The sequence below is a fragment of the Siniperca chuatsi genome, linkage group LG18 (assembly GCF_020085105.1).
Source record: "Siniperca chuatsi isolate FFG_IHB_CAS linkage group LG18, ASM2008510v1, whole genome shotgun sequence".
Classification (NCBI taxonomy): domain Eukaryota; kingdom Metazoa; phylum Chordata; class Actinopteri; order Centrarchiformes; family Sinipercidae; genus Siniperca; species Siniperca chuatsi.
The window spans coordinates 20,106,458-20,228,186 of record NC_058059.1 but is presented as its reverse complement, the minus strand read 5'-3'; the positions used below and the strand labels follow the sequence as shown (position 1 = coordinate 20,228,186).

The 121,729-nt window shown below is 39.1% G+C and overlaps 1 protein-coding gene across 2 annotated transcripts; it reads left to right on the top strand.

Moving 5' to 3' along the window:
* The first annotated feature begins 69,229 nt into the window (after positions 1-69,229).
* On the top strand, positions 69,230-120,413 carry lrrtm4l1 (leucine rich repeat transmembrane neuronal 4 like 1). Of its 2 annotated transcripts, none has more exons than XR_006375553.1 (3): positions 69,230-69,943; positions 86,714-88,410; positions 118,671-120,413. XR_006375553.1 is itself a non-coding variant. In XM_044174782.1 (3 exons), exons 1-3 carry the CDS (start codon positions 69,940-69,942, stop codon positions 118,734-118,736), a joined length of 1,701 nt encoding a protein of 566 aa, XP_044030717.1. In that variant the 5' UTR covers positions 69,239-69,939; the 3' UTR covers positions 118,737-120,413. The 2 variants fall into 2 exon arrangements, 1 of the variants encoding a protein (XP_044030717.1); XM_044174782.1 differs by having other exon boundaries at positions 69,239-69,943; positions 86,714-88,344.
* The last annotated feature ends 1,316 nt before the right edge of the window (positions 120,414-121,729 follow it).

Here is a 121,729-nt window from a genome sequence, read left to right as displayed (position 1 = left end):
TCCAAACCTTATTTGTTTGTCCTTTGTTTGCATCATTATTTCCCGTTAATGCACAGATGGATGCATTAAAATGAAATTAGCATGCCCTCACACAGGCACAAGCTAAAACAACAGCTCCCGCATTCTCCTGCAGCTTATTATTGCAAGCTGTCAGTGGCTGTGTTGTGGGGCGATACTGTAAAATTGTTTTTCTAAGGAAAATGCTTTCAAATTTAGAAACATTTATGTAATCCATGTTTCATTTGCATATGATGATGTGTAGTTTGCGAGAGTGGGAGTGAAATCACTCTACGAGATGTGCGTTTCCCTCAGGGGGATTCAAAGCTCGACTCTACCCCGCCCCGGCCCTTTGACAGTGGAAATAGATTGATGTCTTTGAAATGCCCTCTGGAGTCCCTTTCTTTACCCTGGAAAGATTTGATGACAGTGTTACTACACGTGACTTGAGATGCAGGCTTTTACTGATATTCACGACACTGATGTCGACATCAAAGTATTTATTTGAGCAACAACGTGGAATGTATTTCAATATTTTCTGCTCAGCACGGTCTGGTGAAAGCACAAGCAGAGACGGATCTTGCAGCATATCATTAGTCCGTGAATGAGTGTACATGCATTTGCTAATGACAGTGAAAGCAAAGCCCCGGGCTTATCTCGCTGTCACCCACTTCAGGATCTGCTGACTAGGCTTTTTGTGTTTTATTTTCAATTTTTTCATCAGGTGTGGAGGGCTGGAGAGATGTTTGCCGTTCTCGATCCTGACAGAAACGTCAGGGAAACGTATGATTGTTCACCTTGTAGTGTCAGCACGTACGGTATTTAACTTTAAGAGGGGAGACATTTGTCCTCACAATTGTTATTGTCTTTTATTGCCAGTGGTTTTACAGACGTTATGACAGACCTTGTGAAGTGAACAGTCACATTCAAAGCTCTTAAACTCCTCAAAATAACCTGTGCTACTTTAAGAGTGTACCGCTAAACATCCAATAAAAACGGAAATTTACCTAAATGGCCAGAAATAGCCGAGGAGTGGTGTTTGTTTTTACAAACAGCACCTTTCCACTGTGAGCATTTGCCGTGTGCTTCACCGGGTCAACAAAAACATTTAGGATGCTTTGCAGAATCATACAGGCATTCTTTGAGACTCAATTAGTGTCAGTTTTAAAGAGAACATGTGTGTCCTCTGCATAGCAGTGATATGAGCTGTTATGCATTTACTTGTACTTGAGTCCTGTCTCAAGGTTAGACATTCTATTAACACTGGTCTCACCTGTTACAGACTTTGGCTCTTTCTTTGTTTTGATCTTATTTTCCAGTTGGGGTTTTTTGCCTTTTCTGCCAAGTAGTGTTGGCTGCTCTTGCATAGCAGACTGCGACATACAGTACATATTGCAGACAGACACTTACTGTGTTTTCGCTTGTAACATTGCGCAAGAATATTTCATTTCTAATATAATTATAGTTTTATGTCGTAATCTTGATTTTAGCAAATATTCTAGCATTTAGGCACATTTACATATAAAATGCCTTAATCTGTAAGAGTCTGGAAGAAACATTTGCCCCTATATCTTTCCCCACCTATCTACTCATACACAGCATACACAGTATTGGATCAAACTATAAGAACAACATTAAGACAACAGTATGAAGAATACTGAATGGGTACTGTTCTTTTGCCTGGACTTGGGTTAGGATTAGGGTTACTTACGGACTTGTCTCGGACTCGAATTAAGTGTTATTGACTACAGCCCAGTGTGTATTAGAATTTAGTGTCTCCTTTTGACATTCAAGTAACAAAAACCTTTTAGCAGCAGTAATGATTATTGTCTCTTGACGGTCTGGAGCAAAGGAGCAAGTCATGTGATGTTATTATAGAACAACAAAACGTCTGGACTTCAACATGGGAGACCGCAGCTCGTTTCCCGCTCCCTACCGACAGTCAGCGTTCGTTTCTTTTAACCATGTCCGCAGCCTGTTTCCTTTTCATTTAATTTGGAGGACTTGTTGTGTTCGTCTGTCCTGGAAATCTTCCTGTGTTGCTCTATTCTAAATCTTTTCTCACTTTCTTTTTTTCTGAATGTCACGTTCACAGGTTGTCATTTGTCATTTTTGATTGATTGGCAGTCTCAAGAGGGCGGGTCTTATGGAATATGAGCCAGTGTTGTACTGAAAAAGGACTGCCTGCCAAAATAAGACTGCCCCCCCCCAACTCAGTCTGACACTGACCCAATTTGCTATACTTGCATGTCAGGACCTCTACTGTAAGTCCTGAAAAGTCTTATTTCAGCAGGGGCTTGCCGAAATATGTTCTGTAAGTCATTCTCAGTGGAATAATTTACACTTAAGAAATTATTAGTAAGATGCTATATCATCATCAGGGCAGCATGTTTAATGTACAGCAAATACATTCATGTCGGGTGCAGTCCCTTTTCCGCAGGCAGTCCTTTTTCCGCACAACACCGGCACAGGTATTCCTGCTAAAATGACACAATAGATGAAGGTTTTTTTGTTTCTTTTTTTCTATGAGTTTTGTGGTTTTATAATTTATCTGAGAGGATGCATGTGGAAAACACAGGGGTGTTTCCTCAGCACATATGGATGGAGTTCTGGACTGAAGGCTGAGGAAGAGGAGTTTCTATCTTATCAAAATCTGTCAAAATCTAAAAAATGTTACAGGCAAAAAGGGAATAAAGACACATGTTCTTGATGCTAAACCAATAGTCAAGGCAATTTATCAGTATGTTAGAGTCGTCTGTATGTCTGTAAGTTAGACCTCTGCAGCACATCAGTCCAAGAGGACAAAGACAGAGCAGTCAACAGTAGCATCAGTGATCAGGAGAAAACTCAATGTACCACAAAGGGATCTAAAAAAACAACTGTCATCTCGTAAACACGTTTGTTTCTAGCCTGAAAACAGGCCAAATGCTTCAGAGCAACTTCTGAACACACAGAGTTGTGAAACTTCAGAGAAATTAGTTCATCACTGGAGGCTCTCTAATACTTTGCAGCATCAAGCATGGCCAATTGTGTTTGTCTTTTGCCTCATTCTCAGTACATGCTTGAAATACTTGAAATAGCAGTTTGTTAGGACATATGGACGGATGGCTCAGATATTGAAATGGCCCTTTGAAAGCAGCCTTCAAGTTTAATATCTGTCTAAGGTCAACCATTTGTTGTCCTGTGGATCTTGAAAAAGGTATAAACATTTTGAGAAAGTTTTGCGCAGGACTAACATTCAGACAGTTGATCTCCAAGAATGAGTATACAGGGTCACTAACTGAAAATAGAGGTATTTCTTCTATGAAAACACACGGAGGAGACAGGGTTGTGCCACTTACCAAGAAACTTAGATGTTTGTAAAAAGGTGAAGAGGCAAAAATCCATAGCCATTTTCATGAACTACTGCTAATCCACTGAAAGGTGAAGGTGACCAAGTCAAGTTGAGGTGAAAGCAGCGCAGCCTCAACTCTGATTCTGTCTCTCACCTCTGTTTTCAAACAGTATTTTCCACCATTTTGTCATGTTGGTCATGTTAAAAATGTGTCAAAAAAAAAAACACCCACAGCTCAACATTTTAGCATCTGCCTTCCTTCAGAAGCTGTGCAGTGGGTTGACCCAACCACATGGCAGCTTTCCCTCCACAGCTATTTTTATATGTTATACTTTCACAAACACAACATGACAGGTATTTCCAACCCGCAACAATGACCACTGTTTAACACCTATTAGCCACCCACTCTTTTGGCAGTGAACATGTAACAGGATGGAGAAAATGCTACTGTGGTTTCCTTTACCACACAGCGACTGAGAAAGGTAGATGCCAAACTGTTTAAGTTGTGGGATTTTTTTTTTCACATCTGAATATGAATAAAAATTATGAATTTCCACGAACTGAATTTAAGCACAATCTGTTGATTTTGGAAATTATATCTTTGGAGTAGTGAGGGCCAAACTCACACGTTTTGTTCGTGATTTTCTGGCAATTAAGAGAGTTTGCAAGAGCAGATTGGCATCACAGGAAAAAAAAAACATGTTGACTAATGAAAGATGCTGCCATATTAACTTTGTTGCCATAGATGCAGGTAAGGGTGACAGGGAGGCTATATTTGGATCACAGCTGAGGTCATCAACTTGGAGGGTTTTGTGTGCTTTTTGTTTTGTGAGTCGGAGCTGCGTTGAGGACGCTGATTCAAGGCTGTCCACAACAAACTACACAACATCTCTCAATATTGTTGCTCTGCATGTGACATAATTTAAGGACAAGTACAGGACAAAGTATAAATAAGGAACCTTGACCCCTCATTTCCCATGTTTCCTCTACTGTCACTGTCGAGTACAACAGAGTGTGGTATGATGTGAACACTACAAATCTGCAGCCAGAAACAGATGGGACTTTTACAGTTAAGTAGTGAAATAATGATAGAAAAAAGTGTAGAAAATTGTTTGGCGAAACCATTTATGCCTACATGATAGCATCAAATCCGGCACATAATTCTACTGTATATCGCGTCATAAATGGTCACGTTTTTGTAAATGAACTGTATTGAATTTCAAGAATAAAAAATGACTTGACCTATTTTTGCTACAAAAAGAAAAGAAAAGAAAAGGTAAAAAAAAAACGAAGTTGGGTAGGATTAATGAGCCCCGGTAAAGTGCGTCTTCCACATGAACAGGAAGTAAGGCAAGTTTATTGTAACCTGAAGTAATGAAGTACCCCCAGTTATGGTATAACTGACCAGTATGATAACTTTAACTATTATGATAGCTATTTTATATTTTATGTTATATTTATTTATATTTACATTTTATTTAGTTTATTTAAACTTGAAACATCATTCCATTATTGCTGCTCATTTGCTCCAAATATTTAGTTTTCCATAATGATAAAATCACCAAATTGCCAGCAAAGTGAACAAAACAACAAAAACAGGTGTGGTTCTGAAACGTCTATTCTCGGTGCAACGTCTAAGAACTAATTTCCACCAAAATGCCAACAACTGGCTTTGTGCTGCCTCATTTGAATGTTTGCTGTTTGCGCCTCTCCTCCCACCTATGGACAGATTGGCAAAGCAAATTTCAACATCAGAAAAATACCAAATTGTTGAAGCGCTGCATGTACTGGTCGTTGCACCTCCAAGGAATACAGGGCTCTTTGTGTATTTCAGCCAATTAGTTGTTGTTGTTGTTGTGTTGTTATTATTGTTCTTTTTATTATTATTATTTGTATATTATTGTTATTATTATTATTATTATTATTATCAGTAGTAGTAGTAGTAATAGTAGTCGTAGCAGTAGCACATCAGTTGACTGAACCAGTACTTTAGACAATGTACTTCCTTATGCTGTACTTATAAATGTAAAGGGCCTGCCAAAAAAAGCCTGTTGCCAGAAACCACAGGCTAAAACCACTCTGGACAGGCCACCACTTCACGCAGTGCTCCATTAATTAAATAAATAAATGAAAATGTGATGAAAATGTGTTTTCTCTCTCTCACTGTGGGGTATTTCATAAAAGCCACTTTGCATGGATTTCCAATGCCTTTGAACTTTTCTAATATCAAAGCAAACAGTCTCTCCTTTTTGCTTACTGCTTTAATCTAACCTGGCAGGTAAGTCTACCCAATTACCATTTTTAATAAATGTTTCCCAAACAAAAATGTAAATACATTGAGCTTGCCAACAGTAGTTTAGTTTTATCTGCAACGTTTATGCTACTGACAGAATTCTCCTATAGTGTATATTAATGTGCAATAATACATTCTTACATTACATAATAAGCATTAACATAAAAATAGTGTTTAATTACTGAACTACATTAGTAACCTCAGAATCGGTTTGTCAATGAAAGGTAGCAATGATACCATAAAAAATTCTGACTAATGGAGGTAATCATACATTCTAAGAAGCCCTTCCAAATTTATGAGGCAGTGATGCAATCTGAGCCAGTTAACAGATAAAATTATGCTGTAGTTCACATTCATGCCAACACTGACAGGTTCATTATGACGTGAGTCACTGAGTTAGCTTCAGCTTTTTTTTTGCCCAAAAACGGATTACAGACAAAGAGAGATCAAAACATGAAATGCTTCCTGTGGCGTCCCTTAGCTTGAAATACATCGCTATTTTGGCAAGAGGCAGTCGTCCTCGGCCAAGAAATCCGCTGTGTTAAGCTTTGCCCACCATCTCCTCCAGGCTACCGGGAGTTCCTCTGTCCCCCTGTTTCTCTCAAAAAGAAAAAAACAAGTGCACAGCGACTAACTGTATGCATGTACATGTGCTTTGTTTAGATGCAAGGATTTGCCTGTGTGTCATCTCAAATGTGTGTGTGTGTATATCTGTCTGTTTGTGTGTCCTTCTATTCTGTGGTTTTCATATAGATATGTTTCCTGCATGCCTTTGTTGCCTTTGTTTTGTCACTAAAAAGCTGGTGGCACCCTCTGAAGTGCAGGTTAGCAAGCCTAATGTTTATACGTGTTTATAACATCCAAGAGAACAAAGGACCCCTTGGGGCCACTGCCTGCTTTCAGGCCAAGACAGCAGGCAGATGAGGTGACAGCCAGCAGCCGATTCATAATGAGTATTATTGCCCACAAACGTAAGCACTACTTTTTGCTGGGATAATTCTGCTTTTTATTGTGTGTGTGCAGGTTTGTGTGTTTAAATACAGAGGGGCTAAAACTGAATGAAAATAGTTTACAACATTAAACATTTATGAAAGATATGGGATGAAGCAATAGGTTTTAGGGCCAGTAAACAGGCGTGGGTTTTGACTTTTTTTTTGTTGTTGTGCAAAATGGAATGTATTGGAATGCATGTTTAAAAAGAAGTACCTGTAGGACAGTGTAGGTATATCCTAATCTCAAGGTGACCCTGACCAACAGTGGAAAAAGAAATATGAAATTATTAATGTGAAGGAATCTAAGGCCATCCTTGCAAAAAAAAACGGACGGAAGAAAGAAATACATACTAATTCATGTTTAAAATACAGAAGTTCCAACAGTAATATACTGTTATTTGATTATGATTGTTGCACAACATTCAGAATGCTTTGTTTTTTTAAGAAATCTAATAATTTGCTGATGATATTGCAAAAAATAAATTATATATTTATCATTTAATATATAGAACTGTATTTGTTTTTTAAATTATGTAAATCGTAATTAGTTTCATTTCTGCTGGAATAAAGTGTTTCATGTACACTCTCAAAAGCTTGAGTTTTTTTCAAGAGCTATTTAGAAAACATTTCCTCCCCTAATTAGAGGCATCAATCTCACGGGATGTACGTCAGCGGAGTATTCCAGTTCATGCTCAAGTTGTGCTCTGCACGTTGAATCACTGAATTCTGAAGGCGCATCCACTGCATAGGAAATTCTAATCAAGACTGAGAAGCATGTTAATGAAGAGGCAATCACAGGGTGAGTGCGTTTTGTTGTCAAGGTTTTCTCCATAGTATTGACATCACTGAAATATACAGTACAAGACACCCAACTTCTAACAACGCAATAACTTTACTATTCACTACTTGATTATGGTAATGGCTTTGATTTGAAAGGCAGTCAGTGTGTCTTTGGGAATGGGGGAGAAGGAGGAGTATGAATGATAATTCTGTGTCGGGGAATTAGATGCATAAATTAAAGTAAAGTAACAGGCTTCAGGATGTATATTCTGTCAACATGTTAATGTTGTCGTTGATGCTGCTTGAGAGAAACAAACTAGGGACCAGATTAATTCCAAATGAACGATAAAGAGCATCGATTTACCAGAGGCACAACAAGACAATGCACTCAAGCTTCATTACTTTTTGAGCAGCTGTGAGATCATGTGCTCATTCGGGGCAAAAGTGCCGTAGACGTAATAATTTCTTTGCCAAAGTTTTGTTTTGACTTGAAGCGTTATTTTTTAAAAAACATTGGTTTGTTGATTCAATCTGCAGATTCCTCTCTGGTTTGTTTGAAGTACCATGTTCCACTACCTCCCACGCTTAGTTATTATTGTTGACATGTTAGCAACTAATTACCCGCTTTCACATCCGGCAGAGAAAGAACAGCATTTTCATTAATTTTGAATCATGTTGCTAGCCACCTGATGAATGTAAATCCAAAATTCCCTCTCTTTTTAGCTTGGTTTTGGTCTCTACAAAACTCATGCGAGAAAATATCTGGCTCTTTAGCGGCTAGATGCTCCATTTTCCTCACCAGCTGGTAGCTAACTTAGCGCTAGGCAAGTATGAACAGTGGGGTTTTCACAGCTTGTTTTCTAAAAACAGCTGCCTGCGACTGTAAACAGGGTTGAGAAGAGCAATGAGATGGAACCATACAGTAAATATCTTTTAAAACCAAAACAATTCACTAAAAGAGGCTAATAATCTCTGTGGATTTTCAGAATAGAGTGAAAATTCTCCCTAATTTTAGTACTACTAACATCAGTCAGAGTAATTTGATTTAGTCTTATCATATAAAATAAAATATTAAATATTTATTAACGTAAGCTTCTTTCAGGTGGCAATTGCATTCACCGTTAACTTGGGGTTACAGTAGGTCAGTTTTACCTTGTCCACATACAGCAACCTAACCACATTAGTGTACCAATCATGCTTTGACATACTGTTCGTTACAAACAAAATAAAAATTTCTAACCATAGTATCCATAACAACAGCCAAAAGCTTTCAGCTACTAGACAGTGCTATATCTAGCATCAAATGGAAGAGGCTATGCTCATCCACACGTCTCCCTGTGCCAATTTTTTCCTGTCTTGACAGCATCTAACACTGACATCTGAGATTAGAGCTGTTTTCTCATATAGCTTACTGAGCCATCCTTGGAAACATGCAGTGTTTATGTTTCCATCCTTTCATCCACTACTTCTACCCTGCACTGGGAATTTTACGATGCACAAAAGCATCTTGTGAGAGCTACATTTGAAGTCTCATCATCTTCCAACCCTCACAGCACTCAATTCAACATGAAATGGTATTAAATATTTCATTGTCTCTTGCACTGCCATTGACACTAAGTTATGGCTTTGTTTCAACAAGAACTTTATAAAGGGCTTTATGCCTGACTGCTTGTTCAATATTCTCATACCTATTACACTGTGTGTCTTTGTGTATGTACCATTAGCATAATAGGGTCCTGCCCGGGATAATCTAATGTGAAGGTGCAGTAAAACAAAAATCAAGGATTAATCGAATGGGTAAGTCCCATTTTTATGCCCATGTTAAGTTAAAAATGGCAATTTGTTGAGACTAAGAGTCTAGAGCCATGCTGGCAGCTCTGTGTACTTTTGTGTGTATGTACTTTTGTACTTTTGTACTTTTTCTTAATACATCCATGGTACTTAGGCACTGTGGTGCTTTGAACTAAATGCTAATGTTGGCATGCTAACATGTTCACAATGACAATGCTAATATGTTGATGTTAAGCAGGTATAATGTTTACCATGTTCACCATCTTAGTTTAGCATGTTAGCATGCTAACATTTGTTAATTAGCAAAAGGTATAGCTGAGGGTGATGGAAATGTCATTAGTATTTGGTCATAAACCAAAGTATTAGACACATTGAAATTTTGACCTGATGGTGGCGCTAGATGAGAAGTCAAGGGATCATTTTTCCAATTCATCCTGATGAGGGCAGGAATGTGTTCACCAAATTTCATTGTAATCCATCCACTAGATGTTGAGATATTTCACAGGATAAATGAACACTTTAACCTGCTGGAGGCACTAGAGGAAAAGTCAGTGGATCACCAATGTCATAACAATTTAACCTCCTCCTCCTCCTGGACACCATGAATGTGTGTGCAAAATTTCATGTTAATCATCCAATAGTTGTTGAGATAATTCAGTCAGGACCAAAGTGGTGGACCGACACACAGAAAGAGTACTTACGTAAACAGCTCAAAGTGCATCCTTCAAAGCTTTGTTCCTCCAAGAAGCCAGGAAGGTTCTTTAAGGGTTTTTTCAGCTTTTTAAATGTCTTTGGATTGGTCGCATCCTGTAGAACAACTCGGTAAACAATCAGCAGAGTCAAAAGTCAGTCAGCTTTTGTTCATTGCTCCCTCAGCAGAGCAGGGCTCAAGTTTTGGTTGGACAGCTTAATGTCTCCAGTTGTCTCACCAAGACAAGTAAAATTAATGGGTATGAATATGTCCATTTATTTACTGAGCAGAAAGGCCTCTGCAGCAGATGTCGGGCAGCTGTATTGCTGTGCTTGTCATATCAAAAGCAAAAATAAACACTGTCTCCACCCAGGAGTCATTATCTGGTGTTATCTGGCACTATAACTTCAACAAATACAAAAATGTCAACTTTTGCAGATAGCAGCTTAAGCTTGTGCCTCAGGGTTGCTTATCCCTTTAAACATCTGCACTGAAAAAACAGATGGACAATGGACCAAAACCACCTAAAAAGAGGTTAAGTACATGTAAGTTTTGTAAGAGGTGAGGGAGAAAATTCATGTCAAATGGGAGTCAAGATCAAGTGGCTTTGACACAACCACAGAAGAGATGGACTAAGTGGTTATCTATGCCAGTTTACAGCCAGAGCTGACAAACAAGGAAAAAAAGTGAGTTAACTTTTTTTAGGTGATGCATGAACTGTGTTTAGCTAAAACAGCTGCAATTTGCCAGATGTTGGTGTTGGGTAATGATATTATAGCAAGCTAATGATGCTGATGTTATTATTAACATATGGCTGTTCATGAGTAAATGAATCAAGCAGTATGGTATACATATATATTTTTTTATTTAGGGCTGCAACTAATGATTATTTCAATTATTAATTTTATTCTAACAAGTTGTTTATTCCGGCTTGGGTTCTATTTTTGAAGTTCCGACCATTGGCTCTAATGGTTATGATAACATCACAAGAAATAATTGCTGAGATTACGGAGATTTCCGGAGCTACAAAAATAAAACGCAAGTTGTTATAAACTGTAGTTTTCCTTTAATCGACTGATTTTTTTCAGCACTAGTTGAATTCAAACTCAGCCTGAGTTTACTGTTTTTGTCACTACTTATTACTGTATCTTTACTTTGGAGAGAAAAAGGATAAAGCATTTGAAGCATAATTTACACTGCCAATGTACAAACTGTCAGATTTTGGAATTACAGCTGTTTTTAATGAATGAAATTGAAATTCATTGGTGTGGCAGAGATAAGTGTAGAGTGACTACATTCCGTATAAATCTTTAAAGGGAGTATCTCCCTGATCTTCCAATAGTTATTAATAATGGCAAACTGTAACATTTAAGCTTTAAACCAATACAGCTGCTGCGTAACTGGGTTTGATAAACTGCCCCTGACAGCAGCATTGGATTCTTCTTCCAAAAATCCTGTCACTTTAAAGCATCTTCCTGTTTGGGGACTGCAACATTCAACACTGCTCTGACTACAACAGCCTTCCACTTATCCGTCTTGTCATATTACTCAGACTAACCGAATCTGCTCTCAAATTGAGAGTCAATAGAGATTGTTGAGCTGGCACAGTGGGAAGATTGAAGATCATTCACTTTGCTTAGCTCTGTCAACAAGTGCTGTTTGTAAGAGGCATGATCAAAACAAGTTACCACCATATGTCATAACTCACAATGTTGCTGTTAAATATGGTTCCTGCTTTTTTGTTCAGCATGTACTTACATGAGGATTCATAGTTTTTAATAAGTGATTGATTAGCTAAGGGCCCCATCATCAGGCTAAAATACCAAGAGGCAGGTTCTGATCTTTTAAACTGCAAGATAGAAGTCAAAAACATGAACATAGGTAACAATTGTTACTGCAGATAGATAAAAACAAATGACAGATGCTTGTACCAAAATGATATAGATACATCGCAGAGGCACATGATTTTGGTTAACAGAGAGTGTGAGACATTGGTAGTGGATCCCAACCTTTTTTGTCTGATGCACTCCCACATCCCTATTAGATGAGTTCAAGTACCCCTTTGTAAACCCCAGCCGTCATATTTTAAATGAGTTCATTTAAATTGATTTTGTGTATTTTAAGTAAAACTACATACAATTGGATATTGTATTCTATAGTATATATCTGATCGGTTTTATATATCAATTAATTTCAGGTAATTATGCCAACTGTTTATCCATGACTTTGGGCTTATTATTTAATATGTAAACTCATTACTTTTAGCCATTTAAACTGTTTATAAATTACTTTTATCCTTTTACCCAATTATTTAAACCATACATCCACTTTTAGCTAACTATTTCAACTTCTCTGCTCACTTGATAACAATTTGCCATACTCTGAGAGCTGAGAGGTGTTAGGTGCATTAAGCCTATTGTAGGTGGTTGCATTGTCTTTTGTAAATTTACTAAAGATCACTATCACTTCAATTTGTAATTCTAGTTGGATGTTTATTTTTCTCCTAAACAAAAATATGTGGATATTGACATTGATGAAATTATAATTTCTATTTTTTCAAAAAAGTTGAGCTACTCCACAGTCTTTCCACGTACCCCCTGGGGTTCAGTAAGCCTGGTTGGGAATTAGTCTTCTAGGCGTTTAGAAGGTTGGCTGATTGAATGGTTAAATCACTGCAGTTATCAACTGGGCACCTTCCTTCACTGCTACACTGAACGCCCACAACACCCGCAAGAAGGCTCAACCGGGAATTCCAGTGTCCCGGCGACTTACAACCACGGGACACAACATACTGTTACAGAGCCTTTTCCCTCCCTCTAAGCTGTAACCTTAGACAATATATGCTTCCTCTCCTGAATCCTCCAGTGGCACTGTGAGCACTGCAACAAACACAGTGTGCTGACCGCTGCACCAACATTTGAGATCACTATTGTCTAAGGGTTTACAATCTTCTTCCTGAAATCTCTGACTGTTTGCAGACATCATTGTGGCTGTGTGGGCCCCTACCTGCTCCTTTAGACAGGCTGTTCAGACACACTGAAAGCTTTGAAAAGCTTGTTTCAAATGAACCAATAAGAGGTGTCTGTAATGGCCAGTTTTTGTAACTGACAACCCAACAGTTATACCACTCTAAACAGTGTCATAGGTGTAAAAATAGGCAGAACTTTGAGTACGCTGCAAACTCTTTTCTTCTCCACACTCCTACTGCAGTCACTGTCCCTGTTTACTGCTGAACTACACCGATTGCCTCCCAGTTGGCAGAGATTGAGTTGGTGTTTTTTTAAACAACAGATGGAAAGAGTGTGTCCAAAATCCAACAAGTCTTCATACTGTACCTAAACAACAAAAGAGTTTGCTTGCAAGTGCCTTCCAAAAACTGCCAAAAAATGACTCCTACGAGCATTTTGTGATCTGCTACCTCTGTGGTTAGGGTCTTGGTTAAGGGTAGGGAAATGTGTTTAGATAAAAAGTCAAAATTTTGACTTACCAAATAAAAATTATGAAATTTTTATGAAATTATTAAAAGTCACATTTTTTATTTTTTGATTTAGTAAGTCAAAATTTAGGCTTAAGCTCATAATTCTGACCCAAGTCAACATCTTGACTTTTTATCATGTAATTTTGACATGTTTTATTTACTGTGCGCATTTTAATATATTTTTTTCTTTTACAGGCAGAAATGGGCTTTCATAAACATGTGCGCAACCTGTAAATGCAATTTCTTATTTTCTGTAATCTGTTCATTAAATCCCTTGTACCAACAAATACTTCCACGATCATTCTCCACACTCACAATGGACGCTCTACAAAAGTTTGTACAACTTGATTTAATCGACGTGGTGGACGAGGTGTCACCCAACCTTCTTCTGAAGGGGTATATCTTCAGTTTTAGCCATCTTTCAACTTGATTATCAAAAATATTTTCCAGATAACAATGAGGTAAGCTCCCAGCAGCAGTCACAACTGATAAACAGACTAATTGGGGACTTACTTGAACAATGGACATTCTAACTAAGTTTTTCAGTCTGTCCTTAGCCTTACACTTGGCAGCACCTGATCACACTGATGTTGGCAGCCGGCCCAGAGCTGAAGAATCTACTGACTGAGCTGCTTGCGTGATGGAGAGAAGAGAGCTGGGGGTGGGGGGGTAAAGGAGATTTAAACCCTACCCTCCATCTATCCGGATGGGGAAAGTGAGATCACTGGCAAAAAAAGATTGATGAGTTCCCTGCCTTGGTCAGGACCCAGTGGGAATATTGTGAACGCAGAGTTATGTGCTTCACAGAGTCTTTGCTACAGGGGAATACACCAGACTCTATGATCACACTTGATGCAAGCAGACACATGGGATCAGAACTGTAAAAATAAAGGAGGGGCTCTTGCTGTTTAAGTAATAATCTATAAAACACATCTTTCTCTGTGGAGATTTTTTTTTCCCTGGGAGTACTTAAAAAGTGGCACAAATGTAAAAGCTTTCATTCAATTCAATTTTATTTATATGGCGCCTATTCATAACAGAAATTATCCCATTGCACTGAGCTGTGAATTGCTTAAATCATCATTGTACAGGATCAATCAGTATAGCAAGTTGTTTATTGTACTCCATCTTCTACACAGTCATCCCATATGTGAAATACTGGAGCAAGGTGAAATGTTAAGGGTGCATATAGCTTCATTTGTGAAAGTTCTTCAGACAGTGACATCAGTAGGTGCTCCGCTGATTGGTTGGAAGAAAAACCTGCACACGCTTTGCCCTCTATGGATATTGATTGGACATCACTGCTGTACGTGACTTAACACACATAAGGTGTAAGGGATGAGGAGGCTGCAAAAGGTAATAGGCATGTGTTATTTTAAAAGAGTAAACAGTGCAAACAGTGACAGATGCATGTTTTCTGTTTTAGTTTAAAACCATCATCAAGAGTAGGCCGAGGTGTTATATAGCTGATATACACCAGGTGTGCCAGGTGATTGCGCAATGCCATCATCAGTGGCTGGTGATGCCACAGGCCTAAACTGGGGCAGTTTTGTTGGTTTGATATACATGTATATAAATATATACTGTGCATACACACGCTGCTTAATGGCAAATGATTCCTTAATCAATCATAATGTCCCAATATTTGCTTTGCTCTAGTACGTCAGTATTTCTCTACAGTATATTTTTCATAAATGCCTCTTACAGCAAATATATCTGTCATTGTTTAGAGTAACTTTAAACTGTAAATAACTAGAATTGATGGTATACAGTATGTTATTATTCCAAAAAAAAAAGTTCACCGTTTTGTGGCACAACTCCTAGATCACGAAGGACATATAAAAAAAAGTGAGCTTTCAGGACCCTAGACAGCGACAAGGCTATGCCTGTCTAAAGCTGAAGAAGAAGCTAAAGCACAGACAGAACACCTAGTGAGAGAAGACTGACAGCACGCTGCAGCAGTAAATTGAAGGAAAATAGAAGGAAATGACTCGACGCCTACAGTCAGCCAGATTATCAAGTCCATCATGTCCATCACACCAGGGGTCGAAGCCACAGCGCAATCCCCTGTCTCGAGCTTTCAAGGATCCTCGCCCCAGACTGTCCCCTCCTTGTCACTGCTACCCTAGTGAGGCAGGAGCTGGGAGGCTTTGCAGTGCAAGTAAATTGCACAGATATTCCTTCCCAGAAACCTCGATTCGTGTGACTTTTGTTTGACTGTTATTTGACCTAATGAATCACATGTAAATTCAATATATGGATGACCCTATAGCATGGATTTTTTTTTAAAGAACTGAATATGGGGAATGGTCTAAGCAGCATACCATATAATCACAATGTCCCAGGTTTGATTTTGGCATGGCATCCCCTTATTTCTTTCCCTGTGTTTCCTGTATGTATCTCCACTGTTAACTATCTAATAAAGTAAGAATGCCCAAAACAGACATAAAAGAAAAAGTGATGGGTACAGTGAGTCCGTCTGTCTTTCTGCCAATTTATTCCAGTTGCCAACTGTGGTACTGCAACAAAAAATCCACTGCAACCCACAGAGCATTTTCCCCATAGAGAACAATTATAAAAGACATGTCTTCAAAACTGTTGAATGGACACATCGAACTGCAAACAAGGCCAGTTATTACTCAAGACTATTTAAAACCACACAGATTCAATATGTGTACACTTTCTTAGAGCCTAGAAAAGCTAGTTTTATGTGCGTGACATTATCTGAGTATAAAGTCCAGTGGTTCGAGCCGGGAGTTCAAGGAAAGAAACACTTAGGGCTTTTCCCTGTGTTTCCGTTTCTTTTCACACAGAGAAAAATTCAAGCTAACCAAAATGCTAAAGCAATGTGAGAACATTCACTGCGCTCATTGGATGGATGTGCTGGAATGGAAGCAAGAAAGTAAACACACGAAGAAGGTCCTGCGTTCTGGGTTATTGCATAAATCTGCGGGAGTGCATTTCAGTTTTTTTTACCTTTACAAGGCACTGATCAATGGATCAATCCCCTCTCATTGAGCTGCTGAAGGAATTCAGTGTTTTATGCGTGTGCATGTGTTGTGGGCCCAACCCCATCTACCACTAAATAGTTTTGACAAAATCAATTTCAAGAAAATATAATTGTTGGCTGGATTATGTTTCCTGGCAACATTTTTTTCCAGTCCAAGAATTGATAGGTTCTTGTGCCACACTGAAAGACTGTGATTCAGGTTAAATATTAAAAAGTAACACATCCTGTCATATGCTTCAAGTAATCAAGTTAGCTTTTTCAGTATTTACAATATTTAAAATGTTAATCAAGCTTTAGTTGCTATGAAAGTGTGTTGTTGAGAAAACAAATGAAACATATTGTCAGTGAACATTTTGCAGTTTGTAATTTTTTTCCAACTTTGCAGATACATTTATTACAAATGTTTCCTCGTTATGTTGATGGAAAAAAGAAATGCAGCATTTCTCTCAATATGTATTTGCTGTCGCAAATTAGTAGTTTATATACATTTCTGGGAGACAGGGTTGTGTGGGCCAAGCAAAATGTGAAACCAGGAAGACAAAAACACTTTTTGGGTGTATGCACTAGGTCAGCAACTTTCACTGGAATGAATGGGAGCAAATGGAGCAAAGTGAAGCACCATCCATTTCTCAAAATACATTTATGCCCAAAAGAGCTTGAAATGCCTGGGTGGAAAAACATGTTCAAGAACAAGCCCGCACACTGACATGCTGCATAGCCTGGTTGATGCGTTGCACCATGTCAAGGTACACCACTGCCCTATTTTCCAGTGGACAACTGTCAACGCTCCAGAAAAGCAGCAGTTTTGTTGCATACTGGCACATCTATGCAGTGTATGCCCAGGCAGCTGTCCAGCCACACAATGGCTGGTGTTTTTCACACTTCAGACTCTTCACAGACCAGGAGCTTTCATGCCAAATTATGCCATTTCTGAGTAGCTTAAGCTGTCTTGAAAATAGCAATATATGGCATGCCTGGCTGAAACATATATTGACTATGCAATTAGCCTAGAAATGAAGGGAGTGATAGCATTAGGTTCAAAAGTTTAATGGGACTCATTCAGGGATTTCTGAAAGTGTTATAACACCAGTGTTGAAACAGTGTGAGTGCAAAGTGGTAAAGTGTCATTTGTTGTTGAGTCTTCTTGCTTTTTCTGCAGCACATCTCACACACTGTTGTGGAGGTGGACAAAATGATCACTATGCAGTGTGACGAGGTGAAGCTGGTGCACTGCTACAAGTGGCAGGGAAAACATGACAGCGTAAAAACTGGACTGGTGTGTCAACGTGGAGTCACTTTGCAAGGGAACGTAGGCTATCCTTCACTTAGGAGCTGATTTTAGGTCTTTGTACGCAAAAGAAAATGTTGAATGTTCTACCAATCAGTTGCAGCTACTGTAGCGCACTGCTTGCTGCAGTGCATGAGGAAGCTACAAAAGACAAGGGAAGGAAGGTAGGATAAAACAGCATGGAGAAAAAGCCTGGCACTGACCGTGTGGCCAACATCCTAGCAACCCACAGTGATTTTTTTGATCCATGATAACAACAAGGAGGCCTATAGGATAGAGATGTGGGAGCTGTACCTGTGGTGTGAAGAAAATAGCTTGTCTTTCACAACAAAACAAATCATTGATTTTAGGAAACATTTTTTAACCTTCACTTCACTATCTATCTATGGTGCTGCTGCTGAGACCAACAACAGTTTTAGAAACAGTTTGTTAAGATTTCAGTGTTCTTATTCCTTCACTTGGCATGGCAACAACACAATCATCAAAGGCTCTTTTTCCTTGGATGGCTTTAAAAATGGTGTGCCAACAAACACGATGGTTAGCTTCAATCAGTGCACAATTGAAAGAATTGTCACCAAAGGCTTAATAGTGTCATATGGTACCTCATCTGTAAAAAATCTGAAGCAGCTCAGAAAAATTGTAGTCCTGGTTTCTACAGTGATAGATGTGTAGCAAACAGCCACAGCCTACAGAGATATACTGCTCACTGCAGGAGGACAACATGCATACATTATTAAAGATTAAAGATAGGATATTAAAGATAATACTCTTTCAAGCCATCATCTATTTACTATATTGTTACCATCTGAGGGTTGTTAGCGCACTATCAAGTCTCACACCATCTGTTTTAGGAAGAGCTTTTACCCACAGGCAGTGAGACTCATCAACAGTCAGCCCACAGGGTCACGCATGAGAGGAAGATACTCTTTACTGATTATTCATGGGTAAAATTAGTGGATCATGTTGATTCTTAGCTATGTTACAATTTAAAAAGTTGGCAGGGACCTATCTTGAGTTCAGCTTCTTAAGATGAATTTAATATGCAAAATGGATATAAAGAACCACCATATTTTGGTTATTTTTAATGCACAATTTATTGCAATATTAGTGTTGACATAATTGTTTTATGTTACCTTTGTTTATGCAAAGTTTTACTCTTATTTGTTTATGCAGAGTTGATTTGGTTGTAAGCTGTCCAGAGGGGTGTTACCAGAGTGCAAGCATTTAATTGCATTGGAAGGCTTGGCTGTACTTTTTAATGTGTGTGACAATAAACTGAACTGAAATGATTCTTGGTACAATCTGGAGCACTTTGGCCCAGCAGGAAGGAAAAAAAAGAACCCTGCCAAGTTGGCCAAAAGCATCTTACATACCAGTTGAGCAGACCTCTATGTGGAACGTATTTGTTTATATGCATATATTGTATCAGAGGATATGGTCGCAGTACATACAGTATGTTGATACTGTAAATACTCTGTATCAGCTGATGCATATATCTGACAACAGCTTAAGTACCATTCACACATACAGATGGATGACCAACAACAGAAAAAAAACCTGAATAAATGAAAAGAGAAACATAAATGCAGATGCTTACATACCGGACATGAGGCATCACTGAATGGCTTGATGAGTATGAAAATGATGTGAATCATATACTGTGATTTTTGCCATCAGAAGACCTAAACCCACCCGAACACCTGTGGTAGACTGTGGAGTGGCGTGTTATATCGAATATTGAATGATCTTGAGTTTGGGAAGAGGAAGGAGCAGGTTTACACTCACCTCCAGCTATCAGAATAAAATCAGCGCTCATGTTAAATAACAATATTATTGGAAAGCATATCCTGCTCTTACCTCAGCTGTCAGCTGTTTATTTTATTGGTTTTTATATATTTTATCATTCACTGTGGTATTTTATTTCTCTCTCTGTGAAGCACTTTGTACTTTATTTAGATAAGTGCTCTATTGTCATTGATCTATTGTCTCAGTGACCTGAGTCCGGCAAAGGTCATGGGACAGAGGAGATTGTTGGAGAAAGCTTATCAGCTTTCAGAAAAGCCTAATTCTTTTCATTAATAAAGATCCAAAATGTTCATCAGGATCAGTTGATCATGCTACAGCTCTTTCCACCACCGTCATCAAAACACAAATGGAGGGAATATTTTTTGGAGGAATGCTGTTCATCCCTCCAGCAGAGTGCCACCAACTTCTTAATAAGACATTTTATGTTGATTTTACCTTTCTTGTTACCCATCTGCATGTTCTGATGACGGTCAGAGTTGCAATCGATTATACAACAGAAATTTAATCTGCACTATTTTGACAATCAATGAATCATTCAAAATGTCAAATATTAGCTAGTTCTAGCTTCTCAAATGTGAGTATTTTTTTGTTTTTCTCAGTTTTATATCATTGTCAATTGAACATATTTGAGTTTTCCACTGTTGGTCAGAACACATCACCTTGGGTTTTCCGTAGGCACCTTGTGATCTGTACTTTTCACTTTTTTGGCATTTCATAGACTTAATGACTAATCGATTAATGGAAAAATCGACAGATTCATCAATGAGTATAATAGTTGTGTTGGTTGCAGCCCTCATTTTGATAGTGATCAAGTAAATGAATGCACTTGCCACTTTCTTTGTTTTTTGAAAAACTGCATGCAAAGCCAATAATACATAAACTTGAATCTACAAATCAAATCTCTCAAATCTCAATTCCCCTGCAAGTGTGGCATAAGAGTGCAGCATTATGCTTTCACATTTAATTTATACAAACAGCTAATCGTCATGCATAATGTAGCGAGGCAAGTGTGGAAACAAGCTCACAGGCTTTGGGTAATGCTAATTGAATTTGAAGATGAAGTATCTCATAGACAAATTGTTTGTGACTTCATCCTGTGCTATAATTACTCATGTTAAATGAGGGTGGAAACATGGAACAATGTTAAAAATGCATTCCTCCTGCAAACAAATACGATGCTTGCATTTTAATTTGTTTTGCCAGCTGATTCTGTTGTGCCGCTCTGTATCTAATCCTGTAATGGATAAACAAGAAACTTCATATTTTATATGTATATTCAGTTTCAATGATAACAACTGCAGTTGTTTGCTGGTGACCACTGGCTCTACAATAGTGATACATTTTCAAAGTGGATACATACAAAAATCTTCTCTACTGAAGCTCTTTGTTCAACCACATTTTTTTTTTCTGTTAAGACCGGGGAAAATCTGATCAATTTTCAATTCTTGTTGATTTCAGTGCGGTGGCCACCCAAAAATTAAATCAGCACAAATCAGCTTCACGCTGTGTTTTAGAATTGCACAATCTTTAATGAACTCCTTACACAAAGAAATCTCTTCTACATTGTGCTCATTCCATGAAAGCCATTTAGACTAGAGTGTCATTTTCCATAACCGACTATTGTCACCAAAAAACATGCTCCCAGTTAATACTATCAGCCCATTCATGCAACAAACAAGCACACATAATACCATGAAAATGAAGCATACTGTCAGGATTAATAAGACTTCCCCACACCTCCCACCCAGGCAGCTTGGAGCAAGAAAACACACGCATGCACATATCAGGGCCATTACATCTAAACATTAGTCTGGCTGAAACAGACTGTGTAGCTGACTGGTCCAGTCAACCAAAAAATATTAACCCTGAGTAAGTTTCAACCCAATAAACATCCCCTTAATGCCTCTGTGTCAGATAAAAACCTTCAATAGACAATTTGCTCTTGGCATCACGGGAGCCTCTTCGTTAGACAACGAAAAGATCAAGTATTTTCTTCTTTCTCTTCCTAAATTGCTTTGGATTACAGCATCAGCTGAAATTGCTACAGAAATGAATAGAAACTTAATTGAAGAAATGAGCAAGCAAATGTGTATTTACAAATACAAATTCTAAACCAAGCCTAAGACCTTGTGTTGCTCAAGCAGTGATGTTAACACTGATACCTCTTTTGGTGAATGCGTTAGCCTTTTAGGGCTTCTGCACTGTGTTCTCTGCTCAACTGACATCCTTTAGCCCAAGTTCTCTGCTTTGAATTCCTTCTTGGACTGCCTGTAATATCTGGCAGGCACCCAATTCAGCTCATATTATGAAAATATGTATTTCCCCTGAATCTATGGATTGTTTGTACAGAGGGCGAGTCCTGCCAGTTTGCTGCAGCAATGGTAAAACTTTCTCTTAATGTCTCCGTAAGTTTAATACTAAAATGTATCCATCCATGCATGCAAGAAATGACTTTTTAAATTATTAAAAAAAAAAAGGTGCCCTGTAGAGTTTTGCAAAAAAGTGCTAACTGTCGTATGATGTGTAGTATGTGGACCCAAATGCAGATGACCAGGAAGCGGTATGAGGGTGAAATAGTTGGATGACTACAGTGTTTATTGGAGGTGATGTGGTTTACAGGCAGGTACAGACCAGTAGGCAGACAGGTAACACACAGGTAACAGGAAAATAGGCAGATATAGGTCCAGGTACAGGGACAAGGGTTACCGGCTGGCAGTGGTGGAAACAGGGAAGTGAGTCCAAATGAGGCTAACCAAGTCCAGTAGGCAGCAGGCAAAGTTCACTATCCAGAATCCAGACACAGTCCAAGGGAGACAAAGAATCCAAAACAGAACTCACAGTAAGAATACCGGGGAACTGGGCACAGAAATCAGGTACAACAAAAGGTGCACCAAACGGCACCACACACAAGACCGGCCCAACACCAGACAGGAATCACAATCAAGGAAGGGCCAACAATCAAAACTGGAGGGAAAGCAAAGAAAGACCGGAAGTAAAACCACAAGACACACAAGGGAAGGAGAATACTACAAAATAAAACAGGAAATGAAAAACCCTCAAACTATAACACTAACATGTTGTGTTTCTCACCAAAACGCATTGTGTGTGTCCTTGAGATCTACCAAAGATGTTGAATGCATTCCCTTGCTCATAAAGCATTTGCAAAGCCAATTTTTTTTAAAGATAAAAACTAAACAGCGACCCCCTCATAAAACATTGTTCCATAATGCTAATAGTGATTGAAACACCCACAGGTTACCTTTAATGATCATCTTAGTCTATAAATTGCCAAATAATAGAATAATTCTGAGAGCCCAATGTGACATCTTTAAATAGCTTTGTCCAATTAATCCAGTCCAAAACCCAAAGATATTCAATTTACAATGAAACAGATACAAGCAACAAATCCTCATATTTGAGACAAAGAACCCAGCAATTGTTTCTTATTTCTATTTGATGAATGATTATCAAATTTATTGTTAAATCATTTTCTGTTGATCGACTAATTGATAAACAGACCAATCCTTTCACCACTACACTCATCTATCTTCTGCCACTTACTATGGCACTTACATGATGGCAACAGTTTACATTTCCAAGTCACATTCTCCAGTTGCTCCTGTGGGAGGAGGCATTCCCAGGACAAATGGGATATATTATCACTCCAGTGTCTCCTGGATTTACCTCGTCTCCTCCAAGCTGGACATGACTTGAATACAGGCCTTTGCACATCTATTCTGTTGTTTTGGTCCAAAACTGTAAAAAAAATAAAATAAATACAACCCTAGTTGTATTTACAACCAAAAATTTGTGCAAATTGTTTTGAAAGCTTGATTTTCTGTGCCTTTTTTGTATCTGTGAAAAGGCTCAAAAGAGGTTATAAATGACTTTAGCTGTAGAAAAGACATGAGCATTTTTTTTTAAGAGAATTTCCTGGGGCAAAATGCAGTGTAGCCATGTGTGTGTGCCTATCATTCTGCCAGTTGGCGTTCAGAATCAACTGGATTGCAGTAATTGGTCGAGATCTTTTTGATGTGAACTTCCAATGTATTTGGTAATGTATCAAACTAGGCTCCTGACATCTCAAAGTAGATTCTGTAGATCTGATATTCTACCGCTCCAGTATCAGCTTGTAAAACTCTTCCTGTTCTTGACACTTTTTCCTCCTCATAAATGAGGAAATCATTACTAGAGGGCTGCATGTCATATCATAGAATCACCTTTAGCAGGGAATAAAAAAGTAGAAAAAAATGCATCAGACTCGGTGTGCAAGGTTTGATTTGATGATTTGTAGGTCAAAAGATCTAGGTAAAAAATCGGGCTAAATTTGACTAAAAATAATTTTTCAGGCATCAAGGTTATACTGTACCCATTGTTTCAACACCATTTCAATGACTGTATTTTAGTGTGTAGCGAGACCAGCTTTACATAAAATAGTTAAGTTACAGTAGTTAAAATAGTTATAATAGCTCACAGTTACTGAAATGTCATTGAAACAACATTTATAATCAACCTAGACATCTACCAAACTTTCACTTTCTGACCACATTTGGCCCAGTTGTAATAATAATAATAATAATCAAATAATATTAACCCTTATTTATATAGCACATTTTAAAAACAAGTTTACAAAGTGTAAAACAGTAAGAGAAAACATAAAAGGGAATTTTATGGGAGCACATAAAATATGTATAAAATAATTTGATTACAAGAGTAAAAAATGTAAATAAAAACAATACATAAATAAACAAAAGTAACTAAATTAAAAACTTATCTATAAAAATTTGTCTTTAATAGAGATTTAAAAGAGGACATTGAGGCTTGTCTAATTTCAAGTGGAAGGCTATTCCAGAGTTTTGGACCCATGACCGCAAACACCCTACTACCCTCTGTCTCCAGCGTGGACCTGGAGACAGTCAACAAGAACTGGTCAGCCAACCTGGTGTCACACCAAAGCATGTAATACACACGCCAGTCCAACGTGGCAGTGTCACGTTTTCAACACATTCTTATTCTGCGGTCAAGTTAGCTATAATAAATATGCAACGTCTGGTTAGACTTTCAAGACTTTCGTGACACTGACATGGTACCCTCTAGTGGATTGGCTGGTGTATTACAGGCTTTTGCGTGATATTGGGCTGGGTCAGTAGACCTAAGCAAGGAAATGAAAAAAGTTTAAAGTTCATTCTGAAGGCCACAGGTAACCAGTGCAAGGAGGCCAAAACATGAAAAATATGGTCATATTTTCTAGTTCTAGTTTTCTTGTGAATACCCTGGCAGCAGTGTTTTGTACAAGCTGGAGGTGGATTGTTTGATTTCAGGGGTAATCCACTGAATAATGAGTTACAATAGTCCAATTAAAAATAAGAAAATAAGAATCGCTCTGTTTTCATCCCCTTAGAATAAGCCGTTTTTATCTACATAGGAAGTGGGTCCCCTTCCACGGAGGTCGCCAAGTTGCACCGTAATATTTCTACAGTAGCCCGAACACACAAACCAAACACTGGCTCTCCTACACGCTTGGCAGGGAAGGGTAATGCAAGCGGTATTCAAATTCAAATGGTTGCAAACAGCCATTTCACCGCTAGATACCAGTAAATCCTACACACTGCTCCTTTAACATGAGAATGTTATTAGCCTTCCTGGACTTTTATCTGCCAGGCAGGTTGTAAGTGATTGACAAAGGAGAGGTCTGATGGATTTGTAGGAAATCTACATGTTTCTGCCTGCATTCTGTATCACATGTAGTGAATACGAAGCAGCAGCAATTTAATTAACATTCTCCACCATGTAACATATAGTTAAAATTTTGCTCAGTTTTACACTAAGCCGTGTCTCTTGATCAGTCAAGAGATAATTTGCTTTGTGAGGGAATTAACCTGAAATCAGGTAAGAGGTAAAACAAGAAACAGATACGTAGGGACTGAATGTAAGTTACTGAAACCAAAGGCAACAAGCTTATCTTTATAAGTGAAACATTTATTACACACACAACTAAACAACACACAAACAACTAGAAACACACAACTAATAATGACACACAAAGGAATGGATAAACGGAGCAATGGATGTTATGAATACAGCGATGAATAATTGATAAATGATAGAGGACCAGTGTAATCAGATAAGTGGATAATTTTGGCACTGACCAGTGAAAATGGTAAATGGACTGTACTTGTATAGCGCCTTTTTAGTCTTCTGACCACTCAAAGTGTTTCACACACTACATATCACATTCATCTCATTCACTTGCCTTCATACACTGAAGGTAGATGCTAACCGCTCATCAGTCCAAAGAAACTAACTAATCAATCATTCACACACTCAAGGCACAGCCCTTGGGAGCAATTTGGAGTTCAGTGTCTTGCCCAAGGACACTTCGTGGGTTGGGGAACGTGTGGGCTGGGGGAAGCCAGGATCGAACCGCCAATTTTCTGATTCCCTCTTGCTCACCCTTTATGTGCCTTTCAAGCCGAGAGAGAAGTTTTGGGAAGCACTTGTAAAACATTTTAAGATTCCATATCATTATGTTTCGCTAGAAGGGAGGCGCAGTTGTACAGCTTGGCATGTTTGGATGCGTTGAGTCCCATGCGAAGTTCAATCAGTGATTCTTCTTGTGGAGCTCAGGCTTCTTCGGGCATTTTCAGTGTGACTTGGCTTGAATTGGTCTCTCTCTGCAGGTGGATCACATCTTGCGTACCCACTTGGCTGGGTGTTCTGTAGTCGCGATGGCTTTCAGAGTTGGATAAATTCACACTTCGTTCATTTCTAACTTTGTCATATTAGAATGCTGGTGGTGCTGGATGTCAGCCTTCAACACGTTCTGTGCGGGATTCAAACGATTCTCCTGGTCCCGCCCGGGGTCAGAAGAGAAGCGTGGACTGCAGAGCCGGAGGAGACAAGGCCAAGAGAGCTGGACTCTGGACAGATGGCCCACTGGCCACCGTCCGGGCAAGTCACAGAACTTTGTCATGGGTCAGCAAAGTATTGAAGAGAAGAGCACATGAAGAGCAGAAAGGACCTAGCCTGTTTGGGCTTTCTTTGTTTTTGTAGTCTTTGTCTGTCCAGGGAGCAGCGATGTGATGTCATCGGCACAACACTTCACTCCCACCCCGGATCTGTTTTGTCTTAAAGGTGCTATTTACACCTATTGGGTCATATTTACACCTACCCCTTAAAGGTGCTATTTATACATTGATAACATCTGGCCACTAGATGATACACTCCACCTCCCCCCTTCCATTCCATTCCAGTGGCTGCCAGTTCGTTGCACAACCTGCATATTTCATGGCCGAGTGGAGTGAAACTCAGACGCAGTCATATCAAGTGATGAATCTTTCGTGATAGAGTAACAAATTCATTTTGCAACATATGCTATATGCAATATACATTATCTAAAGATTTGGGTTACTTTGTGTGGTGATGTTTCATGTAACATTATCTATGGTACCCTTAGGATATGGCTAGCTAGCTTTAGGTAACCCTTTTTATCATTTAGTAATCATTTAAAATAATTACTATATTGCAACACTTAACTATTGTAAAATCACATTTCAATCATCCTTACACTATAAGACATTAGGTAAATATTTACATTTTAATCCAATCAAATGGTACAGTATAGTGCGTTGTAGCACTCCACATTAGACAGACAGCTACAGTAAAAGTTGACATTAGCTAGTGTTAGCGTAGTGTTGACCTAACATTAACATTAGTGGAAGTTTTTTCTTGCTGAAAACAAATATCATAGCGATTATAAAAAACAGCTGAGCGCCACACAGCAACAAAGGCTACAGGGAGAAAGGACGATTGTATGATAATGTTAGTATTTTCAGATTTTTATATTAACATGAGTAACATTACCGTAGCTGTTGCTCACCGAAGTTTCCAAATGGCTAGCTAGCCACAAGTACCTCAGCGTGTGTCTCATGATAGGGCTAACGTTAGACTGCTATATGAGATGACACCCTCAATAACAGTCACGTTTTGGGTCTAAATACTATAATGAGCAGATTTACAGTAGTTCGGAACTTTAATTTACCTTCGACATGCCATATTGGTAATATATTGGGATCCCATGTCCACTCCGTTCTTAAAGAAGAGCGACCGTCTTTTCAGCAGCGGACCAGTTCGCCACTGGCCTGGATGGACCAGTGACTGGTCAGCTCAATCAACTTGACACATATTATATGAATGACAGGATATCGTCTTAATAAGTAATAGACTGGTAACCCAGGAAAATGTCATAAACGACTGTCATGTTACATTATCATTACATTCATTACATTGTCATTATTAATACATATACATATGTTCCTATATTTATATATGCATACATATACTTATAACAGCAAATGAGAAAGGTCAGGGTTATGTCCATATTCTTCAGAGGAATGTCTTTTGTTTGTCTCTGAGAGGCATGCAGAGGAAGGGGAAAGAACCAACTCCCTATCAGGCACATGAGGTGTGACATTCGACATTCCAATTTACATCTTCTTTTTGGATTAGTTCAGTTCCTGTATCAAAATCAGCATGTCGAAATAAACTTTCTTTCATTCTTAACATTAATTAAACATGGTATATCAATTAATGTACATTTGACTCTGAATTGCATAGTTGGTTTGTTCTCTGTTCCCTTTATTGATGAAGTCCACATATCATCCCAAGGGGGGATTAGTGAGGGTCATAAATTGGCTCACTGTCACTTAACTTTTATCGGTGTCTTCTCTGAGTCCTGGCAGGGGTCATTTTATAACCCAGGATGTTTGGGGAAAGTTTATCTTTGCATTATCACAGAGCTTTTTTATGAGTCAGAGGCAGGATGTTTAGGAGAGGACATATGTTTTCTGTGGAATAGTTAAATTGTTCATCATCATCATAATCCTACAGATTTATGGACAGATACATGTGTTTCGCCAGCATAACGGTGAAAAGACATGTTGCAATTGCAATGACTTGACTTAGAGGTGAAAGGTGAAAAAAATAATGGGCCAAAAATAGACCCCAGGAGGACCCTACAGGTAATCACTGCACTGCCAGATAAGACATTTCCTACACAAAGACACAAAGAAAGTTCTGTCATTCAGATAAGACTTAAACCACACAAGTGGTTTGATTAATATGCAGTGATCAACTGTATCAAAGGCAGCAGAAAGGTCAAACAATATTAAAACAGTACAGCAACCAGCATCTGAATTCAGTCAAATGTCATTTACGACCTTTAAGAGCGTAGTCTCCGTGCTATGATGTAAAGCCTGACTGGAACCTTTCAAAAAGAGAGTGTGTATAAACCACTCTCTAATACCCAAATGGATTGCTTTGGGGGAGTTTTCAGATGATGCATAAAAAAACTGGTGGTACCTGCTGGTTCCAACATTTTAAGGAATCTACTCTGAGCTCCTTCAATATATCTGAGCCCAGACACCCTACATAGGAACCTCATTTCAGCCACTTGCATCTACGGCCTCATTCTGTTGGTCACTACCCAAAGCTTGTGACTATAATTGAGGGTTGGAACCCAGATGGACTTGTAAATTAAGAGCTTCAGCCTCAGCTCCTTGTTCAACATGACAGTCCTGTATCTGCATGACTGGAGATGCAGCACCATTTGCCTGTTGATCTCAAGCTCCATCTTATTCTTACCAAGATCCTTCACTTGGGGCAACACCTCATTCCAAAACAGCAGGGGTTTAATACACATTTTCCATTTATCCTGCACTCTCTGATCACCTACACACCTGTCACCTGTACATTTTTTACTCAACTGTGGTATATGACTTATATGACTTTATATGACTTTCACCTCACAAGGTGTGTTTTCCTACTTCTGTTTGCCACTTTCTAGCCTGAAGTGCTACATTAATCCTTCCCTTAAAACGCATGATTTAATTAAAGCAAAAAGCATAATACAAAGAACAAGCTGGAATTTGTGTCTTGTTTACCTCTCGGCTATTTACTTGCCTCAGTTTAAACTTGTACCTTCTATTAATTGGTTCTTGAAGTGCATTAATCCCTCAGAGATAGCTTTATAGTGCTCTATATTCAATGGCGGGTATTAGAGAGCCAGCAGCAGCACCTTGCCTCCTCCTCTGAGACGGAGAGAAACAGTGGGTGCTTTCTCCAGAGAACAGACAGCCGTATTCATTAGGATATTCATGGGCGCAGAGGGACGGCGGAGAGCAGCTCAGTGGCATACAGTATGCAAAGCAACAGTTTAACCAAAAAGGTTAGTAGTTAAGCAATTATTCAATCAGAATCAGAATTAGCTTTATTGCCAAGTAGGTTTACACATACAAGGAATTTGCTTAGGTATTTTGGTGCAAAACAATAAACATAGTAGAAATATAAAGAAAGATAAAGCAAGTACTGCAGGTCAAGAATCATAAATATAAAACTGACAATAAGATATTAAAGAATATTAAAAAATATTACAAGAAAATGATAAAGAATACCACATGACTATAATATTTATTTTTTAAATTACAGTTTGTGCAATGTGCAAAATACTGTACATCACACAAAAACACAGAACTACTTGGATTAAACGGACGCACATGCAGTTTGCCAGTACATCTGTCTGTCATGTATCTTTTTTCCTGTCGCTGTGCGTATTTTTTCATCCATACACCCATCCATTTATGTGTCTATGCCAATTGTTGGTTTGAGGTGTTCACTCTATGTCCACATATAGGTCCTTACCTAAGCCATTAGCCTGATCCTTTTACCATTACCTAGGCATTCTGTTTAACCTCCACACCACTCAACTTGAGTCGGGCAATGTTCATTTAGCTGCCAGAGAGAAAATGTGTTTTTGACGGAGTTTCCATGGATGCATTCTACAGCTTTTGGCTGATGCACAGCAGCAGTCCCAAATACAGCGTTGCCAAAACAAAAAAGATGCTGCAACAACACACTGCCTGTCAGTGTCTTTTACTAACCTAGCCTCTGTATGTGGATGTGGATTTCTTTTTTTTTTCTGGATGGATCTGGATTCAAGAAGATGTCCTCAATCCTCACAAATACAGGCACATTAATGCATGTAAGCGCACACACACCCACATACACACACAATCATCGCCTCCTACATGCCCTCCCCCCACGGAAAGTGCCATTGTGGAGTTTGAGCTGCAGTGTGAGTTAAATTGATGTGGTGAATATAGTACACTGTTCACTAACAGTCATCAGCTGCCTGCTGAGGGAAGAGACAGTGATGACAGTGCATGTGCGTGTGCAGAGAGAAAGTGAGAGAAAGGGGGATTGCCATCACTCACTGTGTCAGTGGGAGAATTAAAAAACAAGAAAAGTAAAGGAAGAAGATATCAAGAGACAGAAAAGAAAGGAGGTGAAGTGAGCTGCTCATTTCAAAACAGAAGGAAAAGTTACACATGCACATTTAAAAGCAGTCTTTTAACAATTTCTAGGTTTTGAATAATGAGAGGTTCTGATATAAGGAAGAAATAGACAGTGTAGAGTCAAACAGCACCACAAAGTGAAGCAGAGTTCAGCATTTCCTGTAGCAGAACATCTGAGGGTTCACTGTCACTACACTAAAAGAAATTAAAGGTGCTCTGTGGAGTTTTCTTGTAAAAAAAAACATGTTACATTTACATTCATTGTCACCAAAATGCATCATGTGTATCCCTGATACCTGACAAACATGTTGAGTGCATTTCCTTTCTCATAAAACATTTGCAAAGCGGATTTTTAGATGGCCTGTTTTTGAGCATTGTTTATGTCTATGTATGTTACCGGCCTCAGGCCTAGGGGAACCTGGACTAGCAGAAAACGAGTTGTAGAGCAATGAAGAAAGGAACACAGGAAGGTACTGCTGTCAGCTTGTACACAGATGTATTCTGAAGTGCATACAATTTCACAAAAACATCTATTTTTGCTAATAACATTCTTAATCCACATTTCTCTCTGTATTTTACACATGTTCATTTCAAAACTATGATCTAAAAACATTGTAACTTCCCCTTTAATCATATGTGTTTCTACTTTCCTTGACACCATATACATTTATACCTTGCCAAATGATCACAATGAATTTAAAACTCAAAATAAATTAAACTGTAATGCTTCAGTGACACACTAAAAGTTATGCAAACTGACCCTTTAAAAGGAAATATAGAGTAACACTCTGTACGGGCTGTTTACTGACGCCACCATTACATGACACACACATTTAAACCCAGTGTTTTAAATCATGAAAACACATTTAACCATCAGTAACTTCTTATAACTGCTTCTGGTTGCTTTACAGAACCTGGATATCAAAGTAAATGTTACATGTAGCGAGGTGGAGAAAGCTCTGGACATTAGCTTTAGCTTAGCTAACCATAGCTAACCCTGGTTTCATTCAACGTTACATCTGATATAAACACTCTTCTCACATACAACTTTCATAACACATTTCTTCAACATCTCATATGACTATATGATGATAGCTGAATGGCAGGTTAATAGGTTTTTGACATATTTGCATATCTGTGGAGCAATGAAGAAGTCCTCACTGTCCATGCATATAGTTATGCCACCTGCTGTTCAGATGGTGTTGCGTATGACCTTTTTGAAGAGAATAAACAAAAGCAGTTTCAGTATATAAAAGAACCTCTGGCCTGTTAATTCAGCACAACATGCTAAAAAAAATAGGGGGGTGTCTGTTATTCTTAAACTACAACACTCTCCCCTGCTATGAGAGATGTCTCTTGACATTTGTAACCAAATTGACAAGGTAAAAATAAATCGGTCAGAAGTACAGGCAAGTGAAAAGTCTAGTAAGTCCAGACAGCTTGTCTTGGATAGTAACAGGCTTCTGGGATTACTTGGCATGCCATTCCGTTACTTGGCATGAAGTACGGTTCATGTTGACAGCATTCGCCCTAGGTCTCCAGGGCTGATATGAAGGCCGACCCAGATTGTTGTAGGTGAACATCTCTCTCGGTCTTGCAGCATGGGAGGACCATCTGACGGTTGGTTCTTTTCCATCAGGTTGGCCTGCCTCAGGTTCATCCTCAACTTCTTGGAGTTTCTCCTGGTTTACATTATCCACTTCAGGTTCCTCCCTGATCTCTTCCACTGGACACGCTTCGGGCTGTGCTGGATCCTGTACAGATTGTGCCACTGACTCTTGTGCTACCGCTTCCCTTCTAACAGGTCGGAACTCACTGGCTGAGAGTCTCAGCTGGCTCTGTTCCTCAGGTTGAGCTGTCTCAGATCTGACTCGTCTCTTTTCATAAACAGGTATGGTCTGCAGCCTGTATGAGTATCCCTCTTCATCTGAAGCCTCAGACTCACGCTCAGCCATCTCACTGCTGTCTGTTTTCCTCTGTCTTTGCAGTTTTTTCTTCACAGGTCTGGTTCCGTTGTCCTGTTCCAGAGGCAAGTCATTGACTGGTAAGAGGAGGTTTCTGTGTAGCACTCTGATGGTTTTATCCCCAGCCTCAGCTTGGACTTTATACACAGGACCATCTCCAACTCGGTCAATGATGTGGTGTACTTTTGCTTCCCAGTAGCTACAGAGTTTGGTGGGGCCACCTCTCTCAGAAAGGTTTCTCATAAGCACTTGATCACCTGACTGGAGCGTGGCACTTTTAACGCCTCGGTCGTAATATTTATTTTCTTTTGCTGAGGACTTTTGATTGTTCTCTGAGGCTATCCTGTATGCCTCCTTCATTTTGGTGGCCCAGTTCTGGGCAAAGACTTGTCTTGTCTGCGTTTCCTGTTCTTGTTTCAGGTCAAACAGAAGGTCAATCAGCAATCATGGGGCTCTTCCATAGAGTAGAAAAGTGGTGAGTATCCCATGGCTTTATGCCTCGTACAATTGTATGCATGGACAATGTGAGGTAAGTGGTCTTTCCATTCTGACTTTTTCTCCTCCTGCAGGGTATGAAGCATTTGTAGCAGGATGCGGTTCAATCTCTCAACCGGTTCACTCTGGGGATGGTATGGGGTGGTTCAAGAGTGGGATATTCCAGCCAGTTGTTGGAGCCGCTGGAAGAAGATATTTTCGAACTCCCACCGCTGATCATGGTGCAGTTTTGCTGGGTAACCGAAATGAGGAATGAAGTCTTGAAATATCTTTTCAGTTGCAGTCTTGCCTGACTTATTCTTTGTGGGGTACGCCTGAGTGTACCAGAACGAGTACATACTCATACCCGCCTTTACTCGACTCAAGGTGCAGGTAATCAACCGAGACAAGCTCGAATGGTGCACTTGTGGTGATTGAGCCCATGGGTGCTTTGTCAGGGACACAGGGTCGCTTCAGGCCAATAGAATCGCGGGCCAATAGAATCGCTCTCTGGCTAAATGTACCACTTTATCCGCTCCCACATGCTCCATATCATCATGTAGGTTCTGGTTTGAGTTTTCTTGGGAAAACTAACTGTTTCTTTTGACCAGCCTGACTATACAAGATTCCTCTGTCCAGTTTGAGTTTGTTCCTTTCATGAACTTGTCTCCTTGTCTCTTGTCCCATTTGTCTTTTGTCTTGGGGTTCCAACCTTTTTTTTTTGAGACTCAGCACTTCACCGAGCATGTCAGCATCAGCATTCATTTTCCCTGGTCTGTATTTAATGTCAAAATGAAAGTCTGCCAACTCCCCAACCCAGCGATGATCTACTTCATTTAGTCTGGCGGTGCTCAAGATGTAGTTTAGCGGGTTATTATCAGTGTAGATGGAGAACATGGGTGCAAAGTAGAGATAGTTGCAAAACTTGTCACAGATTGCCCACTTGAGAGCTAGAAACACTTCCCAGAGTGTAGATGGTAGTTTTTCTCTGCAGGAGACAGTAAACCTGGACCCATATCCTATGACCCTTAGTTTACCCCCTTGCTGCTGGTAAAGCACTGCGCCAAGGCCTTCGTTGGATGCATCAGTGTAAGTCAAAGTCCAGGTAAGCGAGAATGGGTGGGTTGGTCAGCATGTCCATGATTCTGGAGACAATTGCAGAATGTCAGGGCTACTGTTTTCCATAGCTGGCTCAAACAGCATCGTTCCACCTCTGGGCCAGGCTCTTACCCTGCACTTAAGTTCACAGATTTGGCCAGCACGGATGGTTAGTCCTTTTTCCCCATTTTTACATCAAAGGGTAGAGGTGTTTGTTCAGGTTCTCTCACCTTGAGGGTACAGGCCAGGGCTTTAGCTATGTCCTCGCTGAGTTTCAGGGCTTCCTTCAGCAGCGTGATGATGTTCACACTGTCTGGCTGCTCACTGTGTCCTGTAAGCATCTCTGCCATAACATTAGACCCCAAACGTGGACAACCAACACAGTACTGACCAACCAGCATAGGCACCTGCACAGCCACCTTCCCCTGACTCGCACTCAGTATTTCAAGGGTTACATCTATCCATCCATTAAAGGGGACATCAGTACCATTAGCAGCAGAGACTTCCAATGGGCCATCTGTAAGTAATGTCTCAAGGGGTTGAATCCTAACATGTGGCAATGCTTTCTCTACCCACTCCCTCCTGACTATATTGACCTGAGCCCCTGAATCAAAAAACATCACCACTGGGATGGCATCAATTGCACATGAAACCATACACGTCTCCCGATAAGCTGTGCAATGCGTTATTTTTTTGGTACGTTATTCTGCTTGTTTGGTGCTGCTGTTTTGTCTGTCTTTTGTCTAATTAACCTGCACCTGGGGCATCTATTGCACTACTTTATATTTATTGCACTGCTGTTCTGCCCAGTCCAATTCATTATTGTACATATCCATCAGTATACTTCTGTTTATAGTAATGCCATCTGTATATAATGTCCATAGTACCACTTGTAAAATATTTTCATTACACTGCTCTATCCCGCATTTATACACACACTTTATATCCTGCACCTGCTTATTACACTTCTAGTTAGACCTCAACTGCATTTCGTTGCCTTGTACTTGTACATGTGTAATGACAATAAAGTTGAATCTAATCTAATCTAATCTTACTGGCCCTGGTCACTGGCTGCCCCTCCCCAGCTACCATGTCCCATTTCCCTGCCTCTTTTTCTTCAAACAGTTCACAGCTCTGTGCCCATGCCCGCAGCCGAAGAAATTTGAACAGTTTGAACATTTCCTTGATTCACACACTTGTGGCGACGATGCTACACTAGCTAACACTAGCTAGCTACACTAACTCATGTTTTTTGACTTCTCCAGTGCTTTCAACACCATCCAGCCAGCCCTGCTGGGTGAGAAGCTGGCAGCGATGCAGGTGGATGCCCTTGTGTCCTGGATTGTGGACTACCTGACTGGCAGACCACAGCATATGCGCCTGCAGCACTGTGTGTCAGACAGCATGGTCAGCAACACAGGGGACTGTCCTCTCTCCCTTCCTCTTCACCATCTACACCATGGACTTCAGCTACCACACAGAATCCTGCCACCTTCAGAAGTTTTCTGATGACTCTGCTGTGGTGGGATGTATCAGCGGTGGTGATGAGTCTGAGTACAGGGACCATATGCAGCTCAATGCGACAAAGTCTAAGGAGCTGGTTGTGGTTCTACGAAAGGCCAAGGCACCAGTGACCCCGGTTTCCATCCAGGGGGTCAGTGTAGACATTGTAGAGGATTACAAGTACCTGGCAGCAAACATGGACAATAAACTGGACTGGGCTAAGAACACTCAATCTGTCTACAGGAAGGGCCAGAGCCGCCTCTATTTTCTGAGGAGGCTGAGGTCCTTCAACATCTGCCGAACAATGCTGAAGATGTTTTATGAGTCTGTGGTGGCCAGTGCTATCCTGTATGCTGTTGCATGCTGGGGCAGCAGGTTGAGGGTAGCAGACACTAACAGACTCAACAAAGGCGTAAGGCCAGTGACATTGTGGGGGTGGAGCTGGACTCTCTGGCGGTGGTGTCAGAGAGGAGATGCTGGCCAAACTACATGCCATCTTGTCTCCCACCCACTCCATGACGTGCAGTTCAAACAAAGGAGTATCTTCAGCGGAAGACTCATCCCCCCAAAAAGCACCACAGAGCGCCACAGGAAGTCATTCCTGCCTGTGGCCATCAAACTCTTTAACTCCTCCCTCTAAGTGTCAGTCTGTATGACCCTAAGTCATTAAACTGGACATTGATCATTATATCTATGCAATACTTGACATAATTGTGCAATATCCTGTGTTAATACTCCTGGGCAATTTACTTAATTTCCCTGTTTATTGATATTGATATTTATTCATACCTCTATTACTGCTGTGCAATATCCTCCGTCTCATTATAAATATGCTACACTTAACTTGGCAGTTCATGCACTAGTACTTTATGCCATATTATTATCATCAACCGGTAAACCCACTTTGTACTTCACACGCATGTTGTCGCCAATTTCTCTTTACCTTCTTCTTCCTTACTGGTAGATTTTGCAAGAGGACTTTGAAACATTGATTAGAACAGGGAACAATGTCAGTGTAATATATTTTAGTGTAGGGTTCAGATATATGGCCTTTAGAAGACAAAGGTTAATTCACATCTACATTTTACATACAAATGACTGTCTAATATATTTTTTCAATGCAAACATTCTGCACAGCATCGACATGTTTGACATCTCATGTATATTGCTTTGCTTTTCTTGAATGCCAACATGTGTAAGATTGAAGTGTGGGTGTGTGAGACTGTATCAGTGTGCCGGTGTTATATTAAAAATGACTGGTTCATCTCCTGTCCCAATAGGTGGGATGAGAACAGCTTGCCATCAGAGAAACATCTCTGTCACTCTAGCCTCCATACTTCCTCTCTGCTCCATGGCACAGACTATTATTAGATACCAGATGAAAGGTTGGACACTACTGACATATCATTATCACACATTAATGAGTGGAAACACGTGAACTTATCACAGTGACATGTATGCTATGATTTGATGTGTGTCTGTGTGTGCTGGGATGGGGTGAATTTTGTGTGGTCAGTGTGACGTGTATGTTGATTCTAGCTTTCCAGTTTATATTCTTTATTCATTTCTTTTTCTCCACACACAATCTTTCCGTTAGCATCCGCCATTACCTCTCCCTGATGCTGCTCACCAATGCCACTCCACCACCTCTCCCTTTGCCAAGTCAGAAAGATTAGAAGCAACAAGTGAAAAATTGATGCCTCAGAGGAGCATAAAAAAAAACATGTGAAGAGCAGGAGATGAACATATGGACGAATGAAACCTAACATTCACATATGCAACATCATATTTTTTACCTCCTTCTTTTAATTTATGCACTTCTGAAGAATCAATGACATTTCCATTTCTGTACACACAGAACATCAAATCTTTTTGACTACAGATTATATCTCAACCACTATAGTAGCCCTCTTCCCACCTGTTTTGAGTAGTAGAGTATACATTACATTACATTACATTTCCAAGTGAGTTTTTAAGATTTTTTTAGTTATAAAGCCAACACTTTAAGCATAAGGAATAAATGAGAATTTGGGGCCTGATGTCATTTCTTTATCAAACATGAGGTTGTGCCAGAAAGATAAAGGAAGCTTCCAAATTCATTCTGTTCAGCAGATGTAAAAAAAAACAAAACAAAAAAACCCCCACACATCACAGAGAATCAACTGAAAGAACTATGCTGTTTTAAATCAAACATTATACAGTAGTAGGCTATTGGTCATTTTACTTTAATGCTTCTTGGGTTTACAGAGAGGCAGTAGCACCAAAACTGGATGGAAGAGAGCATGAAAAAAGAAAAAAATGAAACAAAGGGAGAAATAAGATGTAATTCTCTACTACTTGTTTCAAGATTCAAGATGAGGCATTCTGCATAAACTAGTGTAGGTAAAATAGAATAAAATAAATAATAATAATAAAATAAATTAATTAAATAAAATTTGTCTTAAAACAATGATCAATTATTTCCTGTAAGTAGAGTACTGAAAATAGATTTTTAGTAAAATAGTATTGCACCTCACAAACCATAGACAAATATTATTTTATAAGTAGTTAAAAAACAACACTAACAGTCTACAGCCATGCAAGCAGCTTTGCTGTACTCATGCACAGTGGTGTAAATGGTGGTAAATGCTAACCATGCTTATCATGTTCATCTTCTTAGTTAAGCGTGTTAGCATGCTAATACAGCTGAGACTGATGGGAATGGCATTAGTTTTTCAGGTAAGCAATGGACTAATAAAAACTTTGACTTGATGATGGTGTTAGATGAAAAATCAGAGGATCACCAAAGTTTTTACAGTTCATCCTGAGGGTAATGTGAATATCTGTACGAAATTGCATGGCAATCCATCAAGTAGTTGTTGAGATATTTCAGTCTGGAGCAAAGTGGTGGACTGACTGACCGACAGACCGACATTTACCATCCAAAGAGCCATGCTGCTAGCAATAATTTGAACTAACAAAAAATATGTAAAATTTTATGTTGCAGATTTTTTTCTTATGGGCCTATGGGGGTCCCGACCACTGATCTGCATGACATTTGCACGTCGTTTATTGGCGCTCATTGTCGTTATCTGTTGAGTCTTGTCTTTGATTTTAATGAGATTTGATTGAGACATTAGCTAGAATTTAAAAAGCTAATGTGTGCTGCAGTTCACAATCTGTTGCACTGTTTGTGATCACAAACTGTGTCGCAGATGGTAGGATGGGGACTGTTGCTGCTTTATGCAAATGAAGTTTAAAATGAAATGTTCAACATGCGAAGAAGTTCTCTGTCCACATACTGTAGGTGGACAGAAAAACAACAGCTTCGGTCACATGATAACAGATGGTCGTATGGTGAATCGGCAAGGACCCTTAGTTGGAGACTGACAGAGTACTGGCAGCAGACAACATCTGCTGTCTGTGGACACCAGACCAAAACCGGTCACACGATCAACTGGGAAAGGTGCAAAGTCATCGACTCGTAGTCAGCTGACGGCTGAATAAAGATCAAGGAGCCCCTTTCACATCCAACACTGAAGACCATCTCTCAACAGAAACAGGGGTTTGTAATCACGTGACCAAAGTTCTACACTCAGGTCATGTGATTTGTGATGACACCTGAGCAAGGTCCAGGCCCTAAGATACAAGGCCAAAAAATTATGCTGTAAAGACATTCCTTATCCACATTAAACCATTTCAATTATTCAGACACAGTGAGTTTTTAGTTAGTATTTAACTTTTTCGTGTCTTCAGCATAATAAAACAGAAATCCATAATAATGTATTCCACAACTTCTACCACTGTCAACATTACTCACACCCTGTTTCTTCTCGTTTCTTATTACCTAGAGACACAACTGCAGAAGGATGTGAAGTGCATAAAGGACAAGGAGGCACAGGTAGAGAATAAACGCTGATCCGGCAAAGAAAGGAGGTCCTGAGGGAAAGTCAAAGAAAGCATACATAATATAACATACACAAACACATAGACACACACAAACTATTGTTTTGAGACTATCCTTGCTAACTGTTGCGTTTCAAGTTGAAAACATGGCTAAAAAAACAATTTATTGGATTTCCTTGCAGAAATATCTGATCAAAATATATGATAATTGATTTTGATAGCTTGGTTTCCTTTGAAAAAGTACAGTCAAAGGTCTGCACATTGGCTTCTTCATGCACAGAAGTATGTGTGTTCTCATGGTCAACTGGTGCCAGATACAGATTATTCTGAAAGGCATACGGTGTCACATAATATCTGGTGAATAAAAAGTAGCTCTGTCAAATTGTGTTTTATATAAGCTGACAAGTCACAAAGAGCACTAGAGAAATGATTTTACAGACAAATAATAAAATGTGTGCATAACCATAAAGGTAGTAATCCCACAGTGAAGAACATACAGACACATGAGGTTGATGCCTTTATAACCGTTATTTAAAGTTTGGAGCTCATTCAAGGTGGAATCTTTTGTTTACGACAATGCCAAATTGCTAAAACAAAAAGAATATCTGCCACAGTAGTGATCACAGGCTCTTTCTTTCCACTCAAATGGTGACATGAAGCGTGAAAGCAATTTTTAGAGAAAGGCTTCGTAAGTTAACAAATGCCAGAGGTGATTTCTTTCCTGCATGGACAGAAGGATAGTACACTTTCATTTAATTTACAATTATGTGTGCTATTTTGTTACTAGTTATGTTCAAAGGCTGAATTGTTGACAGCATCAATGTGCTGTGTGTTTGTATACTTTCTCCCATAAGAACATAAAGAAAAGAAAGAATGCCTCCACCACCTTCTGGCTACCAACTGTAGGAAAGCTGGCCCTGTGTCTGTGCAGCTGTTCACTAGATTTCCTGTTTGGACTTTGAAAGTGAATTTTTTATCAGTCCAAAGGCCCAGGGACCTGTCTCACAAGGCAAGTTGAACATCAGGGCATCCTGTATAGCTGTCTTCACAAAACCAAACAAAAACCTGCATGACCAACTTCAAGGAGGAAAACCCAGGATTCACATCAGACGGGTGGGAATAAATAACTGAATGCAGCAAGGACAAATTCAGAGCAGTACATGAGATGATTGAAATGAGTTGCCTAACAGGAAATTAATCAACAGCAATTTTGATAAACGATTAATCATTAAAATCATTTATTAAGCAATGTGAGGATTTGTTGCTTTTCTCATTGTAAATTGAATATCTTTGGGGTTTGAACTGTTGATCAAACAAAACAAACAATCTGAAGATGTAAGTTTTGTCTCAAATTGGGGTGGCCATATATGACTTTTATTTATAATTAACTTAATAGATAAAATAATTGATATGATTTTTGAACAATAATCAATAATGAAAATAATGATAAGTTAAATTTGCGCTTTCCAGTGGCAAAGTTAGTGCACAACTAAAATATGAAAAATGTGAAAGTAATGAAAAAATCAGAGCAATATACTGGATTATGTTATGTTATGAGAAGATCTTCCATTCATCCTGTATTCTGCAGGGCTGTGGTGAGGGGGGTATGGGGATAATCTGCATCAATCACTGTGGAGAACCCAGTGATGAAACTTTAGCACATTAATATGCAACAGTGAATGTCATCCATGATTGATAACAGCACTCAGGCTACCTGAGAATCCTGAAAATGTGACAAACATTTCTGATATAGCATCTATAATACTATTAATCATTATGTAAAACAAATGAGCTCTGAGCTCCACTGGCCTGCAAATAGACCTCTGTACCATGTTAATTCAATATGTCTGAACAGCTCTGATTACTTGTCATTCAATTAATTTGAATGCAATAATTTTTCATTGCTATACTGGTTATTTAAACTATGTTTAAGTCTTGTTTTCATAGAGCTGATTGGTGAGGACTAGGGCTGTCACTTTTTCAAAAATGTAATTTTGAAATTCAAATTTATTCAAACACAAACCGTTTAGTCTATCCTAAAATATGTCGGAGCTGCAATATTAACAAGTCCTACATAAAGCTAGCATCCTGCAGGTGAACAGGCAAAAGGCTAATGGCACTTTGTATTGAAGAGTCAAGATGAGCAATTATAGCTTCACTAAAGGGTAGAAACAAGTAGATACAGAATGTACATGTAGTAAATATTATATTGTCATCAACATGGGTGGGAAAAAAAACATTTTATCTAACATTAAGAGGAACATTGGCACTTTCCCTCGTGATTGCTATAGTAAATGAGAAGAATAGAAAGACAAAGTGACAGAGAAGTAAATACAGTTGTGAGGCTTTCTTAGATGCTTCTGACATGCAGAGTCTGACACATTCTGTTTAATTTAAGAAGATTTTAAGATGATGCCAGAATGGAAATATATGAGCTGTAGTGAGAAAATTATTAATGAAAATTGTCACAGCTGAGTTCACACACTTTCTCTCTGAAGAAGTGGTCTGACATACATGTCGCCTTGGTTCATGAACAAGGTTGCTCCATTTACTGACTTTTACAATAACTTTGCCTTAATTGCACCCGCCAGTTGAAAGAAAAACAGCAAAAGGAGCAAATTATTAACTTCTAAGGATGTCATGCAGTAATGTCATCTGATATCAATGAAACAGTTGGTTAATTAAAGGGAAACTTTGCAGATTTTTGTATCATTACAGTGTGGGTACTATATACAAATGAACAATGGTTAACTTCCCTTCATGTTGCCTGCACCCAGCACTCCCCGTTCATTGACACATTTCCGGCAGACTTTTGCCGGCTCTGGGGCTGATTGTACTTCCGCATTTTTTGGATGCCTGCCTCAACGGACAGTTGGATCGAGAGAGGGGCGGCTCCTCACCGCTCCACAATCAAAACATCTTTCAAAATCAACTGGCCAGAACAACCACTGGCAGAAGGCGATGTAGGCCTGTAGATATGGAAGAAAACGATTTTAATAGTGTAATGCTGGAATCAGACATTTGGGGCTACTTATATGATCCAGAATACAGTGTGGAAGAATTACGGCATATCGAGGAGGAAGAGACCGCCAGAGCTGAGAGTCAAACACCGCCAGCCGGTGAGGATAGCGGCGCAGAGCTGCCCCGTGCAAGGGACAACTGGTGGTGCTACTGCGGTAAATGTGCACCAATGGAAGCAGAAGTGGAGTCGATGTGCATTACACCAAAGCTTTGGGCCACATACGGACAGGGGAGTGCTTAAGACATATTTTAGGATCCCAAAAAGAAACTGGAAAAAAACAACCAGAGCCAGCAGGGTGAAACGGACGTCTGAGCATAAGGTAAGTGCAGTAGCAGCAGTGTTTTATTACTAACACGGCAACGTTATAGTGTGAAAACATACAACACACGTTTTTTATGAGGCTTAGCACAGACTGCCCCAGTTTGTTACCCGGCAGTTTGGGAATGGGAGTGGCCTTGGAAGGCAACGGGCCCAGTGCATCCTGTTGTTTTAGGTTTTCTACCTTTTATGCGTTTTACTGCATAGACAGCCCAGTTTTATGACATAATTCAGAGTGGTAAAATATCCCTTTAATGCTTCGAAGTTTACTTAATAAGAAAAATTTCGGAATAGAGCCGAAGAGTTGTCTACAAATAATAAGAGGAGAAAAACAGAAGGGTTTTTTTTGTATTGTTGAGGGTCAACTTACACTAACGATATCGCTTTTTATAGTTTTGTAGGTGTTTTTACTGAAATGTTTAAGAATTGTCCAACACTAGACTTGCACCACAAAGCATGTATAATCAGAATTAGAGGCAGCAAAAGCCCACAGAATATCTCCGAACATGAAGATGTGATTTAAATATCTAATTTTATAAAACAGCTACAGGCTGTTATTCAGATCATGTAATATGCTGAACGGAAGATAACAATCTCCAGAATATCGAAATTATAAAAATCCTTTTGTGTGTTCATCTTAGACACACTTGGTTCCTGCACTGAGAAACAGAAAGGACATGTAAGCCTGTTCTTATCAACACTGAGCAAGGCAGCACTTATTGCGAGATAAGATGTTTTCAAGAAACTGGTGTGATGATGTAATTCTCAGTTTTTACCCCATTGTGTAGTTCATGTTCCAATCGAAGTTCAAAATGTAGTTTTTATAATTCATTACTAGAAGAGATCAGACCATTTGTATCATCGCCAGAAACTAAGTAAACGTATTATTTTCCCTTATAGTGTGAAACTACAATTATTTCCTGTGAAAAACATGGTACAATATAATGCTCAGTGTGATAAGTCTGATGGCTTTTCACTGGCAGCATTTGATCAAGACGTATAATTACAGGAGGTTAGTGCACTCCTGAGATCCTGTCATATAAATTCTTCTCATTATAAACATGACAACAGGACTAACAAAGTCAATGAAAACTACATGTCAGAGCTTAGCAGAAGCTTAAACGCTGCGAAGGAACAGCACGCTCAGGTAGACGCTGTAGTCTAAACAGCTTCACTGCTGAAAAGCCAAGCTGCCGGGGGCACAAAGATTCCTAAGTGGCCTGGTAAAAACGTCAGCCATATATCCTGAGATACAGCGGTGGAAGCTGCTCAGCTAAAACATTTAATTAGAAGGCAAGCCACTAGTTTTCTGATGTGTTCAGATCCAAATGCAATCATTTGAATACCATCAGCATTTATGTCATCATCTTAACCTGCTCAGAGCACAAGAGATCAGAAATGACACACAGTACTGTGTTTACTTATTGGAAGCACTCATATTCATCATCATGATAACTGATGACAGTTTTACAAAGAACTAACACGAACCTTCGACTGCATTACTAAATTATCTTGTTGAGTATTTATATAAAGAATATTACTCAAGTATGAGTCATGATTCAAATGACCGATTAGTGTGGTATGAGCAATATCTGATATTAATGAAGAAGATATTTTATTTAACAACTGATTCATCTGTTGTGTAGCTGAAAACTATCTTTGTTTAAGTTGCTGGCGTTTTAGACCAACAGAACCAGCTGCAATAGAAAGTAACAAACGTAACGTAACACTGAATCCCTAAAAAGTTGCCACATTTTTGAAATCACCAAACAGCTCGATATTTCAATTATATCAGGATAACATACACTAGCGAGATAATTATTATGATGATAATAATTAAAATGTCAGGTCACAGTCAGACCAAAAGTAGTTTTACGGGGGAAAAAACGCAGCACTCTTGATTTTAATGGGGACTGTCTGGCGACGAAGTTAAAATGTGAAAGTTAAGTATGTATACTGATGATGGTGTGAAAGCATGTAGAAATATAGAAAATGGTATTCAAATCCTTTTTTTTCTGGGGGTTGAGCCCCAGACCACCCGCCCCCCCACCACACTTTATTGGTCTCCCGATTTAGGATATAATGTCTGTTGGCAAGTATGCTGATCAGCCATACTTATTCATCATTGACCATGAGTATTGACATGGCTTTTCATTTTTACATGCTTGAAAATTGTGAATTTGGCTGCTAAACTTTTTAAACAAAATTCCTGGGGGTTGAGGAGTGATGACCCGACCCCTGCGGTGGGTAATGTCCCAGAAGGCCTACTCATAAAATTCACCGACATTGAATCTCACTCCAAACTAAATTGAAAAGTTGCCAACCCTGGATGCATCAAAAATGTTGAACCTGGCTCAACTTTGGCTGGAACGCAATGCAACCTCATCCAGCAAGGCAGTGCACTGAAAAATCAAATACCTGCAAGCACACATTACTTTGTAACGCCATGTTTCTACTGTTTACCCCGTGATCAGCGCAATGAAGGTTATAATGATTCGCCCCGTGACAACTTGCCAGAGTAGCAAAAATCCTTCCTCATAAGCCTCCAATCTCATGGATGTGTTACTCCAACTGGACTACCTGGATTGCATTTCATTGTCCCACCGGTACGTGACATAACATGCCCCCAACAATGCAAACCTTTGCAAAGGTTTTTTCTTTGTCTCCACAGCTACATAAAGATGCACAAATCTTAATTTTTCTCATCTGATTCTGATACTTAAACCCAGGATATTGGCTGATACCAAGCACCAGTCCAATACGAGTGCTCTTTTTTCTTTTTAAACTTAAAGCTTAGCGTCAAAAAAGTATTTCTCTGTAATAATAAATACCCATGACTAAATAGGCAAATATTAAGGTTAAAAAATGTCACAGTATAATTTATAAACAATTTAACACTAAATCCTGATTGGTGCATAGAACTACATGACCTTTTTCCAACTGAGCCATGCCCATTTCAAAGTGCTAAAATGGGGTATTGAGGTGAAGGACAATTAAGCCCAGAAAAAGTTAGAAGGTTTTTAATCCTCTAGCTAAGACAAAAGTAAAGACAAACTTCCAATATGACTGACAAACAGCCACAATTAATTCAAATCCTCCTAGTCCCTGTTCAGTTTGTGAAAAACATTTTCTCATGAGCCAACTCCATTTTGGTTCACATCATCCAATGAAGCCTCAAACCTCCCTTTTTTCTATGCTTACACACATGGGAGCCAATCGCTAATCAGCGTGCTCTTTATTAACCCAATCAGCTTCTCCTGCAGCTCACTGCCTTAAGCACCAGGCGCTGATGCCAACATCTGACCACCATCCTCCTCACCACATCCAGCATCCAGCATCCAGCATCCAGCATCCAGCATCTATCCAGAATCACTGTGATAATGACCGAGCTGAGAGGTTACATTGCTCTCTGATTGTAGTGGAGTGAGGTGGAGTCAAGGCCGATATCTAACCTATTTTTATAGAAACAACAAATAAAAAACTTCAAATTGTGAAGCGTTCATATTATGAAGCTTTACAGAGGTGGGATATGATGAATAATTCAGACCACAATGAATTTTACTTGTATAGCTTTAGTTTTATTCATCCATAGAAAAGATGGAATTTGAGTTTTAACCTGAATTAACCTACTATTTTCAGTCCTATTCATGGGTCATTGATTTGCCAAAGCAAATCACGGCGTTACACAAAATCTACCTAAAATATAAAGGAGCACTTGTAGAATAATTTCATAATCAAATAGTGTCAATGTTCTAATGTGGATACTCTGTAAAAGGAATATTTTCAAAAAGATCTTTTTTTCTGTTCAAAAACTCTAAACGGAAAAAGTTTGAGCAAATATTTCCAGTAGTTTTTATGACTAAATACGACTACTGACTCCAGAAATCTTTTTTTTCTTTCCATATTTCTATAGGAAGATTTTGTTCACAAAAAAAAGAGAAAAGGAACTATTAAATGTCTAAATCTCTGCAATTTGCATCACACTTTCTGCCGTAAGCTACTGGAGAAAACCTCTGTGAAATCCTTAAGGAACTAAGTTATGGTCCATCAGCTTGGCTATAAAGTCGCTGCCACAGGCTGCGTTTCAGTTGTGTGGTGAAAATATTACAGTCTCTCTAGAACAAATCACCACATGCCCTGTATACAGTATGTATGTACTTGCAGGCAATCATAAAAAACAAAACATAAACCACTATAGCAGGTCTATGAATAAATTAATGTATTCCATGAAATTGCCATGTTTCTGATCTGCTTCACTGCTGGGATTTCATCCTCTCAGAAATAGAAATAAATGAATTGAATGTTGAGTATCTCTCAAAAGTGTTTATAGAAAAATTGTTTATCCAGATTAACAACAGAGATTATAGCGGGCTTGTTCTCGACACAGTGTGTGCATGTACAGTATGATTCATGAAGAACAATATCGAATAAATCCTCAAATTTGTGATTTGATGCGGATTGAAACACAGAGTTGTATTTTGAGGGAAATGAACAAGGAGCACCAGCTGAATAATGTAAATGTATAGCAGCTGTGGTCCATTTTGCACAGATTGCACAGATTGCAGTTCATTGTGCAGTGAACGCTACAAGCTGAAACTCGACCTCTCTGTAAGGCGTTTCAGTGTGGAAGCGATGGGAAGACAGTTTATAGGGTCAGTACAATCTGTACATCATATTAGTCATTCACTGCTTACACACATCTGCTGGCTCATATCCTATTCAACAGCTGCAAAGCAAGGACCCAACACAATTATATCAGGGCAGGATTCTCCTTTCAGCCAATGTCAAGGGAAGCGAAAAATCAATGCCTGCTTATCTTGTCTTCTGTCACACGACTGGAACAGCAGTTAGGAGTGTGCTTTTCCACACAGACACTGATGCATGGGCAGGCTGGGAGTTGCTACCGGGTATCTGGTCAATGGATTTACTTACTCCTGCAGTATGTGAGGCCATTAATGGTTGATACTCATGAGCCAGAGGCAACGCTGTCATTTCTGCTCGATCTCCGAGTCAGAAAAAGAGGAGGCGTCGCTATCAGGCAAACATGAATGAATCACAATTGAGGGCAACGAGAAAAAGCAATCCAGGTTGGGGTGACAGTTGAAATGTTGTGGGAACAGTGTTGACTAGATGTATGCCTACGGGGGGTTCGCGATTTCACAATTAACCGCTATTTCACTGGCGTAGCATCAACCAGCCACTCACACAAAAACGGGGATATTTAGAATAATGAGCATCATCTATGCAAGCTGTCTTCCCTCTGGTTATAATCAGAAACGCACTCATGCTTCAACTCACACAGTGTTTCAGACCAGACAAACAGTTACCATCAATGGAATCTGGGAAACATCTGTCCAACCTCTGTCCAGCAGAATTAATATTTATGCAATTGTTGATTACCTAGCATTTTTGTGTTTGCTGCATGAAAACAGTGGTTTTTTTGTTGGTTACACTGCTCCAAGATCTGAAGAGGAGATGTTTTCAGAGCACACAAAGATAAAGAGTATTTTCCCAAAGTATGTTCAAAGAAGTGACATCTACAGTTGCAGCCAATTAAAATTCATACCCAAGTGGTAGAAATCATTCTGAATAACGTGGAAGACTTCAGGATGGTGCAGAAATACTCAAGTTTCTTATTCAAAGTGTTTCTTTGTGAGCTGTGACCATTAAATATTGAAGTTATTATGGCTATTTGAATCGAAGAGAAATGCAACATCCATTTTGGATCAAAGCAATACAGTATCTTACAGCTGTGCTACATTACAAGGAAACTTACATTTTATCCCAATGTCTTCGATTTCGGCAGCAACACAGGCTTTAAAGTGATTTACTAAGGTTTAAAAAAATGTATTTTTGGTTACAATTTTTTTCATTGGTGTGCATCACTCACCTTATCCACCTCACAAATATTTTGTATGATTTCCAGTGATTCCCTTGATAAGAATATCTGCGTGCAAATCAGAGCCAAAACTGCCGGCTCATTCTCTGAGGCATTTGCTCTAAAAAATTGTAACATTTACTGGATATGTAAAAGAAACAGTGTAATTGTTGCCCCTGTCAAAGCAATGCTTTTTATTCACTCACACACCTCTTTCAAGCAGTGACTTGAGTCTTTGACATTCAACACGTGATGAAAACCTGGTCAGTGTACTGTTGATGCTGAGTGAAGTGTGTTTGATAGGGTCTGCGGGGGTCCTGCTCAGCACCACCAATGAGCGGCAATCACATGGAGCTAGCAGGAATCCAACTCCCCCCTGAGGTGGAACTCCACCATGACTCAGGCAATCAATGCAGGCTTAAGTGCATTGTGGACATTCAGTGGCATTGATGGGGCCAAGCAGGGATGGCCTGACATGGCTGTTATAACACTATACTATACCGCTCAACGGAACTGACCTACGAAATGTGAAATATAATACAAATATCCACATGGTCTGAAAGGCCAAGCTGCACAGTAGAGCTGATAAACAGCAGAATCATCCATTAATTACAGGTGGGTGATAGGGATAAAATCTTCTTTAGTGGTAAATGTAATTTTATAACAGGATATTGTAAATTTGACAGAAATTCAATAAAATAACAATAGTAATAACCTCATACAAATGTCTGTTTCTGGCTGATACAGTCAATTAAATGCCTAACAATTAAAAGGTACTTCATCACATTGATCTTTTAAATCAAATATTATCATAAAGGAGCTGATTTGCAACATTTCCCACAATGGCCTAATTCAAGTAGAGACAATAGTGAGTACTTTACTAGAAACCAACCCTATCGCCAGACAAGAACCTCAGCATTGGACATTGTGCAAAACCTCATATTACGTTCAGTGCCAACGTTTAAAAAAATAATAATTCTAAAATATTTGCGCATGGCAACAGTGGTATGGTTAAAGGATAGGTCCACATTTTTTTCAAGTATGTCTTCACATGCCCACATGTACATTAAAAGCACTGTCGGTTGCTTTAACAGCTCCCCTGTCCAAACTGTCTGCGACAAGTTCACTTCTCATAGCAATTTCAATGTAAGTGACGGGGGGACAAAAACCACAGTCCGCCTTCTGTGCAAAAAAAAAATTCAGCTGAAGATAATATGAAGCTTTAACAGTCTGAGTTAGACAAATCAAGTGCGGATCTTTTATAGTTACAGTCTTTTTAGTACATATTTCCCTCTTTTGTTACTGTCCCTCCACTGCAGCTCAGCAAGGAAACACTGTCTGGAGAAACAAAAAGACTTTGAGTTAGACAAATCAAACGGGTGTTCCAGACTGTTGAAGCCTCATAGAAGCTTTGGCTTAATTTTAGAATAGTTTTTAGCACAGAAATAGGACTGTGGATTTTGTCCCACATCACTTCCCTTGGAAACGATTTAGAAAGGGATCTCTTTACAGCCAGTGTGAACAAGAGAAATGAATACATCGACCAGTAACACTCAATGTACACATGAGCAGGTGAGTGTTGCTTTAAGACAGACTTGAAAAAATGTGAGCCTATCGTTTAAAGTTTGGGAAAGATTGTAGTTATGGCAAATAAATGAGGTAAATTGAGGTATGGTTAACTAAAACACTTGGTTAAGGTTAGGGAAAGATTGTTGTTACAGTAGAAAAAAAGTGAACATTAATTGCAGGCAGACTGAGTACTGCACTACAGTGCTGCATGTCCTTAAGGTTTTTGAGTAAAATGCATTTGTTGGAATAGTTTCCTCCATTACATTTGGATGCTAATAAGCCACAGCTCAGACTCCAGTTGTGAACGCTGATCTGAGGTCAGTACATCAGAGCACTGCACTGACACTGAGCTGACATAAAGCAGCGAGTGTATACATTTATGCTGTGTTTATGCCCACCAGGTTTGAGAAGTTATACACATACAGTATACAGTTTCATGCTTCAAAACAACTAGTACGCCTGCTTTCTCTCATAATGTAAATATCCAACTTATACTGCTAATGATGTGCATCTGTATTGTACACTAAATTCGGCATCAGACATTCATGTAACCTGATGGAAGGAGAGAAAGAGAGAGAGAGAGAGAGAGAAAAGTTAAGAAGTGAACACACATTTATTTAATAGACAAATCGTGATGACATTTCACTAATTTGCCTAACTGAGTCATTAGATATTAGACATTTTCTTTAAAAATGTCAGGTTTATTCTTGGCCTTAAATTCTTATTTGCATAAGAAATGCTTTTAAATGATTATGTTATAATTATGTGACCTAAAGAGTTGCAGCCCTTATAACTCTTGTTATATTGTATGTCAGTGTCTGAATCGAATCGAAAGGGAATCTCACTAGTTTGACTTTACTTTGATGGTTTTAACATTGGCCTGTTTTCAGTAAGAATTTAGACTATCAACTTCTGTATGCCTGTAGACAGATGTTCTCCTAGTGTCTTTATTTGACTGGAGACCTGGATGTGGTGGTCTCACACCTGATCCAAAGGTGTCTGTGATGGGAACATGGTGCCATCTATGCTGCCCCAAGCGATGTTCAGTGTCCTGTTTACTTAAACTCTTATAGATAACAAAGGCTTGATTTGATTTGTTGTCACTTCTTTGTTTCTGGGATTATCTCATAGTATGAAGACGTCGTAAAATGTTGATACTCTTTATGTTCACTTTTTTGACATAACAGAACGGGGGCCAAGCTGATTTGTATATACAGTATATTTGTCAAATAAAGACAACGAGCACTAAGTATAATGCTTTGTGAACACACTTCAGAGATGAAGACTGGGAACGTGGTATGTTTGACTATCTAAGTAGGAGATAATGATATGCCATTTAATCACAAATTGACTATACATAGATTCAGGCCTTTGTTCATTTGTTTACCTTTACCTGAAGAAGACCATCTTTTCGCCTCACCACATAAAGGGAACTTTATTTCCTGCATTGGCATAGAACATTGGCATTGGACATACATTGTGAGGTGTGACATTGTCCAAATTAAACACAATTCCTAAGGATACAGGGCTGAAATATCTAAAATATCTCTCACAATTTATATCGTCACATCAACCAACTCTACAATTTACTAATTTTCATACTAGAGCCTCAACGATACAGCATTTTTGAGGCTGATACTAATATCACTAAACCAGACAACAAAATATCAGCGGATATTGGTTTTTTGTTGTTGTTGTTGTTGTTTTGACATAAACACCAAGATACACAAACATTTTTGATGAGGATCCTTTAAATTTGGTTATCAAAGAAATATGACCAACATATGTACAGCTGAAACACATTTTACAGTTGAAAAATAAACTTGTCAGTGCTCTCTGGTGGACAAACTATGCAATGGAGACACTGTTTCTAAATCGCTTCAAACAATAAGCGATAAGTAACAACAGGTATATCTGCGATGAGCATTGACTTACTCACTTACTTGTTAATTTACTGACTTTCCCATTTATTTACTCATTCATTTACTTCCCAACTCATTTACTTAATTACTTATTTACACACACACTCACTCACTCACTTACTTTTAATTGACAGTCAAGCTAATGTCTAAGTGAGTCCAGTTGAGCTAGATCTCACGCAAGCAAGAAGGGAGAGGGATTTCAACGCTACAGAGAAGGACTGGTCGTATATTTGCACCTCTAAAGTGAGTTTCCATACTCTGGAGAGTCTACAGTAATACTAAAAAATATAAAAAAAACTATTTCTCCATCCCTGAGTGCTTCTTCAATGGTCACTATTCACAGCAAAGTAATAAAGTGTGATAATGGACACCATGGGGTGGGGTTAGCTGTATTGTGTTTGTCAGACACAAAATGACATACTGCTACTATATTTAATATCATTTCGGCCAATAATTGGGGCCCCAAGTTGGCCATGGCAACCAATGGCCACTTTTTGAAATGATCAGTACAGCTTGGAAAGTGCTCTAAAGAAAGGTTTCCACACACTGCTTGCTGTCATGCTTACAAATAATAATACTAAAATTATATAACACATTCTTCCTATTTACATTCCTTTCCATTTCTAGTTGATATGCTAGGAATGCTATGTTTAGGCGTAGCTGACATCCGGTGGGAGTCTCCACAGTATCTCCTCTTGCAACAACACTAAAAACAATGAAGTCAAAGTTACCTGTAATAGAAACAGCACAGCATACAAATGTGTGTATTCACTGCAGCTTCGTGTTTCTTTTTTATTTATTAATACTCCATGCCAGTGGAGCCCATGCAGATTAAAGACCAACAGTTACATGGTGAAACTGGAAATAGAGGTGACAAAGAAAAAAAAAACTATAAAGGCAGCAAAGGGAATATGAAATGTTTGATCAAGAAGAAGTTGATCAGAACAATTTATTTTGCAAGAGTTGACCCACAACAGGTTTGAGAGATGCCAACAAAGAACCACAACAGGAAATATAAGATACCAAAATCAATATTACCTCTTACAGATTATGTACATTGGCAACTACTTCCCATCAACAAATATGCATTAGTGATAAAAACAATGCTCTCTGGACATTTGTATCAGATGGAAGGGGATATTTCCTAACAATTTGTAAATATCCCCCTTAAAGCTGTTAAGCGCTAAATGGTCGAGTTTTTGTGCAGGTTAAATAGAAGAAAAGCACTACTGTTGAAAATGCGTGTTGCGTGTTTGTACTCTTGCAATATGTATTTTAAGGTGTTCCTGTTTAGAGCCGCAAAATATGGGAGAAGGGAAAGGAAATGTTTACAAATACCCTCAGCTGCTGATTAATCACCGCAGACTGACCACGGCGGACACACAGAGGGAGAGAGACTGTAGCCAGGTCGAAACTGCCATTAAATTAGTTTTCATCCCACAAACAGAGGTGGAAATGCTGCAACTTCAGAAAAAAGTTCGATTAAAATTTGCACTTAATTTGGATTGAAACTTGACTTATGAGAGAGACAGAGCAAAAAACAAACCCAAATTAAAAGATGCATTTTAAATTTACTGGAGCTCTCAGCTCAGCACCACAACACAAGACAAAAGAGTAACAACAAAACAACTGTTTTTTTTTCAAAAGACTACCTTTCTGTTTCCCGCAGTTGCCTCTTGCTTATTTTTCCTGACTTTTAATGGCTCCCAGCAGCTTCAGTCCAGAGCCATATGATTGCAGCAGCCAGTAATACTTAGACAGTTAATTATTTTTATCTCTTTACAGAAATAATCTACACAAAGGAGCAAAAAGCCCCCACACTTATTTGTCATTAGTCATTCAATCTCCAGTCTTATTGTTGTGCTGATAACATCAGGGTATTTTATATTTTCACAAATACAGCAGTTCCTCTTGCAGGATGAATACAGGCTTGCACACCTCAAAACAGTCATTTACATCTATAGTCTTAGTAAATAGCCTGCTGAATTGAAACTCAAAATTTTGCACTCCTGATGGTTGATGACAGGCTTAGTAAAACACCTTAAACATATGAGCAAAATGTTTCCGACCAAAGGTTTTCAGTTGGAGAGAAACAGAATTTTTTTTTTTTTTTAATGCACCCTGACCCAGACTACTTGGAAGGGACACATCACCTCACCTGTCATCATTCAGTCGCTGAAGGTAGCAAGTTCACTGTCAGAGGCAGGAGCTCAGGCTGGAAATGCTGTATGAAATGGCATAGCATCAAAACTAGCCAATACAAAGAAAAGAAAGGTTGAAAAATGTGCAAGGATGAGTGGACTGAGAGATGAGTGTTCTTTCTACCCAGGGGAAGACCAGTGTGCTTTCATTTGCAGTGGCCACAAAGGATAAAAAGTACACCAAAGATGCCCATTATGAACAAATCCGTCAAACAGAACACAGAGGTATAAACCGCAAACCTCACTAGCTGAAATCATCATATTATAAGCTACCAGCCGAATAACTGTAACACAACAAGAGAAGGCAAGGGAATCAGCATTTTCAACAATGAAATATTGCAACAAATTCTCTAATGAAGATTAACATTAGTGTCTCCACCTGGCCAGCACACCAAGTTTAAGAGCTTGGATACACAACAAAGATGCCATATTTAGAGCTGAAACATCAATCCACTCTAGACCTTTGACCCTAGGACCATTCTTTTTTTTATTTGAGAATCCTTGCTCTAAACTATACGAACACTGCACCAATTCCTGCATTGGCATGGAATGGCATGGCCATTATTATTAAATTAAATTATACAAATAAGCTGCATTGACATGTGGAGTCTAAAAACAATGCAGCATTTATTTCCACATCACACTTATTCCAAACGTATAGTGGCTTGGCTTTCATTTTAATGACTACCATTGCTAAATACTAGACCCTATTAAGAAAAGGGGCACAGATGAGAAGAGTGGGATAGTATCCACACTTTCAACCATATAAAAAGTTAGACCTCTCCTGGTACTCTGATCAACTCTGACAAAGCTGTGGTGCTGACATGCAGCATGGGGGCTGAGGTGCGGTGCTAGCATGGGGGAACAGTGTGGGTCCTGCCTGCAGACACCGTGTGGATCTGATTGTTGATTACAGACAGAGGTTACGTACATAAATGTTTAGCCTGTCTTAAGTTGCCAGATGTATTAGTGCTGCCAAAACCACCCATGTTATACAGTGTGTCAGCAGTATAAGTTGAATGTGTCTTCTGGTTTCTGTCCATAATATGAATGACATGAAAAAAGCAGAACATTATTTAAACAATAAAAGCTTAGTTTCTTCCAGTAAACCTAATATACCCTAATTGTAATAGGACATTCAAGGTAAAGCACACAGTGTACTGAAAAAAACAGTGCAGACAATTGGCCTCGATACAATAGTTACACTAAGGGTAGAAAGTGTCAGTGTGTGGACTGAGGAAAACAACACCGCTTAAATGAATCTTTGCTGCTGCTGCTGCTTCTCCCTTGCTGGCTCCCTTCTGCGTGTAGCACTGTACACGTTCATGACTCTGCAACCTAGCAACCAAATCTGCAGCTTATGCCTTTATATCATGAGTGGGACACCCACTTAGAAGCAGACTAAACTGAGCAAAATGGGAAACGGTCCGTAGTTAAGACTCCTTGTGCATGTATGCACTGGGATGTGGATCAGTCAGTGTGAATAATATCGTGCATCCTGTTATTAACATTTCAAACAGGATACTTTGATACACAGCAAAATAAATACATGGCTTTTTTAGCTGACCTTCATACAAACAGCAAAAGGAGCCATTCTGTTCAATTGTGTTTGCTTTATTGCCAAGCTACACTTAGACCGTTTGCCCCATGTGAGCCATACAAATGAACATTGATGACTGTCTGCTAGATTGATGAAAAGTAGCTTCTTTTCTCTTTGTCTTTTCCAGTGTTTCTCTCTGTTTCGGCTCTCACACACACACACACACACACACACACACACACACACACACACACAGACCACACACACACACACACACACACACACTGAAGATTCTATTAAGATTAACCTGTATGAAATGGCACAAATTGAAAAACTGAAACTTCATCTTCAGCTCCAAATAAAGTACACTAAGCGAGAGGTTCTCCTTTTTTATCAGTTTGCTGAAAAGGAAGTCCTTGATTCTTTATCATCAACAGATTAAAAACAAAGAAAAGAAATCACCTCAGCAATCTGAATACTTGTTATCCAACTACGAAAGCAGATGTCACTGGTGAATTGATTCTTATGGAATCAAAAGCATTCTATAATCCTTAGACTTACCATTTAATAATTATGTAGCATAAACTAAACAGGTCAATTTCAAAAACTATTATGCTTGGCTAAAAGTTTATAAAAGTCAATAGTTCAGAATCACAAAAGTGTTGTATGTATGACTAATACTGTAGTAGTATTACTAATACTACTGTCGCCAGCAAATGTGCCAATCACTTTTTTTTTTACCGTAGATTAAGGAAAACCTTTTATTTTAGGCAAGCTATATGCATTTATAAACCTGGTGGCTCATCTTTCCAAAGGCAAAGTAATTACAGTCTATGGCAGGGCAAGTGTGTACACTTACACTTCGGTTTGCATCAACATCTACACAACAATGTCACACTAAACAGAACAGAAAGACAGAATAGTGTTAACATTTTAAACGCCTTGAATGTGTTCACAATGAAAGAGCAAGGTGAGCCTCATTGAAGCCTGTGCTTTAACCTACGCAAAGGTGAACATGACTGAAACTCACAAGGGCAGAAGAGTCTTTACTCACTCAAGTGCTTATTGAGTCACTTCATAGTTGCCCCTGTCCTCACCTAGTCAAGTCAAGTCAAATTCATTTATATAGCACATTTCATACAATGTAAGCTCAATGTGCTTCACACACAAAATAAAATAAGACATGAATACATATTTAAATACATATTAAAAGAAAAACAAAATCATAAAATCATCCCCTGCCTATCCACCAGCATAAACAAGCATACCATGAGAGAGAGAGAGAGACAGACAAACAGACACACAGACAAATAGAAGTACTAGACAGCCATAGGCCTGAGAGAACAGGTAGGTCTTAAGTTTGCTTTTTTTAAAGATAACACAGTTGTGATAAATTTTATATCATCAGGTAGTTTGTTCCAGAGAGTGGGCCCATAATAATTGAATGCACCTTCACCAGATTTACTACTGATCATGGGTACAGTTAGGAGACCAGTGTCTGATGATCTGAGGGTTCTGGAGGGTTTCTAAGCAGTGAGCAGATCAGAGATGTATTTAGGAGCTAGATCATTAAGTGATTTGTAACAAGTGAGCAATATTTTGAAATAAATTCTGTACTTTATCAGAAGCCAGTGAACTGATCTACATATAGGAGTAATGTGTTCAGTTTTTCTTGTTCCAGTGAGTTCTCTGGCTGCAGCATTTTGAATGAGCTGTGTGAGAGTCGTCTCACAGTCTTTTTGGGGAGTCCATGAACCAGTTTTTCAGCGTCTGACTGAAACAAGATGGATTTGACTTTGGAAATATTTTTTAGGTGGTAAAATGCTGTTCTAGTTATGCTTGTAATGTGGCTTGTGAAGTTTAGGTCTGAATCCAAGATAACGCCTAGATTTCTAACCAGCTCACTGGGTTTCTGTCTCTGACCTCTAGCACCTACCACAAGGATCTCAGTCTTGTTCTTGATTTGATTGGATTCAGTCACAAAAACAAACAAAAATAGAGTAACTTGTGAAAGTCACCATGGTTCAGACCTTAATGGAAGCTATGGTGGTTTGCACCAGATGATGAGTCCAGCTAACGCAGTTCAAGTATCTATTGTAACAAAGTCACCTATGGTACAGTTACTTTTCACTGCACAACACGTCACACAATTTGAGAATCTTCAACGAAATCACTTGTGACCTGCATGATATATAAGTCACATGCCCCCTCTCTAAAAGGCCCATATAGCCAGTAATATTCACTTACCATTTTCTAATCTGTTGCAGTTCGTCCTGGTTTTTTAATCCTACAGAGACAGCACAGTTGTGTTCTTATAAAACGTCATCGTCCATTTCTTTTGGTGAGAAACAGTCATGCAAAATTGCAAAATGCAAAATTTGCAGGCAAAATTTCTAGGTTATTTTCAACATTGTATTTCTATTGTAACAGAGGAGCGTTTTCCACTTGGTTTCTTGCCCAAATTTTTGATTGCTTGGCTTAGAAGGTGCTTTTGCCTCATCCAATTAGTTATGTGTGAATTTGATCAATAATGTATATTGTAGTGGTAGCCATGGGTCTTTTGCCCACCGGCTGTAATGCTTAATTCGCAAAGTAATGTTAGTCACAGTACCTTAAATACTGGCTTGTGAATTTTTTTTACTGAAAAGCTGAAGCAGTTGAAGTGTTCTTGGTTTGTGATGAAATTACAGTCCCAGTGAATGATTCCTCAGCCATTCACTTTTAATGTTCATCATGCCCTTTTGTTGAGGCCAAAAATCCAAAATGCTTATCTCTTTTCTTTCGCAAGCCTTGGAGAGCAGTGTCCAGATTACGGCAAAGACCTCCTGTGATGGGGATGCTTCCTCCATGCCCTGCTGCCCTGCAAAGGGTGTAGTGTTCTTCTTAGATGCCAGTTCATGTGCCTGGCCCAGCTTAGCCATCAGCCAATGTCTAGCATCCCCTGGGGACACCCTCATAAGGACCCAAACTGTGGTTTGCTGGTAGAGAGCCCCTTCAACAAGCAGCACCTCAGCTGCTTGGATAGTTTTTGCCAGCCCCCTGTATATCCACAAGATGCATGACAGCCACACTGGCCCTGCTGCAGGCCAGAGGGATGCAAATTCTTCCATATGTAGATGACTGATTGTTATGTTTCCCAGTCAAAGACACAGGCAATCAGGGACACAGAGCATCAGTGTCAGCTTGATGTCAGTGCCAGTTCAGCAGAGAGTGTTCATCTGCATTTCTTTTGATTCTTAGCTCTCCTTTTTTTACTTCTTATTACTTTTTAATCTTGCTGAATCCATTAGGCACGTTTATGGCTGACTCCTCAGTGGACCTTCAGTCGCTTTTACCTCTTGAGATCTGGTTGACTGGACCGGGCAGAGTCCACTGGCACAGGCTAGAAGGGGTAGTGTCTAATTTCTCTGCAGCCACGGCAGCATTGGAATGTTCTGTAAATCTGTTTGAGATGTGTGCTGTGCTGCTTGTCTTCTGAATCCACGATTCCTAAAAAAATGTTACCTGGGTGTTCGAGTCTTTTATATATGGAATTTTGGCAAAGTTGCCTGTGAACAACAAGATCACAGGTGACTTTGTTGATTTAGATACTTAATGTGCATATGATGGGATATCAAAGCATAGCTTCTGTTAGTGATCCCGAATTCACAGAACCACAGTAACATTTGAATCTATATGTTTGCTTTGGAAATTAAATACACTATTATATTATTACACATTATTATACACTAATTGGAGATCATGCAGTGCAATTATTTTTGGCTGTCAGTGTTCACTGGACAGGATGAGTGGTGGCTTATTATGATAATGTGACCTTATCTGCTTGACTGACCACTGTTTATAATGTTGAATAATTGATATGCATGTTCACAATTCATGTTAAATTTAACATGCATCATTTTGTCTAGTTAAGAAAAAGATTAGGCCTGAAGCCTCAGTCAAACTCTGTTTTTTAATATTGTATAACATTTGTTTATTTCCTGCCTTACAAAGTATTTTATTTTCCTCTCTTCATCACTGTTCCCTTTCATTTAGGCTAAATCCTTGCTGTTTACCATTGCAGCCAATTCCAATTAACTGCAAATATACTGTATAGCGGCAAGAGTTTCACAAGTGCATTTGAAATACTAGCCAATGTTATTTTATGTCTGACTGGGAGAAAGTGATATTCTCAATAGCATTTTACCATTTAGATTCATAAATGAATGAGTGACTTATTCAATCATTTAATTAGTAAATACTCATCTGGATATTTTTCATCCACCCTCTTTCTATTTTGTACAACACCATCAACATTCCGCTATCATGTAGAATTCCGCAGTACTATATTATTAACCTCCCAATGTATTTTCTAATACATTGTGTACATACATTGAGGTTTTTTTTAACCATATTTAGCACATGCTGTTACCACCAGCAGGAACGATTAATGAAAATGAATGAATGACAGTATTAAAAAAAATATGCATCCTGTATTTGTAAGCTTGTGCAAAATAGCAAATAAATACTTTGTCACTGCACAGACAACTTGGTCATCACACTGTTAATCTCTGACAAAACTGAAGTTATTGTACTCGCTCCCAAACACCTCCGAGACACATTATCTAAAGATATAGTTACTCTAAATGGCATTGCCCTGGCCTCCAGCACCACCGTAAGGAACCTCTGAGTTATCTTTGATCAGGATTTATCCTTTATCTCCCACATGAAACAAACTTCAAGGACTGCCTTCTTTCACCTACATAAAATTGCAAAAATCAGGCACATCCTGTCTCAAAGTGCTGCCGAAAAACTAGTCCATGCATTTGTTACTTCTAGGCTGGACTATAATTCCTTATTATCAGGCTGCCCCTTAAGACTCTCCAGTCGATCCAGAATGCTGCAGCATGTGTACTGACAAGAACTATGAAAAGAGATCATATTTCTCCAATATTAGCTTCTCTGCACTGGCTTCCTGTAAAATCCAGAGTATAATTTTAAATCCTTCTCCTCACTTACAAAGCTCTTAATTGTCAGGCACCATCGTATCTTTAAGAGCTCATAATACCTTATTACTCCATTAGAACACTGCGCTCTCAGAATGCAGGCATACTTGTGGTTCCTAGAGTCTCCAAAAGTAGAATGGGAACCAGGGCCTTTAGTTATCAAGCTCCCCTCCTGTGGAATCAGGTCCCAGTTTGGGTTCGGGAGGCAGACACCATCTCCACATTTAAGAGTAAGCTTAAGACTTTCCTCTTTGATAAAGCTTGCCCAAGGGTTTCTGCCTCTTAAAGGAAGTTTTTCCTTGTCACTGTCACCAAATGCTTGCTCATGGTGGGATTTGTTGGGTCTCTGTAAATAATATTATAAAGAGTACAGTCTAGATCTGCTCTATAGGAAAAGTGCAATGATATATAAATATATATATAAATAAAATTGAATTGAATTTAATTGAAATCCTTTGGGATAATATGAGTTAAACTGTCCCTAAATCCTGTCTGTAAATCTATAAAACACAACATTTTGAGTGAGATAACACCCAGCTATCACATATGTGCTGTGTAATTTCTCCTTGCAGAACTCCAGTAAGCTTTGATATGAGCTACTATTGATTTTTGCTGCAGTTTGAGTCGTCTTAACTACTGATGTCATGATTCATGACATTTTCAGTCAATTATGTATAATGTATCAGTGGTGGTGATGAGAGTACAGGGCTGTGGTGGGTAACTTTGTCTCATGGTGTGAGCAGAACCACCTGCAGCTCAATGCGACAAAGTCTAAGGAGCTGTTTGTAGATTTATGAAGGGCCAAGGCACCAGTGACCCCGGTTTCCATCCAGGGGGTCAGTGTGGACATTGTAGAGGATTACAAGTACCTGGCAGTAAACATGGACAATAAACTGAACTGGGCTAAGAACACTCAAGCTCTTTACAGGAAGGGCCAGAGCCGCCTCTATTTTCTAAGGAGGCTGAGCTCCTTCAACATCTGCCGGACAATGCTGAAGATGTTTTATGAGTCTGTGGTGGCCAGTGCTATCCTGTATGCTGTTGCATGCTGGGGCAGCAGGTTGAGGGTAGCGGACACTAGCAGACTCAACAAACTGATCTGTAAGGCCAGTGACATTGTGGGGGTGGAGCTGGACTCTCTGGCGGTGGTGTCACAAAGGAGGATGCTGGCCAAACTACCCACTACCCACTCCATGACATGCAGGTCAAACAAACGAGTATCTTCAGCGGAAGACTCATCCCCCCAAAAAGCACCACAGAGCGCCACAGGAAGTCATTCCTGCTGGTGGCCATCAAACTCTGTAACTCCTCCCTCTAAGTGTCAGTCTATATGACCCTAAGTCATTAAACTGGACATTGATCATTAACATCACTGCAATACTTGACATAATTGTGCAATATTCTGTGTAATACTCCGGTGCAATATACTCTTTTCAGTTTAAAATTCCCTATTTATTGATATTGATATTAACTCATACCTCTATTACTGCTGTGCAATATCCTCCGTCTCATTATAATCTTAATAAGCAACACTTAACTTGACAGTTCATGCACTATTACCATATGCCGTATTATTATCATCAACCGGTAAACCCACTTTGTACTTCACACTTATTTTATTTAATGCTTATACCCACTTGGTACTTCATTTATTTTCTGACCTGTATTATAGTGTATTATATTTTTTTTGCTAGTACTTCTATTCCTGTGTGCACTGACGTGATAGTGAGCTGCTGTAACAAAAGAGTTTCCCCTCGGGGATCAATCAAGTATTTCTGACTCTGATTCTGATTCTGAATTAGAAGTGCTTTTGAAAAGGTGCAAGCAATGGCAGTTTAAGGTCATGCAGTGAAATAAATGATTTACTTTTGTCCTTCTATAGGAATGAACATTAAAATATTTTATGGTAAGTGCAGAAATTATTTGAAATATCCTCAAGGACTAATTCAAATTATTCATTTACTTATACAGTAGGTTTTGAGTTATATGCGTCATTTGATTTGTGTTGTTTAGTGTGACTGAAGAAAGTCAGAAAGTCAGTGACTTTGGCCACTTAAAATTTACCCTGGGAAACTGAAGAGATTAATGTCATAAAATAATGACACAGAAACTTGTAGACAGCAGTGTTCTTAGTCAAATAAGTGTGGATCCCAACTGCTGCCTTTAATTTCAACCATCTAATAAGGATGTGATTTCAGACTTTGGAAACCAGACAAATGTAATTATCGACCTAGTAGGATAGAAAACCAGCAGGATTCTGTGTCTCGAGGGTCATAATTGAAAACCACTGATATGCATATCTAATTTAGCAGCACTTCACTCAAAGCTAAAACCAGCAAGAAATATGACAAAGACCAGGTACTTCACATGTCTTTAAAGAGCTGGTGGCCTTGCAAACTTAAAGACAGATGAATTATGGAGACCAAAAAGCTCAAGCACATTCATTGAAGACTGGATATTTCATTCAGGGAAAACATTTCAACAAATTAATTAGCCTTAAAGCTCAATACATTTCAATTGTCCAACTATTTTTTTCTTTTAAGGAATAGTTCGACATTTTGGAAAATATGCTTATTTTCTGTCTTGCCTAGAGTCGATCAGCTTGGCTAAGCAAAAAGACTGGAATTGGGAAAAACAGCTAGCTCCAAAGTTCAACAATACGACCAACACCTCTAAATTTCACAAATTAACACACTGTATCTTTTTTGTTAAATCTGTGACACAAATGTCAAGTTTTGGTTTTATGGGGAGTTACGCGCTGTAACTATTTCTTGCCGACCAGAGGACGGTCACAGTGACTTCCTAGAGTTTTATCGTCACCAAGTGTTGCCAACCAGAGAAGTCTCCTGTGAAAATCTCAACAGCAACACGTCTTTCCAGAGACAATCCCTATAAGTCTGAATAATCCACGGACCGCTCTGTGAACCATTTTCCCATGAAAACTGTCCAAAACAAGACATTAATTGATTCATCTGAAAAATAATCATTAACAAGTATAATCATTAGTTGCAGCCAAATTTGAGCACAAGAAACAGAATTCCATTGACCTTTATTAAAAAGGATGGAAAAAGTGGAATGAATGACTAATGAATTGGACATTTCTGTTCAATTCAATCCAGTGAATGAAATGTTTTAATTTACTCTTTTACTGCAGCCTTTCCTCCTCGGTCTCCCCCTTCCACTTCTACTTCAGTTATTTACTTCTTTGTGTTTCTGCAGGAAACTGATATGAACTAGCTGTGGTCAATGAAAAGGTGAAGGACTGGGAATATAAGTACATATAGCGAATCAACTGGTTGATGAACACTGGGGTATGTCAGTGATCACACCACGACTGGTGGCTGCACAGCATTGCAAGCTCCTGGTAAAGATGCTCTTATCTCTCTGCCTGTTAAATGTTGGTGGAAAATAGCGAGTCTAGAAACAAGCTCTTTGCTCTTTGATTGTGAGGGACTGACACCAAAAAGCTAATGTCTGATGTTTCAGAGACCTGAAAAAAGTTTTTCTATCAAACTCTGTTGTAGCTGAGCTAAAAATATACTGATTTTATCTCACCTAATCTAGATTTTCTGCATTATTTGGAAAAATATACAACTAACCACTGTCTATAAATGCACTTTACTACGGAGCCCCTTAAAGGTCACGGCGAGAATTTTTAGCGAGAGGACTACTTTTGCATTCCCTCACAATATGTTTTGCGATATCCCGCAATATTTTGCATTCTCTCGCAATAAATTTGGTATTCTCTCGAAATAAAATTTTGCGTTCCCCCACAATGCTTTTCTTCTTCCATTCCTTCTGAGCCATATCTCTATTTCTGCTCAGCGACTCCCAGCACAATGCAACAATATATCAGCTCATTGAATTTTACTTTGAACTGGGCATTAAGTATGCTGATATAGTACTACTGCTCAATAGGCATGCATGGTTATGTAATTAGTGAAAGTAAACTTAAACGAATTAGTAGATCAAGAGGTCTCTCAAGAAGAAAGCCGTAGGCCTACGGCAATCTGCAGGATGCTGTCGGTTTGAGGCACAATTACAGATGTGCAGTTGAATCTACCTTATAAAGCTAATGTGCTTTATATGTATGAGTCAAAAAAAACAACAAACAAGAAGGTGACTGAAATGCTGCAAACAGAGTCTGTGGTTCTGTCACAGAAAGAGCAGACAGCATTGAACCACTTGCAGAGATACATCAGGAATGCAGACCAACACAAGTTGGAAATCTTTTTGCGTTTTTGCACAGGGTCCTCTGTTCTTTGCACAAATTAAAGTAACCTTTGATGCTGAAACAGGTTTTGGTAGAAGGCCTGTTGCTATAAGTGTGGAGCAATAATTGATGTTCCTAATACATACAGCTCCTACCCAGAAGTTTGATAATGTTCTTTCTGATAACTTCTTTGCAATGGTCATCACATAAGGTGAGGTGTCCATAAACGATGCTTAATGCAGTAACTTGAGAATCTCCACATTACCTTCCATTATAAATAGACATACGGCTCAGACGGAATGGAAGAAGAAAAGTGTTGCGAGGTAATGCAATATTTATTGCGAGGCAACGCAAAAGTAGTCCTACATACGTTACACCTTCACCAATCAATTTTAACATAACATTTAACAATGTAAAATATGTTTATTTTGCATAAAAAATCTAAACGTCTCTCATTCTGCTCGTCTTCAGAGTGGCAACTCTCCCATAATCATTTTCAGACAGTAATGGCTTACAACGGCAGGGGTGATGTGATAAAGAAAGATGGCTGCCTAGTTGAGACATTTAACATTTGTTATTCACAGGACAAAATTTTGTTGTGCTAGATATGACAAAAGGTTTTCACCACTAACTTAAACACACAACTGATTCAACAACAGAATCACAGATCCTTATCCTAATCACATCAAAACTACAGAGCACTGAACATTTTAGAGAAATCTGCTGCCAACTTTGAGAGAAAGATGTTTTTCTTGCCATTTTTCTTACAGCCAATGAGCTCTTTTTGAACTTTGAATGTAACAACATGAGGTACTGTATCATACAGAATGTGAATAACTACATGCAGCAACTTCATAAATAATAATAAGATGATTTCATCATACACACGTATGGTGGGTGGACTTTGAAGGTATTTTTGACTTCTTGCATCATTAAAATTTTATTCTGTACAAAATATTCTCACACATGTATCAAAATACGTCACAAAGGAAATAGTGCAAGGTTGTAGCAATCTCAACAAAAGTAAAACTGAGCGATTACCCATTCTCCAAATCCAAATTCATCCTTCTCAAAGACATTACTCCAATACAATACAATGGCGGTCAATGGAATTGTGTGTGACGCTCACAGCATTGAAAATCTTTTTTCAGAAAATGTCCCTGTTTACAAAGCTGTGAACCAGAAAAAGATTCCGCTGTTTGTTTCCTGTTTCAAATCGACAATCAACATTGTTGTTTTTTTTTAAACCATGGCAGCACGATTTCTCCCTAACCTTAACCACATCGTTATTATTGTACCCATGGCAATGAAGGTCCTCTAACCTTAATTAAGTTGGCATGGCCCAAACCATGATGTTTTCCTAAGCCCTGGGTCTAAACCTAACCAAACCTTAACCATCGCTCTATAACAACATCACAGTATTTCCTCCTTTGCTCCTAATGGACAAGAGTCATAATTGCTACAGCCACTAAGGGGCTTTGTCACTTGAATGTAAACATACACTCAACTGCCACTTTATTAGGTACACCTTGCTTGTGCCAGGTTGGACCCCTTTTTGCCTTCAGAACTGCCTTAATTCTCTGTGGCATTCCACCACATTATTACACAACCAGCAGCCTGAAACGTTGATACAAGGCAAAGATGGATCCATGCTTTCATGTTGTTTACGCCAAATTTTGGCCCTACTGTCTGAATATTGCAACAGGAATTGCGACTCATCAGACCAGACAATGTTTTTCCAATCTTCTATTGTCCAATTTTGGTGAGCTTGTGCCAATTGTAGCCTCAGTTCCCTGTTCTTAGCTGACAGGAGTGCCATGTCACGTTCAAAGTCACTTAAATCACCTTTCTTCCCCATTCTGATGCTTGGTTTGAACTTTAGCAGATCGTCTTGACCATGTCTTCATGCCTGAATGCATTGAGTTGCTGCCATGTGATTGGCTGATTAGATATTTGTGTTATCGAGCAGTTTAACAATCAGGTGTACCCGATAAAGTGGCCGGTAAGTATACATTGTTTTTCAGCATTTAGTGAAAACGACTGATGATGTCGTTTTTTCGGAGGACTTGGCTACATACCCATACAGACCCCACGTGTAGCATGCACACAATTTCCAACACATAGACTCTCCCATCACCTGCCTCTGTTGGCTCACCTGAGAGGTATCACCTGTCCTTTCCCTCGTGTCATCACTGTTCCCCTCGGTCATGGTGGCCTTCCTCCTCTTCTTCCTGTATTTACCTGACACCTCTTTGCTGACGCCGCACTTTGTTGCAGTTTGACCCTCCTCTTCCTCACCACCAGCATCAAGGCCTCATCTGTGGTCATGGATGAGGAGGAGGAAGGGGAGGTGGAGGGATCTTCACAGGCCTGCTGATTTACGGCCCCGCCTCCTTGTTACCGTGGCTCCCCGCAACGGGGCCAATGTCAAACCTTCATCGGGCATCTCCCTGTGCTTGTTAAATTAACTTTATGTCTCTTGTCACTCCTTGTCTCAAGTGTCTTTCCCGACTGAGCTACACCTCACCTAATGTTATCACCAGATTCAATTCAAATGTGAAAAAATTTACAAAATGCAGCAGGTGCCGAATGCTTTACAATAGCACGGTATGGTGTGTAAAGAGCTGAAGGGCTGAATCACACACTGCACACACCTTGAGGAGTTTCTAGGAGAAATGGATTGGGTTGCTAGGTGAAATCCGTCTAAAAAGATAAATAAGTGCTGTTGTCTTTTCAGTTCGTCTTGTTATATGGCTTCCTTTCATACATGCAGACTGCTTTTGAAAATGAGTCAAAGAGTTTGAAAGTCAAGTAATTACAATATTAAAAAAAATGTACTCTCCTGAAGAGAGTGTTTTCTGTCAAGAGTACATGTGAGACTCTTGAAGAGATGGTTTGAATTTTAAACAATCTGCCCCCAGGTGAGTAGCCTAACCTGTCTGGCGTGTAACAGAAAATTTAAGAGATACACTATACGGCCAAAAGTATGTGAACACCTTGTTGAACATGTCATTCCAAAACCAAGGGCATGCTGCTGTAATTCATCCACAGTTTAAATTTTGTTCTCAATGCAATACTCAAAGCCTGACTGAAGACAGAGTTTATGGTCTGTACTTGTGTCTGTACTGTTCTCACTTTGAACATCAGACTTTCAATGCTATACTGTCATAAAACTTTCACTAAGTCACTAAATAGTGCGACAAGGCTAAGCCGAAAGTCAAGGCAGGCTGGAACTATTTCTTATAATGGGCACATTTTTATAATTTATTGTCTTTTTCATCTCTTGTGTCTGAATCATCTGAAATAAGTACCAATTGGAAGACTATAACACCATCCCAGGAATTAATCACAATATGAAGTGATTAAAGAAGGTGGGACTAAATCAAATATTTGAAAGTGTTATGGACTGTGGATATAACTTCAACTGAAACTAGAGAGAAATTTCATTCCAGTAGGACTTTTAAGACTGTTATTGCCAAAAATGCTTAATTACAGCTATTTTTAACTATACAAAAATCTGAAACCCTAATGAAAGAGAAATGTTGAAATGTTTCACTACAGTATACATGTAAAAAAAAAATGTCTTGGAAAGCCTGTCCAACAGTATCCCTGCTCTAACAAAACTCTTGCATTTGGCCTTCCCATCCGCAATAATTATGCAACAACATGTGGGATCAGGCTGGCTACCCACTCATGCTATAATGATGACCACATATAGCCCTCAGCATATCCTCCACAACACCTGCATAATGGATTTATAGAAGAAAAGCATGGTAAAGGGGGAGACGGCTCCTGCATTGGTTTATTTGTGTTGGTGGTGATGAAGATAAAATCTGACCAACAAACAACAAAAACAAAAACAAATCTCACATTTGACCAAATCTGCCTGCAGCTGTTAAACACTGCATTGAATGCTTTCTCTCTCTCTCTCTCTCTCTCTCTCTCTCTCTCTCTTTTCTTTCTCCCACATGCGCGCGCCTGCACACGAGCACACGTCCCCCACTCAGCCGGGCGCGCACACGCAAACCTGCTTGCCAATGCACTGCACAGGAGCCAGTGACAGTGCCCATGCCTGCCTGCGATCGCTGTCTGGCGTCTCTACCGCTCCTCTGGATGTTTGCGCAGAGGACACCTGCCACCGCCGGTGACTGCACCGATCTCCGCGGCACAATCCAGCTCGTTTCCGCCTCTTCACTTTTACAACGTGCGACGGTTTTTGTTGCGGGCACCTGTTTCAAGACTATCTTTCATTCGAGTGAAAAAAAACGCTGTAGAGCCAGGCGTTTGACTTCCAACTTGGAGCTTGATGGCACGGTTATTTTTGACAGGTCTGGAAAGTTGCGCTGCGTCAAGGAGCATGGGCGCAAACTTTAAAAGCTTTTTATAATCGAGAGACAGTTTTTAGAATGAAGGCAGGTGAGTCACCAATCGCGTGAGAGGCGCACAGAGTTTCGGGGCTTTCCAGGTACTGGAAAAGAAAGGCGACACGGAGGACGTCGTGATCTGAGCGGCGGATTGCGCCACGGAGGACGGAGGGAACGGACCGATGAGACAACATGGGTAAGTAAGTGGAGGACTGTTTCATTTTGAAACGATTGCCGCCACAGAGGATGAAGAGCCCAGGCAGTCTGCAAATCATCAGTATTATTAGTTGAGCGCACTTGTGGTCCTTACAATAACAGTATGGGTTGATTTTTCTCCACTGGCGCATCTGTGAGTGTGTGGATGTTGAGAAATTTCCCCCCAAATCTTTCGCGGCTTATTCCTGCGCAGCAAGCTGACATCTCCAGTGTTTCAGAGCAGTACTTTTGCCCTATTTTTCTGCGAAGATTTCCTGAGAAATAACATTTTCTGAGGTTTTCCTTCCCTATTCATGATTTAAAAAAAAACAAAAAAAAAACAAATACTGCAGGCGGGAGTGTTGGTGCTTCATAATATCAAGGGGAGGAGAGAGAAAATAATGCTCTCACCTCATCCACCTCTCATCTATGATGTGGAAGTGATCTGAAAATCTGAATCAGTCGACGTGGGTCTACGTGCCAGTGCACAATGAGTTGAATCTAAATAATAGCCCATCATCTCTCAGATGACGTCCTTGTTATTGAAGCTGCAATGACAAGTTTATTCACAAAATCCCAATCTGACTTTAAATGGCCTTAATTTGGTGACATGTGTCTGTTTTCTGTGGCCTCCCCCTCAGCTTTTCCCCCTCAAAGCTCTGACATGTTTTGACTCCGTCCTATTTCTTCTACCTCCCCCCTTCTCCTGACAGCTCTGGGCACCTACAATCTCATCCCACACTGCCTATCACCTCCTCCATTTTACTGGCTGTGGGTGCTCCAAAGCTAAATTCACCGCTCAGCCTCACAAACCCACACTTCTCTTCAGTGTTTCAGAAGCTTTACGTTCCAGTCAATGTTTTTGCATTTTATTTTTATTTATTTATTTATTTATTTTTGGGGTGGGGGCTCAAACGAACTGTGGGTGTTCAGAAATGTCACTGAATATGTGGTGAAAGGATGTTGACTTTAGTCTCCAACTGTTTTAATAGAAAGCCTCACGATGTTTCATGTCCTTTCTTTCAGTGCAACTTTTGTTGTTGAATATCTCAGTGAAGGACTATTATTCATAAGTGGGCACGCGCAAGCACACGCGCGCGCATGCGCGCACACACAGAGCAGGGCATGTTTGATAGGTGGCTAGGTACAGAGAGAGCCGTTTGAGTTGTTTTTTAACTGCACCACTGTGATTCATTTAGTTTGTCTTGGCTTCTCACTTGTTGGATTTATGCTGCTGTTTTTGTTTTTGTTTCATTTTCATTCCCCCAAAATGACTGAAAAGCTGATACAGGCTGGAGGGATGCTTGCTGCCCACACATCTGCTTGTGCAGAATTGTGGCATTTTCCCAAGTAATGAGCAGCTTAGTGCAATTAATGAGCACAGGCTATTACAGTTTTAATTATGTCACCACAATTACTATAAGCCAAAATAAGTGGTTGCAATTGTTAGGATATCAACACTTCTGACTGAAGCTCTCTCACAGCATCCATCTCATCTTCAGCCATCGCCTTGTTTTCCTCATACAGGGACTGATTAAATGGGAAAAGTTTATACTGCCTTCAGGGCTGAAGTTTTTTCTTGACATCAACCTGATTTGGATATCCTAATCATCTACACAGAAGGGCAGTTTCAGGTTTGTCAATGTTTGTCTGTGTTACAAGTGTTCTGGGTAGAGTAGTCTAAGTGTGAATAATGCCGATCAATGTTTTCCTTCAAATCCAACACCAACAATTCACAACACCTAAGTCAGTTTACAATTATATAAAACAACAGCTGGAACTGGAGAATGTTTGGCATTTTTACTTCATAAATGACCCTAATGAGCCTCAAAATTGTTGCTAACAAATATGCTGTTGCTTGACAATTCATTTAATCGACTAATCGTTTCAAAACTTAGTTGCAAGTAATGTAATATTTTTTTTTAAATGTATAACAAGTAAGGAGGAGCGTGCTTTTGACTAACAAGCTGATACATTTTAATCACCTATTTGTGGCCAAAGCTGTTAAATTTATATTCAGCACTGCCTCCCACAACAACAAAACTGTGCAAACCACACAAAGAAGTCACATTTTCAGCTGACAGAAAGTAAGGACAAGGAAACGTAATGCAGTGTTGTGAACAACGCAGGGGCCCGATGGTCTCCGGTCTTAGTGAACACACTGATCTGCTGTAGTAGAACTGCTTAGGCAAGAGCAACAGGGCAATTACGCTCAAATAACCTTCAATTTATTCAATAATCCATCAGTTTCCTAGAGCAGACAGAGACAGTAATTGGTCCACGGAGCACATTTCATGAAAACCTAAGCTGAATTTCTTTTCTTTTTTTTAAAAAGTAACCTGTGGACACAGTTTTTCCATTCCACTTCTTCAAGCTTATAATAGTGCAGATAATTAGAAGATCCAGTGTTATTCACAGGTTTGCCATTGGCACAAAACCACAAACTTTTCCTGCAGCTTTAAGACCATTATGCAGTCTTAAGACAATAGATGTGGATCAAGTTTCTCAGCTCTATAAATTCATTATCACACAATGAAAAGTTTTAATTAGATCAAATAAATAACTTTAACTGAAAGACAAGGTCTCTCTAGCCAACAGATTAAAGCAGTAACACAAAATGTTGATGTAAACTTCTTGGTTTTACGGTGCTTCTTCCAGAGCTATGCTGTGCATGATAAAGACAGATCCTGCTTGGATAAAAAAGTGAAGAAAAATGATTCCTTGAACAGCCTATATAGCTGCATCTGTACTGTAGCTCCTTTTCAAATAGCTGAAGCCATCAATAAGGATTATTGTACTGTCAGTGTCAGGCATGTTTCCTCATTCTGGCTGAAAGTCCCCATCAGACCCTTTTTGCAGCAGTTTAGTAACATTCACTTCACCACTACCCACACACGCCATCAAACCACCATAACACAGCACTCATTCACTTTACCTCTAGATCATTTGAGTGGGGTTTTTTTTGTCCCTGTTGTTGTGCAGAGTACTATATCTTGAATGGCAACACTTCTTCCAAGTTTGTAGTTTGTATTTCTCTTCCATTTCATTTGGTGTTCTCCTTGAAATTCTGAAATAACTGTGAATGAGTTCCCCAAACAATGTGTCCTGCACATATAAATCATGCAGTGAAATATGGGCAGAGACACAAGACTGAGAACAAAGTCTGGCAGTAAGCACTGGGAGGTGAGCTTGCACACAAAAAACAAAAAGACTCTGCAACAAGAGTCACATGATAATGTGTTGTGTATTTTGTACGTCACTGAAGCACACTACAGCCTACCTTTGGTTGTCATGGTTTTGTACATTTCCGTATGTTGGCTTTGTCATATTTTGGATTTATTGTAATACAACAAGTCCTCCAGTCTACATGACAAAAAAGATCATTTGTCAGTGCCTTCCAGAACAACGTATATGTGTGTTTTCTGATCTGCCAACTCTGCCTAGACCACAGCTAAAACTACTTGGTTATGGTTGGGGAAAGACCTTGGTCATGGTTAAAAGAAACCAACACCTGTTGGTAGGAGACGAGGTGTTAACCGTGGTTTCTGGTGTCACAGTCACATTATAACAACAACGTGACGCTGCTTCTGCCTTTGCTCCTAAATGACAACGGTCATTATTCACTCGGCCACAAGAGGTCACTTGTCAAACGCAAACATTGTTCGTTTTAAGTGTTTAAAACCCCTGAAAACTTGGTTTTCAAAGTTTTCTGTATTTCTCTGCACAAATATTAATGACTAAATAACCAGCAATCAAAGTTAAGGCAGAGAAAACAACATCCTTATTTATTTATTTCTCAGCTAATCTGCTTTATCAGGCTTGCATGGATTTGATTTCATTAGATTTTATTGACAGTGGCCTGGCAACAAAAGCAAACAACCCTACAACTGTCATCATATTTCAATTCAAATATTGCAAAATCCTAATTGGTGCATGGAAGAACGTCACCTTTTTCCTGCACAGCCCCGCCCACTCAGACAAAAACACAGATACAGAAATCTCTTATGTGAAATAACATAAACCGTTGGCAGGATTGAATAATCACTAGCATTAAGTGCTGAACTCAGATCAAGAATACATATTGCTTTTCACACTCCTGAATGCTTCTGACCTTTACTGATTACCAGCATACCACACACACACTCACCATCCATGATGTCAACTTCTCAGCCTTCACAACAGGTTCGCCTCACAGCGGCCAGCTTTAACGTCTCGGTTTGTGCTGCTCTTTTGACATCAGCACTCGTATCGATCAACTCCACTCTCTGCCTCTCTGCACAGATTTCTAAACCAATAACTTGTGTGTGTGTGTGTGTGTAGGTCCATAGGAAAGGCAGCGTCAGTAAAGTTCCTGATATGTGTGATACTATTGGCCTGTGAAGAGTTTCACCTGTCACTTTTTGACAGTCCAGATGTTAAGCGATGTGGGTGTAAAGGTTGAAGATTTTTGCAACATGGCTGATTTATTGAGTGCAAATATTAGAGAAGGAAAGTATCTGCCTCATACAGCAGTGGACTGCATGAGGCAGACTGTATGATGTATAAAGGAAAATGTATTTGTTTCTTTATAAGTCGATTATTAAAAATAAAATAACACAACTAAAAGGCAGACCTTGTCCCAATCAGACTTCTTATTTGGTCATCATACCGAATAGTTTCCATTGTGCTTTTATCATTTTTAGGGGAAGAAATCATTAAGTTTTATATATCTTTACAGCCAAGGAATTAAGATACTGCCAATGTCTAATTAAGATAAGGAGCACAGTAAAAAAAACAGATATCAAGGCAAAAATTAAATCTGTACACCGTTTCATAACTTTCATTATTGCTGCAGTTTTTCTATCTTTCATGGATCTTCATTAGGCACATACATCCTGTCAGATCAAAACATTGTAGCAATATATAATTCAAGTTTTAATCTGAATCTAAAGCAGTGCGCAGATTAAACTTTTGCCCTGACATCGCTTAAGTACCATCGATTTGCTTTTGGCTTTCATTTTCAATTTTCAAAGAGTGCATATGTTGTTTTCGTGTTTGTCTACTCTAAAAAGTGATGCATGTTTTTATCAAAATAGTAGGCTACACAAACATGCTTAAACAGATGTATGATTACTGGATATTCATAAGGCTCAAAGTCACTGAAATAACTGGCTAAGAGAAAGCTGTAGGCACCAGACCAGAATGGGTTGGCTGAAGCTCCTCTAAAAAGTTCCATCCAACACTTCTCATTAAGGCTGCCTTGTTCCACAAGGGTAGCTTTCAGGGCCACACAAAACCTTCTGGTGTAAAAATGGTGATATTCAAAATAACCAATTAGCCTTTTTTAAGGTTTCCCTCCTTGCAAATTATATTTTACACCCTTGACAAGTACACTAAGTGGTTTCTACAGATAGGCTGTAACAGGTAGTGATTTGTATGAGACAACTGTTTGTCTGTTTGTGCTGTCATGTGTTGTATGATTAAGATTTGTTGTGCTGCTTCACATAAAAGCAATTAATAAGTTAATTAGTCCATTAGTACCAACAGAAAAATAATAGATCATTCATTAATTATGAATTGATTATTTATTGTTTATTATATTTAAATGCCAAATGTGCTTCTCAGATGTGAGGATTTGCTGCTTAAATATCTTAAGTTCAAAACAAGCGATTTTAACATGTCAACTTAAGTTCTGGGAAATAACTTGTTTCTGACATTTTAGAGTGAACGTAAATTAAAATTAAAAATAGTCATATTATGAAAATAATCATCAGTTGTAGCCAGTTGTTTAACTTGACAAATCAGAAGCGTGCTTTACTGAGAAAATTAATTTACAGTTAAAATTCCAAATTACGTAAGGGATAATACCCTTATGTATGAATGATGCCGTTACAATCATGGAACGTACAATTCGGAAGGTATTATCTTCCCTATGACATGTCAGCAACATGCCATTTGTACTCAAATTAAAAATGCCTGTAATGAATTTACGTACATAACTAATTTTGAGTCTGACTTTTCAGTTTTAAAGTTAATGAAATAGAATTCCTGCTGCTTGCATTACTAGACAACATCTGGTTAAACAGAAAGGAGTACGTTTCACAAGGCTGGGCCAGGATGTTTAAAATTCTAACATATTTTAAAATCAGGAGAGAAAGAAATTTCCCTGATTGTTCTAAAATCTTGAACATACTCAACCTGTAAGAGCACTGCATCGTGATTCACTATATATTCCAGCGGGAGAAAACTTTCCCTTTCACACTCTAACCAGTGACATCTCCAAATCTTTATTTTTTGGGGGGTTTTGGTTACCTTTCCTCTCTTCTTTCCCCTGCAGCTGTCCCTCAAACCTGCAGGCTGCTAGCTTCACTATACTAGCTAATCTTTCCTCTTACCGTTAGTTGATTTGGACGTCAAGATTCACTCAAATATCAAACCTGTATGAAATTAAATTTACATGATTTTCATTGAGAAGCTATTCATCCATTTAATTTTATTAGTTACACGAATAATGCTAGCTCAAACCTCTTTAGCTAAGCCTCACTGTTCCTGTCTTTACCTACAGTTGGGGCTTTCATTTTGAACTGCAAACAAACACAATCGTCATAGGTGTTCGGTTATACTGTGTGGTTACTTAAAGTTAATCCACACCTGCCAGCAAATCAGAATTGAGAATTCACAGTGGCCATGGTATAAATGAGAATGATAAACACATCAATCAATAGACATGGCGACCAGCACGGCTGCACTTCACTTACAGTGAGTAAATTGATGTACATTACAGGCAATTTCTCTTGTGGATAAATAAGAATTCTATATATGTATGTTGCTAATCCCATTGATCTGTTAATGCTTAGACTTAGCAAATCAATACACCTAATCAAGGCATTAAGTCTTTAAGTGGTAATAATTTAGGCCTCTCTCTTTTTCCTATAAAAGGGGCCAGCAGGCAAAGCTAGAACAATGTCTGTCCTCATTCCCCTCTTTCACTGTAATGCTTGAGAAGGTCATGGACTCACTAGACCCCAGCTACTACATCCCTCACAAATCCAGACAGAATAACTGAGTTAACAAAATTGACTGCTCATTTCATTTAAATTTTGAATAGATGCTGGCCCATTTAAGCTGTATTTTGCCATTACTGGTGTGATATTAACCATCCACGCTGTATTTTTCCATATATCTTGTTCCTGTTGTGTGTATTTCAGACTGGCTGCTCCTCCTATCTCTGCATGTATGTGCAACTCGAGCAGTTGTAAAATAAGCTTTTATCATAAATCAGCCATTTTATACTGCTTCATGCTTTTGCTCGGAGTTGAAATTACAGCTGACTCCAATTTTCAAATTAATGGGCGTAAAATAATGGGTTTTAAGTGTGTAAAAGGTACTTCATTTCAATATTGTAATGCCACTGTGTCCATTAATCACTGTTGCATGATGGGCCCTGTGGCTAGTAATATGTCACATACTTCTGTGCCCTGAAAGTATTTTTAATTTTATGTGCCTTAAATCTGAGTGAACACACTCAATAATGTAATATATCACACATGCTGTAGTTCCCTGGAATTTTGCTTGCCTAAGCTCGATCACACATCACACACACTTTAAAACCCTTGGCTCCTGTGTCAGAGAGGACGGAAGGGAAGGCAGGAGGTGTGGTGGGAGGAAACAAGTCCATATCTGAGTTCTGTAACAATACACAATATTATACACAATACAGCCTCCTAGTTATGTTGCAATCAGTCTTTCCCGTCAGAATGCACCATGTCTACATTTTATAGATTTTTTAAGGCGAGGTGGCAAAGAGAACCGGGGGGCATATACACAATCAAGAGTATAGTATAGTATATAATGTCTTAAGTAAAAGTAAAAGTTAAAAAAGATGTAGCATGTATAGAATAAATCCATATCTAAAAATGTTGATTATACATTTCTGCCAGTCTAAGCTTGAAAAGCGGCCACAAAGAAACCCTTCCTTTAATGTGTATAACCTGTGGAACAGCAGACCATTTAATAAGAAATAGTAGATATATTTTGTTTTCTTGCGCACTTTTCATTTCTTTGAAGTGCCCCAACATGCAGCCTTAGCACTGTTGGCCAACCCACTTGGGCACTCTGGGTAATAGCCTTTGCATCAGAGCTCAGAGCACCGTGCATTCAAATGAAATATCAACTTGTCGCACCGCCAAGGAAGACGACAGCTGACTCTGTTGGGCCTGCCAGAATGCACTCTGTCCTCAGGGCGGGAGGCGGCCTCACTTTTATGGGATTTCACAAAGGTTGCTATTGGAACGTGACCGTAGGTGAGGTAATTGGGGAAAAGATATATTTGAGGAAATTATATAATAATTTAACTTTTGCTGTTTTGTGCATTTGCAAGCCCATTTTAGTTGACATTTAGTGTTAACATTTGAGTCTAACATCAGCAAACTACTTCCAGTTGGTGAGTAGTTGAGCCCAGAGGGACACTGGAGCACAGAGCCTGTTCTTTAATTGATATTTATTGGCTGCAATTGTATCTTTATCAGACGTAAATTGTTTTGGAGCTTTATTCGTTGCACACAATAAAAGAAAAAGCAATGTGCTCCAGTTTGCTTTGAGGTACAACTACCCATCTTGTCCTTCTCTAAGAGCACCACTCCACTGGCTGAAGTGCAATACACTGGGTTTTATCAACAAGAATTACAATTTGATTAAACTTAAAATCAAGGTTTTACAAAAAAACGTGTATTAATAAAATCTGAACCAAATAAAAGTTGAAGGGAAACTGCTGCGGTTTTACACTTCAAAGTCTGTTTACAGGTCTTATGGCGTACTACTGCATATGTGAAAAAAGTTGTTTAACGCCTTTTGTGGCTCCTGAGGGGGCTGCCTCAACTTGCCTCAGGTGATGTCACTTGAGTCAGCATCAGTTGGGGCTGAAGACTACTACTCTCTAGTTTGAAAATGAAAAACATCTGGGGGTGTGGCGTTAAAAAGAAGTAAGCCTACCAGACATCTGTAGCCCGCTCCTCATCTCTACTTGAGGCTAGTGGCTCAAGGCTATATTAGCCACTACCAGCATGACACACCCACATTTCCCACGGAACTGTCGGAAGTTGAGTTGCATTGCGGGTAATGTAGGTGCCAGGTTTTGACAAGGGAGAAGAATGCATGGAATAAAAAAGACAATATCTTTGGTTCTGCTGAATCGATTTTGAGCCTTTATTTTTTTTAACTGTCCATCAAATGTCCGACAGTGTTATAGGAGTGCAATGCTAAATTGGTGCAGTACTCCTAATATAGGATTTAATCTAGGTTTTTATATTGCAGTTTTAACTTCACATTCTCTTCTGAGGGGAAATAGAAGCAATACCTGCCTGAAGCATGGCTGTAACATTATATTTATATTTAAGGTTCTAACTTCATGTGCATGACTATGACTTGTGCACTTGCCACCTCCGTTGTAGAGATACGGGGACACGAGGACTCGTGCAAAACAACGCATATTGGGGCAAGCTACGTGAGCCTCCTATAGCTTTCCAAATAAACATGATTTTTACACTTGTCTCTGAGTCTGACCTAAAGTTAACACAGAAAGTATCCGTCTGGAACGGCCATTATGGTTAACTGCAACTTACTGGCTGACCTAATCACCCTGCACATTCATCCACACACGCTTGTTTGTTTACATGTGTGAGGGTTGACTTCCATTGCGGCTGAACTGTCTTCTAAGGGAACTCAAAAAGCTTGTAATGGCAATGACATTTATCCTGTGGACTATTACCACAATGTGTCCATGGATGAAAGTAATTCCAGCGGTGTAACTACAACAAATTAATTTGTCATCAACATTGTTGTCCTGCAGACTTTGTTTCACCTCCCCAAAATCAACTGGAAGAAAAGAATGAGGCCGGCTGGACCAAACAGTCAGCTCGCCTTAGGAAAAAAAGCGACTACAAAAATAAAAACTTGCAGTCAACTTGCAGAGCAATTAGCCACAACTAGAGCCTGTATCATCCAGAGGTAGCTTTAGTCGATGAAACCTGCACAGTGTGTATCTCGTTATTTTATTCTTGCAATTCAGAAACTTGCACTCGTTTGCTACTTCTCTAGCACAAACACACGCTAAATGGAAAGCTATCCACAGCCTCACAAATGTAAAATAACGGTGTGCAAGTTGCCCCGGATGTGGATCCCTATGGAGTTAGCTATAATGACCATTCCAGGCGGCTACTTTCTTTGTTTACTATCGGTCAGACAAGTGTTTCAAATGATTCATGTCAAAATATTTGGAAAGCTGTAGCTGGAGGCTTGCGCAGCTTGCCCCAATATGCGTTGTTTTGCGCGAGTCCTCATTTCCCCGAATCTCTACAATGGAGGTGGAGCGTGCAAAGCTAGTATGACCCATAGAGCCACAACCGCCACATGGTTCTAACAGCATCTGACGCATGAAAAAAAGAGGAAAACCGGAGTAAAGCCTGTGCAGAATATGACATTTAATGACTGGATAATCAATCTGTACTAAAGTGAAAGTCTCTCTTCATTCTGCTCTGTAAAGCCTCCCATGGGAGCCCGCTGTATACATGTCCAGTGGGTTTTTATTACTCTTCTGTCTACGCAGAAATCCATGCTGAACCAATGTGTACTAATTAAAGATGCTGTCATGCAGAGGCGTCAGTGAGCCAGTGGCTGAATGTGGTGGCTTTCTATCACATCGTACAGCCTGAAGTTTTCTACCATCTAAAATATGTCTGAATCCCCTTCTCAGTTTTTTATTAGGGGCACAAGCATGCAAGATCCCAAATGTAGTTCTAGTGATACAACATAGTGAGGTTTCCTTAAGGGGTTCACAACAGACCCTTCTAACTGCTCCAATGGGATTATCGTTTAGGGAAAACTGATGACTGTGTATAGTGCTGTGGATGCTTGGCCAGTTCAGGGAGTACCTAATGGAGGTGATGGAAGTGGCGGTGGATCTCTTGCTTGGAGGACTCGAGGGATTTATTTATAGCACACATTTCATATAGTGTGCTTCTTCCCTCATTCTCATATACTCGCTATCACTAGACCTTCCTTCTGCTGCTCTACTTTTTGCTTGTATTCTGCATATTCATGAAAAAACAGCAATACTTTGCATTCTTTCTCATCTTTACTTCTATATGTTATTTTTATAAAAGCATTAAACATAGAGTTTAGCGCAACATAATGTTTGATTGTCTATCTGGTTGTTAATCAGCAGGAAATCTCAGAACTATTAACAGTGACAAAGTTTTGGTACTTGAACATTTTTGACATTTTAACTACTACCAAACTACTACACTTTAAATATATAATATAATATAATATTCTATATGTATCCTATGGCTGTCTATCACTACATTTAATTTAATGCTGATCCAGATGCACATTGCATGAATCATTTCTTGACATTTATTATTATTAAAATTAATTAAAACAAATGTATAGGATTGTGCAGCATTGACAGAGGTATGTGCTATTTGAGTGTTTTGTGGTAGTTACTTGGTAATTGTAATTAGGGCAGGCTTTAGCGCACTTACCCTAATTCACGTTGAGCAGAACTTACAAGTGGGCTACCACATTCAACTTCGATACAATTCCAATTAATATGAACTTTAAGCCCCAAACCAAATTATATATCAAACTGTGAATTTTGCTTACTGTTCCTCCCCCAACTCATTGCAGCATGGAAGAAATTCCAATGGCAAGGACTGCTCCACACTGTGTACACATTTTAAAACAAAACATGTAATTCAATCACCAGTAAAATATTATTTACAAAAGGTAAAAGTACACAAGTAAATTTTTGTGCTTGTTCGGTAATTTTATGGCCTGCCTGTACCGGCAGTACAGTACAACACAGTGACATATCGGTAGCTTACGTTTAATGGAGATCATGTGGGACAGTCCATGTTTGCTACCCATTTTAGCATAAAATTGTCACAGTGCTGTGTGACACTCCCCAAGTTGTTGTATAATGATGCATAATAATGTTCTCTGCATACTAAATGCCAGACAATGCAGAATTTTCTACTGTTTTTTTATTGTTTTGTTTGTAGGCACACACAAAAAAAATACAGAGCCAGGGGTGGTGGTAATATTCTGAGAAAAAAACTCTTTATACAGTCATACATTTGCGATAAAAAACAATATGTACCGCTACCCTTTGCTCACTTCATATTGTATGATATGTACCGTTAGAGAAATTAAGAAAATGTCTATGGAGGAAGAACTGAATGAGAGACAATGAAGGAAAAAAAAAGACAGCTACGCTTTGCTCGCTTTATATATGAAGCAAGCAAAGCGTAGCTACATATACGGAGCCTACATGTACAGCCGGGAACCAGCTAGGTCCAAGGATAAAGTGAATTGTTGTGATAGGATTATAATGAAGGGGGGCCCATGTCCACCATTATGAGGGGAGTGGGTTATTGGGGGGGGGCGGTTCCAGCATGGCCTTGGGGGATACAAGTTGCAATGTACTAGATGGACCCGGAGGGCTGTGGGCTGAGCTCAAAAAGTTCGCTTGAGCCCAGCATCTGTGTCTGCGTCTGTCTCATCCACTAACTAACAAACCTATTTTTCGCAAATGTATGACTATGACTATAATCTCACAGAATATTCAAGTTTTTTTCTCGTAAATCTGTAAGCTTTTTTTCTCGTAAATTTACGACTTTAATCTCGGAAATTCTGAGTTTGTTCTTACAATATTAGCCCCCTCCCCTTGCTTTGTCTTTTTATTTTTATTTTTTACCTACAATGGCCCTAATACGTCGTAGTAGGTTAGCACACAGAAATGACACGTGATTTTCTGTACATAAAATACTTCTCTCCTGGAGCTTTGCTATATATTAAAGCTACATATTGAAGCTTTTAATGAACATTTACAAGAGGCATTACACAACATTTTATTTACTCTTCATTTACTGCTTTCTGAGGACTTTTCAATGTGAATATAAATGGACTACAATGCACATGATGTACAATTTCACAAATTTGCACCATCAGTTCATCCAATTTTCTTTCATTATTATAATCTCCCTCTGTCTGTTTATTTTTAGTAATGTCTGTCTGTCTGTCTGTCCACACGATTCTGGAAAGCAATATGTCTCTCCAAAATGTATGTATACAGTTGCACATTGTACCAGTGCTGTGTTTGTATTCATGTCATTCACTTGCAGTCATTTTATAAACCTGGTCCAAAGTCAAATAGTAACTTCTAATGCAGACACAAAACAAATCACAACATTTGGGGGGTGCCCTTGTACTTCTATTTTTGTGAGGACCAATTTGAGTATTAGACCTTGAGAGTGAGGACATTTTCAGGGGTTTTGGGGTTATGTAGTTAAGTGTAGTGTGTTGTATAAGTAGTCAACTCCTTCCAAGTACAGCAGCTAACTTTAGGTCAACTGTTCATAAGTCATATATAAGTATGAATTAATGCTAATGTTAAACATGAGTAATATGATTTCCTTGTTCTGTCAATATGTGTTTTCTCATATTGGCAGAAGTGGATAGAGTAGCCAAGTAAAAGTACTGTTACTTTGCAAAAACAAGTAGAAGTAAAAGTAGTCATCTAAATAACTACTTGAGTTAGAGTCCAAAAGTATTTACTAAAAAAATAACTTGAGTAGCGAGTAAAAAAGAAAAAACACTGGCACACTACTGTCTTTTTCCCCAAGTCTTTTATTTGATGTGCATATAAATTATTTCAACCACAGATGGTCTTTATCAGGTAAAGGTAAAGAACCAGGGGATCATCTCCTGATTAGATAACCTGCCACATATACACCAGGACAATATTCCCAGTCTGTCTCTCAAGTGTGATATCACAAACTATTACATTAATATTATACTCTATTAAGTACACCAATAAGTAAAGATTTTTTAATTACATTCTTTGCTTGTGGTCTCCTATATTATATTATGATTTGGCAAATAAATCAGCAAATCATGTGCATAATAGACCATGTCTATTAAAAAAAGTAAATATAAAGAATGTCAACATGTTACAGTGTCCTTAAACTTTGATAATTCACTATAGATGCCTGAAGTCCCAGTTCCCATCACAGACAGCCACTGATCAGATGTGATCCCACCACATCCAGGTCTCTACAATCGCATGAAGACATGAAGATTAGAGAAGTGGCCAAATCAGTCTCTAATCTTTTAGAAAATGTCTAATATCAGATGATTCATTTAGGCTAATTAGGAGAAAAAGCTGTGAGTTTCATCATTAATTGCATATTAAATACAGGTGTGTTCACTTCTTCACTTTTACCTCAGGAAGACCATCTGTGGTTGAAACGTTATATCAGTCATGTCCACATGAAATAAAAGTAGTTTGTCATTTCTTTTGGTGTCTAGTTTTCTGTATCTCTTTACACAAATGTGCGTGACTAGTTAAATGCAACGCTTACACACCGTTAGCTTGAATATTCAGGCTACATTACAGAAAGCAGCAGTAGCAGTACTTTTGAAGCATGATATACTGTTTGGGACCAGCTGACCACCTGCCAGAATGTGCATGAATGCATAAAATAATAAATTTAAAAAAGCAGCACGATGAATGTATCCAAATGTTACAAAGTAAAACTAATGCTTTTTCTCTAAAAAACTACTCAAGTAAGAGTAAAAAGTATGCTGCATTAAAACTACTCCTACAAGTACAATTTACTCCAAAAAGTGAGTTAAGTACATGTAACGGAGTAAATGTAACTCATTACTACCCACCTCTGCATATTGACAATCCATGTGTAAGAGAAGTGATGAAGATAGTGGGGAAGATATTCTTTGTTTATGTATAATATATAGAGAGATTTGTAGTCTGAAGCTTATGCAATAACAGAACTTAAAAATTACACAAAACACAAAAAAATTAAATGTGCTGTAGAGTAAAAATGCCTGAGAGTAAAAATGAACTAAACTGAAGGCTCAAAGGCCTGAGCAGAAAAGTCAACCACCATCTAATAATGTCATAAAAAGACTAAAATATAGAAATACAAAGTAATTACCTCTAGCATAATTAATAATATATATGGTTCACTGCAAAGTCCCATTTTATTCTTCAATGTATTTTCAACCCCTGAAAGTCCCCACTTAAGGAAATAATTTCTCTCTCTCTCTCTCTCTCTCTCTCTCTCTCTCTCTTAGTACTGTATACAACAATCACACACACACACACAATTATAATCTTAGCAGTTCAACAAATGAGAGTTCTCCCACCACTCAAATTACAAATGCCATATAGGTGGCAGACCTTAAAACCCCCTATAATATAAAAAAAACTAATTAGATCCCTGTTGCAACAACTGCTTTATATATCTCCACAATGCTGCTTGTCGTCCCTGCCTTCACCTACTTCCTCCTCCGAAACATACCAGCCTGTCTAAACAAAATTAACAACCTTCCTCCCTTTATGCCATTATAAAGGCTCCTCAATGTTAATTGTCAAATCTGTAGCTGTTAACAGCAAAGCAGCTGCCACAAAACCGAACATGAGAGCAGACAGGTGCCTGAGGGGAGGCAAACATACATTTGAAAGCAGCGTTGTCCTGAGATATGAATATCCTTAGTCTGAGCATTACTCAGAGTGAGACCAGATGAGAGCCCTGGGTTAAGGATGTGTCCCATGACATATAGTGCAGTCAGAATGTATTAGGACAGTCACAAATCTTTTAAGGTGTTGGCTCTGTACTGCAGGATGTAGCATTTGAAATCAAGACTATAAGGTTAAAGGATCAACTGTCAGCTTTAACTTGAAGGTGCTTTCATTAGGTGACTGACTTGGACAGTCAAGAACATTCCACTGTTTGGCCATGAAAACAAAACCTTGATTGCCTTGCTGGTATGTTGAGGATCATTGTCCAGCTGCATTGTTCTACAATTGTAGGACTATGTATAAAAAGGCACCTAGTCCTAGACTGTTAGCAGTGTAAGCACCATCAAACCCCCTTAAAGCAGTTAGTTTTAAAGTGCTCTTTGGAAATTGCCAACGGCAAGCTGCAGTTATTCAATGGCCAGGTTTATAGGCTAAGCATTATAATATAGGACTGTGTCATCAGTATTAAAATGTGAACAATGTAATTTTTAGTGAACAGGATAGGACCCAAAGTAGGAATTCCGGTCCTGAGTTACCTAAAACTACAGTCGGGATCATACAAGGGACCAGGTCATTTCAGACAGAACCAATCTGGAGTGGAGGGGCATGGAGTCCTTCAAACTTTTTGTGAGGGAGGAACTTTATATTTCTACAAATTTGGTGGAAGAATCTAAAAAATCTGTGTAACGGTCAAGATCCTGGAATCTTGACCCTTAATGGATTTTGGAATTATGTTACTTCCATTACCCCAGTTTCCTTTTGTTTTAAACACAGATATTCCAGTGGATGTAGGCTAGTGAAAACATCTAAAATAGGAAAAGCTAGCTTGTCTAAGAAAAACATCTCAATAAGTGAAATTTTGCAGAAACCAGCACTGTGACCTGTGATCATAGGAAGACTAAAAATCATGGTATGCAAAGATTGATCATCATAGAGTTTTTCATTTAGTTTTTCCATTCATATGATTCCGCCGTTCTGGTACTATTTAACAAAGAACTTTGAATGACTTCTCACATGGTAAATCTGTTGTTGTTGGAAAAATTGTGAATACTTTGCTTTGCTTAACAAAGGATGCTGAATTTTTTATTTGTCCACGGCTTATTTGCAAATAACATGTAAAAATATGACTTGATCTTCAGTAAATTCTTTAAATTCCTCTCTTCTCTCTGTCTATCTTTTATTCTCTTATAGGTCCATTGCTGTTTGATGGACGACTGACACACCTCCTCTTTCCTCTCCTCCTTCTCTTGCGGGCTCCCCTGTTGTTTAGCTTAAGTGAGCGCACCTGCCCCAATAGCTGCCGATGTGAGGGGAAAACTGTCCATTGTGATTCAGCTGGCTTCTTAGATGTCCCTGAAAACGTCTCAGTAGGCTGCCAAGGCCTCTCCCTGCGCTACAATGAACTACACACCCTGCTACCATATCAATTTGCTCACCTCAGCCAGCTTCTATGGATATACTTGGACCACAATCAGATTTCAGCTGTTGACAGCCGAGCATTCCAGGGGGTCCGCAGGCTTAAAGAGCTAATACTGAGCTCCAACAAGATCACATCCCTGCACAATTCAACATTCCATGGAATACCCAATCTTCGCAGTCTGGACTTGTCCTACAATAAATTGGAAATTCTGCAGCCAGGTCAATTCCATGGCTTACGAAAACTGCAAAACCTACACCTACGCTCAAATGGTCTCTCCAACATCCCAATTCGAGCATTCCTAGAGTGCCGAAGTTTAGAGTTTCTGGATTTGGGCTACAATCGAATCAAGGCTCTTACCCGCACCACCTTTTTGGGGCTACAGAAGCTGATGGAGTTGCATCTGGAACACAACCAGTTCTCACGTATCAACTTTTTTCTGTTTCCACGCTTAGCCAACCTGAGATCACTCTATCTGCAGTGGAACCGCATTAGGGTGGTCAACCAGGGCCTTCCGTGGACTTGGTATACACTGCAGAAACTCGATCTGTCTGGAAATGAAGTCCAGGTCCTGGACCCTGCTGTGTTTCACTGCTTGCCCAACCTTCAAGTCCTCAACCTGGAATCCAACAAACTGTCCAATGTGTCTCAGGAAGCAGTGTCAGCATGGATCTCACTGACCTCCATCAGCCTTGCTGGGAACATGTGGGATTGTGGAACTGGCATATGCCCACTTGTGGCTTGGTTGAGGAATTTTCGGGGTAGTAAAGACACCACTATGATATGCAGCAGCCCAAAGTATCTCCAGGGAGACAAAATTATGGAAGCCACAAGGAACCATGGTATTTGTGAGGAAACTGATTACGTTCTGACTGAAACACCCTCACCAATGTCAGAGCTAATTTCTGAAGCCACAGCTGAACCAACCTTTGCCCCTACTAGCGGCTCTCCACCTTTGCCACCAACTAGCACCTTTGGTCCTCTCCCACCCTTCAGACCTCGACCTATTCCTCATCCTACCTTTCCAGGGCATATGAGCAAAGACCCAAGAGACTCAGTAGCTCGCACTCGACCCACTCCCATACCACCACCTGAGATAGAGCACATGACACTGCACAAAGTGGTGGTGGGTAGTGTGGCACTCTTCTTCACTATGTCCCTACTCTTGACAATTATCTATGTGTTGTGGCGGCGCTATCCAGGTGCAACCAGGTTGCTGCAACAACGATCCATGGTGGGCCGGAAGCGTCGCAAAAAGAGTCCAGAGCCTGAGCAGAACCTGAGCTCCCAGCTCCAAGAGTATTACATGAGCTACAACCCTGCTGCCACACCAGAGGCATTGGAGGTGCTAGGCAATGGCACTGGTTCCTGCACTTGCACAATTTCTGGCTCCAGGGAGTGTGAGGTATGATCCATCGCCTCAGCCTAAAAATAAAAACTCAAAATCAAAATACAAAGACTCAACAGAGAGGTAAATCCTTTATCACCTATGCCCTGTAAAAAGACACTGTTGAATCACAGTTAAGCACACTTGACTCTTCGTTCATAACACGCTTGACTTCAAATGTTAGATGTCTCCAATTATTCAGGTTTTACTTTTAAAACCTTAAAGTGGAAAATAGAAAACAACTAATCTGATCCAGAGAAAGCAATTTACAACATGGGGTCAGAGGACCACATTATAACAATAATGTAAAATAAATAATAAAGTTAATTGAGTGTGGCTTAAATACTGTGTTTCAGAACAGCAATTAATCTTTGTATTATTTGTTATCTAAATTTTCATTTTAAAGCTACACTTTTGCAAATGTTCTTCATGGTATGTCAAATTTAAGGGATCATGAATAATTGGACACCTAACTGTTTTGCAGACACCACTCCACATCATCATGGCATGGCTTATTGTTGTTTGGCGTGTGTGTTTGTACTGTGTGTGTGTGTGTGTGTGTGTGTGTTTGAGGGAGGGTTGAGAGTGGTGGGGGGGTTATGCACTCGTACATTAATGAGGGTCTACAGAACATATTTCTCTGGGAATGTTTATTTTATATTACTAATGCAAACTTCGAACTTCTCATAACTCAGTTCAGACAACATAATCAATGTGTGCAAAATTCACAACAAGGTGGATGAAGTGCATTTGGTATTGATCGAGATTTTACAGTTTTGATATATCATGGCAAAGTGAGAGGAGTTGCTTGAGACTTTAATACAACGAAAAAGTGGAACATGCTAACTTGTTCATTACAAGGTTGCACATCCATTATAGGTGACTGGGGCTTTTGATCTGCATGGCCTCATGTATGGATGTGCACCTGAACTGCCTCTCAATGTTAACCTGAGTTTCTCTAGCACACACTTCCTCAGTTGTGTGGGGAGATTCACAAAAGATATTGCGCTAATGATATTACAATGCAAACACACCCATAAAGTTTTGCAGCTGAATGCACTATGCCATTGTTTTGCGTCTGTTAAATGTTTATCTGCAATTTTCTATAGTGGCCCTAATTTGAAAGAGAACTTGTTCTAATTATAATTATTCTAATTATCTAATAACTCCCCCTGCTCTTTCATTCGTTTCTATCTGCTGGATGTCTCTCGTTTTTTTATGACTCACTCTGTATGGAATGATTGTTATTTGTGGTGCTTTAACTGTGCGCTCTTGCTCATGCCTCTGTTTGCATGGAGAGCTGTTTTCTCTCCTACTCTGCTCTATGCTGGACTGTTACTGTGCCTAACCACCGTCTCTGCTTCTCACAGCAGCAGGTTTTATGTTGTTTACAGTTTCATTCCCACATGGTGAATATCAGGTAGGCCTATTGTCCTGTCTCTGTGCCACCTGTGAGCATATGATGTACTATGATGGGCTATTGCTTCGCCTGGCTACAATCACTGCTGCCGTGATCACTGGAAAGTCTGGGTATGACGTCCCTTTATGAATGCGCTTCAGTTACCACCAACTCTCTGAAGATGCTAATAATTTCACTCTAACTGCGTGTGGCTATTAGTGCTGGTCATTTGCAATGAAAGAGGCCAATTTTGCGCCAAATGTTTTACCTAAATATTACCTAATTTACAAACCTGCAAAAAAATTTGCATGGCAACGCAGTTAGGGGTGCAGTTCACCTTTTGCGGGTGCTTTGGGAATTACACAGATTCTTTTTGTCATATTTATGCAGGTTTAGCAGCTGCAAAAGTCGCGCAATCATTCTGTGAATTCACCCCAGTATGTGCAAAACTTTAAATATTGAATATATGTATATTCTGAGCTTTGGGCTCATAATTTCATTATCTCATTATTATTAAGGTAGAGTACATTATACAAATGCTAATAAGAAAAAAATGTGAAAAACTGAATACACTGTGCTGTATAATGTAGAAATAGAATCTAACTTTTCTAAATCCTACATATTGTACAAGGAAAATTATTCTTGTTACTGTACAGTTTTTCCTTTGCCATAGCCAAATGTTGGAAGTAAAGTATTTGGAATCCTTGATTACGTACAGGATATATTTTTTCTGTGGAATCGGTCAGCATTACTACAAATAAATATAAAGTAAGTCAAGCAAGTCAGTCCACTCTTTATTAGTCATATATCTCTTGATATTGACAATGGAGCGGTTCCAGCTTTTACCTTTTTACATTGACTGTAAAATTGTGCTCAAGCTCTTACTTGCAGTTACAATAGAGCTAGTTTACTTATATGATAAGCCCTAACATTTGGAGCTATAGTGGAATCGTTGTGATTGTGGTGGATTATGATTAAATGTAATGTATTTAAGCCATTTTAAAAGGCAAGGTTAAAGAACAGTATTGTGAGACCAAATTGATTTCTGTGGGTTCACGATGCACAACTGAGAGCAGATGTCTGTTTTATCCTGCCATTCCTTCCATACATGAAACTGCAGTTTGTGCTCGCAATCTGTATGCATATGATTTGGTAAGGTAGCAGCTAATCAAGCAATCAGTGACTGGGACTGTCCTCTAGGTACTCTCTTTGAGTAAAGAAGCACTTAAAAAGGTACAATCCAGTGGTGGTTAAGGGACGAAACCAATGTTACTGTAAATCTAAAACCAATTAGGATGCTATTTATGCAGAACATTTTGACTGTTGTCAAAAATTTAGGAACTCCACTTACGTACTACTTCAGTTTAAACTGGAGCTCATGTCTCCATGGCAGGGCGGAAAAGTTTCGATTTCCCCCCCCAAATTATTATGTTTGCTAAGGAAAACAAAATTTTGTGCTTTGACATGAGCCACAGCTTCATTTAAAGTGGTCATATTATGCTTTTTGGCTTTTCCCCTTTCCTTTATTGTGTTTTATATCTTTTTTGTGGATGTAATATGGTAATAATATGTTTGCAAAGTGAAAAAGTCGACCCAAAAGGGAGTTGCCCTCTCCCACAGAAAACACTGCTCCTGAACTGCTTGAAAACAGCTCGATTGTAGTCCAGCCTTTACTTCCGTAACGTATCTACGTCACTATGTAACACACGTCATAATGCATGAATTGAGAAGTTTCCACAAGTACACCTAAATTTGAAATTAAATTAATGTTAGATACCCTCCAGGCAGTCAATAAAGTTATTACTGTGATGTAGAGACAGTGCACAGTTAAACTGTTACCTATGAAAGATAAATTAGTTACAAATTGTTGCTCCAGTCTCTCCAGGTTGTGAAGCTGAACCGTAATGGCTGAACCGAAGCCGTAGTTACTGGCTGAAGCATTTTTGTTTTAGATCACACTAGCTTGCTTGTCAGGACCCACCCTACTCTGCTTCTGATTGGCTAGTAGTCCTTACCTAGGTACTGCGCATGTGCAACTTCCAACAAAGATCGAATAGAAATGAGATTCCTCACTCGTTAGCTAAAACGGAGCATTCAAAAGACACAGGGTGAAAAGAGGTGCTACAGCAATGTGCAGTATGATAAAATTAAACCATGTAAACCTATTCTGGCACAACCCCAAAATAAAATTATGAACCTGAAAATTAGCATACTATGAACATTTTAGCATATGCCAAAGAACTTCATTGTCATCCAAAAACTACTGAAAATACATAAAAGAATGATACCTTTGGTTTTGTAAACACAGAACCAGGTCCCTGAGCATGCTCAGCAACATCTGCAACATACAGAGCTACTCTCCAGAGATTGAAAATGCAGTTGCATAGTTTTCTCAGAATAAACAAATCTGGGGCTTGTGCAGTGTGCTTGAAAAAGAACCAAAATCTCCGTATCCATTGCTTGATATGTGGGCTCACCAGAGATTGCCAACCCTGCTCTAACACCAAACATGCTAGTTTGTGTAGAGCAAGACCATTATTTTCAGTGGTCTGATTTTTTGCAAGTTTGACCCCTAATATGGTGACCTCTGTGGCATGCATCGAATGGCATTCCAGCATTGACTGGAGGTAGTGCGCATGAGGAGGAGGGCATGTGTGCGCCTCTGATCCGTAGCTCTCCCACAGTCCAATTTATCAACATAGTAAACGGCATTTTACACACCAGAGAGATTCACCTGGCTGCTCAAGCAACAGGATGAAAGTTGTAAAGTAGTAAAGCCTGCCTCTTGCTTTATTTTGGTGGCTGCTTTTGGGCCAAGTTTGACATTGACGAGCAGTGCGACTCTGCGCCTTGCGCTGAAAAGTTAAGAATATTTTAACTTTTATGCACGTCTAAAAACCGCTAGGAAAACATGACGTGCAGCGTAAGAGAGGAGCGCACGCCAGGCGCATCAAACATAATGTCTGTTTGATGTATTTTTAAAGAAAAATAAATACATTAGATATGTTCCAAACCTGTCATTTATGTATGATGCATTTTTAAAGAAAAATAAATATATTAGATATGTTCCAAACCTGTCATTTATGTATAATCAATTTGAAGCTGCTGCCATGCTCTTTGCTAAATATAATATAGGATGTCATAAACAAATTCACATTATGACATGCCGATCTATTTTGGGCCCTAAAAACAGGCCCAGAAAAGGTTGAGAGAACCAGGCTTAGGCAGTGGTATGTACAGTCCTGTGCCTGCTGTATTAGTCATACATCTGGCACCAATATGCAACTTGACTGTTATTTGCTACAAAACAAAAGCGGTGTTCTGATTACCTCTTCTAACACTCCAAGTATTTCTGTAGCAATCAGTGTCAGTGTATTGTCTCTCTCCACATAGCCATAATCCAAATCTCATCATCTCAAAAACAATCTCTCCTTTTCAAAATCACTGACGGCTGTCTACAGTAGTTTGTTGGGGGGAGGGGGGTCTACGTTCTACACTGTTGCTTAATTCAGGTGTTTAATAATTGAGAAGCTGACGTAAGCCTGGTTTAGTTTGATGAAAGTGCCGCCTTGCTGGCCGGCACAGCTGGCTGTGCCTTTCATTATGGGTCTATGCGGTGCCAGCAGTCCCTGTGGATGGCAATGTGGAAGAACAAAAGCCAACACAACACATTTACCCTGCTGTGGCTAGGATTCAATGAGGTATTGTCAAAACTGGCACAGAATTGTGTCAGAGCCCAGCAGGAAACAGTTCACTGTCTCTTTCAATTTGGTCCTAAAGGTTTTGAGGCTGGAAACTCCAAACTTAAAAGCCCCTGCAAACCTTGACAGGTGTTATCGTTTACTCTGGCTGATTAGACTTCTGTCCAGGTTGAAGTTGGATGCAGCTATGCTGGGAATTTGCTGAGATTGGCAAAATCCATACACTAATACACTAATGCCATATTCACGTCATATTGTACAGAATGTAAATGTGAGTAGCTGAATGGGAAATACAATTCAGGTCGTCTTGAGTAGGAGTTCATGGGAATTTCTGACAGCTACAGTATTTCCTACTTGGAGAAAAGAACTGCAGAAGTGTAAACAAACTGGTCCTAAAATGACTGCAAAGCCATCAGCTCTGGCAAATCCAATAATACCACTAATACAATCAGCTAATTAAAAGGGAGCCTATATTGTTTATTTCAGTGGCATGTCCAGACTTTTTTGACTGGGTTGGCCCACTGATTTATGCAGGGGTAGCATAAAGTACATTTGCACACACACACACACACACACACACACACACACATCGGAATAGCATTAATTTACCATTTATGTCTCCACTACTCATATCTACTTTAATAACTAACATTACACTATCTTACAGTTTCTTACATTCCTGTATTATTATAATATACATATATTTTGATTCAAAAGATAAATAGACCTTGCAACTAAAAACGAAAGTCCAGTTTACTCTTCAAACAGTCCTGCCTCTGATGAAGCAGATAGCCAGTCATAGTTTAGGATAATGGGGTGGCCAATCAGATTTCAGGAGTGGCCTGTACCATCCCATCCCTGGATACGCCCCTGGTTTATCTGGTTAACAATAAATTATTTTAATATCGAATTCGCGATTTAAAAGAGTGCAGTTTTCAAATCGCCAGAGCCACACTTGTAATTGTACCTTACATAATTAACAGTGCCTTAACAAGTGGGGGTGAGGGAAAAGGTTGATTCAAATAAGAACTGAGATTCTTGTCTTGACAATGACGAATCAGGTCAAAGAAGTAGCATGGTTAATCTTCAAAGAAGGCCGGTGTTTGGGCACATTTTAGATTTAAGAACTCGATAAGTAGCTTTACAAGATGAAAGTACATCATCACTCAGAGACTAATGTTAGTGAGTGGCTGATTGAACTCCAGCACCAACAAACAAGCTGGCAAACAAACATACATGGCACCACTTGACAAAACTTCAGCCAACTCTGATTAGGCAAAGAAAATAACTCATAACTAGTTCATAGTCTGTCAATTTGAAAGACCTGCATCAGTACAAAGTGTTGGATAATGATGGATTTCCCTGGTACTAGCCTTGAAGCACAGAGGGTATTCTCCACTACAGATATAAAACCATAGGCAAACACTTTTTTTCCTTACTCCAGAGAACGTAGATCAACTTCTGTTTTACAAAAAATATTTAGCCAGTGGTGGTAGCCAGTAAATGAACGTTACCATTTAATTTAATAATTCTTATACAGGCAGTTCTCTAGACCCACACACTTTTCTCAGCTTTTTTAGTTTTGGTCATACAGTGACCTTCATCAAGACCTTCATCTGCCAGTTATATTTCATATTGCAAATTGAGAAACTATTCTGAATTTAATCATAAGGATCCAGGATTCAGAGCTGTGAAGCAGCTCGTCCTGTCAGTCTGTAAAGCTAACGCTAAAGTTAGCTCAAGCAGCTACAGTGCAAAGCTGTCGACTGTATCACAAGGTAGTCATTGTCATATGGGACTTACCAGCAGTCTGACATACAATGTAGCTGTTATCAATAAATATATACTTTCGACTGCCATGATTATATCTGTATTACTGAGTAATGTCAAGTACACTCATAATGTAGTATCTTAACAGATGTGAGCTAAATGGGTAAAATCTTTTTTTAGAAAACTAAAAAGTTGACTTTTCCCTGACTGGTTTGAAAAAGAAGAAGACTTCAACAACAAGAAACTGCATGATTTTACCCGATTCTATAGGCTACATGTATAAACAAATACAGGCCTGCAGTTTTTTTACTGTAGATAATAATAGAATTTAATTCGCAATTGCAATATTGGTCAGGAAAATCACAATTCCATATTTTCAGAATGTCAGTCAAGCACGGTCGGTAGACGCCCACACATGCAGACAAAACAAGTGAAAATACAGATGTGGGTGAACCATACTTAGGAGCTTAATGCCAAATACATAATTAGTGGTACAGTATGGTTGCAATATAAACATTAGGTGACACTATTTTAAAGTCCACTACTTAACTTTCTATTAAAATACTATAATGTGTCTCTAGACAGTTTGAGGTTCAAGTGATGGTATTATGATATGGCTTAAATCTCACATACTGTAGGTTCTTCTTTCATGAGCTGATAAAAGACAGCGAGGTGTGCTTTATGAACTGACAAACTAGGTTAGCAGTTAAGAAATAAGTGTTCTTTTCAGACAATAACGTCTTTAGAAAGTAGTGGCTGCACTGGGAGCTGTGGAAACATAATTTAACACTTGACATACTGAGTTCTTCAGTGATATCTGATTGCATCAACCACAATTACACTAAAGAACACTGATGGTATCATTGCTTTTAGTATAACATGTCTGTCATGTTCAAAGTTCTAAATGACACATTTTCCTCTCACATGGAGCTTGTTGTATGAGGTTTTGATTTAAGACTGCATTCTTTTATATATTCATATGAATGAAAATGTCTGTCAGACTGCAGCAGTTGAGATTACACTAAATGAATTAAAAGAGAAACAACTGATAATTAATGTTGTTTTAGGGATAGGTACCGATGACCGAGCTCAAATTGCCATACATTTATTCATTTAACATTTGCTGTTTTCAGTTTGCCCACTGTTAAATTTACTTTTTCCCTTCATGCAGCTGTTCACTTATGATGATGCATTCCTTGGGTTCGGGCGACTGCGTCATGGTTATGTTTACATTCTGTGGACTGTCGTTACAGCAGACAGGTTTAAATGAAAAATCCATTTTATGATCTGACAATACTATCAAGTCAAGTTTTGGTTAGGTTTAGTCACAAACATGACTTGGTTAGGGCTAAAATAACTACTTAGATGAGGTTAGAAAAACACCTTGGTTTTGGTTACAATGACCACTTCATTAAGATTAGGGGGCCTTCAATGTCATGGTTACAATAATAACCACTTGGTTATGGTCATAGAACAAACAGCGCTCTCCCGTGACAAAGTCCCACATTTAGTTGACCCACCCATTCACCCGACCTCCTCCCTACATGGACTCTCTGGCTCTAAAATATTGTCACCCGTCTTCCACCTTGACGGACAAGAGTCATAATTACTACGGCCGCTAGAGGGCTTTGTCACGTTAATGTAAACATATGTCGTTTTTGGCCAATTGCAGAATTCTATAATTTTTCATTGGTGGACAGTCTCCAGTTAACTCTACATATGTAATGGTTGTTAGGAGATAACATAAAATGCCATATATTTGCGGTGTCAGGAGTGCAGCACAAAATTCTGGGCCCTATACATAAGCAGTCTCTGCGGGCCCCCTTCCTCTCTTGATCCATATCTCTCATGCATCTTTTGAAACATTTTTAAGTTTTAAGCCAGCAACTGTACACATCTGTAGTGGTCATTAGGGTACTCACTAATGAACCACATTCAAACAAAGTCTCACCACATATTAACCCTCTCTTCTCAACATACTTTAGCCTATAATTACTGTGTGATACTTTTACTATGGTTCATTGAGGTTTGCTTGGAGTATCATGCTTAAGAGAACATTATTTTCTTCATTTTTGAAAAATATTTTTTGAAGTCTTGCCATAATTTATGATATGATATGCGATGCAAATATGCTACAAGCTAGATTTCTGGTTGACTGCCTTCAATCGAAACAACTGCTGATATTAGCTTAAACCATTCTTAAACTGTGTTAGTTGTGCTCGCCTTTCTTTTGAAAGAAATTAGTCAAAAGCTGTTTTCCATCAGTTTGCTTCCTTTTTCTTTCTTTTTTGGTACCCTGATTTCCCTTTCTTGGGGAAAGACATGACTTACAGTGCACTTTGGTGCTCCAGCATCAGTAGCCACTCGCTTGATTAGCTGCCTTTAGAGAAGAATCCTAGCAGGGGTGGACTAAACCATTTTGCTCCTTTTGTAAGGGGTGAGAGGGGCCTCAGAGAGCCTCCACTTTTTTTTCTTTGGATACAAAGTTTAGAATTAAGGAGGAGTATTGATAAGAGTACTAGTAAGTATCGATGCTGATCAGCAGTACAGGTATTGATATCATCGTTAATCAGTATGATAGATGGTTAAAATTGAACTAAAGGAAATGGATGGAAATTCTTTGGCATAAACAATCACAAAAACAGTCCAAGAAATCAACACTAGGTAACTGAGGTTGTGATAAAACAGATTTGCCAGTTCACGTCACCTCTCTGGTCTTTTCCTCAAGCACTCCCTGCCTCTCGGAGATACTGTGCCTGTATCCCTCCTCCCTTCAGACAGCTTTGAAAAGAGAAGGATGTCACACAGCCAGCCACAGCGCTCACTTTGCATGTCCCCTGGCTAATTTCCCCTCCAGTTCCGTTCCACTTGACAGGCGTTCCACCAAAAAACATTTAGAAGAACACTTTCATTTTCCGCTCCCTCTCCCCTTATACCTCATCAGTTTTAAGAAACCATTAAGGGCTTAAGTGCAAGCAAGCGTGCACCACGAAGAGAGATCTCAATGAATATACAGTAGGTCTCATATTCCAGATTCCAGTTAAATCATTTGCTCTCACACTTTTCCCCCCAAATTCTCCCTTCCAGGCACAAAACAGCAGCTTTTTAATGTGTACATCATGAAATCCTCTCTGGCCTTAAATTATTCAATTCATCATTTCTGTAATCGAGCAAGATAGAATTTTAAAAGATTGAATTATTAAGAGGTTTTTATAGTTTATAGAAAGCTTTCGTTTTCTGTTGAATGCAGGTTCTAAACTCCCAGTGTGTTCATCATGCTGTTCCTGTCAGCCAATAAATGAACCGCTATTAATGGCGACATGGGGCTAATGAGGGCAAGATATATGTTTTTCACTGCTTAGCTCAAGTGTTTTTCGGGTTGCCAAAACAGAGAAAAACTGAAAACATTTCATTTATCGTCATTTTAAAATGTGGACGTGAGAATAGCTGCTCAGATGACAATGCCGGCAAACCCCTTGGTGAGCAGTATTTCCACTTATTCAGTGCCCTCTTCCCTCGACTGCTGGGTCATCCTCAAAAAAACTCTTCTCTGCAGAGGCTGTGCAGGATGATGCATGTGTTGAAATGTTGTAAACGTGGCTCTTTACCCCAGGCGCTCCTCCTCCTATCACACACGCAGAAATACAGTCATACACACTCAACACAAAACCCAATGAGCAGTGTATTATTAGCAGCATCTGGAGCTTGGCTTGGCCCTGCAGCTAAGACAAATAGGGATCTTCTGTTTTACTGGATATCACAACAAAAACACAGAGAAAGATTCTATGGCAGATTTTTGTGTGTGTATGCATGTGTGTTTGTGTCTTAGACTGAAAAGGGGAAAACAGCTCAGTGGCACCTTATATAAAAGAGCCACCCCCTCTATTGCCCTAAATTGAATTTTATAATCCTACCTGCCCCCCTTTTCCTCATGCCACGAACTTTGTATACTTCATCATCAGATAACAGTAGCATCAACCCACCCACCTTCACTTGCTTTGTCAAAAACACACAAACATCTTATTCTGCCACAGTCTTTATAACTGCAAAACTGGCATGAATGCATACTGTACATACTAAAATGTGCAGATACTGAATGGGAATAAGCGTAACTAGCAGTATGATGACTTTGCAACACTGCACAGTGTAAGTCATTAAAATGAACACCACACCTGCCTACACACGCTCACACGGTCTCTTTACAATGTGAATTCCTGAAATTAATTGTTAGTTGTTTTCAAGCAAAAACTTGTGAAAAATTGTGATTCATGCATGTTAGTATGCTAACATATGCATATTAGCACTAAACACAAAGTACAGCTGAGTATGATGGAATGTCATTAGTTTTGCAGGTATTTAGTCATAAACCAAATACTAGCCAAACTGACACCCTGGCCTGATGATGGTGCTAGAGGCGAAGTTAAGGGATCAACAAAGTCATTAAAATTCAGCCTGAGGGGGACATGAATGCCAGTACCAATGGCAATCCATCCGATTGTTGTTGTTATAGACATTTAAGTCTGGACCAAAGTGGTGGACCGACCGACCGACCTACCCACTGCTAGCATGGCTAAAAATATTATAATTTGTGTAGCAGAACTATATTTTTTCTTCTATATTATACTGTTAATCATCTTGCAAGCCCTTAGAATGAACCCTTGGAGGAGTTCTGAAATCCAGGTTGGGAACTACTGGACTAAATGATTAATTATTAAAAATAATCATTAATGATAATGAAAATAATCATTAGTTGGAGCCCTAGTTTAACATTGTATTCCTACAGGGAATGACCATACACACCCATCAACCCATTTGTCTTATTTAAGCTTCCCTTGGAGCACCTTTGATTCCTCGTTTGCAGTTTTATCGCCAACTGAGAGCCAACTGAGTTTAAACAATGTGTGAAAATAAAGCTTGCAGGAAATCAGCCGGAATCAAAAGAGGAAATAAGGAGGCACCATTCCATTCCAAGTGCTATTTATATCATTATGAAGTTGGTGGATAATGTGCAATCTGGCAAGTGGCATAAAATCGCCTCTGCAGAGAGAGCAGGGCTGCAGCTCCTTAAGGATGCTTACAGCAATGACCAGTTTACTATAAAGGATTGAGAAAAAGCTGTCTGCTCGACATACTGTACTTCATGAGCCTTGAAACTATGAGGAGGTACACATGGATTTTTCTCGTTTTCATAAATTTGACAACAAGAGCTCGTTGTTAGTAGTTTATACAGTAATTTTGTGCAGTCCATCATTTTGTGCTCCAAGCCCTATTAGGTTATAGAAAAAAAAACATGTCCATCCAACACAAATTAGAAAATATTTTCACACCATTATTTTTCCTGGCATCAAGGATGTTCAGACCTTCAGTATTTTTGCATGAAGGACAGACATTATTTTGCTTGTCCTTGGTAATTTTATAACATTCTCTACATTCTCCACCTGGGCTACACTGAACTGCTCCCGATGAGCACGCTGGCACCTTGGCAGACTCTGCCATCATTGTATGAATGTGTGTGAATGGGTGAATGTTGGCATGTGTTGTAAAGCGCTTTGAGTGGTCAGTAGACAATTTACCATTTACCAGCTTTGTGCCACAATATGGATCCTATTTTTCTGGAGTGCTTCATCATAAGTTGCCAGTATTATCAGAATCATATATTATTGCGACTGTTGTACAGCATTGTCTATATTTTATGGCCTTGTCTTGCCTTGATCTTTTTGCTGCAAGTAGCTTGCTGAAAATATACTGTATTAGCAGTATGTTTTTTTCCCCTCTTGTCACATACATTTTAATTTTACAAGGCTTTCTCTGCAAATGTTTGAATTATTAAAGTGTGGTTTTCAGAAGGGAGCAGAGACATTTGTGGAGATCACATAATTCTGAATGGTGCCCTATAGGCATACTGTTAGTTTGCTGGAATCAGGCAGCAGCCACAGCCACCCACGGAGGCCACTCCTTTTTGTAGAATAGCAATGCTGCCTAAAGTTGCTCTTCTACTTAGAGTGACCCCTGTTAATTTGAAAAGTTTAAAGTTTATGCCATTGTAACAGAGAGAAAGTTTTGTTTTCTCTTCTAAAGTTCTGACAATCAACTAGATCATGTTTTTTTTTTTTGTATTTAGTGTACATGAAAACAGCCTGCTTATCATCCATAGATTGATGAACAGCCTGTAAGTCTCACACAACCATTCATACAAGTTGTTTACATGCACCACTCGATGAACAGGTTAGTATAAGTTGACTTAAAGAATTAACAGAAATCAGGATATTTCTTCAACTACATAAAGAAATGCTAAGTTATCTGCTCCAACCACTACTGCAACTTCTGCATCGACTGAAAATGATGTCGGTGGGATGGATACATCACTCATTACTGATTGATTAGGGCAAGATAACAACCCCTCCCAAACAGAAAGCGGCAAACATGAATTCAAGGTCAGATTGTCTTTCAAAATGTCATGGGCATTTTTCACGGTTACATTTCATAGACTAAACATTTAGTCGTTGCATGAAAGTATAATAGCTGCAGTACTGTATCACATTACCACATTGTCATGCACATTGTAATACAAAACACTGAATGACCAGGCCAAGTCATAATATGCCAAATTAAAAGTGAATTCCTTTTTTAAGAAATACAAAATACAATTGGTTATTACATATGTCATCACACTTTTTTTGAATCATTCAATAATTGAGTTACTATAGTAGTAACACTTGATATTAGCACCTTCTTTTGCATTTATAAGCAGTATTTAAACAATTAATAAAGTGGTTTATAGCACACTATGACATACTATAGTGTAGTTGTAAGCAGATATAAAGCGCATTTCCTATAATAGCTCACTACAATTTTATAGTGCATAATAAACAGTCAAATTATTATGCACATGCACAAATCCTTTACAGGTTAGGTTTAACCTGTAATTGTAATTGTTTATAGTAGGGGGAAAAAACAAGATATTTATGTATTGGCTTATAAAGCATTTATTAACAGCCTGCACACATGTAAACAATGTTACATTGTATGAAAGAAATGTCAATATTTTGGCTTACAAGTGCACTGTAGTGTTTAATAGTGTGTTTTAAACCATTTATTAATTGTTTATGTACTGCTTATAAATGCTAAATAGATAAGTTAAAATAAAGTGTACCCATACTGATATTAGATTAGATTAAATTCAACTTAATTGTCATTGTACACAGAAAGAAATGCAGTTTCTAGCATCTAACCAGATCAGATTCCTGAATTTAAGCTCCAGATCGCCCTGCCGGTACCAGAATATCAGCACTATAGTGGATCCACAGGCACAACAGGATGCACACGGCAAAGACATTAAGCGGTCGTGGAGGCAACGAAGGGACAAGTAGCAAAAGTGCATAGACAGATATATAAAGATGAACAGAATACACAGAATGAATAATAGAGCAGTGGGCTAGTGATAGAAAGAAGGGATGCAACTGTGATATATACACAATAAACAAAGCAATATACAAAATGTAAAGCAGCTATGATATGTCAGTATGTGACTATGATATGTACAGTATGAAGTAAGTGATGAAGTTGGCTAAATTTCAGATGACTTTTACAAAACTGTGTGATATTCAGTGTATCTGTGTTGGTGAATCCTTGGTTTGGACTTGATGTTACCAAATATGTAGTATTATCTAGCCCTGGTTATTATGCCACAGTTTATTAGCCTTGTTGCATGAGTTGCTGATTAAATATGTTTTTTCTTCTTTCAGATAATTTCACCAAATTGATTCCCCCTGTCCTTTAATCAGTTCTTAATCAGTTATTCATTAGTTCTAAAAACTAATGATGTGAGGAAGCGTTTAAGAGGTTACCCATCATGAACTTTTCAGCTCGTTACTCCACACAAGGCGTGCATATGCTAACACGACACCACGCAGGAGCTCTCCACTTAAATAGCAAACACATGTAGATCAGCGTTCAGTCTGAGGTTCTAAATTCCGGATCTACTGTGGGAAGGAAGACTGGCACTTGTGTGCAGAAATGCTCTTATTACATGTTATGACATAATGTTTTTCTCAATTTATACATTTAAGTTGTTGCAGTTTATTGGGGAGCTGGTGCTTTTCCTTTTTATGTCTTTTTAAATACAGAACACGTCTACTTATCAGATACAAGGCTTTGCAGTTTTAGGGTTTCCAATGTAATAAATTGGGATTGGTTGGCATCCTGACAGTGTTTTTACAGTGATGTTGCTAGGTATGCGTCCTGCGTCGCTGACGCATTCAAATCCGAAAGGACGCAGTAAACTCGCTATTGACACGCCCAGGGGACGCACACTATTTTTTCCTCTTATAATGCTACATTGTGAACAAAAAATCTGTGTTGAAATCATAGCAATAAACAAAAGAAACATTGCTTTTAGAACACAAGTTTTACCCAGAATGTTTTGGCAGTGCACCAGTTGTGTATCAGTTGTAGCATGCTAGTAAACTTAGCCCGGTTAGTCAAGCTCATGTAGCATCGCTGCTCAACTGTATGGGAGCATTACGGTTTCTCGGCTAGTTACAGTGAACATGGACACAGATTAGTGTGGGACTCACTACATTTAAAACCTATCAACATCACTGTTTTTGATAACAGGGCACTGGAAAAGCTCCAGGTATCACATTCAGGATCATGATATCATTTGCATTCCTTTTTCTGTTAAATGTCACATTATGCCTGCTATTTATGAACTGTTGAGTATGACACTGTCACTAGTAGTTGCAGTAGGAGTGCTAATTGTACAGTTGCACCCTCTGGCAAGTGTCAACAGCCACTCCAGTATGAAGGGGAGGGATATGAAAAAGATGTCTCCTGCAGCTATTTGGCAGATCTTCAGGATCAAGTCCTATTATATCAGAAAGTCACAGCTGATTTGGAATATGTGAACAGGATTTGCATGAAGAACTTATATGAAGAACAGAGGATAGGAAGACAACAATCATATGCCTTGTAGTTTCTACAAAGACATTAAACACAGCAAAACAAATTTCTGTTACTGGCACTGACTGCATCAGCATGGCAGGGTTCTGCCCGAAATTCAGCAAATGAATTAATTAAGCTAAACAAAATTGAAAAAAAAAAAAAATTTAATTAAACATGCTTGTCCTTTTGGCCAGAAAACTAGAAACTAGAGGCCCAGGAGCCTAAATACAAAAATCTGTTTGTGTTTTGTTGGATTAATAAGAGCGCTCAGCCAGATTCCTGTTATATTTGGATGCATTTAAATTTCCGTAGCATGCCTCTACCAACCCTTAGAGACATCTAATTTTGTATAATGTGAGTTTTACGATGTCATGTTTTATCCCCTCTGGTTATGAACATTTGGCTCTCACAGTTACACAAAACAGTAGAACTGACACATCTATTTTTGCAAAACTGAGATAATTATATATCATCAAATAGGGAGACAGTTTCATGAAATAATTGATACAATCCAACCCTGATCCTTATCAGACCAATAGAAATTTTGACAAGCAGCCTTTTGATCAGAAGGTCTGAGCTGTTTCAGATTTGGGGGTGGGAAACTGTATGAGTAACACTTTCCCCCTCTTTCAACAAGTACCCAAAACTGAATGAGGCACCATTCACTCTGAGCCTGGTCTCCTGTGATTTCATATCATTTCCACCATTGTCTTCAAATGCAAATGCCCTGTGCACAATATGTGAGAAAATAGTTTTTCCAGAGTGGAAGAACAACACCAATGAGTAGATACAGGTTGTTGTGTGGAACTGAAATTGTGGTATGAATAGGCACCAATTTGACATTTTGGCCACATTACGCTGTTCTTTTCAACTGTCTCATATTGGAGATGAGATTTAATACACTTTCATTTACACTGGGCCACACACATGCATCTCCGTTGGCCAGGTCACAAATATGATCAATGCAATCTGTCTTGGTTTTCCCAGGATACATGCAAATCACTCCAGTCTACTCCAGTCCAGAGGTGGTGGAGATGCACCTGAAGCTGTTTGGTAACTACCAAAACTGCCCAAAGAAGAACAACATATGCACTTTAGCAGTTTAGTTACAACAATAGCAGTTTAGCTAACAACTATTTATAGACTAACACAAACACATGGATGAATCGTTTATGAACTACGAGTGAGACAAAAGTTTTATCATCTTCGCAGGCTCTCACTCACGCCTCTTCCTCACCTATACAGATCAATGCTCATGCACACAGATCATTCAGTGGTTGCACTGATCAGGGACTAGATAAACACTACAACAGCTCAGTTCACCGTCCGTATGATTGTATGTATAAATTACTGGAGCCTCTTTTCTGTTGCTTTAATGAGGCTAATTTTAGCGTACTTTCAGTGTAAATTCAGCTACTGTTTTCACAGGGGACAGACCCTGTTTGTGACTATTTCCATAGACTGTTTGATGTAGTTACACTTGGGAGGAGTAAAGCTTACATATATGTCTTGGGGAGATGGATGCATCTACATCTGGCTAGACTCAAACCACCTAACTGGATTTCAATTCATCTCGAATACTTCTTGGGTGCTCTTAGGGCTGGGAGATATGGCTTATAAATGATGTCTCGATATTAATCTCGAGATTAAACTACCCAACAGAATATAAAGTAGTTAAAATTAGCTCAACCTTAAACATCTACAGCAGTAAACAGGGACCATTTTACTGCACAATGAGTGCTTTATGTAAATCTTGCTGTAATACTTAAATACGTTTACCTTAGGAAGGGTTAGAATGCAGAACTTTTACATGTAGTGGAGCATTTTCACAGTGGGGTTGCTATTAGTACTTTTGTTTAAGTAATGGACCTGAATACTTCTTCCACCTCTGGTTAGCACACCCACCACGGCCTGCGTTACCGGCCGAGCCTTCCCCTTTAAGGAAGGTAGCCTTGTGAAAGTGAGCCTTTCTCTTACATTACTTTAGTCAACCATAAAGTGTGTAGATGAGCTCAGGTTGCAGTATAATAATTACTGGACGGCTGTGTGTTGTGTTTGCTGCCACAGAAAATAAATAAAAAGTGCCTCTTTATGTAACGGTGCTACAGAGTCTTCTTGTAATGTTACTCTTCACAGCGGAGTTGCTTTTAGAATCATGCTGAAGTCAATTAAAATAGCCTGAAACCGGAGTTCGTCCAAATACGTTTTGGAGCTGCGGAGCTGGAACCGCGGGTTGAGTAATCAGAGCGATCAGATGATTGATCGCATTTTCACTTTCCGTTACAGCAAAAAATCACTCGTAAAGTTAGCTGTTAACTAGCTAGCTGTTCGCAGTCCGGACCAACTGCTGCGAAGAGTAGAAGACGCTGTAGTAACGTTACATAAACAGGGACTTTTTATTTATTTTCTGTGCTAGCAAACACAACACACGGCCTTTCAGTAACTATTATACTGCAACCTGAGCTCATCTACACACAGCAGCGACCAGCGGAAGCAAAATTGTGTTACCTACATAAAATTACTTGTTAGCTTACTTTTTCACATAGCAAACAGGGAGTGTGTGTCCAACTGATTACCTAATTTTACACTTTGTGGAGGCTGTAGCAAGGCTAATACATAGCCATCACAAGCGTCCACAACCATTGCTGAATAATGAGTCCATTGTACAAACTTTTGTAATGGCTGCTAGATGCTGACTCCCAAAAGTGTTGAAGTGAATAGGAAAACCCCAATCTTCTCCTTTGAAATACAAAGTCGAATGTTTTCACAAAGCAGCCAATTCTGTACAGCTGACACTGAAGAACTAAAAAGGTTGGGTGATAAAAGTAATTAGCTTTGGCCGAATGGTACACCACACAGTGCAACATACTAGCAATGCATTTTAAAACATCATTATGAATCTTTATCACAGCTACAGTAAACATAATGGTATTTGACATCAGTTAAGTTTTCAGCTGACCACAATCATGTCAAATCACAATTAGCGGAATACACAACTCCTAATCTAGAACTTCAAATTGGTGACATATGCAGTATTTAATTCAAATGTGGCCCTTTCAACTGCCCTTTTTTAATCTAGTTCATCTACAGCCAGCTGTAACACTGCCATCAAAAAGCCATCTTCCACTCACCAACAGCTCTGCATGGTCGAAATCAATTACTGAAGACCCTGCATATACAGTATATAAACTACAGCAGCATTGCATTATGAATAAACAATGGCTTCATTTGAGTTGAATGATTTCTATTTTACCTCATAAAATGAGATTGCACCAATATCAGTCCAAACAGAGTATAATTAATCATCTAAGAAGGTTTTTATCATGATCATTACATTGAGTCCATTTTAATTTATGTCTTTGTCTCTGACTGATGCCAAAAAGCCCTCTTGCAACCAGTGGCCAAAATACTGTCCAGTAGAAATAATGGAATAATAAAAGTGTTTACAACAATTCTATTATACTTAATCATATTAATCAATCATTATCAATGTATTGTATTGCATCAAGACAGGCCTGAACAGAATTTCATTTAGTCAAAAAGTACAGGTTTTGATTCCATATAAAGATGTTTACAGAGTCAGTGTCAGAAGGAAAGCTACAACCCCAAAAATAAGGGAAATTTTCTCGCATCATTGGCATTAAAGATATTTTATATGACTGAACACAAGCTGAGAAGACTTGCTGCTGAACATTTTGCACTATACTACATACAATCACAAACCAGAGTGTTGGCTCCCTTGTGTGGCTTTGGTAATGAGTTATTCATGCTTATAAAATGTTGATTAATTGAACTGTCTCTGACCACAGAAATACACATGAACTCTAATCTAGGGTGACTTTTTCTTTCCTTAATTAGTTATTATTGGTTGATTTCATACAGCAAGTCATTACGGTCCATCAAACACTTATCAGTTTAATTTCCCATGTAAAAATAAAAGTCAATAACAGAAAATTAGAAAACTTTACTTCAGTTTTGTGGCACCTTTGTAGTTATGAGTAATCACAGCATATTGATGCCTTTTACCTGTTACTCAGAAATGAACCACTATTCCCAAATACTGTACAACTGAGATGGACTCGAGGATGGTAAAACTCATTTTTGTCAAAACAAGCATAGGAACCCATTTGTAGAAGCTGAGTGTTAGTTGCAGTGAAGAGCTGAGGGAATGTCCTGAGCTGAGACGAGAGGATCTGCTCGGTTTCTAATGGGGTCCAGATGTGAGAAAAGAGAGAGATTTGGATTTGAACACAGACACAGTCTTACACAGTGCACAGTAGGGCTGGGAAACATGAAGGTATATGCCAAGAGAAGATGGAAATTTGTCAACCGTCACTAGAAACACTAGAAAAATTTCTATCCTTGCAGTATGTGTGGTTGTATTAAGCCATTGTGTGCATTGTTGAAAATCAATGAGCAGAACTGCTTCATCGGAGTATCAAATTCATTTGATGTTTTGAATCAAATCTATTACCTTGATTTTTCAGGCATAACATTCACTGAATCAGCCAAAATCACACATTCCAATACAATTATTTTATCTATAAACGTTACTACATCAACCTTTGAATTTAAGGATTTAAAGGCTGATTTGTCAAATACACAAACAGTATGTGTAGTGAAGTGCAATGTGGCATACTCTTAAGGCTGTGCAAAAAAGACTAGTCTGGACGTTTATACACGATGGAGTGCAAATGTGCAATGAAATGGATTTGCAGAGGACAACGTGCTGGACAAGGCAGAGGATATACAGAGGTCACATTTCACCATTCTGATTGCCTGAGGAATGAAGCTGTCTGTGTTGGACTTGTGGCTACAGAGGCGTTTGCCTGAAGCTGGAATAGTCTGTCGCTGGGGTGGTGAGGATCATTCATAATCCTACTAGTGCTACTTCTGCATTTTCTGGTATACAGTAAGTCCTGCAGAGATCAGATTCTCAGTGATGTAAACTCATAGGTACCTGAAGGTGCTCACCCTCTCCACAAGTGTCCCACCGATCCTCAGGGGTGTGTAGTTCCTGTAATGCTTCTTCCCAAATTCCAAGCCCCTTTGTTTTGCTGTCATTTAGTTGAGAGGTTGTTGGCTCTACACCATAGTCCCCCACAGGTCCCCCACCTACACCCATGTCTGTCCAGACTCAAATAATATATGTAGTGAATACTTGGAAGGAATTGAATAAAAAGGTATAAAGTGTATTTTTTAGCTAAATGGAAGTTATTACTATATTGATGATATGCATGATTCCAGTGAGTATACATTGTTGAACTGATTAATGAAGGATTTTCGTAGATGTATTGGCTAAACAGGTACACATGTACTTGATTACTATGTAAAGATGGATTCTTATAGAGTATAGCTACACAAAATGAAGTGCTTTTGTTTCCTCCTGGCATTTTTAGATTTGAAGCTTCTTTGTGAGCTGTAGGTGAAACTCACTCACTCAGAGGATCACGATTAGCTAGGCGCGTTTCAAGACATTGTTTGCAGTCGTGCAATTCTGATGACGCTCGAAATTCAGAATGAGGCAGGAAGTGAAAAGCAGAATGGACGAGATGGAGGAAAGCCCGTACTGTCCTAGTTATTGTTTACTCATTGTGTCGTCCCAGTCAACATGTGTGTGAAATCTGGAATTGCCCAAGTCATTATTAAATTATGGCTAAAATCCTATTTTGAGGTCTCAATGACCTTTGACCTTTGAGACCAACTGTGAAATATGGTCATCAATTCTTGAGTTATTGCCAAAAACATGTTTTGTGAGGTCACAGTGACCTTGAACTTTGGCAACTAAATTCTAATCAGTTCATCCTTGAGTCAGGTACATCCCAAGTCTCTTAATTGCATCCGCGTTTCCCTCACTTGCGTCTTTTCCTTGCGGGGATAGAAGAAACAAGGAAATGTGTTTTTAGAGAAATTAGTCGTCCTATCCTCTGAAGCGTCACGTGAAGCGACGTCTGTTTCGATGATGGCAGCAGCTGATCACAGCTGGATCAGCTGTCAGTCGGCTTTAACAGCTGTAGAGCCTTTTGATGGAGTTTGTGTATCTGGAGAAAATCTGTCTGGTCATCAATCACCTGCATGAATCACAATCATCATAAATCATAACACTCAAGCCCAGATGAACATGCATGTGCATGCACTTACATAAATAAATGCACACACTGAGACATTTCATCAGGGATGTGCTCAGTTTGATCATGGCCACAACTCCCTGGATCAGATTTCCTCCAAGAAATCTTTGAGCTCTACCTTTAGACCACTGTTTCTCTTGCTTAATGCATACACACAGAAAATCCCTCGCTGTTTAACTTCAAATGATGTTATTTTAGAGCAGCTTACTCACACTGGCCCACTTACATGTGGGCCTCTATATGCTCGCTTCGAATGAAATACATTTTGTGTTGTTAGAGACAGGGATAGTGTAGCGCGTAAACATACTTGCTGTGTTGAGCTTATTTCCTTTACTCTCAGATAGCGTAGTTACCCAACAAAACGGCATCTTCATAACAGCAATTGGAAATAAATAGTAATTTGAGCTGCACAGAAATATACTGGTTTTTAAAATAGTATTTGCTAGAACTCAATATGGCTTGCTGGGACTGCTGTAGTTGTTCTTATAGTTCCAATTAGGTGATGAGGTTATTACAGTGAAGTGTACACCCTTTTACACCATGACACCATTTCTAGTGACTAGTGTTCAGCCTCTGTTCGCTGTACATCCAGTGATTACATGCAGATTGTAATGATGTATTTGTGGTATTATATACATAGAGTTTGCTTACCATCCGTTTTCCTTTATTGATATCCTGAAAATTTCTCAATATGTTCATTGCAAAGTTTACATTTTCAATCTAAGTAATAAAATATGGCTGAGGGCAAAATATTGCACTTGCTTTCAAGATTTATATAGTCATACATTCATGCACTCAGCACTAGTATTAACCTGGGTACATATTATTTACGTATTTACAAATGAGATGGGGATGCATTTAAACAGGGACAAATAGTTTGTGCACTATAAGGGAAGTATATCATTCTCTACATTTTAATTTATATTAGACATGACATATCCTCCCAGATGTTTGTCTTTTTTTTTTTAAATCTAATTTGTGGCTCTAGTTTGTTATTTCCACAATTAAGATAATCGAATTTTCCCATGATACATGTGTTGCATCATTTATGTTAATAGTCGAGCATGACTGCTGTGACCTTGCTGAAAATAAAATCAGAAGCATTTAATGAATGGCTTTTTGTTGGACCAGTAGCAGGAAGTTCATTAATTTGGTTCTGGACGCTTTAAATTGCTGTCCTTTGTCTGTACCGTATGTCAAGATTAGACCTGATCCATGTCTGCCATGATCTCGGAGAGTCTTGAGTATATGAATCGAACACAGACATGCAAATATACACTAGACATATGCACATCAGTGTTTTCCCTAGGATTTTTTCCAGCAGTGGTGCTGAAGTGCATGAGTTTTATTTTGCGCCACCAGAAGATATTTTGCACGTCTGCTGACACGAGATGGGCTTTAGACACATATTTGCACACAGTTGTAGATGTCGTATTACGTTTATTAAAATAATTTGTTTAGCTAATCAAATTATAACAGAAAACACCATCTAGGCATAGGCCTAATGTTACATTCATTAATAAACCGTGAGTTTGATCCAATATTTGCTACTGACGTTTCTACCCCAGGGACCAACCCCAATAGACTCACAAGCGGGGACATTTTGATGAAAGAGAGCGAACTGATGTAACTCTATCACTGGTTTCACATCAGCTGGTTGGAGTTTGCCATCAAATGAATGTAAAATAAGCACATCGGTGACCCGGCAAAATACGCCGGGGCAGTAGACTAATCAAGTGGACCCAACGTTAGAATAACAGATGCTAGAGAGCTACCAAGGCGTTTCACTGGATTAAAAATAAGTGTGGGGGGGATGGGAGTCGACTCTGGCTGCTTAGAGATAGCGAGTTTATTGCATTTGGGAAGACTTTTATATAGCAGCACCGCTGTTGAATGCATTTAGGGGAAACAATGCACATACATGAACACACAAGAGCAGCTGTGTTTGTTAACCTTGTTATGTTTTCCAGACCAAAGTTAACACAGTATTTCAACTGTCTAATTAACTTTACTATTCACAAAGAATTCATACATTCAGTCTATTTCCTATTGTCTGCCTCTCTTTTCATGGTATTTAGGGAAAGAAGGGAACATGCAACTTCACACAAACACACAGGCAACGGGGTGGGGAGCTAGAACAGGGTAATTGGAGCCCTGAGTGGAGTAAGGCTTGTGATCCCTTTGAGAGTGGTTGGCATATGTCTGTGTTACTTCCAGCTGTCCTGACTGAGAGCAAACTAATTACATCATGTCTGTATCCTGCTAATTAGTATCCTAATTAAAAACACATAAAAGGCGTTAGAGGGGGTGGATGAAAGTAGGGACAGCTCTGGACATGTAACTTGTGTTCTTGAAAAGAGCTTAACTTAGCCTTAGAAGTGGTCAGTTTTCTTTTGGAATGCCTACATAGAAGGGGAACAGCATTTATAATTATGCGCCTTTCAATTACAATTATTAGTGTTGTTTAGTTGTGTAGGCAATTATTTCAATGCAGTTTGGACAAACCAACACAACTTCATCATTCGTCATATGTATATGCCCCCCCAAACTCACACCTTGTTTACCGTACGGTAAACAAGGTCCTCTTGTGTGATGTTCTGTACGTGTTATCTTAGGTGACATTCCATACATCAGTGGACTGAACAGAGAATGCATTTTGGTACTTTGTTCTGATTTTTACAAAGTTATTGCTTCAGCTAATTGGGTTGGTATAAATAAAACTGCCATGTCACAAGTCAAAGTTTGTTTGATTATAAAATGTTACTGTTAGGTTGTCTTTGTTTGCCTGACTTACTACTGAGGTTGTATTTGATATCATGTGTCAGAATCAATGGTTACACATTGTAACAATAATTCTGTGAAGAAGGCAGGGCCATTATACATGTACTGTACTTTTAATTCTTAGGACTCAGTTTTTATGCCAGCACAATGTCTGTAGATGCACAAATGCTGGCACAATGCCATTTTTGTCAGGAAAAGTCCTGTTTTTGTATTTGTACCTGTTTGGGTTTTTTTGGCTCCATACAAACCCTCTTGCACAAAGATGGACAGGCGGGCACAGCTGAGGTCCTTCTGTAGAATGGGAGACTCTAGATGGACCACTATTACCTGCAAGGTGAGGTTCATGTGACCGACAGAGACAGGCAAAGGTGTCAGTAGGCAAATTTTCGGTAGCCTTGCTTGCTTGTCTACTTGTACTATAGAAGAAGGTAAACAGTGAAGAAGCACATAACACAACTGTCCTTGAAAAATCTGTAAAACTTTCTAAAGCAAAGTGTAAAATGCAAGAAAGTTCCTTAATCAACCAGTCTGGTTTCTTTATTCTTTCACTTCTGTTTCACTTTTGTTTTGACAAATTATGATTAAAAATATTTTCTAATGTAGGACTGGACAGAAACCAAATAAAAACATGTAGCAAGCCAACCTCCCTCCAAAATATATTATATCCATAATGAATATGCATGCAGACAATTCAATAAAATTGTATTTATATAGCACCAAATCATAACAACAGTTATCTCAGGGCACTTGTCATATAGACCACGTCTAGACCGTACTCTATAATATTATTTACAGAGACCCAACAAATCCCACCATGAGCAAGTATTTGGCGACAGTGGCAAGAAAAAACTTCCTTTAAGATATAAAATATATTATATCCATAATGAATATGCATGCAAACAATTCAATAAAATTGTATTTATATAGCACCAAATCATAACAACAGTTATCTCAGGGCACTTGTCATATAGACCACGTCTAGACCGTACTCTATAATATTATTTACAGAGACCCAACAAATCCCACCATGAGCAAGTATTTGGCGACAGTGGCAAGAAAAAACTTCCTTTAAGAGGAAGAAACCTTGGACAGAACCAGACTCAATGGTGGGCGGCCATCCGCTGCTGCCGTGTTAGGTTTCGAGAGAGAGCAAAAGAGAGAGAGAGAGAGAGGGAGGTTTTGGAGGAGGGGGGTGGGGGAGAGGGAGGCACAATGCAAATACCACCTAGAATTTATTTATTTTTTAATAGTAGAATAGTAATTGTAGTGTTAATATTAATAAATTAGTAATAATAGGAATGACAGCTATAGGAAAAATAATATCAGTATTAGTAACAGAGCCAATAACAACAACTGTAGTAGCAGTTGTTGAGCAGGAACACGGGGGTAGCAGGTGGCCCACAACCACAGATCCAGTCTCTGCAGCTCCGGAGGCAGAAATACCTGCTGAAAGCGACAGAAGGAGAGGAGAGAGACAATGCATTCAACTACAGGAGAGACAAGATGTTGCATTAGTAACATGCATTAATGGGATAAGAATGCATACAGATGGAGAGGGAGGAGAAGGAGGAGAGGTGCATCATGGGAAGTCTAGCGCCAGTCTAGGCCTATTGCAACAATAACTACGGGATGGTTCAGGGCTCACCTGAGCCAGCCCTAACTATAAGCTTTATCAAAGAGGAAAGTCTTAAGCCTACTCTTAAATGTGGAGATGGTGTCTGCCTCCCGAACCCAAATTGGGACCTGATTTCACAGGAGAGGAACTTGATAACGGAAGGCTCTGGCTCCCATTCTACTTTTGGAGACTCTAGGAACCACAAGCAACTCTGCATTCTGGGAGCGCAGTGTTCTAGTCGGGTAATAAGGGCCTTCAATGTAGATTGATTCAATCCTTGTAGCCATCATAAAGCTTCAGGAATCACTCAAGCTTTCCATGTTGTCTCTACGGACGGTATGTTTCCAGAATGCACACCACTACAAGGGACAGTTCTAAACTCTCAAGCCAGTCCCTCACAGGATTCATGCCCCAGGTTGGACAATGTGTTAGGGGACTGACCAGGGTGGTCGCTACATCAGCCAAGTAGTCTCTGGGGAAGTTGTCCAGTCTGAAACGGCCAGTATCACTGCCGGCTTCTCATGTCTTCTTTTTCCAACAACTAGAAACTCATGCAGGGGTAAGAGAGGCATAGAGGAGCCTTTTTTGCTAAAGTGCATGTGCAAACACACTCCCAAGGACAGATTTTTATGGGATGGCACAAGATCCACAAAGGACAGTGGGTGTTTGTCCTTGAGGTAAACAAATCCAGACTAAAATTTTCAGGTTGTATCTTGACAGCTTGTCTCTGGACATCACATTATCCCCGGCATTTCTGCTGCCTGAAATGTGATGTGCTCTGAGGCAGAGGAGATTCCTTGTGGCCCAGTTGTGTGGTTCTGAGATCTTGAACAGTATTAATAGTTAACAGCTACACTTCTACCACACGCTGCAATCCTGCATTGTTGAAGGACCCCTGACCATAACGTTTGCCAATTTTATCCTGGGCTCTTGCCAGCTTGTCGTAACTCCCACTTTGGTCAAAACCGAGGAAGCTACCTTGGCCTGCTATTAGAGATGAAGAACTCCCCTACTTTTGTGCTGTTTTTATGGAAGTAGAAGCAGCATTTTCAGAGGCTGCCACAGGCAGGTGGAGGAGGACAATTGCTCCTTCAGATACATTAAGAATGTTGCTCTGTTGTGAAAGGCCACTAGTGCTGTCCCGTTGTTCCGGAAAACAATGCTGGAGAACTGGCAGCAAAGAATTTTGGTTCCCTTTCTACCACTGGAAAGTTAAACTTTTCAGAGAGTGCAGAAGTGAAGCACATATCCCTGGTGACAGAGGACAAAACCTCCTTATGGCAACATGTCTTCCTTGTTGCCATAAAGGAAGCAAGCAGCCAGTCTTGAATCCCGGCAGCAGAAGTGATGGGGACAAAAACATCTATAGCCATCCTATCCTTTCATGCAAAGTGATATAAAAAGCATGGTCTCCAAATTATGGCTGAAAGACATCAAACGACTAATGGCTGTTTCGCAATGCAAGTGTTTAAAGAGGTGTGAGCAGCGAGTGAATTACAATAATCGTTTAACTAAACACTTGAAGAAAATCATGTTGAAGGAGCATAATGTGTTTTTGCAAATAACAGCTCAGATGTCTGTGTGCATGAAGACAACATTTGAGCTGTGCTGAAACAACTACATAATACATTATGAGAGCAACAAAACTACAGAAAAACAAAGAACAAGACAATAAAGTAAAATGATCGGTTGACATTTTGCTCTTGCTGTGTGGGCTTTTACCATCAAATGAGCACAATGAGCCACACAACTTCTTAATCTTACAAGTAATCCAATCCTGCAGTCACTCACCAAGGTATGTGAAGATGATCTCTTGAATTCAGATGTAAGAGATGTGACTGCAATTACTTTCAACTTGCTGCCATGTCACTGCATTTGACTGCACACTGTTTTATAGAACCTGAATCAATCCAAAGTGTAAAAATTAACATTTTGAGGTGAAACTACTTTGTAACAGGCAGAATGTTGGATACCTTGTAAAAATAAGACTACATAAATATTTGTACACAATTCATATAGTCATTTGTAAAACATCTTTTGCTTATGTCATCATGGATTTCTTGTATCTTCTCTTATTTCCATAGTTATACAAGATAAACAAGGCTCTAATGCCAGCGCATGCTGCATTACCAGTTGCAATGGGGCAAAACATGTCTATAATATTGATTATAGTGTGTAATGACAAAAATTAATTGGGTAGATTATCTACTCATTTCATCGTTTTTCCTATTTTTTCTTTCCACCACCTCATAGGATGATATGTTTCTGTTTAGATGCGTGTGTGTCTGCCTGTTCAGAGGGTTGTATCCCTCAGCTTTTGTGTCTGTGTTGCTTGCTTCAGAGTTCATGTTAATGTGCATGTGTTCACAGCCTGAGCTTTTGCTGCGAGTTGTTTCTGTTTTTGTGCTCTGTTGAAATTGTCTAAGGTATGACAATTTCTGCTGCTGTCTTCACTTCGCTCACATCCACCTGAGAGGTAGATAAAGAGTTGAGTGAAGACTTATCAGCCTGTTTGATAGCGTTTAAATAAAAGTTCTGCTCAGGGCATACTCATCTGAGCTCGATGTTACAGAGATCTGCTTCACGCCGACAGCAATCTCAGCTTGAGCAGCAAAAAGTTGAGCCGGGATAATTTCGATTCTGAAAGCTTTAGAAATTGCTTAGCCTGGCAAAACTCACAGCATTTGTGTTATTAAGGCAATGTGGATTTACCTGTAGCCAAGTCACAAATAGGCTCTTTTAAAGGTTAAGTTGTAAAGTAAAGGGATTCAGAGCACAAACGCTCAGAGGCAAACTTGGATATGTGGGCTGAGTGTGCCTCTGCCTCTTTCAGTGTGGAGATCAATTCAAAGCTTGTGGCTCTTAAATGAGAGGAAAATGTCAAAATCTCTTACTAATTTGCAACATCTCAACAAGCTTGAGCTGACCTGTGGGAAAGCGCTGACATTTAAAGGTCCCGAATCATTCACTTGTCATGATTTTTAATTTACTGTTTCTAGTGATACAAATATGCTATGTGATAGGAACGAGCCTGTTTATTTCAAATAACTTTTTTATACTATATAGAATAGAATTGAGTATAGAGGTGTACCCATACATTACATTGGAAATAAATTGAAAATATAAGCACACTTATTTTTGCATTATTGAAAATGTATTGAATCATAACATGATGTTTTGTTCATTGCTTTATATTTACCTATGGTTGCATAGTCAGTGAATACAAGGGTTGCTCCCATGATTCTTTGCATCCTTTTACAGTGTTTGGAAGTTAGCCAATTTGGCCACTCTTCTAACTCGCAGTCAGTCAATATGGCTACTGTGTGAATAAAGAAAATGCTCTTTACATTAAAGCTGGTTCCTTTGAAGTAATCCGAGAATAACCTACTATATAGACTAAATTGACTTTTAAATATCTGTAAATACAGTATGTGACAAATGTATTCCCATTCTAAAGATACAATGAAAATGGAAATATGTGAAAAAAGTGACTTCTCTTTCCAATACGTGTCATGTAATTAACTTACATACACTGAAATAGTTAGATTTGGTACTGGAGCCATTGCTACGATGCCAATCAATGCTTGATTAGAGAGTAATTGAAATATCTAGGCTATTGTTAGAAATAATGTGACATAAAGTGACAAAATGTGTAGGTGAGATGGCTCAATTGAACACCTTTTTTAATTTAATTATTTCAGCTTAAATTGACATTTTTAAAATGAACACTTGTAATTTGAGCTCTGTGTTGGGTTTTCATTTAATCTCTAAGTCATTAAGGAAGTCACTCCACCTCAGCCTTCTAAACTATTTAAGCACATGGGATTTCATCATCTGCTTAATTGCTTACCCTAATTTGCTTTGCTGGCACTGTCTCAGCCCCATTGTACTGTTATCAAATCACTGGGCACTGTAATTAACTTTACATTGTAACCACCATCTCTGTAACTGGCACAGACCAGCTGTTAAATGGTTTAAACTTTGTCTTTTTTCTTCTTGCCTTGCAGAATGAGTATACGTGTCCACGCCCCCTACCTGGTGCCTGGCTGGGAGATGTGCCTACCATCCATTAACCCCAAAAAGGAACTGCTTTCGATGGTGCAGCAAACCACATTGAAACAGGGATACAGGAGAGAGACATATGCAGAGAACCTATCAGGATCCTACTCCCATAATTCCCATTCATGGATACATTTAAAATGGTCCTTCACGCTAACAAGGTCAACCAATGACCAAGACAAAGAGGAGATAATAATGTCTTTTTCTTAAGATTTTATAATGTCTTTTTTTGGCCTGTGGTCTTTGGTCATCAGCTTTGCTGCATTCCATCATGCTTCATCACTACACAAATACTGACACAGATGGTTGTGGAAATGCAGTCCTATGGTAAATAGCAGAGCCTTGGAAAAAGATTTGTGAACACTAATGGATGGTTATAACCAACATGGGAGCTTATTGTATAGACTTTATAGCTTACTGTCTTCACGAGGACAACATAGCATTGTTTTAAACACAGGCAAAAGACTGTACAAACTCAAGAGTCTTTAAAAAGTGTAAACTGAGCAATGAATCATTAATGAAAATGCATTGAACAAGTGACTCTGACTGCTCTGCTAACACAGCTGTGTGTAATTTAAAGTGGGTTTCCATATTTTGATTCCATATGAAGCATCATTTCAATACGTGTTTTTTTTTTTTTTTTTTAAAGGAAGACTAATCAAAGGCTAGGAGGGTGTAAATGTGCCTCAATGGAGCAGGAAAATTATAGAAAGGAGTCACTGAGTTTCTGTGCACCAGTCAGTAAAAAGGAATCCGCTCCATCAGGTGGAAATCAAGTCAGCTGGAAGAGTTTTGACGCCTGCGAAAAGTTGCCAGAGGAAAGCAAACTGTCCCCCAGCCAATGACTGGAGAAGTTTTTTGTTTGTTTGCTTTTTTTAAAAAGTTTTTTCTAAGTTGTTTCTAATTGCAATCAAACCTCGACTATGTAGTTTGATTTGGAGGACAGAAAGGGCAATCAGAAGCAAAGGAGGGAAAAAAGAAAACGATCATATCAAGGGAAAAATGTAATTTTCTGAAATTATAATGTTGTTAATGTTGTACTTTATGAATATGTGTTTCTGCTATTTTCAACACCAAATACCAAAGAGCCAAATGGAGCATTTTTGGCTTTTGGCTCTTCCAACCATGGGTTGTGACAGATCGAGGATTTGCTCTCTTAAAAGAAATCCAAGAAAAATCAAAAGAAGCCTCAACTTCCCTCACATCCAGCAGTGCTCCGGTACCCAATTGGCTTTTTTCATGTGTGTAATGTGTACGTCTTTGTGAACAAGTGATCTTGCAACGACAGTCTTCATTAGGAAGATCTTGTCTGAAAGATAACTTCGAGCACTGCTTACGTTTTATGACTTATGTTCAATACATGCTTCACTTAATCAGCCCATGTCTCCCCTTGAAAAGACTGCAGATGTTGTGTACAGTTCCGCGTTTGCTTGTGTTTCATCCGTTGAGTTCTTAATTATATTTGAGATGCATTGAGTTGTGAATTGTTTGTTTCAACCTTCAAACATAATCTTTCTACACTGGAAAATAATAATTTTCTATTGTACATTTCCACTTCCCCCCTTGAATTTGTTGATATTTAGTAAGCAGCTGTATTCTTTGTTCACTTTCAACAGTATGTTTTATAATGAAAATAATAACTTTATTGGTGAGCCATATGAATGGTCAAATTAAAATATTCATCAATCATTTTTTGTGTTCAAGCTGTGTGTGGGAAGCATTATCTTATTGTATGTGTTTGTGTGTGTGCGCTCGCTGTCCACTGTAATTTAATAAGCTTGTACCCTGTTTCACGTCTCCATTCACGCCCATTGGAATCTGTCCCATTCCCCACAGATCTCCGGTGACGAGGCTGTCACATCAACATTAGCCTCATTAATTTACAGAGCAGAACATTGATCTCTGTTCGACCGTTCTGTTCATCACTGCAGGCCCCACCAGCCCTGTAATTACGCTTCCTGGGTAATGTGTTGCATATCTCAAGAGGGGGTCCTGCTTAGTGAATTTGCTCCACGTTCGCTACACTTGGAACATGTAAAGCTGTCAGCTCAGAGGTCCAGATGGCAACTCTGCCCGGCGCTCCCTGCGGTATTTTCACATGCTTCTCTCTACCTATCTCGCCCTGCTACTACATTTCTCCTTCGCTCATCTTGACTTCCTCTCTGTCGGGTGCCCACATCTCACTCACTTTCAGTTTCTTCCCATTATTTATGACGTTTTTGGTCAGTCTTCTGCATCTCTGTTTCACTTTATTCCCTGCTTCCTCCCCATCTGTCTTAAAAGGGTCAGTTCACCCAAATTACAGAAAAAGATTCTTATCCCTTATCTATCTAGCCATTCAGTTGCCTGTAAATGGGATGAACAAAATAGTAGACAGTTTCAGCTGCTGTATTAGACTGCATTAGTTTTAATTGCAACTGAGGGTATGAGTCAAGGTTCTGAGATTGCTGCTCCCATACCAATACAATGGGGATGGAGGGAATTTTGTTTGTGTTGCTCAAAGCATTGAAAATGACATTTAGTTGTGGAGGTGAATACCTCTATTGTTTTGGGGTAGCAAAAAGACCCTCAGTTGGATTTCTCAAAACCTGGGCACATCAAACTGAAACTATCTGTGTGGCCAGACACTACTACTGGTCAGCGCTGAGATGATGAGTTGACTAATCAACTAGGCGTTATTGACAGCAGATCGTAGAGACAGGCAGGAAACATGCAGAGAGAGGAGGGGATGACGTGCCCCAAAGTACAGCTGCAACTAACAATTATTTTAGTCATTGATTAATCCACTGATTATTTTCTCAATTATAGGTGGGGTATGCGATTCTAATCCAATACACGTCTTTTTGTCAAATTCAGCGAATATTTCCTCACAGTCCGCTAGCTGACCGTTCTGTGTGTGTGCTGAAAAAAAATCTGGTGTTTGCCCTGGCTCTGTAAATGGGAAAGAAAAACACTATTCCAGCCATTCCAGCCATGAGTTGTGTGTCGGGTAGCGTTAAATGCCATG

Bases quoted from the DNA above. Each gene is read 5' to 3' on its own strand.
- lrrtm4l1 (XM_044174782.1), top strand. The intron at 88,345-118,670 runs GTATGATCCATC...CTTGCCTTGCAG, and splicing joins CTGGCTCCAGGGAGTGTGAG to AATGAGTATACGTGTCCACG.